The sequence below is a fragment of the Tetrao urogallus genome (assembly GCF_951394365.1).
Source record: "Tetrao urogallus genome assembly, chromosome: 18".
Classification (NCBI taxonomy): Eukaryota; Metazoa; Chordata; class Aves; order Galliformes; family Phasianidae; genus Tetrao; species Tetrao urogallus.
This window is the reverse complement of record NC_136831.1, coordinates 2,373,952-2,495,847: the sequence shown is the minus strand read 5'-3', so window position 1 is coordinate 2,495,847 and position 121,896 is coordinate 2,373,952. Positions and strand designations below refer to the sequence as shown.

General features: G+C 42.5%; 5 protein-coding genes across 5 annotated transcripts; 2 read left to right on the top strand and 3 right to left on the bottom strand.

Annotated features, from left to right (window-relative positions):
- Nucleotides 1–2,121: 2,121 nt before the first annotated feature.
- Nucleotides 2,122–9,696, bottom strand: ADAP2 (ArfGAP with dual PH domains 2; the record flags this gene model as incomplete). Its single annotated transcript, XM_079544331.1, has 10 exons — nucleotides 2,122–2,340; nucleotides 2,911–2,988; nucleotides 4,221–4,283; nucleotides 5,523–5,606; nucleotides 6,288–6,434; nucleotides 7,036–7,145; nucleotides 7,482–7,567; nucleotides 7,702–7,793; nucleotides 8,554–8,684; nucleotides 9,612–9,696. 10 exons carry the CDS (start codon nucleotides 9,694–9,696, stop codon nucleotides 2,122–2,124), a joined length of 1,095 nt encoding a protein of 364 aa, XP_079400457.1.
- Nucleotides 9,697–11,773: 2,077 nt separating this feature from the next.
- Nucleotides 11,774–26,881, bottom strand: ATAD5 (ATPase family AAA domain containing 5; the record flags this gene model as incomplete). Its single annotated transcript, XM_079544133.1, has 23 exons — nucleotides 11,774–11,852; nucleotides 12,037–12,201; nucleotides 13,059–13,891; nucleotides 14,153–14,337; nucleotides 14,994–15,174; nucleotides 15,980–16,044; nucleotides 16,254–16,347; nucleotides 17,213–17,328; nucleotides 17,831–18,001; nucleotides 18,418–18,568; nucleotides 18,749–18,894; nucleotides 19,006–19,088; nucleotides 19,532–19,622; nucleotides 19,778–20,067; nucleotides 20,282–20,439; nucleotides 20,772–20,929; nucleotides 21,721–21,902; nucleotides 22,327–22,411; nucleotides 22,923–23,058; nucleotides 23,558–23,719; nucleotides 24,258–24,345; nucleotides 24,477–26,245; nucleotides 26,816–26,881. The coding sequence occupies 23 exons, from the start codon at nucleotides 26,879–26,881 to the stop codon at nucleotides 11,774–11,776; spliced, it is 5,454 nt and encodes a 1,817-aa protein (XP_079400259.1).
- A 506-nt stretch (nucleotides 26,882–27,387) lies between these two features.
- Nucleotides 27,388–37,895, top strand: CRLF3 (cytokine receptor like factor 3; the record flags this gene model as incomplete). Its single annotated transcript, XM_079544512.1, has 8 exons — nucleotides 27,388–27,510; nucleotides 28,714–28,921; nucleotides 30,856–30,943; nucleotides 31,395–31,572; nucleotides 32,952–33,174; nucleotides 33,842–33,974; nucleotides 37,241–37,353; nucleotides 37,642–37,895. The coding sequence occupies 8 exons, from the start codon at nucleotides 27,388–27,390 to the stop codon at nucleotides 37,893–37,895; spliced, it is 1,320 nt and encodes a 439-aa protein (XP_079400638.1).
- Nucleotides 37,896–44,188: 6,293 nt separating this feature from the next.
- On the bottom strand, nucleotides 44,189–60,823 carry SUZ12 (SUZ12 polycomb repressive complex 2 subunit; the record flags this gene model as incomplete). Its single annotated transcript, XM_079544320.1, has 16 exons — nucleotides 44,189–44,534; nucleotides 44,836–44,915; nucleotides 45,390–45,588; nucleotides 46,021–46,178; nucleotides 46,918–47,061; nucleotides 47,491–47,582; nucleotides 48,658–48,835; nucleotides 49,159–49,264; nucleotides 49,555–49,657; nucleotides 50,262–50,493; nucleotides 51,578–51,663; nucleotides 53,413–53,462; nucleotides 54,050–54,118; nucleotides 57,588–57,652; nucleotides 57,739–57,785; nucleotides 60,403–60,823. The coding sequence occupies 16 exons, from the start codon at nucleotides 60,821–60,823 to the stop codon at nucleotides 44,189–44,191; spliced, it is 2,376 nt and encodes a 791-aa protein (XP_079400446.1).
- Nucleotides 60,824–69,828: 9,005 nt separating this feature from the next.
- On the top strand, nucleotides 69,829–79,527 carry UTP6 (UTP6 small subunit processome component; the record flags this gene model as incomplete). Its single annotated transcript, XM_079544190.1, has 19 exons — nucleotides 69,829–69,920; nucleotides 70,001–70,085; nucleotides 70,869–70,910; nucleotides 70,993–71,085; nucleotides 71,733–71,780; nucleotides 72,426–72,489; nucleotides 72,983–73,101; nucleotides 73,423–73,500; nucleotides 73,905–73,986; nucleotides 74,506–74,587; nucleotides 75,156–75,337; nucleotides 76,133–76,212; nucleotides 76,729–76,806; nucleotides 76,963–77,142; nucleotides 77,706–77,786; nucleotides 78,175–78,284; nucleotides 78,379–78,445; nucleotides 78,739–78,811; nucleotides 79,370–79,527. 19 exons carry the CDS (start codon nucleotides 69,829–69,831, stop codon nucleotides 79,525–79,527), a joined length of 1,794 nt encoding a protein of 597 aa, XP_079400316.1.
- Nucleotides 79,528–121,896: the final 42,369 nt, after the last annotated feature.

Sequence of the window (121,896 nt, the reverse complement as noted above, 5' to 3'; positions counted from 1 at the left end):
AATACAGGTCCAAGTTTGGGTTAACTGTAGAAATGAACTGTCATGTGGAGCTAGCTCCCTGTGACCTGGCCTTCACTTTTATTGAGTCTACAAAAAAGATGCTGTTGTGTTGCTCCAGAGTTTCATTTTCTCAAGGAACTTCCTGATTTTGTAACAAAAGTCACATCAATGTTGCTGACACAGTGGGAGAGCAAGCACCACCACAGAAGCAGCCCCATCCATGAAGCTGAGGTTACTGGCTGGACTGCACTCTTCTGAGATCATCCTGAATTATTCAGCTCATCTCGAAAGTGCTTTGCTATTGATTTCAGAGGATACAGGCATAGGCTGTTAGATCTGAACCAGCACATGAGCTGGGAAATTAAGTTAATGGGCATGTATCAGAAAACAAAACTACTGACACAGATTGCTCAAGGTTGGATGATAAGAGACAGGCAGAATGATGATCTAATTCTTTTCTTTTTTTTTTTTTTTTTTTTTTTTTCTTTCTTTCTTTCTGTGCTGCTGTAGAAAGAGTTAACCTTAGTAATCCATGCACATATTGGTACTTCCTCATTCCTGTAGAAGAGAACTATTTGGGGTAACTCATACTGGCTGGCAAGCGTCAGCAAAAGGTGGAAGCTTGATCAGAAACTTAAGTTTGCAAGACTTCCTCTTGATTTGCCAACTAAGGGAATCTGAAAAAAGTAATTAAGTACCTGAATAACTGTTCAGTAGAACCAAATCTCAGCCTTGGCTGTGAGGCAAGAAAATACTCAGTGCACTGTATCAACGAATATAAATCCTCACCCATTCCCCCGTTTTTAGACGCTGACACAGACCAGTGTCTTCATCCTGAACTCATGTCTTGACTGGAGTAGTAGGTGGGGCTGCTTTGGAGGAAAAAAAAAAAAAAAAAAAAAAAGGAAAAGGTTTCTACATACTGCATTTGCCACTTCCAAAATAATCAAATAGCAGCAACTGTTGAAAGCAAGGATCTAAGGGTATGTCATTAGAATGCTTCCACGACAACATTCTTCACAACTCAAGCTTGACTTTTAATTCTGAGGACTTGTTTCTCAGATCCTCAAATAGTAAGAGTCTACAGGCCAGTCAGCCTCACCTCCATCCAACTAATTCTGGATGTCATGTCCAAGCCCAAGCAAGTGGAAGAAAGAAAAGAAGGTTATCAGGAGTAGTCAACACGGGCGCAGCAAGGGAAAAATCATACTTGACTGATCAGAAGGTAGCCTTCTGTGATGTCATGACTGGTTGGGTAGATGAGGGAAAAGCAGTGAATGTTGCCTGCCTTGACTTCAGCAAGGCTTTTGACACCATACCCCAAGAACATCCTTACAAGATAAGCTTAGGAACTGTGAGATAGATGATACAAACATACTTTATCAGGGGGCTGGAGCACGTGCTCTCCAGAAGTCCCTTCCACCCCCTCCGATTTTTGTGATTTTTTTTTTTTTTTTGTTTACAGTTTCAGTGATGAAAATACAACACTGCAAATGACATTAAAACCATTACATGGACAACAACCACGTCCCTAACTGGACAGAAGATGCAAGCAGGTAGAATAGTTGCCTGTTCCCCACCCCCTCTTCCCCCCCAAGAAAGACATCCAGTCATTCCAGCATGTATTTTTATCTTTCATCTATGCAGCAGGACATGCTGCACTGTCCTGGCAGGTGCTGATGTCTTTATCTCTTGGTCACTTGTTCTATGCAGCATGTAACAGATGGTCACATTTACTATCAGAATATATGTCATGGCTGCACTGTCAAGTACATTCTTCAGGAATCCTCAAGGAAATCCATGCCAGTCCTCTGTGGACAAACTTTCTACACTGACTTTATTCCTACAACAGCCTGAGCAGGCCTCATCTGCTCAAAAGCAGAGAATGTAAGGAAGAGCGAATGCACTTCAAAAGAAGGGACAGATAATTTCTGAATATCTGCATTCCCCTCACTCATTTATTTTGCCACCCTTCCTGCGCCTGTAGCTGTTGAAGGAAAAAGCCCTTTGTAGCACAGTCACTGAATGGGCTTGAGCACCATCCCTGCTGACAAAAAGAGGATGCAGACCAGTGCCAAACAGAGCCCAAGAAGTGCAGTTCACCGGAACTCAGTGTTAGTCTCAACCAGACAAGGGCTGGGCAATTATTCCATTCAAGGCATCTATCCACTCCTTCTGCTCCCTATCGTTCTCACACAGAAACAAAAACTCTCTCATTGGTGTGACCATGGTGATCCCTGATTTCCTCTTCTTTACAGATATTCCCTGGGGCAAGCCAGCTCTTACTTCATAGCCCTCGACTCTCCTTCCAATAAAAACTTGGCCTTGTGGAAATGCATCCTAGAAGGAAGGAAACAAAAGACATTCATTAGCCAGTGGACAATTCAGCTCTAGCAGACATTATTCCATCCTTGACATGGAGCAGGAGGAGATGGAGATGAGTGAAAGGGTCACTGAACTGGTGACAGGCAGAAAACATACTAGAGCCATTTCACACTCTCGAGCATTCTCAGAAGCAAGAAGAGCCTATAACTGCAGAGCTGGTTGAGTGTTCAGAAGGAGCATAGTAGGATATTTTTGTAAGAGCAATGGTAGGAAACAGGATATCACCCTCTGGAATATCACACATCTTGCCTGAGGTTCCATGTGTGACTACAACTTGGCTGGGAAAAAAACAGGCTATAAAACTTAACAGCAGTAGCAGCTACTTTTTAAAGATTTAGATCTTCCTTACTTACAGACACTCTGAGGACCAGAGTTCCCAAACAGCTCAGCTTCAAAGGAGATTAGCTCTAGAGATTACCTTGTTTGTATTATGCAGCTACTGGGAGAGCTGGATTATAACAGACCCTTTCTCCCCACCCACCTACAGGAAGGAACTTGTGGGATAGTGAAGAACACTCTTTTTACCAGTGGGTTTTTAAAGTACAGCAGGTTCCTCTCTTCAGAGTCTAGGCTGAACCAGCGCATCTTAAAGGTCTCCTTCTGCTGCAAGTAGATGGTAGAAGTTCTTTAAAGACCAAGTCCCAAAGACAATTTTTTCCCAATCAGAGCAGATCCCAAGGTTGCTTAAGTGACTCAGAGCTCGAATTCAGTTTAACCCATCCTCTTAACTGGCAACTAGTGAGTCACTGCTGTATGCAACTGGAGATTTGCATTTAGTGGCAATCCTTTGGATAAAGCACAGAAATTCATTTTGCTAACAACCCAATCAGGTTAAAAAAAACAACCACAGTGCATGGATTAATCAACATCACTGCAGAAAACGATCTGTGGGCCAGTGGCTATCACAAGGAGAGCATGCAAACAACTTCAGGATTTTGGTTTGGGATGTTGTCCCTGCCATTGCAGCATGGGCATTTATTTTTTTAAGTGCTAATTCCATCAACAGCACTCATGGAACCATTCCCTGAGATATTCATTGCTCTGTGCTGAAGAGTCCTCTTCCAGGGCTCACTCCAGTTTGAGTTTAGGCCTCAGGAAAAAAAGCAAGCCAAAACATGCTTGAAGCTGTGACTATTCTCTCTACAAGTACCTGCAGGAAGATGTACTGGGAGGCTAGCACAGAGGTAGGCAAAAAAAAACTACCATCAATATTCAGTATTTAATCACTAAATTTTTCAATAGGACTTTGACTCGCAGTTCATCCAGAGGAGCGAGGCAACAAGTAGCAGCATTCAAACAAGATCTCAGGTCTTCCTATGCTCTTTAGCAGAGCCTGAAATCTCTCTCTCAATGTTTCAATAAGTAGTAGCCCAAGTACTTTCCCACAAAAATAAACAACCAACCCAATCCATAGGTTTAACACTGAAGAATTTGCCACAGTAAAGAGATGTGACTTCTGTGCTACTAACTTAGATAAATAGGGAAATAAGGGGGCTGGCATGTGATTTTCAGTTCCAGAGGTAGCTGCAGTTCAAGAGCTGTAATTAGTAGGCAACTGATACAGTAATTCATTTAGTGTTGCCTAACAGTACTTTGCATTTCCACTGCCTACTAATCCATCTTGCTAACTCTTCAAGAAGGATCCTCCTTCACAGTTTTCTTCTCCATACAAAGTAAAACATGATCCTAAACAACACAACAGGCTTGAATACAATGTCATTATTGACCCAGCCCCCTTAATAAATCATTCATGAGTAAGCACCATAGAATTATCAAACGAACTCCTTCTGGAAGAATCCTGCTTCTGTACTGTCAAGTAGGTAATCTCAACCTACCTTTGGTCCCGTTTTCTCCATATATCCTTCTTTGATATAGTTCCTTGTGATCCGGGGTATGATCTAGAACACACGCACATAAACATCCATCTCATTCAGGCTCATTTTTCTGTTCTTTTTCTGTCAAAGCAAATCACTGACAATTTTGGCTTTTAGGGCTTGGGTTTTTTTTTTTTTTTTCAGCTGCTCAGCAAAGGGAAGTCTGAATTAAGAAGGAACACAGGATTTTTGACAGATTTCAGTATAAAAGGAAACGGAGTCTTTCTGGCCTTAAGCGTTTACTTCCTTTCTGCATGTTAGCCACAGTGTGACCCTTTTTTTCTCTTCATCTTCTGTCCATCTCAAGGCTTACTACTAATTTGGCACGCTATATAGGCTGACTGTTGTCTGGTTGCTTTCAAAGAGATGTTAATTTTACCTATCTATAATAAGAAAAGTGACTGTTTTAAGGAATGTGAAGGAATACAGCAGAAAAAGAAGCAAATTCAGTGATGCTCACTGCAAAGAAAAGAATAAAGTGGGACACAGCATCTTTGTGTTTACTTGAGAACCTGATATTCCTGCCCAGCAAGGAGATGATCAGCGGGTCAGTGTAAGAGATGGCCAAATGAGTTTTAGTTTGTGCTTGCCATTAAAAGACTTACCTTCATTTCCATCTCTAAGATAACTGAATACTAAGGAATATTTGTTGGCACCAACAGAGACAGTGAGCATGAGTGATTAGAGTAATTACAACACTGAGCATGAATGATTAGAGTGATTACTCGCAGTTGGTATAGCTAAACGCAGATATGTTTTGAAGAGCAAACAAAGATTTAGCTTTCATATCTGATGTCAACCAGAAGGAGAAAAAAAGAATGAGGTGTAACTGTCAGCACTAGCTGTGCAGAAACACAAGCTTCAAATATATCAAATAAGAGGGGAAACAAAAGCACCATCTCCTGCCATATTACGTAGGTCAGCGTTATGGTCTCTCAACTAGGGTCTCTATCTGTTTAGTACACAACTGCATCTGCTCTGCAGATTCATTTTTCCCCAGTGCCATCACACAGAGTCTGTCCACAGTTCCACTGACATCTATACCAGCTTTATGTATTTTAAAGCTGCTACTTCCAAATCACAGTATTAGAAGCAGGCTGAGGCACACTAGGAGCCTGCCTCTTTCTCTAGAGAAAGCACGATAGCAGCTGGCATTTCCAAGCCTGCATGCTGCTGTTTGAGCACCTGGTTCTGGCACAAGTGGGAAAATGCTTTCCCATAATGTGTTTGCACAGACTGCTTCATGCCTTGTTAAGTTCTCACCTCGTGCTCTGAGAGAGCTGGGAAGGTTGTTCTGAGATAATGGTAACGTGCAGCCCGAATGGCATTGAACCAGTCAACAATCTCCTAGGGAAAAGAGCAGCACAAACAAAAAGACAAAAATAACACGAAGGGGTAAGAATGATGCCTTTCCAAAAAGGCCTTTCTCCTTCCTTGTAATCTCTTTGCAAATACAGAATTTCTCTCCAATGGCCAGAGAGAGTCAGTGACTTGTCCAAGACACCTGAAAAACACTCAGCTTCCAAAATAAGTTTTAAATGCCTCTCCAAGAAGACTCTGGACAGGCTTTTTCAGTTGCTTCAGTTACGGACTCTTTAGAAACCCTCATACCTGGAAAGACTTCAGAACTATATCAAGGGAAGAAACAGAAATCTAACAAAGCCTGTAGACACGCTTCTTAAAATCACCATTGTTTGTTTGGAAATAATGCAGAACAACTATATTCTTCATGTGCGTCAAGAGGCTTCAAAGAATACAATCACCGAATTATATACAACCATCAGAAAATTATCTTAGACACTTATGTACGTGCCATAAAGAATCTGTGAGAATATTTAGTGTGTGAAGCTGAATACTCCAACAGAACAGGACCAAGATGTTGCAGTTCCTAGTGTAAAATTCAGCAACATTCTAAATTATACAAGTCATAGTGATTTTGAATCAGACCCTGCAAAAACAAGATAGCTCTTCCAAAATATAGACCCAACATCTGACAGTACTGCTCATTCCAAAATCTCTGACATTCACCTTTCCGCTTTCATGATAGACAAAAAGGTTCCTTGTTTGACCATCTGTCTTGTATGTGATTTGCAGCCCGTGAGCATGATGGATTTTCTCTGCCTGGAACATCACATTCAGTTTCTCAATGCTGATAACGGCTTTTGGACCTTTGGGCTGGGAAAGTGAAAAGCATCACTGCATTAAAATGGTCAAAAGAAAGGCAATGGAAGACAGATTAGCTGAGAACTAAATCCTCACTGATCAGAAAGTGCCTGACAATGTGATATATCCAGAGTATAAAAGCCCGAGTTCTATGTTACATAAAATCACCTACACGACTCCCTTTCCCTGAAAATGTTTGGCTCTGGAGTGATGCATCTGCAACTTTATAGTTGGAAGTCAATTAGCTACACTCTCCCATGGAAGGGGAACATGTTGAGGATGTTGCTACAACAGCTGATGAAAGAATATTTTGGTAATGTAAGAGGTAGCAGCTGCTAACAGATCTCCTCTTCACCTTGCTATTCACTGTCCATTTCTTCTGTTCACTAAGGAAAAGGAGGCTGCAGGGAGGAGATGAGGGAGGAGAAGAAGGCTTAATTCCAAAAGAGCAATTGTCTAAGATACCACAGATGTCAGTGTGGAAACATCTGGGTTGCTCCTAATACAGGCTGCTAGAGACAAAGCTATTTGTGCTGTTTCCAGCTGATAAGGAGCAGAGCCTGAGGCTGGATGTGGACCAGCTACCTACAATTGACCCTGGCTGGGAACTCACTTCTTTAGTGTAGTACTTCATCACCCCTTCCCTTGCTGACAGGAGAAACCGCCTCTGCTTGAACTGCTTGCTTTCCCGTCCACGCTTCCAGAGGAATCCTTCATGGCTACCTGCGTATTGCGTGGAGACAGGTGTCAGACAAAGGCAGCACAGCAGCAGCACTTTTATCTGATGTGCCACAGAGTTTCAAGTTTCTTTTCCATCTGAGAATTTTCACCTCAGATAGAACAAACCAGTGGAGAACTACAGAACTGTGTGAGCATATATGAGCTAAACATACTCTGCACTTGTTAGGAGCTTCTTCTCAAATTTACAGACTTGAAGAACTGCATATCCAACATTTCATTCGATGCAAGCCATCCCTAAAGGCCTTCAAAGGTGCAGAAAAAGTACTGCACTGTTGGCCTTGAAACAAATACCTTTTCTCTGACAATCCTAGCTTTTACCTGCAGAACAAGGATCTTGGCAGACTCGGGTGGCAACAAATTCCTCACGCTCATATTTAGCTCTAATCCATTGTTCTCTTAAAACCCTGAAAGAGGAAAACATGGATAAAGCTGATCTGCCTCTACCCTATTTTCACCGACCACCCCAAAGGACCTGCAGAGGGAAGCAGTAGTTTGATAGTTGTGAAGGTCTGCTGCACTGAACAAACAATTAACTTACAAGCAATCGCAGGACTGGGGGATGTAATAATAGGGAGGGACTTTTGCTTCATATTTTGCTTTGGCACAGAGATTCCCGTGCTTCTTCATAAACTGAAATACAAAAGAAGATCCAGTTAGGTCTGCAAATACAAAACCAATATCACGTAACAAACACAAAATGAAACTTGGATCAAAGGGAACACTGCACACTTTGCTCAGTCTCACCCTACCTTTCAGCATCTCTGGAGTTTCCTTTAGAACTATATAACTTTAGAACTATATAACTTTAGAACTATATAACTTTAGAACTATATAACTTTAGAACTATATAACTTTAGAACTATATAACTTTAGAACTATATAACTTTAGAACTATAGTTTGCACTTTTTAGATAGCAGGCCCTTTTCAGTACTCTAAGTTCTGAACCAGATGGGAGGGAACACAACGTTGTGGCTGTTAATTAAAATGACAGAAGAGAGTAAGGAAAAAAATATATATTTACAATCTCCCTTTATCTTCACCTATCCCTAGAAATAAGTGATGGCTATGCTATTAACACATTTCCACAGAAAGATGACAGGTTGAAGCAATGTTTAAGGCTATTTTCATTACTAATGGGAACGCACTATCTGGACATATCAGTGGGATCTAAGCTTTGATATGCAGATCACTGCAGCCTGTTAGAAATACCACCACCCATCAGTGTAATTTGATCGAGTAGGTCATAGAAAATCCCTGAAGTTACCCATGCAGTTAACTTTGCTCTGTGTAGCTTTGCTCCTCTGTCCATGGTGGATGGCACAAATTCTGAGTTACAATTTATGCTGAAATACGGAGAAAGCAAGTGAATTATTCCTTTTCCTTCCGTACCTCTATAAGATCGTTCTCCCAGAAGTCAAGCCAAAGGGATTTGACCCTGCTGACTTGAGGAAGATTGCGATGGATTCCGGAGCACATCAAACAAATGAATATTCCAAGTTTGTAAGAAGCCCACTCTGGATCTAGACATAAACAAGAAGAATGTACTTTATAACACTGGTATAACTAACTGGGAAAAGGCACAGCCACTGATGCACAGCCCAGGTTTCACACCTAATACATCAAATCCCACCCCACTGTTTATGGCCGCCATTTGCGCACATTTAGAGGAACAGCACCTGCTTTTCCCATTGAAGAATGCAGCCCTGGAATCTGTGAGCTTTTTCACAGAGCATTTGTTTAAAAATTAACGTAACCGTTCAGGCAGACGAGCAGCGATGTGGAAGCTAAGCTAATTATTAGTCCATCGTAGAAGGTTCTTGTTGCTGAATTTGGAAGGCTATTTCGGACAGCGAGCACAACTAAGGTCACACGGAGCGCAGCCGCCCGGGACCGCAAGTAGAAGCTCCCGCCTGCCGCAGCCGCGTCCAGTCGATGCTGAGAGGCGCTGCGAGCGCACCAGCAACTTCATTTCCTCCGGCTGCCTCTCCCTTATCGCTCCGAACAAACGCAGCTTGGCGCTTCTTCGCAGCCGCTGAGGGGTTACCGACCGACTACCGGGTCCCCCGAGCTCCGCAGCCACCCGCCGGCTCGGCTCCTCTCCCGCGGCGCGGCGGCAGCTCCACGCAGCCCCGGAGAAGCGGCCGGAGGCCATTTCCTGCCCCGCCGCCCGCGAGCCCCTCGTCGCTCCCGGAGCCCGGCCGAGCGACCTCCGCCGAGCGACCTGCCGCGGCGCTGCCCTCCTCGGGAAACCGCCCGCTCCGTCCTCCCGCCCCCTGGGGTGCGCGAAGCTAAAGGCGATGAAACAGAGGAAGGGACCGAAACAGAGAACGGCCGCACCTCGCACCCGCGACGGGATGGGCGGGCGCCCGGACGGCGGGCACGGCCCCGCATCCCCGTCCGCACCGCGCCGAGGGGTGGCGGCTGCGGAAGGAGCCCCCGGTCCTTACCCGGCTCCCCACAGTCGGCGCAGCGGCCGTTCCCGGTGACCTTCAGCAGCTCCTGCAGCAGCGTCTTGTTGCGGTCGCGGTCCATCACCGCCGCCCGGCGCGGAGCTCTGCGGGTGGAGCCCGGCGGGAGGCTCGGCCCAGGCACGCGAAAGGAGGAACTCCTTGGGGGCCGCCTCGCGCGGGGGGGCCGCCCCAGCACCGCACCGGGAGTCGGTAACCGGCGGACTGCGAGTACCGGTCGGGAACCGCGTCGAGCTGCGAGCAGCCCTGCTGCAACACTTCTTGCCGCGCTGCTAACAACGCGCTGAAACTGAAGTTTCGATCATCGCACAGCCCCGAACCGAGCGCACAAGCTGCCCACAATCAACTTCCCTCTTTCCGGTCTGAAAAAGTATTGCTAAGGCTCCTGCTTTCAGGGAGCCCATATGGGGCACGGCTCATTTTTCCCTCAGCAGCAGCCCCATCCTTTCTGGACAGCGTTTTTTTTCTGGCACAGCAGCAGGAGCCCTTGCTTTAGTCTCTGAACTGACACTAGTCCTTGGACCTGAACTGACGCTACTTAAGTTCCTGACTAGTGTAAGGGTTAGTACTTCAAACAAACCATCACCTGTAGAATATCCTTCATTCAAAAGAGCTGCAGCTGTTTTCATGAGGTAATTGCACACAGGTCACAGATCAGAGGATCAAAGAGTGAAAATACTTCAATTCCACCTTACCTTTTGGACTCAGCACCAGCTTGGAGATTCCTGAACAAAAATTCTTAAGGCAGTTAGTAGAACCAGATAACCAAGTTCAGGAGGAGTTGCCTCTCACTCCTCATTTACCTTTCCCATCTACTTCCTGAAATGAACAATAGTTTATAGAGCCTTTTTCTGATAGACATAGGTCCATACTGCAATTACCCTAGCACTGTGATCCTTCATAGAGAAGTGATCCTTTTTTTTCTTTGTAAAAAATAAATACAGAAGTCACTCCAACCATTGACTCAGCAGCACAAGCCATTAAAATTTTAACAGCCACCACTTTATTTCACTCACTGATAGTTCTCTGCTACTGAAAGAGTAAAGTGTAAAGGTTATCTACAGCACCGTTATTTCAAATAATTTACTGTTTCCATAATTATTTTTCATTCATGAAAAATGACAACAGAAGGTACCAGAAAACGGCCTTGTTACAGAAACAAGGAGGTAAACAGAGCACCGCTGTGCTGCAACAATCCCTGTTTGAGAAGGAGAAAAACACAGTTGAAACGGCAATACAAAGTCAGAAAAGAATATGGATGAAGTAGTTCCAGTTAACAACATCCTCAAATACATTTTCACAGATGGAAAACATTGTTTTAGACTTTGCTACAGTTCTGGATGCTTCTGATATGAACAGTAAGACTATCAGATATATTGTTGTATAAAAACAGATGGTATCACAATGAGGCTGAAGTCATCAAATAGAAAATGAAGTATAAAAATAGAACACAATATACAAAAGTGGAAGAATTAAATATTACTGAACTTGAAGTAATACTTGAATAATTGTTATTTACAAAATCACACCTAACATCTGAGTTCATCTTGTACTACAGGATTCATTTCTCTATTCTTTTAAGATTAACATGCAGGTCAGCTGAAAATATGAATGAAGTGAAACCAATGTACACAAATATATGTACATGGAAGCACAGTGCTCTGTAATGACTTAGTTGGTTATCTGCATGTTACTGAGGAGGGATTTGTTTTTAGTCATTTACATTTCAGAAAAGCATTTGCTTTCTCTCCCTGTTCCCTTCTCACTCTGGGTTATTTAACACATATGCAAATTCTGAATGAATCAGGCCTATTTTAGTCAATCATCTCCTCAAAGAGGAGGAGAAAAAGAAAGCACGCTGTTGAAGCTGAGAGTTCCATGTTTGAAACCAAAGTAGTACCAACTGATCAGCTGGTGCATTTAATATTCTAAACGCACGTACTGACAAGCACCAAACAAACCCACATTTCAGATGTGGAGAGCAATATTATGACAATAGATATTTACAGTATTTTAAATAATTATAGAAATTTAATATACAAATGGCTCTGAATATACAATAAAATAACGTGGTAAAAAAACCCTGCAATTATGGTGAGAATACCACCATTAGGCACAAAGTATTTCTGGTGCTAGTGATTCTAAGGGAAGTCTAGAGACAGACTGCTGATTGCTTGTCTGGGTATTTCAAGATGAATTCCTTCAAGATAATGCAAAAACCTAAAAAGAGAAAAAGGAAGAATGACTATAAGATGACAAAATTAACTCCAAATGGCAGATAAAACATTTAGAAAAGCAACACCTACCCTTTCTGTCTAGAAAGATTTAAGAAAATATTTTACCAAAATTCTTGAACTACCTTGCATACTGAAGCATAGCAAGATTTAGGAAAAGCAAAGCTTACCTTCTTTTTGTCTTTCCTTGCTCTTTAAGCTTCTCAGACCTACAAATGCTACGAAGAGTAGGGAGATACTCAAGTATGCTGGCTTGCTTATTTCCAAGGTTCAAAGGAGCTCTGGAAAATACAGTTCTGATGACTGTCAGCCTCTTCTGTGCTTTTCTGTGGATGCTAAAATAAAGAATGAAGCTTTACAGTTTCTTGTTCAAGAACGTATCTGCAACTTTAAGATCAAATCCACTTGATTAAAACTGCTAAGGAGATACTGATTTCCAAAACTGCTTTCAATGGATACCTGCACCTAGTTACACAGCATCACAGAGATGCCCTTAAAAACATGAGGGGCTGAAGATAGTTTTCCCAGTGTTCTTAGCTCAAATACAGAGTCTAGCCTGGGGAGGTCTTCAGTCTAGTCAAGTATGTGAGGTTGAGTACATCCATCAGACAGCCAAAGGCATCTGTGTTCTTAAAAAATAGAAGAATCAGGTAACTGCCATTCTGGATATATGCTGTGTTGGCCACACATGGTCACAGGTTAGATACATCCATTTTGACACTGTTCTTCTGGGTACTGATTACACAAAGGCAGTACCTCTGGATTACATTTATCTTCACCAGGTAGCACCTACACATGTAACACAGACTCAATATAACCAGGCACTAGATGAAAAAAAATTGCATTTCTGGTACCTTCAGAACCAATTTCAGTCCAACTGCCTGGGAAAAGCCTTTACATTTCTTTAAATTTCTGTTTTTCTTACTGGAGTAACAGTGTGTGAATTGAATTTAAAGTATATAGACCACGTTACGGCCACCATTCCTGAACATTATGGTCAGGGTATTCAAATGTTATTTTGGGCAGCAACTGCTAAGCAGTTAATTTGAGCTCATTTAAGCAAAGTTAACAACTTATTCCAGTGTTCTCAGGCCTACTGAAAACATTCATGTTGGCATAGTATCTGAAGCAGTGCTACACTGAGAAATGCTCTTCTGGACAAATAACTCCAGAAATATTAGCAAAGCCTTACCTCAAATCAGCTGACTGATTGAAAGATACAGAATTTCTCGTGTCTGACATATGCAAAGTCAGTCCCTCAAGTTGATCACTTCCAGGCGTATTACTTGTGCTCAAAGAGGCTTCCAAGTTTTGAGAAATACTAACAGAACATTTGTTAAAGCTAAGTGCTTCAATAGCTGCTTTTATTTCACTGCAGCTCTGAGAGCTCCACCAATCAGTATTTTCAATACTGAATTCATCACACAGACCATTTTTGATTTTGCCATTCATCCAGTTGAATCCTTCATCTTTAGAGAACTCTAGTGGCTCCTTTGCAGGACTGTTTACACAGCAGTCCAAAAAAGACATGTCCTCCACAAATTCAGTCAGAGAATTCAGACACTGAACAACAAGAGCAGATCTTCTATCATTTGATGGGGCTCTGCTTTTCATTTCTTTTCCTTTTCTGTTATTCATCAATTTTGATTCCTCTTCATTCACTTTAGCACACGGTGGAGGACTATCTGATGGCAAAGTTAAGAATTCAGCTGAACAGTTCAGTCCAGTATCAAATAAGTCACTATCATCCAATTCTTCAAGCCTTTTCTTGCTCTTTGTCTTTCTAGATTTTTTCCCAGAGTTACTTTTCCCATAACAGTAACTGTTAATGGAACTGTTTTTTGAAGAAACTACGGCAGTCCTCTCAGGTATAGGGTTAGGTGCTTCAGACTGATTTGAAAGGTAATTCACTGGTAAAGGGAGAAGAAATTCAAGATTACTATATATAAAATCCACTTTCTTCAGCTGGAATTCTGTGAGAAGCTGTATCAATTTATCCCAGTTCTCCTTGGTTGTGATCTTCTGCTGTAAAATAATAGTTGTGGAAAAGTATATTAATATATACATTTTAAAAAATGCATTTTAATGCAGAAAATATTACAGAAAACCTCATATTCCCAGCTTTAGTTACGAGGCAAAGGACGAGGTTTTCTGCCAACTGCTTCAGTTTGCATTTTGCTTAATTACTAGAGAATATATAAACTCGGACAACAAACTTTTTCAAAAAGACTTCCTTCCAAGATAATATTCATAGTGACAACTGCACTGAAATATCTAGCAAAATACCTTAAGAAATGTGAACAAATCTTCTGACGGCAACAGGATATTCTTAAGGCCAAGCAATGTCTCCACACAGCCTGTATCACATTTTGGAGACTCCTGAGGTGGGGCATCATGAGAAAAGTCAATCTTGGGACCTGCAGTCTTTTCAGAATTAATTGCTTGATCTGCTGGATTTGTTTCACCTTCTCCTGCACAAAGACAATGGACATCACTTGAAAAAAAGCTACAGCATCAACTTACTGGCTTTTCTCCCCTCCTCCCCCCAGTTTGCCTTTATTCTTTTTACGAAGAATGCTGCAGTTCTGAATGCATACAGAAACTGAAATTGCCCCAATCTTGCCCATTTCATTTCCTTAGTTCTCAAACTCTCCCTTTTTGCACGTGGCCATTAGAAATTATTTGTTATATGCATCTGTGTAACATGCTCACACTGAAGATAGTCCTCCTGTATCCTTGTATCCTTTGGCTGCTCCCTTGCTAATTATCCAGTTTTTCTCCTTTTTCAGTTCTCTGTCTTCCAGGTGAGTTGCCTCTAACTCCACTAATGGATAAAGAACTGCAAACTCTGAGCTGAAGGGACACAGCTACTGGCTCTCTGCTCTGTGCAGTTTTGCTATTCCAAAGATAAACATCCCTTATGCATATATGAATACATGTATTTTTAATATAAGGTTTTGAAGTACAAGAGAACACATTAACAACAATGACAAAAAACCCCCAAACACCCACCAAATCTTTACAGATCTTACAGAAAGTTAGCTTGTGTTTATCCACTGTTACAAACGGTTTCATTTAATCAGTCATCTTAAGATAGGACAATGTTTTTTAATTAAAATCAACCTACCATGAAGCACCAGATGTTTGTCTTTCAAGTATCCACCTCCACTTTTAACCCAGAATTGTAAGTAGAGAACACTTTGCCTGATATCACAGTTATTTGTGGTTAACAAAGCAGCTAAGTCTTTTACATCTGTTCGTAGATTCTCAGCCAAGCACAGCACTTGCAGATAGCTAGCAGCATTAGTCTAAAAGTTAAACAAAAACCACTGAGAACAACTCTGCCAGTTAATACTGCAATGTCACACAAAAGCAAAACAACTTGAAATACATTTTTTTCTATGTAATAAAATAGTTTCATTAAGTTACATCAAAACCTCAGAGTTCTGTCCCAGACCCAAACAGTCCACACCAGATAATTAAGTCCAGTGTAGAAATTCAACTTGAAGTAAGCACTCACATTCTACCTACATTCCTAAAGCTACGTACACCTCGTTCCTTATTGAAGAGGTCTCAGCTAGAAGCTTTTCTTTCTTTCTAATCTGTATTTTCTGATATCCTAAAGGATTTTCATTTTTGCACTAAGAAAATCTCCTATCTCAGAAGTTACTTCCCTCTTTGTTTTTTTTTTAATCTGATACACAGCTGCAGGTAAAACTATTTGCCATATAGAACACTAAAGATTAATATTAAAGGAATACCCCATATGATTTCTAGAGGAGTTGTTTTATCTTTTATGAACGAACAAATACCAGCATGTTCAGTCTTCAGGTCAAGACTATTAGATGTGTCTCCTACAAAATTATTTACTATACCTTAAGGACTAAAGTGATCAAAAATACTAAATAGTTATGAAAAAAATTCCTCCAGGCTAATATTAAGTTCGACATGTAAAGATAAAAACCATCTTACACACTCTTACACAGAACTAAAATAGGAGTTGTCTGATAATATAGATCCATTCCATCAGACAGTTATAAACTTCAGTAACTTTAAATCAGCTGAAAAAAAACTTGCTTAGGACATAATCTGCATTTCCAAGCACAGGCTTACCAAGGAAGGAGTTCTGAAGTTGATTTCTTCAAAATAGCCATCAAACATTAAGCTAAACGTTGGATCTATATAAAGAGAGATTGGTGAACTGTAGTGACATTCAGCTCAAAACAGATTGTTTTCTTTACTTAAGCACTCAAAGGCTTCCTTTGTAGTTTCTACACCTTAAGTTTTACAATTATGAGCTGCATTCAACCATTCCCATTTAAATTACTATTATTCAAATAGGCCTTTCTGTCTGCAAAGTCTGATTATGGGAAAAAGCTCTACTCACCATTGGTAGTAAGAATTACAGGTCTCTTTGCAGTTGCCATGAATGTCTTTATTGCACTTAGAAATCCTGCATCTTCATCAAATATTATATCTACCTATAGAAAACACAAATGAAATACAAAATAACAGCTAGTGCATCTGCAGTCTGTTAACTGCAGAGCGAGACTTCACACTAAAGAGGCACAGGCAGTGATAGTACAAAGCATCAGAAACGACACCTGTCAGCACACAACACCATGGCATTCCATGCCGTAGCTCACAGGACCACTGAGAGGCTGGTTGAGGTTCCAATGGCCCTTGGCAATCACCACGTCCAACTCCCTCCTTCCCCTCTAACTGCTCACACCACACAGGTTGCTCAGGACTGTGAAGTTTTTTCTTTGATTTGTTTGTTTTAAGTAGCATTGCACCAGTGATTTAAAGATCAGCCCACAGTTAGAAACACTGCTACACTTCAGTTACTTCCTTGAAACGATATTCTTGGCTGCATCTTTGCATTGTCTGTTGAAGATTCAGCTGTATTTTTAGGTAAAAGCATAGAGAAGAGAATTTAATATGGACTTAAATGTTTTATTGACTGGGCTGTTGATGGTAACTGTTTTAATGTGTCTAGAGCAGATATGTAGAAAACAACTTTAAAACAGTTGACAATCAAACAAACTGCATTAGTGGAATTCTGCAAACTGTTCCAGCAGTGAACAACAGTTGACAGACAGCCCGTAGGTAGCTCCATTATCTTCTAAAGTTAGTTTTTGAAGACAAGGCAAACAATTACTTGGGGCTACTTAAAGAAGAGTACTCAGGAGGATGAAACCATTAAATACTGCATTCATTTTTTAAATAACTGATGATCCCTGCCTTTGAATCTACCTCGAAGTCCCATGGAAGAAGGAAAAAAGTTAAGTTCTCTAAGCAGACAGGATGTGTTGCTCACATCAGAATGTTTCACTTGAATTTTACCTCTTCAAAAAGTATGAGAGATGTTGCACTCTTTCTGTTATGTTCTCCATCTTCTACTTCTTTGCTTATTGCCTTATTTTGAACATTTCTTTCTTCACACAAGTTCTGAGCATTTCCTGCAGATAAGTAAAGAATTGAGCACAGAGAAAGACGGAAATTGCTTAAATACACACTCTAAACTGTACTTTACTAAACACCCTATGCACAACCTGCTTAAAAAAGTCTACACTGACACAAGTTTATAAGCATGATGCCATTTTTGATATCTCTCATTTACAGAGAAACAAGAAACTTGCTGGGAATTCAGCAGCAATTGGCGAAGGGCTGACTACTGTAAAATTAACTCTACACCAAATCCAAATCTGCTTGTAATCTATGATATCTTGGGGGCATGGCACAGATGCTCTGTAAGCCTTTCAAGACAATGCAGCACAGTTGCCTGGAAATTTGTGGACTACACTGTCGCTCCAAATCCACCCAGCACTTTGTTCATGCATTCCTCCTCACATTACTCTGTATTTTTTTTCAGAGACAGACTATTTCCTGTATAGCTATACAATAGTACAGTGTAGCTTTTCCATTGCTAAAGATAATTAGCTATTAATTAGTGACACCTACCTTTATTTTTTTCTTGAGCTGTCATTGTTCCATCATTACCTTTACACCTGGAAGGCATTTTGAAGTAGTTTGCTAGTGTTTTAGGGGGTAGGTTTCGTTTCAATCCTGCTCCTTTTGGTGACAGTGGAGGTTTTCTTGGTGAGACGATTTTCTTCGGAGAGTACATTTTCTCTGCAAGACATGTTTATATTAAGTTTGAAATGTAATCTCAAGATGGCATTTCTCAAGCAAATGTAGAGCAAAGTCAAGTTTTGTTTATAGTACAGGACAGGACAGCTTTACTGTACTGATTTCTGCTTATTTTACTTTTCTTCTGCTCAGGGAATGCTTTGTGTTCAACTCTCTATTCAAAGCACCACAGTACTTGCTCCAACACTACAGAAATAATCAAGGAAGAGAATCAAGAACCAGTCATTTTGATAATTTGATAAAGTCATTATTTAATTTGGTACATAGTTGTGTTAACCTATGGAGCGTTTCTTGTTATTGCAGGGGCAGGACAAACTTTGCTATTTAAATGATTAATGTTCAAAAATGGTTTTGGGAGCTCAGTTCCTAAAGAGTTCCAACATAACTGTGAAACTTACTTGGTGACTTTGCACTGCTACAGCTGTTAAAAAAACAAGGCTTATGTGCATTAATGCCTTTTTTGTCCACTTGATGAGACTGAGTAGCTTCTTTTAGCTGAGACAGTATCTGTCTGCCACTGCGCTGGCACGAGGCGTTGACTTCAAATATCTGCAAGTGTATTTAATAATTAATAATAAAATAATAAAAATATTATAAATTTATAAATATAAAATTAATAATAAAATAATAATAATAATAATAATAATAAAAAAAACATCTTGTGTTACAAGTCTCTTCGTATCACTACGTACAAATAAGAAAAATAGTACTGACAAAAACTCCACCAACCTTAAAACCAAGCTCTTGAGCACAAGCATATACTGCAGCAGTTTTCCCCACTCCTGGTGGGCCAGTTATCAGAACTGTATTGCAAAGGTTATTCTCTTCCTCAATATCAGATTTATCATCTTTAAAATCAAGGCTATCCAAAGAATCTGTAGAATTATTTAAAAGAGACAGGATTGTTCAAGTCATTACCAATTCATATCGTTTTAATGTCAGCTTTAAGGGGAAACTACATATGTCATTTTGAACTGTATCAGCACCTTCATGCACTTTGTCCTCCTTTTCCCCTTTTTGATTTCTCTTCTCTTCCCAATCAGCTCTTTTTTTCCATTCTTTTAACCAGCTATAAAAGGAACAGAACAATAACAAAAAAAAAAATTACTGCTGAAGTAAGTAACTGAAAAGATGGAAGAGAATATACAACTTGAGATCAGCCACTTACTGTCTTTCTTAGAAGCATAATAAGTTTCTTACAATTAAAAAAAGATCTTCAGGTGTGATTATTTTGTGAAGAACAACTCCTTCCTTCCCTATTGTATTAGTTGATTTGTATAAAGTTAGATCACCTTGTGAACTATTTAAACCGTGGAAAACACTTTGCCACGTATAGTGCTGTCTGCAAGGTGGATTGCTGTATTACACACCAAGGTATTGCTATCCAAGAAGCCATGACTAGAATGCAATTCACATCAACTGCTAATTTGTTTCTGCAACTTTTCAGGAATAATGCAAAGCAAAAGCCAGACACACCCTACCCACAGTGTAAAATAATTAAGCACAACTAACCTATGCAGCCTTTCAATTTCTTTCTTGTTCCCTACAAGTTCGCTGGAGTCCTGAGGCTGATACTTTTCTGTCCAAAGCACATCTTCAACACCTACAGAAAAAAAAAAAAAGAAGTCAATTTTCTTTTTAATTGAGCACTGTCCATTACTCATGGCTAACTATTAAGACTTGCACAGGGCTTCTAGTGGGAATCTCAATTTCCTCAATATAAAGAGAACTAAAATCAGACAGGAAGTACACGTGTACCTGAAAGTGCATTTGTCTCTGATAAACATTCAGTATCTTCCGTCCTAACATCTGCTTTCTGGTTTTTGTTTCTCTCCAAGTGCGTTGCTTGTTCTGCATCTGCCTGTTTTCCTCCAGGTACAGGAGTGATAACACTCCTGGGAACTCTGGATTCTAATTCAATCTCTCTATTCTCTGTTTGTTTTCTCCTTTTTGATTTTTGGTCTTCTTTTTCTTTCCTTTTCCTCTTGGTTTCCTTCCAGTTGTCAGAAGGTTTTTGATTTACCTCAGAATTTGAAGAGGCATCTCTGCTTCCTATGGAAAAAAAGAACTTTGAAAATGTTAAGAAAAAAGAATTCAAGCTATGGTATTACAACTGCAGTTCAAGCCACATTTGAAGAATTTGGTCATAACATAAAATGTGGGACCAGCTTATTTCCAACAACATTCTTTCACTGAAACATTCCTGAAGTGCCAACTTGCCCCTTACATGGCTTTACATGTTATTTTTCCTATGCAGATTACTAACCTTGCATACTGTTTTCTAAAAGCAACCGCTCTGTTTGTTTTTTCAGAAACTTGTAGAAGTATTTTCTCACAGGAAACTGAGAGTTAGAAGACACAACCTCCTCTAGCAAACCCTTCCTGAATGCCTCAGAGAAAACTGGCCGGTGGCCAGAGAACTGCAATACAAAATAAAAGGTCACTTAACATAAAGAATAACAGTTACAGTTTTGCATAATTTAAGATAACAACGGTAGCTGCCCAGTGAAGACCTGAGATTTGTCTATGACAAATCTTCCTGACTCGAGAATTGTCTGGTGTTACACACAGCCACAAAAGAAAATAAGCAAACAAAAAACCTCTTTAACAATGAAGGATTCAAACTACAGGGTTTTTTGGTGTTGCTTGTGTGTTGTCTCCTCCATACCCCCCCAATCAAGTTCACAAAAAAAAAAAAAAAAACCAACCAACATTTTTCTTGTAATAAAACCTTCCATTTTGAAATACTAACCACAGGTGCAGAACAGCTTCCAGTCAGTTCTGACTTCACAGTTGAAAATTCACCAAGTGAGATGGCCATTTTTGTGACATTAGTGACATCAGTACTCAGTTTCCTTAGCTTAGTTAGTGCAGGACACAATGGTGACTTCAATTTCCACATCGGACAAACTGAAAACAAAAAAAAAGAAGATGAACAAAAACCCCATAAATCTGATAAACAGAGATACAAAACCAGACAAAAATATCCCACAGTAAGAAAGCTGTAGGTGGAAGAGCATTTACATCAAAGTCAAATCCACTCAATTTACACTGCATCAACTTTATCTTCACTAATTCCACTTCCCACAAGCAGAACAAATTGGCACAATTTGGCACACAATGTTTCTGCAGGAAACCAGCCCCAGGTTCTGCTACCTCCAAACAAACACCCACACCTTCACCAGCTCTCAGGAGGACTGATGCACTCCAAAGGATTCTGCTGGTTCATTAGTTGGATTCAAATATAAACTGCTCAGTGTTACTCTGCCTTCTGGTTTTCTGTTGTGCCCTTTCATAAGAACACTGGAGCAGACTCCCTAATTTAGTGGGGAAAGGAAAATAGGAAAGGTCGGTCTTTTCTCTCGAGAAGCACTTTGCTTTTGTCAGAAGGAAATGTCTTGTGCCCAATAAAGTCCAACAAGATTAACATTCTCCAAATTAGATCTCGAAAGACTACCTTTTGAATATTCTTTCCCTTCCCACAGTATACGTTACTCTTGCACCAATTTAATGTGAGAATTGTGTTTAAAAAGCATCTCCCTGAAAGCTTCTTTTGTTTTCTTGTTGTAATACGAAACAAGAACAAACTGTCAGTTATTCCAGTTAATGTGCTGTTTTTCAGCTTCCCTTTTTTCTGAATAGATTGCCTAAAAGTCTACTTCAAATCATATACATTAATAAATAGCAGAACAAAAGCTTACAGTCATCCTTCTGCTGTACATGAACAACAGTCTTGAAATATGAACTGGCTAGAAAGAATGCTTCCATAGCTGCTGCTTTCTTTGCAATCTGTCTTTTCAGTAATTCTGGCAAACCACTCATCAAGAATTCTCGTTTTGCTCTGAACTGATCATCATCTTGAGAATTTTCAGATGCATCTTGGCTTTAACGACAGAAATGGAAGAACATCGTTAATACTACCAGGTATACAAGGCTTGTGACAGAATCTAATCACATTCTATATATGAATTTATGCAGTCTGGAAGAACCGTTCAACTTAATTTAAATGCAGTAAGCTCATATTTGGTTTAAAACTTCAAATTTTGTTATTAAAGTCCCATCTCTTGATTTTTTTTGTATTTTATATGCTATTTGAGATGTTTTATGGCACTCTAGACTTTCAGCCACCTAAAGTGGCTCAAGAACAGTTTTCAACTCTCACAACCCCCCCCCCAGATTTTGCAAGCAGATTAACGTATCTGTCAGGATAAGCAGCACAAACATTTACACCACATTTCAGTAAGTATTTAAAGTTTGTCATATGTGTATATTTTGATTCTTAACCAACTGCAGTTTTGAACACTGACCTGCTATCATCAAAAATCACAACTGGTTCATCTGTAGACTTCCGAGCATTTCTGCCCAGGAGTGGAGGCACATATCCCAGTTTTCCTTCAGAGAAACAGCAATAAAATGGTGATTAGGTCAGCACTGACATGCAAAGGTCTCTCTCTCTCTCTCTCTCTCTCTCATCACATGTGCACTGTAACTTTGCTTCCATGTTCACTATCTACACGTATCATTTGATAACATAAGGGAAGCTCTATTTCTTAAAGCAAACATATTTTAATAAGATCCACTGCAGTTACATTTCTAGTTATTTCATCACTACATTGAAAAATCCTTAAAAGAAGTACGAGACAACAGAACACAGCATGCATTGGGAGTTATTTAAAAATCTAGTAAGCTGTAAATATAATTTTCCCTGAATGGAAATAGAGAAACAAAGCAGCACCTATATGTAACTTCTTCAGCATTCACTCATTTCATAAAAATTAAAGGTGCACGTTGGAATACCAAATAAATCAAAGGAAAAGATAAGTGTTCTACTGCAGAAGCGTTACAAAATAAATTGATCAATAGACTTTATTGTTAAATTACTCTTTTAGTAAAACTCAATTACCTTTTGAGTTCTTAGAAACCTTCAGATTTTTAGACTTCCCCAAAACATCATTTAAGCTTCGAAGATTCTTTTGCTTCCCATCCTGCATTGTAGAACTGTCATTACTCTGGCTTGAATGTAAAATTATTACTGACTTCTAGAGGAAAAGGAAACAAATTTAGAAAGGAAACAGTTTTTCCTCCTTCATTAGCAATACAAACAGTGACAGGTGCTGAGGGAACTGCTACAGAGCCTAGAAGTTACCAAACATCATTTGGAGATTAATAAAATTACGGAGTAGTGTTACCCACACAGAAGCAATGCACAGAATAAGATAGCCAACGCATAAGCAAAGCCCCAAATTACTCCCCTCTCAATGTAGATGCCTACAGCACACACACCTGGAACAGACACCTTGCTGTCCATCAGGACAGAGAAACAGCCGCTCCTAAAGCGACCTCCTGCTGCGTTCCACAGCTCTGCATCACTTGTGCCTTCCAGCCTGGCAGTTACGTAGCTGACATTCACTGTACTATTTTATCTTAATCTACCTTACTTTGTACTTAAAGAAAAAATGCTTCTAAGAAATATTTTTGCTGCTTAACAAAGTCACAAGAACTTGAGAGTGTTTCCCCTTATGAAGTACATAGGCTTACTTCATTTTCTTGCAATGTTTTCCTTTCAGCAAGAGCTTGCTGCCGAGACGAGCGCCTCACAGGAGCTGGTGAGTCCTCCACCTTTGATCTGTTATGCCGTATAGCTTTCGCTTTTTCCACCAGCTGTTTGGCTTTGGATATGTTTTTAGAAGTAGAGCTTATCTATTGACAAACGAAGTACAAAATAACCAAGATATCCAGCAATTAATAGCAATTCCTCCATCACATTATCTCTAACATACGATTTCTAATCAACTTTGATTGCATCAGGTAAAAAGTGAAACAGTCAGGAGGAGCAAACTAAGGGGGAATGGGAGCACCCACAGGGCATTCTCCTGGTCATCCACAGGACAATCTGGGAGGACTCCACAGGAGATCTGGGCAATGATGTTCTTAAGCATAAGCTGTTCTGTCCAAACACTACGTCCCACCTTGAGAACGTGCCAAAGATGAGCACGCCATCCTATCAGATTTGTTATTTATATTCATAAAAGCTGCTTTTCATAACATTTTAAAGTCAAAGGTGCAGTAACTGTACAAGAAGCTACCTCAAATCCTACAGCAAATTCCAGTAATGCTCTCTTTCAATTGGACATCTGTGTACAACCATGCTTTATTATACTAGACAATTTGAATGTTAACAATTATATGCATATAGTAAATGACAACATACTGAAACATAAGCTGTTACATGATTTACCTTTAGATTTTTGGAGTTAAGCTCTTCATTATTCATTGCTTCACCTTTATTTGATTTTATAGTTGCATTGATCCGTGTAAACCTCATTCTAATTAGGGAAAAGTGTTATGAAATCATTACTTTTTAATGAAAGGAATTATAACTACAACTTTCTCTTAAGATACTTGCAGGAAAACAAAACAAAGTGCAAAAAGCCAGAATCTATTCCAGAACACTTACCTTATTGGGCTGTTCTCATCAGAGGGCACTGTAATCACCTCAGCCTTATACACATTGCTTTTCTTCAAATACTGCCTGCTTGCCTTTGGTGTGGAAGTCTGTAGAGGCCACACACTTCCATTCTCAGAACAGGTACCTCTCATCCTGGTTTTTTTGGGTGTAATAGTTTTGGATGTGTCAGTTTTCTTTTGCCTTAAGCTCCTCCTCAACTCATTCACTTTTGGACTAGATGAAATTCTTACATCTAAGTTACTTTCCTTCATCTGATCATTACCTACTGATTCTTTATCTTCATTATAATCGCTAGTACTTGAAAGACATTTTTCCTTAGCTCCCAAAGCTTTGTTTCTTTTGCTTCCCTTTCTCTGAAACTTTTTAGGTCTTTTGTTTTTACTTCTGTTGTTTTCAGGACTAGAATGCATGTGTTTGTCCACATCATCTTCTGATAGCCCACCTTCTAATACCTTATTTAAAACACTGTCACCCTCAGGGCCTTTTCTGTCTTTTGAAGACTTTCCAATTACTTGCTTTGCTTTCCCAGGTGCCTTTTTAACTCCACTTTTTCTTACATCTGATGTTGGCTGCCTAAACGCTTTCATGAACTGATGCCTTTCTTCCAGAGTAGATTTCATCTTCAAAGAATCAGATCCTGCAGTCTCTAGTATAGCTAATTCCAATTCCTCTTCCTCAATGACTACATTAGATTTTCTTTTCTGAGTAACCTGCTCGGTTTGTTCGCTCTCCAGAAGAGGTGGGCTGCTTTCTTCTTCTACATAGACTTTCTGCTTCAAAAAAATGGAAGCTATCTTCTTAGAACCTTTTTGCTCATTATGTAAAGAAGTTGATTTGGGGGGAATGGAATGAACTTGTGCAAGAACAGTTACTGTTCTCAGTGGTAGCTGCTGAGATCCCTCGCACTTCTCAGGGTCACTAGCAGTACCACTTTGGTCCATTTCATTTACTGTAACAGAACTGCCCAGCATTGGCTTTGTGCCTTCTTCAACATCCTCTACGTAGTTTTCTCCTTGGCTTTTCAAGAAGTCCTCAAACGACACTGTTACTATACTGTCATTTGCCTGAGATGTCTTATCATCTGTATGGACTTCAAAACTCGAGTCACTAATAACAGCAACACATTCCGCCACTTCAGGAGACACCTTCTTTTTCTTATCTTTAGTTTCTTTTCTGCACTTTTCATTCAGCTGGTTCTCAAACGAAAAACTTCCAGACAAATCCACATTTACTTTGTTCTTCCTTTTCCTTGTTTTTCTTATCCTATTTTTTGTTGCATTTATTTCAGGACCAACTTTATCGCTTTTAACATAGATGTCTGCATCTGAGAAATTCTCACCTTGCTTATTACCTTCAGCTAATTCTCCTCCACCTTTCTGGTCACCTAAAGTACAGGCAGCTATGAAATCATCACTGTCTTCTTTTAGCCTTGTTGCTCCTACGCTGTCATCACAATTAATCTCTATTACACATTCATTCTCCAATTCTTTCATCTCTCTTCGCTTATTATTTAGATGAGCTCTCTTCCTTTTCCTCTTCAGCTTTGAGGGTGCTATATAACAATCCTGATCATCACTGAACTCCACTGTAATTTCCCCAGCTACTGCTGGAGCTTTCTCAGCTGCAGATGTCTTTTTAAAGTAATCCAATATATTGTTGGCTTTTGGAGGTGACGATGCTTTACCCCCTGCTTTTGCTAACGGTGAGAAATATCTTGTGATTGTTTTCACGTCTTCCTCTCGCCGTTTCTTGCGTGGCTATAAGAAAAAAGCTCCACGTTAATCCTGGCTATTAAAACCTTGCAAAGATGTGGTATGGCTAAATCAGACATGGAATCCAAGTTCGTGCAGTGACGCCTGGAAGACAACGAACTTATGCGGGTCCCCGCACACACCGCTCGACCCCGTCCTCCCAAACCTCCCCAGCTCGAAGTGACGGAGCTGCCGATTCTCAACAGCGGAACGACCCCATTCCGATCCCGGCACCTCCAGCGCATTAGGGGCCGTCAGCGCAGCCCTGCGGCCGGGGCTGGGAGCAGCTCGGCTCCTCCGACTCCATGGCGGGGCGACACCGGCGCGGAGCTCCTGCCGGGACGGCGAGGGCACACAGAACCACGGGAGGGAAACGGCTCCGCCGAGCAGGCCGCACAGAACGAAGCGCAGCGCACCGCATCGCACAGCCGGAACACCGCCCGTTCCCGAGCAGGCGGCTCAGCTCGCGGACCCACCGCACTCGGCCACCGCCACCAGGCTCCCGGCCCCTCGGCGACCCAGCCGTCCCGGTGCGGCCCGACCCCAAGCGCGACCGCACTCCTCCCCGCCGCACACCTGCACGTCGCCGTCCCTTTCGGGGAGAGAGGCGGCCGCCGCGGCCACGGCCAGCCTGCCCACCATGCCCCGGGTGCTGCGGGGCGCGGAGCGCTCAGGCGCAGCGGGAGGCGCGCGCTGCTGCCATGGAGCGGCCCCGCCGCGGCCCAATGGCCGCCGCCTGACAGACGCGGGCAGAAAAGCGCGCGCGGGACGGAATTCGGACCTCCGCGCGGAAGGGGGCGGCGCTACGGCGGCCCACGTGACCCACTCGCTCCGCCAATCGCCGTCCGCGTTTTGCCGTCACGTGAGCCCGGCTCGAGGCCGGCCGCTCCCGCCCCACCCTCGCGGCTCCGGTCACGTGCCGGGGGGAGCCGCGCCCGCCGCCGCGGTCCGCCGCCGGCGGGCGGGTTTTGGCGCCGCGGCGCGCGGAGCGGCGGCCGCGTGACGTCACGGCACCGACACGCGAGGCGCCGCCCCCCCACCCCCCACGCCAGACCGCGTCAACGACCGCCGCTCCGCCCCGCCGCGCTTCCCGCCCCGCCCGCGGATGTGGGGCCCTTCCGGGGGCCCGCCCGCCGCCGCGGCTGCCCATGGAGGCCGAGGCCGAGGCGCGGCTCCTGCTGCAGGAGGCTCGGGAGAGCATCGAGGCGGCGCGGAGCTACCGGCGGGAGCTGCAGCAGCGGCTGCGGGGGCTGCACCAGGCGCGGCAACAGGTGGGCGGGCGGCCGGGCTCCTTCCGTCAGGCGGAGCGCCGCGAGGGGCCGTGAGGGGGCGGGGGCGGTGCGTGGCGAGGCGCGGCGGGCTGGGGGGCGGTGGTCGCGGCTGCCGCGTGGGGCGTCCTCGGGGCCGCGGCGCGGCTGGGTGACGTTCCGACACGGGGACGTGCGCGGCGATCCCAGCCAGACGCGGTCCGGTGCGCGTGAGATCCGCCTCGGCGCCGTCGGTGCCGTGGAATACCGAAATAAACGGGCTTTATCCCGAACCCCGCCGTGCGGCCGTACCGCCGGGCTGGCTCCGCGCTCTCCCGTGCCGCGCGCTCCGCCTGTAGGCGGCGCTGTGGGCCGGGCGGCGGCTCTGCGAGTGGGGATCCCTTCGTGCCCCCCGAGCGCCGCGCTTCCTTTTCTGTGAGACGCCGGCAGAGCCGGGAAGTCGAGCTGAGCGGAGGTTCGGAGAACGACATGAAGAGGAAATGCGCTTCGCTTAGCCGGAGGGCTTCCTGCGATGGCTGCCGGTAGTTGCGGGGCTGTTAGGCGTAGCGATGTGCACGGCGCAGCGCTTCCGCATCTGCACGGAGTAGAAGCGCCCAGAGGAAAATATTTCTGATTTTGTGCCTTGGTCCGGGGTGCCCAAATGCCTTTGCTTCCCTAAAAATCAGATCCGGCACGTTTGCCAGCGTCGCGATAAATGCGTGTAGGAGCTTCTGTGCTCTGCCCCTCCCCAATCCCGGCCCGACCTGCTGGCCCCGCAGCATCACCGGCAGCAGCCACGCGGGTCGGGGGGCTGTTCAAAGTGGTTGAAAAGAGAAGAGCTTCAAAGGGACTTCAGAAATGCAGTGAAGGGATGAGAGTGCGTCTGTGTAGTTCTTCGTGCAGTTATGAAGAGCGACCTTCAGACTTTCCTGACCAGAAGAATTCCTTGGCTGCAGTAGGAATAATCTAATTTGCACGTAGCTCAAGCTTCAGCAGTTAATTTCGATGTGCTCAGCTCCTGTGCCCTTCCTCTTGTCCAGACTCGTTTCCTTGCCTCCTCCCCTCTGTGCCTGCACTGTACATAACAGCACTCTTTTACTGACTGCCCGTGAGCTTTTTTTTAAAGCTGAATGCAGAAATTTTAATGCACAGATGAAGTGGCTCTGAGAAATACAAGATGCGAATGCTCTGTCTTTGTCCTGAATCCTTCTTTTTACCCGAATTTAGATCAGAGAAAGTGCAACATTGACCAGAGATGTACTTGAGCAACATTTTAATGATTTAAAAGGGACCCTAAAGAAGCTGTTGGATGAGCGACTGATGTCACTGCTGCAGGAAGTGGATACTATAGAACAAGACAGCATCAAACCACTGGATGAATGCCAGAAGCTAATAGAGCATGGAGTCAGCACAGCTGATGATCTGCTCCGGGAAGGTAAGGCAGGACCTGTGCTGTGTCTTAGTTCTGCCTTCCAGCGTGTCTTCGCTCAAAGTCAGGAGTGTTCCTGTTAAAGTCAGCATATTTAGCTTGTTCTGCATTCCTCTCAAATGAAATGTTAAAAAGAGATTAAACTTGGGTAGGTTCATGAGAAGTTACCTCCTGTTTTAATTTCACTCCACTCCTGGGCTGTTGCCCTTTCTTAAGGACTGAGAGCATCTGCTTTTGGGCACAGGCCTTGCTTGCAGGAGCATCCTGCAGCCTGCCACTCTAGAATGAACGCATCACACTGCTTTGAAACAAAGTACATCTTGGGTACCAAAATGACAAATTGTTTTTCTGGTCTTATTAAATTAACAACTGACTCCAGTAGAATTTCAGTTGAGAAAAAATGTCAGTCCTGTGTGAGGATAAACTTCATCTGTGGTGGACCAATAGTTCTTACTACAGAATGAAATGGAAATGACTTAATGCTCAGCTGAGTGACTGAATGTAACTGACATAGAGTCACCTGTAGCTTATTGGAACAGCAACTGAAGTAAGGATTGTTTTTTCCCTAATGAATGTGATTATGTTACCAACAGTGTGGAGAATTGTGAGGAGTGGACTGGCCACTATGTGGGAAAGGTTTCTCCAATATTATGACAAAATGAGACACGTGGAATATCAGTGTAAGGGCCAGTTGGTCTGGATGGTCTTGAAGGTCCTCTCCTGCTGAACTCTTCTGTTCCAAGTTTGTACCATGCTGATGCTGAGCACCTCGCCAGAAAGGAATGCCACTCTTGACCATTCTGCCTGCATTGTAGAACCTAGTGGCAGCATGTCTGAGCCATGGCTGTGTTGGCAGTTTCCTTGCATTGTTCTCATGTCTCAGCTTAAGTTTTCTTTTAGCATGGTCTCGGTTTCATGAACTGACGTGTATTGTGCAGACTCCCATGGTAGGAAACTTGCACTGAGATGTGAGTTTAGTGCTTAAAAAACATGCTGGTTTGATAGCTCTGTGATCCCTGTTCACAAGAATAGTGACAAACTTTAGGAAGGAATGTACTGGTTTATTTCTGGCACAGCTGGCAATCACCTTGCTTGTGTTCTGCACCTCAGCTTAATGAAGGATGGTGACAAAGATGGCTGCTTATATCGCTTTGTCAGATCTCACAGGAGCCTGATGAGCTGAGCCTTTCCTTGCTGTGGCTCTGTAACACGGCTAAGGCATGTCATTAAAATGAGCAGAGATTGCCTGTGAGTCAGAAAAGAGTTTAGCTGCACGTTTATTAAATCTCTTGCTGCCAATTATGACATTTGCGTTTTGTTAGAGATTTGCAATGTTTGTAATCCTCCATTTGGAATGTGCAGTGAGCTGCTTGTGTTGTGAATTACCATAAAGTCATCAGGTGGATCATGCATCTCTGCAAGCTGAAGTGTGGGACACTACTTGATATGGAAAGCCCATGGGGAGGTTTCTGTTCATCTGCACACTTCAATCCATGGATTACTTCATTCATTATGACAATACTGACCTTACTTTGTAGCAAAGAGAACAATGGTTGAAATACTTGTTTGCTTTTAAGCTCTTGCTTTATGTCTTCTTTGCTCAGAGAAGGTATTCTGCCTCTTGTTTTAAAGTGGATGGAGAAAAGATTAAGAATTCTGGTTTCTGGCATCTGACTCCAGTTTTGCTTCTGTCTGAGACCCGAGGCAAATTATTACATGCTACAGATGTGTCTGCAGGAAGCTTGAGAGCTTCAGATGTTGCTACGTAGGCTTTATGATGTTAACTATAATTGTATTTTCTAGCTGAGCGTCTAGCAAAAATGCTGAGAATGCTTCATGTTTAATTGGCTGTTCGTGTCAGAGCTCGTTATTCTTTGAAGCAAAGAATGCCTTTCTTGGACATTTTTCTCATTAGGAATATTTTTACCATTTGATTCCAGGAGAGAGTGCAATCTGTGGAGATGTGGAACAACATAATGAAAAACTTTGCAGCTTTACAAAAAAAGCTTTGCATATTCAGCTAGATAGGTAAGATACTGTCATCCTGAGCTGGTCTGAGGCAGTGGCACGTGTGCTGGTCCTGAGTAGGAGTTCTCTTATCCTTTGAAACCAACCCCCTCCGTTCCCCTGAGAGATTTACCCAAGCTGTTACTGTCCTCCTTACTTCATAGTGTTTCCCTGGGGTTGGCAGTCACCAGATGAAGTAGTTTTCAACCCACGTGTGCTCTGCAGCAACACGGGCTGTTTGTCTGTCAGTGGTGGAACCGCTCCCTGTGGAGCAGCCTGTGTTTCAGTGTTTACTGAGAAACAGACGGTCTGGTTAGGGCTGGGTGATTTCCGAGTCTCCACGTTTGAAATGCACACGCCAATTCCTGCAGCTGTTCTCTCTTTGCAAAGTCTGCACAGATTAAAGCGTGTGGACAAAACATACATTTGTAGAAGTTGGCTCCTTTCACTACAGCAAACTTTCCTTTCTCAGCTTACCAGAAGTGCCCTCGTTGGTTGATGTGCCCTGTTTGTCTGCCCAGCTGGATGACTGTCTTCTTACTATACTGAGAAATCAGATATTCAGACATGGGACTGTAGCCTCTCGCCCACCTGTACAATTAGAGGAATTTGTTGAGAAGCCTGGAGGCATTTTAGTCCGATGGTGTAAGGTAGGTAAAGAATCCGGGGTGAAAATCATTCAGACTTCAGCTTTCTTGAAAGAAACTTAACAAAGCCACTTTCCTCTGGATTTTCTTGTGCCTTCAAAGGAATACTGCACTCCAGTGTGTAGTTAGAAACTTCGGAAGAGATTTTTATCCCAATGGCCACATTTAAAAGCAAGGTAGCGTGGAGATGTTGTGTTTGGTGCTGAGGTTCGTGTCTGCCTGACAGGTCACCTCTGCCAGGTGGTGCACCAATGCTCCTGGGCTGTGTGCTCCCCTTCCCTGTCTATGGAAGAGTCTGGAGGAGCAGCTGGAAATGCTGCCTGCCTTTTCTCCCTGTGCTTAAACCAGCACTGGAAGGGCTTCCTTTATGTACTCTTTCCACTAAACAAGCCAATAGTGATGTGTCTGTGATGATGTCAAACAAACAGGACTGAGGAATCATGGTGTGGGTGTTGAAGAGATGTGATTCCTACGGAGACCATTTGTGCTGCAGCACTGTGGTTCTCTTGAAGGGCAGCAAAGCTAAGTGCTGTCATTGAGGCTGGCCTTGGTTGCTGGGTGCTGCTGTCTTTCCCCTTCTGAAGACACTTCAGCAGACCAAGGATTATCATCCACGCACCTCACCTAACCTGTTGTTAGGCTTTTATACCTAAACGTGTTGGGGTTCTTAGGGAAAGTGAATAGAAAGAGAAAAAAATAATAATATTGGCATTAGCTGCTCAGGTAGCCTCTCTTTGATATACGAAAAGGTTTTTTGTTAAATCGTTGCTGTGCTCTGGAGTGGTTCAGTTGTTGCTGTACAGCTCTGTGCTCGTGGCAGCACTGAACATGCTTTGTTCCAGCAGCAGCCAGCTGTCAGGCTGTGCCTTGGCAGGGAGGTGGGTTCTGAGTGTAAAACCATAGGTGCTGCTGTCACACACAGCTGATCTTTCCGTGCCAAAAGGAGTGCTCTGAATTTGGCCATGTTTCAGTGGTCATGGAGCCTTTGTGAAAAAAGCCTTTTGACTCAGAGATACCAAAGACTTGGAAGCCATTCCCTGAACTGTTCACAAAGGACAGGTGTGAACTCTCCTCGCTGTTAAAAGCTGTCAATGAATTTCCCTTCCAAATTTGTGTTTGGTTTCAGCTTTTGCTCTGCTAGGCTGCAAAGCGTTGTGTTACGTGTTTCTTCTGTAGCTACTTTCAAACTGTTCACAGCATTCTTCTTTCTTTCAGTTGGTTTGGACACTGATTTTGTTTTCAATGAGGAATGCTTTCTGCTCTTCATTACCTAGTGACTCTGAACTGCCTTTGCTGACTGCCTGCAGTGCTGTTGCTGTGCTTCAGAGCTGCAAGAAAAACAAGAGCAGCATCTCTTACTAATGTGGGAAATGTTTCTCTAGGTGGATGATGACTTTGTACCACAAGATTACAGGCTGCAATATCGTAAGAGCACTGCCAGTCACTTTGAAGATGTGTATGTCGGCTCAGAGACAGAGTTCATAGTGCTGCACATTGATCCTAACGTTGATTACCAGTTCAGAGTCTGTGCCCGAGGAGATGGACGGCAGGAGTGGAGCCCATGGAGCGTTCCTCAGACCGGCCGCACCTCGCTGGTTCCCCACGGTATTCTTTCGCTGCTGCTCATCTGCTGCCTGTGTCATTGGTGCAGCACTCCTGGAGGCCTATGGCTGGTTTATGGGTGTACTTCCTGTATGATTTTGGGGTTTCCTTCCCTACGATTTATGTCTGTAACGTGTGGTGAGCTGTCTGTTCTTTCATCCTGGAGGTTATTCTGTAGTTAACTTGGATTTCAGCTCTGTAGTGTGAGTTGGTGAGCGGTTTGAGCTTAGCTTCGGCAAGCAGCAGCCAGCCAGTGCTTGCAGACCAGAAGTGATGGTTTCTTTCCTCATCTCTCATCCCTACCCAACCATTCTGTGATGACCCGCAGTCACATAATGAGTTCTTCTCCTGTCTGGAGAGAAAAGCCCTCAGTTTTCTTTTCATTTTCAAATTTCTAAATGCAGTGGTTCATAAAGGTTTACCTACAAGATTGCTGTAAAGAGTGAAGTTCTGCTGAACCCTGTGAGCTGGAGAATATTTTCTGTGATTGTAGGGGATTTCAGTAAGAAAATTTTCCATCAGAAGTAGGCAAAACCAGCCCCTGTGCTTTACGTAGCTTAAGCTTCCTAGGGGTGAACTGAGTGGATGTTGTGAGTGTTTTGCACGGGCAGCAACTGATCTGCTTGAGTTCATGCTTCTGTGTTTTGTTGTTTCTGTTTTTTCTTTGAAGAATGGACAGCTGGCTTGGAGGGGTACAGCCTGAGCAGCCGGAGAAACATAGCGCTTCGCAATGATTCTCAGTCCTGTGGTGTGCTCTACTCCAAAGCTCCTACTTATTTCTGTGGGCAGACGTTAACGTTCAGGCAAGTACCTTCTGACCAGCTGTTGTTTGGTGCATCCACTGCGAACCACTGTTCCTTCTGTACTCTGTTGTATTTGAATTGCATGTAAACCTGAGTCGTGATCCATGTTTGAGCTCTCACATCAGCTCAGCCCTAATGGAAGCGAGGTGTCTGTGTCTGAGCTTCCTTCTTTTCACTTCTACTTCCAGGCCATAAGAAAACACCACATGTTTTTGTAGGACCTGCACCCATCTGGAGCAGAGGCTGGAGTGAACTCCGAGGGGCGGTAGAACATGGCCTCTGCTGAGCAAACACTGTGGGATGTTGAGCTTTTGTTGTTTTGCAGCACCTGTAACTGAGAGGTCAAACACCAGCAGAAACTCACTGAGTCCTTTTAGCTTTGGGCCCATGGGTCTTCTTTTTTTTGCAGACTGTGTATTTTGATGACTTTGGCTGGCAAAATGTTGCATGTTTTACCAGGTCAGATAAGAATTAGAGTTGCACTGATGTCTTTAATCTCTGACATAATGAGTGTTGACCAAATTCTTGTTCACAACTGGCCTGAGGAACTCTTGAGTGCAGAGCCTCTTGAGGCTTTGGAGCTTCAAACTTTTCATTTCCTATAGAAAGAAATTAAAATCCGTGGCAGCTCTGTTGCATTGCTGAGATGGTGCCATTTAATGGGGTACCAGGAACTTCCTTTTGGAAATGTTGGTTGTAATTACAGACCTCACAGACTGAAGCTTTATTCCAGCTTTCTCTTGGTTAAATAAAACTACTTGCTGTACAGTAGGCAGCCCCCAGAGGCAATTTAAGTTCATGATATATGGAGCAGTGTTTCGTTTCTCCCTTCCTGATAATGAATTACCTTGAGGTGGTTGGTGGTATGAGGATGTATTCGGTTGCCCTGTCTGAGGTGGGATAAAAAGACCAAAAGCTTTCATTTGAAATCTGTTGCTAGTTTTAACATCTCTTGGCTCAGAAGTGCCCGTGAAATTAAAGGCAGAACGTTGAGGTTTCAGGCCAGTGTCTGGTTCTGTTTCAGACCGATGTCTTTTATCTTCTTTTATTGGTAGCACATGAGCAGTTTTTACTTTGCAGTTTGGCTGTGTGGACTCCTCTCCAAGACGAGATTGTTTCAGGATGGCAGAGCACTAACAAGCACATGTCCCTGTGTACTGTAATGACACAGATGTTAAGACTGAAGACAACCTCAAAACTCAGTTGTGTTCCTCTTCCAAAGTTCCAGAGCAGCTTCTGGTTTCCAAGTGTGTGAGATTTTGCCAGGCAGTGAAATGCTTGGTGCTTGGCTTCCTCCATCTGCTGAAATGAAATTTATTCACAGGGGGATTGGCAGCTTGCAAACCAAATAAGCAAGGTTCATGTTACAGATGTTTGTGAAGCAGCTTTGTGCATTCAGGACATAGGAATATCGCATCAGTGAAAAGGGAAGCTGTGATAAATGCAGTGATTTTGAAAAGGACGACTACTTGAGTTTTCCTCTGCGGTGAGGCCTCTGAACAGGCTGGAGGATAACATCACTGCTTTAAGTGAAGACTCATCCTGTCCATTGGCAGCCTTCAGGAGCTGCCCTGAGGGAAGACAGCATTTCTGCATGGGGCCGGCTCTGCTCTGTCCCTCAGGTTTCTCCTTGCTGCTTTGTGTTAGCTCCGTGAAGTCAGGAGGTGGGCAGGGAGGGCAGCCCTGCTGCAGGGAGGCTGGGCGCGAGGCTCAGTGCGGCCGCAGCCTGGATTCAGTGCTGCTCTGCCTCAGAGCAGGCTGCGTCCTGCTGCTCGTGCGATGCTTTGTCCTTCCTGCTGCTGATCCCGGTTATTTTTACAGTGCTGTGCAGAAAAGGGTGCATGTAGATGAGGAAGTGAGGTGCAGATTGGTAGGATACAACTCTTGCTTTTTAATGGATCTGTATGTATGCTTTTTGGTTTTTTGGGGTCATTCTTGGGTTGGAAATAAATGTGCAGACAGACGACTCAAGAAACTCTTCCTTACCTGGGGATGGAATTAATTAACATCACCTTGTGTACAAATGCTCGCCTTTCTAGTGGCTGTACGTAAAACTTCACTTAGAGCTTGAAATAGAGAATGGGGTACCAAAATGGACTCAGAAGTTTCATTTTAGGAAAACACTGTGGTTCACTTCCATACTGAAATCCCTGGGTAGCTGAACTCGTCTGTTTTGCTTTGCTTTGCAGCACAAGGCTCTTGCTATCGAGTGAGTTCCCAGGGGACTGAATAACCTATGTGTGCAAAAGTAAAGCATGCTTCCAATTTTATCTTCCCTGTTGGTCACAAGTTAACCCACTGTGTGCCACTCTATTGCCCAGCTTAATTTTCAGTGCTTAAAAGTTTCTGCTTGAGATTTTATATTTTTTGATGACAACAATCAGGAATCGCTACTGCTTTCTCTTAAACTGTAAAACAAACAAAAAGACAACAGAAAACAAACAAAAAAAACCCATAGTTTTACTTCCTAGGAAAGACCAGCTGAGTTTCTGAGTTCTCAGAGCCTCTTTGGGCTCCCAGAAGTAGATTTAGTATCTCTCAGAAATGGCCGTGCAGAGCAGAGGACCCAGGTAGAGAGGCACCGTTTGGGGCACAGACTGCAGCCTCACTCAGCTGCTGGAGCCCCGGGCAGCTGCAGCCCAGGCCCTTTGCACCACTTGTCTGCTTTTTCTTGGGAGACTTTCCCAGGACCAAAATCCAGCTGAGTAGAAGCCAGATGGTCAGTGCTCTCCCAGGCATTACTCTTGATGTCAATTTGTACCAAGCTGATTTACTTCTTAAACAAAACAACAGAAACACCACCAGCAGAACGTCAACCTTCCCCACAACCTATTCAGAACAGGATGTAGCAGAGCTCAACAAAGCTGTTTTAATTAAAGCTCATCAAATACTTGCTGAAATCTCATTTTTCCATAAGATGACGTTGACCAGGATGTCAGTGACTGGTTTTGCACTTACTGTCCAATTCTTAAGATGTGTTTCATGAAAATCATTTCAAAAGACCCCAAGGTGCGACAGCAGGGAATTTTTTAGAAAACAGCAGTGGAAATTTGTATGGAATAGCAGAGCAGCGCTCAGCAGAGCTGTGGGGAAGGCTGCCAGCACTGCTGGTCACGCTGTAGAGATCTCTCCTGAAGGCTGGATGAATTTGGAGAGAGCCCTGGAGCAAAGGGCAGAGGGCTGACGTGGCAGGGCAGCGCTGTGTGGATTTCATTGTATGTTTTGATGTAAAGCTTTGGGGTCTGACTTGACTTTTTGCCTGCTAGAATTGAAACCGTGGGACAGCCTGACAGACGGGACAGCCTGGGAGTGTGCGTGGAGCAGCAGAACGGCTACGATTCTCTGCAGCGAGATAAAGCTGTGTGCATTAGCACAAATGGTGAGTCTGAGTCACAGGGCTGAAGAACGCGACCCATTTTTCTCCCCCAAAACCTCAGCACCTCGTCCTTCGTGCCCCTGGAGAACACAGGAGCACCTTCACACACATTTCACGTGTCTGTTCTGCTCACAGTTAAAATCCTTTCTGAAATCTCAGGTTTTCTTGCGCCTTCTGCACGCAGTTCCTGCAGCGTGTTTGACGTGGCAGAAAGCAACATGGCAGGATGGCCTTTCACTTTTGTTTGCCTGCAAAAATGAGAAATAACGTTTGATCCCTTGATTGTTTCAGGGGCAGTTTTTGTAAATGGAAAAGAGATGACAAACCAACTGCCTGCCGTCACTTCTGGATCGACTGTGACGTTTGACATGGAAGTTGTGCAGCTGGGGCCTCCCAGCACCGAGGGGGGAAGCTTCAAGCTGAGAGTAACCATCAGCTCTAACAACAGGGAAGTGGTCTTTGACTGGGTGCTGGATCAGTGCTGCGTCTCTCTGTACTTTGGATGTTCCTTTTCATACCCAGGCTGGAAAGTGCTGGTGTTTTAACAGCTCAGGAGAGTGAAGATTCTCGCTGTAACGCGTGCTGTCACAACTGGGCTTCCAGCCGTTTTATATCAATCTTTTTACTACTTGAACTCCACTATATTGTACTCCTGCTGGATTCATTTCAAAAAATAATTGTGAAACAGTGGATTTGTTACTCTGGAAAAGGTCGAACAGGCAGTTACATAGACAATTGAAAGCAAGTTAAAAAAGCAAGACTTTTTTTTTTCCTCCAGACTTGACTTTTTTTTTTTAATCAGTATTTCATTGTACTCTAGGCTCAGGGTACGCTTATTGTATGAAATTAACTTTGCTTAATGCTGCTGTTCTGTGAAATAAGCCTGTTATCTTTTAGGGAGTTGGAGGTAATGGACCAAAGTTGTATTTATGCCACTCCTGAAAAGAGCAGAGCATTTAGAGCAGCGATGCTCTGCTACGCTTCCTTGTATGCAATGCTGCCGTCAGAATAAGGGCACACAGCAGGTCCTGCAGGCCACAGCAGCTTCTTCTATGCACGGTACTGTTCACTCCTCCAGAACAAGGATGTCTGAGCCATGGTGTTTGTTCAGATATGGAGCTAATCTGTTCAACATCTCACTCATGTGCCTTATTTCCAGGTATTTCTGCATTGTTTTCTGTACTGTCACTTGGAACGTGGTTTCTAGAGTAGTTCCACAGTGATGCTTACAGCCCCAGCTCAATGCTGACACTTGTCACATGCACCAACACCTACAGGAGGACAGTTACCTTATCTGGTCTGAATGTCTTTCCTGGTTATACTTTGTAGCCTAATCCAAGCAAATCTTGGGGATTTGGTACTTTTGTTTGACAGGTAGATGGAAGGAAGCTGTGATTCTTCACAGAGCCCTGCGCAGTGCAGAGGCCGCTTCCTTTCTATTGCACTGAGCAGCTCTTCCCACATGTGGGATTCCCACAAGTGCACAAACTGTGTGCTCAGCTGCTCCAGGCAGGCTGGGGCTGCAGGCAGAGCCCACGGCACAGACTGAACCTGGGGCAGGCAGGGCAGAGCAGATGGCGCCAAATCTCTCTGTAGTAGAGATACAGGATTACTTGAAACTGTGCATAAAATTACCAGTATTCCCCAGAAGTATCAAATAAGATTTATAACGATGAGCTTGTCAGACAGGTTGTTCTTTGGTCAAAAGATGGAATTGTGATACTGCTGGATTCAAGGAGTATTTTTAAATAATGCTCATCAAGGACCTTAAAGCAGACTTTCTTACCTCAAGTATGTGAGATTAGTAATATATATATTTTTAATAACACCTAGACAATCATTCTGCCCTTTTTCTTCAGTTTCAACATGCCATATTACCCCTAATGCTGGCATAAACGGATTGGAATGGCATCCCCCCTATTTGCACCCTCCGTACAAAAAGATCAGCTGTCCTGCCTGTGTTTTTCTGCTAACATCTGTGAAAGGGAACTGCAGAAAAGGAGAATGGTGGCCGGTAATACAGCTTAGAAAAAACCGTGGGTTGATTCAGATAGATGGAAAGTAGAAGTGGATTGGATTTTACTATTAAGCGTGGAAGAGTGGACACCTGCAGGTAAGACTGATCTGTGCAAGCAAGGAAAAGCCCGCTGTATTGTCCACTTCTCGAGCAAAACTATTTCAGTGTTAGGGAGTAGAAAGATACTTGCATATGCTGTACTTCCAGTATTCCTTTTACCTAGTGTGAAGAACGTTGCTAACAGTGCTGCGTCCCGTCTGCCATCTCAAATATTGTTCTTTTGCTGTAGCCACAAAGGTTGAGCAGAGGTTCCAGCTGAGTCAGTGCTGCTCAGAGGCTGGCGGTGCTGCAGTCGCAGTCAGTCGTGCTCCGGTGGGACGATTCGGTAACTTTACCTGTAAGAGTCCAGGGGTCAGGTACAAATTCCAAGTCAGTACTGTGACTGAAAACTAAAATAGCAGATACCTGCACTTGTGAGGAGCCAGCAGCTCAGGTACCTCCCACCTGCTTTGTGAGGGTCTGGTCAGACTTGATGTTGCTGCTGTTTACCAGCACTGCGGGACATAAAGCTCGAGTTCAGGTACTTCCAGAGATGGAATGCTTCGTTTGTTCAGAGCATAGTTAGCAAGCAGCTGAAGATAACTGTGAAGGGCTGTCCCAGGACGCGCTGCCCCAGGACATCCCTACTGCTCCCCTTGAGAGCTGAGGATGGGAAGACACAATATTTGTTCTGACCTCGGTTTTTAGCTCCTCGTGACCAGGGCGGCATCCCTGGTGAACTTCTAACTCAGAGGAAAACTAGCTGCCCAATGAGTATTAGGTACTGCTCAGCCGCCTCCTAGAAGCTGTACGCTTAAACCTGGGAAGGGTGAAGAATCCCAGGGTAACAGAGCTGAGTAATTACATAACAAGGTATCCCAAGAGCCAGAAGAGGCTTGGATTAAAAAGGTTGAAATCCCGTTCTTCCTCAGCAGAGTTCAGCTAGATGGAGGACTGGGCCCTTCCTTCACAGCTTTGTCACCTCCAGCTACCGGAGCCTTGCAAGAGAGAGCAAACTGCTTGGGAAGTCCTGGAAGCGTTTTTGAAGCTCGTACGTTCACTTACCTCAACTAAGATGTTTGTGTCGAGTGAAATTTGAATTTTTTTAAATAAAGTTTTATCCCACAGCCGCGTTTGTAAGTTGTGATTGGGGCATAACTGGGCACGGCTGAGCTCCTCTGATGAGCACAAATGCATTCTGGAGCACTGCAGCTCCCTTGAAGAGCTGCTCCGTTTCTCTCACTTTCATCTTCAGTTCCTCCAAAGTCCCACACAAGTTGTGCAGTTTGTGTACTTGCGTGTAAAACTTACATCTATGGTGATAGCTCTTGCAAACAAAGTTTCTTCCTTATTTTTTTTGCTTACCAAAGCATTTCTGTCACATTCTCAATATTCTGTCACAGCTTATTTGTCTGTTTTACTGCATCTTTTACTGCATTAATATAGATTTTGGCTCCTGTTACTAAGCAAGCAGCAGTACATCAAGAGAAGTCCCTGCTGAACAGAGTTCTTATTCGCCTAGTTCTGCTTTACCTGCAGCTTGCTCCATTTCTTTGGTGTCTTTTGAAGGCAACACACCAAACTCATGAAACCAGTAAATAAGGAAGCTGACAGCAGAGAGCTCCCATAAATACAGTATTGGTATGAAGGAACCTACTTGAGGTGCTCTGCCTGAAGAGCACAGCTTCAGACCTTCATCAGCAAACTCAGGACAGCAGATACCACAGCCTTGGAAGGAGAGGCTTACCTTCACGCAAAGCTCTTTTCATGGCTGTGCAAGCATGGGAGAGCAGATCTTCGAGGAGCTGGGCCAGCAGGAAGGCCTTCGTTCCAGCACTCAGCGATGGCACCAAACTGCTCTGTGAACACCGAACAAGATCATCAAATTGTCCTCACAGATCAGCTCCCACATTGGCAGAGGTAAGCTGCTCGTTTGGAGCAGGTTACGTGTTTTAGTTCTAAGTGACTCCCCAAGGCTGTAATCAGCACAGTTCAAATTGTGACTGCTTCATCCCAGAAAGCAAATCTCTTCCTCCCATCACAACCCCCTGCTTTTCAACGGCTGATAAGGAAACTATGCTTACAGTGCTCAAGGTTAACAGTATACATTCACCTAACAATTTTAGCTAGAGTATCTAATACACTGAATTCAGTATGAAAGTAAAGTGGGTGGTTGCAACTTGGGGTTCAGAGACCAGCTGTGTTAAAATAAGCACCAGAAAATGTACCAGAAATCTGCCATCAGCACATGAAGCTCAGTTAGAACAACAGTTCCAGAGGGCCGCACAACCAATAGCGCAGAACCCAGCGGTCACAGCCTGCATCTGAAAATCCCATTCACTTTTAACACAGAAAAAGGGTTTCAGCGTCTGCTCTTCAGCCCCTGCTACTGCAGTGAGCACTGCAACTCACTGCTTAATTCCACAGCATGAAGAGAACAGGGCCTCTGCAATAGGAGATGCACTGTTTGAAACTGCTATCGATTAAATGCAAGTCAAGATCTGCTTGAAACAACTGCTTGCATGAAGAAACAAAACCCAACTGCTCTTATTTTCCTAGCAGAAAACCGAGCCATAGCTTCACGCGTGCAATTGAAGTGCTCACAAGAGCTGCAGGGCAGGAACTTGTGCAGACCCTCGCACACACAGCAGACAGCAGCCGGCCGAGTTGCAGGTGAGCGCAGAGGCAGCGGAGTCGCAGGGCGCTGCTGGGCCTTCCTGCATGCACACAAAGGAGCAGACAACCAGCGTGGCACGTTTTATATTACTGAACTTTATGTACAAAAGCCGATTTCAAATAAAACATTTAATGTAAAAACAATGGTTCATTTAAACAACTGAACTTGGTTTGTTTTTGCTTTTTTTTTTCTTAAACATCTATTGTACCATTCAAATTGTTTAAACCAGCTTACACGGCATCTTCAAAATCTCTCAAAGGTACATATAGAAAAGGCATCTTTATAAATAGAAAACAAAGGGATTTTTTCAGCTTTTATTATAAATTGACATGACATACAAAGTTTACTGGACAGAAGTAATTTCATTACTGTTTTTTGGGGGATCACCAACTTTTTGTGCAAACAATGCTAGCCTTCTTTTAAGCATTAAGAGCATAACTGCTTAAGAAATGACATAAGCAATAATCCTAAACTACATCTCCCCTAAAATAATCTATTCTTTTTTTACATATGTGCACAGCTTTAGCAAATTAAAGCCAGAGAGAAATGCTTGATGTACTTATCCAGAGGCATAATTAGAGCTCGCTAAAACCCAGAGTGCTGGCAAATTCAAGAAGTTTGTAATGAAAGCTGCAGTTTCCCTCTTTCCTATTTTGTACACAAAATCAGTGACTAAGAACTTAATACTGGATGACAAATCACATCCACACCATTAGTTAAATAGTCTCACAGTTAAACACATCTTAAAGGACCATCAAAATCAGTATTTACATTTTATAAATTTCTGAAGACACCATTAGAAAGCTTATATACCCCTTAAACAAATAGGGAACTGCATCTCATGGTGATGGAATGAAATAAAAAATTAAAAATACCTGTATTTACAGCAGCATTGTTCCTTTATAAATAAAGAATATGAAAAATGCAATATTTTAAGGATAATAAAAAATTGAGGTGATGTCACTCAACCACAGTGCTTGCTGGAATAAACCCTTCGGTGCTGATACTGTACCAGTAGTGAAACCACTTTCCATTGGAAAAAATCTGTAAACGTATGCATAAAATGTGTTAACAGCAGTGCAAAACTGCTCAAATATAGTTTAGTCAGCATCTTAGCATCTGTATTGAATACAATACATCACAGAATACTTGCATAAGAAGTGCAACACATTTTCTGGTCCAATTTTACAGTGCATTTTTCCCTCAAGAGTGGCATCTCAAAAGCCAAAGCCAAACCACGGCCCGGCCCCGCAGGCTGCGCTCACACAACAGCAGGCTGAGCTGCAGGCCGGGCGGCAGCGCGGCTCCCTGCGACGGAGCTCTGCGTCCGGTCGTGTAGCTGTGGAAATGCGTACTAAAACTAGAAAAGGAGCTAACGTTCAAGTTTTCAATGGTACACTGTGTGATCAACGCATCAGAATTATCCATAAACCAAACTGCCGGTAACCTCAAAAAGCCAAGGAGGAACTTCACTGTGTCTGCAACGTGAAAAGCCAACATCGTTCCAAACAGGCACACGACAAAGGAAGTGCTAAGGTCGCCAACTTCTACACTGAGTGTAACGTGAGTTTGTCATTACCATCACTGCATAAATGATTTCAAACGCAAGGATCCAGGTTAAACGTTAAATAGTGAGACCTTATTTTCACCAAAAGCTAACTGGAGAATTTCTAAATAAGAGAAGCAGAAACTGTATCCCAAACCCCTTCCCCCAGCGTTTCACAACTTCATGGTAGGAAAAACAGCCAGATACAGATGCAAAAATCTTAATATAAAAACTGTTTTACATATATTTAAATTATGTAAATTCCATAAAGTTCTTAAGACACTAATTACTAAAATTACAAAAAGATTTTCATATTGCTCTTCATGCTCAAACTCTTAGAATATTGTCATTACATCACCAAAACCGATATACATGTAGTACTTGCATAAGTAACTGAATAGAAACCCTGTTAAAACGAAATCCTTGTTGAAATCATTTATTTCCATCCAGCAGTGCCTGTTTGGAATCTGTATTTTTTTGTGTGTAATTCTTTATAGAGCTCATGCACCCTAGAATGTCACTTCAATGCTGTCCGTTGAATGGAATTTCGCTTCTGACTTCAGAGCTTTTGTTTCTTGCTCTGTTTTGTGACACCTGAGATGCTATCCATTTCTGAAATCCTCTCTCTCATGTTATTTTCACTGTATCCGTTTGCTGTCCCACTCTGCTCCTCAGAAGATTCCTCATCCATTGGGGAGGTCGATTCTCCTTTCTCTAACTTCTGCTGCATCTCTCGGAGCCTGGCAACAGCTTTGTCTATTGACATTATGCTGATGAGGTTAAAGTCATGCATGCTGACCAGGTGTAGCATAAAGTTTCGACACAAGTTCTTCTTAATTATTTTCTGTCCGTAATTTTCAACAAACAGCATACAGGCATGATTCATTTGATTGTCAGCAATAAACCTGCCAAATCAGAAACCAGCCGTTACAGCAGAATATTTTCAAAACCAAGAAGATACACGGACGAACCGAGCTGCAGGATGACTGCTCAGACTTGGACGCAGTAGCATTATTTGCAACTGCCTTGTATTCAAAGCTGCAGCACTACGAGGCACAAGAAGCTACTTTTAAACTGAACAGGCAGCTTCCCACCAAACTGGCCTTTACCAATCCCTTTCTATGCACAGAATTTAAAGTGCTTAGCAAAAAGAGTCAACCGAACACGTAACCTTGTTGTATCAAAATTAAGCTTACAGTAACATACCCGTGCTTCATAACATGAAGATTCCATAATTTCATCACTTCTTTCTCTCCTTCATTAACATCAGAGAACTCTTCAATTTGCTGGAAAGATAAAAGAGCGAGAAGAAGGACAGAAGGAAAACGTGAGAACTGCATGTAAGCTGCAAGCAGTGACAGCACGCCTACAATTAACGCGTCACCCACGCATCAGAAGTGACTGAAAATTGGAGCACTGCAGTCAGAAAGGTCAGAACAACGTTGGATCACAGACTGCCATCAATCATTTCCAGATCTTATACACACTGCTGCATTCCAGTGGCAGCACCATCTCTGTGAAGGAACACAGCCACAAGCTGCACAAAGCTTGCTAGGACTCACAGGAACTGAGCTAGCACTGCAACCGAAGACAAGAAAATACAGACTTTTTTACATCACTACTGGCAGAGCAACACAATTTTGCTGACTCCCCAAGTGAACGCATAATGTTCACAACGGATGCCCAATTTGTTCCCTAAAGCAACCGCAGAGCATCACTTAAAAACCACAATCCACCAAAAACAGCTGTGAAATAATTACAGTAATGGTTTTCTCTCGTAGCCATTCAGGGTCCTTTTCATCCTCACTGTCTACTTCCATTTCTTGTGGACGGAGAGGTAAACATGTGTCACTGTGGAAATACAAGCGATTGTGCCCACTGCTGTACGTTCGCTGCTGTTCTACTTCTCCATCTTCAGATTCCAGAAATTCAGACATACTTGCTTTTGTACGCTTTGGCCTGGCAGAATGAGAAACATTCACTGCTTTCAACCATTCAATCAAACATGCAAATACTGTTTATGGCAGTTAATTAATACAAATTATTCTTCTAAGCTCCAGTTTGCAAAACTAACAGGGTAATATCCCCCTTTAAAAGAAAAAACAAGCCTACCCATAACCCCTCTCCCCAAAAAACTGCACTAACTTTGGGGAAGACAAGGACAAGGCTGTTAAAAAAAAAAATAAATTACCTCACGATGACATAAATGCCTCGACAGATGTAAAACCAGAGATAAAGACACCATTCCTCAACAACAGTTTATTTAATCAGGAACAGCTGAACTTTAATGCCAGTGAAACGTATCACTGCTCACACACAGCTGGATTTGCAGACCTCAGCCACACGCCGCATTACGCGAGTCTGAACAGACATGCTTTCCAATCTCCCTACCTGCATACGAGTATGTGTGTGATAGGAGTTCTTTTGACTGGCCCATTGCGACTGAAGGCAAACCCAGGCTGGCGGTGGATGTCCTGCGGGTTCCCCGCGTACGAGCCATCGTAGCACTCGTTGATGGACACGTCGATCCGAGCGCCTTTCGGGTGGTACTGAAACAGATCACAGCCCGCTCAGCAGCACGCCACAGCTTCAAACAAGCGACCTTCCCAGTTCCCAGTACCTGAAACGCCCTGTCAGTAAGCTGACGTCGCTCTAGATCCCCTTTACACCACCCAAATTATGTTTAACTTCCAGAAACAAGTGACATAAAGCTTCCTTGCTCTACACTATCGTACTGTTTCACATGAATACACTCAGAATACAGCAAAGTACTAAATTAAGGACAACAGTGCTACAAGCTTGCTTAACAAGAAACCTAGAAATCAGAACATTCCTAACTAGCTACGGAGCTAAGATTTGGAATAATTTTCTGAGCAGGGGAGTGGGCCCATGAAACTACTTCATGCACACATAACAAAAAGAAAACAGAATTTATCTTCAGGATCACATTGGTAGGATTTCACCAGCATGACTAAATTTAATACTTAAAATGCCTTCTTAAAGCTTCAAGAGACTTCCAACCAAATGCAGAAGTCATTGCTTTTTACAACAGAAAAAGAATATGCTAATGCAGAAGAGGCACCTGCTGTAAGAACACAGCAGGTTTGTTTCTCACGTGAAAGGTCAACATTCACATAATTTCATGTTAAGTAAAGTCAAAGGAAGCTGCAGCAAATCCGTAGGTACGGTCCTCCAACTTAATTAGTTAGCAATGAAGTTACTGCGTCATACAATCTGCAACAAACTGTACAGCATTTCATACCATTAAACTACCACAGTGCTACTTACAACATAATTAAAGATAAATCTGCTGTGACAAAGTTTAAGGTGTTTGAGCAAACTGTACAGTTTCCGGCAGTTCAGCGTGCACCACGGGCAATGCAAGTCATCTCGGGCTTCAGTCTGCTGTCTGGTGTTGTTGTTATAAAGGAACTGATGCAAACAAAGAAAAAGCAGTGTTAGCATCAAATGAACTTCATTCATCAACCTTCCAACCAGAAAACAAAGCTGGACTTCATTTCGGGAAATCTCTACAGTAAGTTTTTGGGAACACCAGATCAGCTCACTTTACTGAGGATTCCCTTCCTCCATATGGAGGCCACCACTCCCTCCCAGATGCCCAATTTGGAACACGTCAGACATGGCCCCAAGAAGACTGATTTTTCTAAAATACTTCCTGAATAGAAACATGTGGACTGGGTCCTCCTGTGTGAATCTGGGACCTCATAGGGCACCCGTTAAGGCAACAAAAGAGAGTGTTCTACAGCCACAATTGAACCTTTCACCCAACTCAGATGTGAATGCTACAATCCCTCACAGTGTTTACACTCCTCCCCACCACCACCCCTCTTATTTCAATACCTGGTAAAATATTCGCAACTTTTGTCGAGGTTCATTTAAAACATCTCTCTCTTTTCTTGTCTGAAGGTCTGCTGGCAAGGATTCTTTCACAGCTGGAAAAAAAAAAAACCCACACGTATAAACACGCACCTCAGTTTAGGGTAAAGAGGAAAAGATGGAAGTCCCATGCAGGGTTCCCTGCTGGGAAGGGATCGAGGCACTCTGAACTTCGATGCAAGTAGCTCACATCAGCAGAAAGCCTTGGTGCTTAGTTTCTTTTACAAATCTACAGGCAAAACCACCACTTCCAAAATTATCTTCAGAGAACTCAAGAACAGCTGGTAAACACTTTCCTTTCTCCTGTTAGACGGAATTCTTTAGCTGTAGATGCCTTTGATGTCTTTTTTCCATTGGTCTGCCTTGGAAACGCGCTGAAGAATGGTGACAGCACTGGATTCAGACACCCTTGGGAAAGATGCACCAGGATCCTCTGTTCTACTTATCAGAACCTCTGATTGACACGAGTTTCCTACCATTTCCACTCCTTTCTTGGCAGTGACTGAAAGCAGCTCAAGTACCCTCCAATGCTGTGCTTTGCAGGGTGCTTTGCAATGCTGTGCTTTTCATACTACTGTATATTCCCACAGTAAGAGTCTGCCGTACTATTTTGGAAGGCAACACTGACTTTACCAGCTTACTGGAATACTCAGCTTCTCTGATGCTAAAAATGCAGGTTCTAACAGTGCATAAATAATGCAGCCATGCCACATCCCTATTCCTCCTGATTATTACGTAGTAAACCAGTACACACCTTCTATTGCTGGTCAGCAGTCACTTCCTTTCTCAAGTCTAAGCCACAAACCTGCCTAACAGATCACACAGTAGAAATTCTAAAATACAAGGAAATAGAAAACAGAGCAGAACAACTCCGACAGTGAAAGTTCAAGTACTTTCCTGCTTCTGTTGCCTTTCTCCTATCAGAAATTACTTCACAGTCACACGTTTTAAGTGTCAGCCATTTATCTATAAGGACTTATGAAAAAGTTTAAGTCTCTGCCATCCCTCGCTCAGATAAAATACTCAATTCAGAAGACAGAAATCTGCCTTTAATATTCTTGTACAAAGAAACCTTGAAAAACAGAAGTGCTAAGAGATGATTCTTCAGCACCAGGACTGAAGTTTGCTTACCTATAGTCTGAGTGGGTTTAACAGAATTGGGTTTGTTCTCTTGAGGCAGGCTTTCAGAATTCCGTGTTGCCAGAGGCTTGGCTATAGGAGCTGTAGACTTATCATTTGTGTCTCCTGTCCAACGAAGAGTAAACTGAAGTGTGGGTCCCTGAGAAAATGTTTCAAACGGGGGCAACCTCTGATGGAAAAAAAAAAAAGCAAAGACAAAACTCCCTTAGAATTGGTGTCTCTTAAGACCAGACAGTGTGCGTGTTTTCCTAAGACAAAGGTATAAATCATTGAAAAAAATAGTTGCTAACATCTGCTTTTTAATGATCTAGCTTTCCTAAACCAGGAGTTCAATTTGAACTTGTTCCCACACGTCCTGAAACAGAGGTACTGTTGCTTGTTCAGCCTATTTCATTTTCAGAGCAACAGCCGCTGCACTTTGAATTATTTTTCAGCTTTATGCAGAACATTTAAAGTGAGGACAAGTCTTTCAGCTACTAGAACAACCCATACCTTCCCATCAAGTATTGTTTCCCATGTTGCTCTTTTCTTACTGATGGGACACTCTTCCATTTCCTGCATGGCCACTTCATATTCTCCATCCAGAAGCTGCAGTCGTCTGTCAATGAGAAGCATGTCTTGTGAGTAATAAAACTAATTTTTAATTGTGTTGTTTGCTTATGAAAATGTAAAATATACATCACAATAACTAATTTTCCATGAAACTAAATGCATGTTTTCAGGCAAATTTAAATGTGTACTTCGAAATCTACAGATAGCAAGACTAAGATCTGATTGTATCTCCTGCATAGAAACGCAGTAAGAGACAGCCAACGAATTAAAGAACAAATTTAGTATTAAAGAAATCTCTAATAATTAACAGAAGCAATATTTACTTGGAATTATTACCTGTTTTTATCAAATACAGTCATCTGTGCTACAAATGTCTTTTCTCCATCTTCACGATTAGAAGAATTCCTTTTCCTTCTAGCTGGAAGCTCCTCATTGACATCTGCACACAACAACACAGCACTCAATTACTACCAAGGCACAAACGTGAATAGCAGAACAGCTTCTACACAGTTATACTGGCTGCTGCACACAACAGAATGACACAGTATTTAATGAACAGCTAAATGTCAATGGGAAGAGCACTTAGCAGCACAGCAATCATATTTTAGACACATTTGTGCATATTTACAGCCCAGTCACATTAGTCTGTTAGTATAAAGAAAGTATAAAAAGTAACACATTCTGAGGAAGTATTTGTTGGATAATCAGTTCATTCTGATGAGAGCACCCACAGCTGAGTCAGCAGTGACCAGTGTTAATGTAGGCCTAAAATCAGATCCAGAGACCACATTACATTATTCCCTATCAGCACTGTCTAACAACTTCACCATCACACATCAATACAAACTGCTGCTAAATTTACACACAGTTTCTAGCTAAAAACTACAGTTCAGCCCTATGTGGAAAAGACTGAAAACAAGTGCAAGTCAGTTCAGTCACTCTTCTGTTACTGCCTCCCCCAGGTAGGACCTACATTAACCTACATCTGATCACGACAACTACAAGATAAACCTCATAAATTAATATTGGAAGACTGAATTTACCAATGTTTTCATTAGTCTCGCCATTAATCAGTCCATTAAAATCTCTTCTTCCTGGGCGAGTTACTCTGAATAACAATGAGTAAGACTTCACCATGTGGCTGTTGCTTGGTTCAAACTCATTGCTGGAAACTGCAAGTGATGGGAAGTTGCCTGGTTTGATCTGACTGAGGTCTGGGTTTAAAGGCACCTGCTTTTTACCTGTAGGAACCTGTCTTATTGGACAACTGACATCCTGTAGGAAAACAAGAAAGCCAAGGTTTAGGTTTTTAGAATACAAAATTAATTGACATTAACTGTTACAAATTATAATTTATGGATTGTGCTGTCATCTTTTTGAAAATAAGCCTTGTAACAGGGGTAAACAAGAACAGAAGGAGAATGCCAGGTTTTAAATGAAAAATACACTTCTAAGTGTGCATAAAATTGGCAACTTTTAGCAACAGCCATCTTTCTCTAAGTGATTAAATTAATGAGACATTCTGAAAAAACTGTAGAACAGTCATTAATGCTAATTTAATTCTGTTTACTTAGAGAAATGAAATGTTTTGGTTATATATACATTCTAAGGGCTTCCTGTCTTCTCCTTCCAATATTACAAAGTGCACTTATGTGCTATCAGGGAGATAAAGACCCACTTCCCTAGGATTTATTATATTCAGTATCTCTCAGATAGATCATGGAACACTGTGAAATATTGGCAAAACAAGGCAAGATGGTCTAAGCATGAAATCTGCAACAAAACATACTTCAAAATGTTAACTCTTAAAACCACGCCGAAACAGTTCAATATTCTTAGGGAAAATATACAGTTCTCACTCTGACTTTTCCCTTTTGGGTTAAAAGTTATGGTGTGCATTACCGAGCCACCCATAGCTGTGAGGGTGATCTGTCAGCTGGTGTGAAACATAGCTAAAGCAGAAAGAGAAGGGATGAAAACTCTGTATGATTCATAGTAGCTAAAATCTGCAATTACTGAGATGGTCAGTGCATAAACGTGGGTACAGAAAAAGCAGAGAAAGACAAGACTTGAGACTTACAATGAGTGAAATTCAACGAAAATAAGGTGGGAGGCCTTTGTAAAACTTCCACTTATTTCTCAGTAAACAGAGAAAAAAAAGATTTATGTATTTGCTTCTGAAGAAGCCACTGTTCAGTCAGCAGAAAACAATTATTGACGAGTAGGTAAACACTAAATCAATCTCAACAGAAACATAATTTCACCATTAGCTTCTTTTGTGGCAAAGGTAATGAGACATTCCAGAATCACAACCACGCTTTGCTCTGCCGCACGTTAACAGTTTCCAAGCCACTCCTACCTTTCGTTTCTTGTGGCAGACTTTCACAAGCAGTACTTCCAGGGTTACAGAATTTTGTTCATTCTCTGAGTTTTGTGATGGCTTATCTAAAGAGAAGAAAGTATTTTAAGCTCTGAAAAAGTAAGAGAGCTGTTCAGTGAAGTACATCAATGTACTTTTGAGCCATAGCTACACTCAGGCACAAAGACTCCAGTTGATTCTAAGTGTCAATTCTCCCCATATTCATTCCAAGTTCCCACTTTAGAACATATCCTACCTAATAACTATTTACAGATTAAAAACATCTTTAGCATCTAATGGCACACTTACTCTTGGTTTCCTTTGAAAATAATTCTAACTTTTGTCACAAAAACACAACCAGAAAAAAAAAAATACAAGCTTCATTTCTGGAATCAGAGTCACAGAGATGAGTGTGAAGACGACCCCCGAAACAGCAAACTGCATGTGAACAACCAGGTGCTAAGGGGAAAACCTGAACGAGTTTCATGCGCTCCAGGTGAGAATTCTGGTAGCTGATGTGGAGTTGCCGGCAGTTTTATGAAAAAATGGATTTTTTTTCAATTTTAAACACAAGATACATTGGAAAACTTTTCTTAGAAAACACAAATTCAGAATAAAAAAGCCTCTGTACTCTCTTGAAAGAATTTCCAACGTATCTTTCTATCCAGATAAACGAGTGTATCAGTTGTGAGCTTCCTTAACTTACATACTTTCTATATTTCCTATTTGCTGCAGTGCATACTGTGTGTATTAGCAATGGTCAATGGACAAGCACTGGACACGCTCCTGCTACATGCAGTCCTCTCTTGAAATGCAAGTTTGGAATGAAAGTTAACAATACAGAAGCCAACAAATCCAGTAATGTATCAAAATTCTCCTATAGCCTGCATCTCTGTAGGGCTATCCAGTATAAGAGCAGTGAGAAAGGCAAGGCCTGTCAGCACTACAGAGCAGCTACTGACCCAGAGGCAGTTCCCTGTGTCAGGTTTAACGCCATGGAGTTTCCAAATGTGATCTTTCTGGAATGAAAGACTGGAAGCAGCTTTTACACCCAAGGAGCAATATGCAACTCAAAATATTTACAAATGAAAAAAAAAAACAAACAGAAATACCACTTAATTTTAATGTATAAACAGGTAATATTTTTCAGGGAAGTAAAAAGACAGGGAATTTACCAATGCCTACAGAGCATAAAGCATGTAACTTCTGCTTTCGTTATGGGAACGGAACCCTTCATTCTGGTCAGGGAAGTCCAATATTCTGATTTTGAGAGGTAATGCCTTACGTGCATGAAAGACAATAAAATGATTGTAAGTCACTGGTAAATGATTGCAGTCACTCTCAGTCTCTGACATGACTTTGCCTGATTTCTAGGCTCTACCTGATATGATTTGCTCTCACATTTGTGCCTTGGGGGAAAAAAAGAGAACCACAAAACCAGAGCACTGAATCTGCTGACCAGTTCCAGTTCTGGAGCTTTCTTGGTGGTAGGCTGTGTTTTTTTTAACGATACTTCAACAACACAGTTCCATAAAATCATTTTCGTCAGGAACTCTTTCCTCAAGGTCTATTTCAAGGTTGAATGGATGATGGCAAAGTCACTGTTTTGTCTAAAAACCTGGAGGGCTTATCTGCTTAACATTACAGACACACTAAAACATATTCAAAGCTCACACTGAAGTCCTGTAACTAGTGGGACAGATAGAGAATAAGTAAGTTAAAATCGGCTTCTAAGCAGCAGAGATTGTAACACATCATTTAAATATTCCTCTCAGTGACCTACATGAATTTCAAACTCGTACACGTTAATGGTGTAATGAGTGAAGCAAACATACCATTTTTATGGAAGAAACCAGTAAACGTAAGTTGCAAATGAGCAGACAAGCTAAGAGAAAGAGAAAGGATATGTTAGAACAAGAAGAATTTTTCCACACAGCAGCCCCCACTCACTGTTTCAGCTCTAACCATAATAATGGAGTCCTTTCCTTTAACTGCTTTGAAAAACTGCTTGGAAACAGCACCCATTAAGTTGCAGTGAATGCAAAGCTATAGACCAGTCTTCTCTTTAAAGACTAACTTTATTTTATGACTTGACAGTGAGTAAAACGGAGGAAAGGCAGGGGTTTAAAAGGATGCTGTGTGAAGACGTGAGATGCTGCCACCACAGGCACGTGGGTGCTCCCCAGGCATCTGTCAGCACAGGTCAGTTTAATGGAAGCTGCCTAGAAACAATTTGTTTTTTTTCCCCACACAACTACAAACACAGGCTTAAGAAGGGCATGTATACAGTTGTATAAACCCTCAACATTACAACCAGCACACATCACTCAACTCAACATTTTGGAATCTATGTTTCAATAGCAGAGTATGTTTGTTCTACCAACTACTCTATCACCTTAATTTTGTCAGCCAAAAAGCCTTTCAACTCAGGCCCACAAACACAAACATGTATATATATATGCACAACATTACCTGTGAGATTCTTGTTCTCCCTTCATTTTCTCTACTTTTGATAACATATCATCTACTTTGAACGTTTTCCTGTAGAGAAACAGGAAGAGAAGAGTTTGAGCATAGTCACTTTCCCCATAATATTTAACAAGCTGTATTCAGTCTGAACTTTGACTTGATTATTTATCAAGAACTATACATGTAATTTTAGCCTTCCATTTACAAAGAACCCATTTTTGGAAATTTTCAGCTGTACATTATGCACATACATTACAGGAATACCACCATAGTACAGCTTTTCAAGCAGTAGAAACATAGCACAAATAATTAATTAGACCTTTGACAAGTAATATGGCTGCTCATAGGAAGTGCCTTTGAGCTGAATATTAAACCTTGCTATGGATGTGTCTAATGGCATCCCAGCTTAGCTCAAACAAATCCTCCTGCTTTAGTGACACTTAACACAATCAGAAGCGTTCAAGTAAACTCTCTCCAGTCACTGCTATTTTCATCTTGACCAAATCATGAAAACCATTTAAAATCCTATCTGAGCAAAATAGAAACCTAATGAGAGAAGACTTTTCCTCCACAAAGTTGCATTAAGTAGACACACACACAAAGCACACTGAATTTTGAACCTACTTATGGCGCTCACTCGCAGGAAATGCAGGGGCAAATCATGACAGAATGTTGTAGAGAAGAACCACGCCAAATCATTTCAACATCAGTCTGTCTGTGCTTCTATATTCAGCCTGTTTACTACATATGCACCATTTAATAGCCATAGTTAAATGAAGTTCACACACGAACATCAGTTACTCCATAGTTTCTGGAATAATCTTTCCATTTCTCTTTATGGGAAAACTGATGTGTGGAGCCAAAGGCCAACAGGAAGCACAAAGCCAGTGAGGGCATCCTTCCTTCACATCTTACACCAAGAACTGCTCCAGCCTGCATGTAATACTTGCAAGCACTAAGAATTCAAAAAGAAGAATGACGCGTTTCCAAATGTCAAAGTCAAGGTAGGCAAAATAAAATACATCATAAAATCTTTCAGAAAAAGAGTAAAAATGGCAAAGAAACACAGCAAAACCCATTGAATCAAATTTGCTGCATTCGAAGGTAACTTCTAAGAGCAGAAGGAAGTACAGCGTAACTGTTTTCATGCATGAATAAAGAACACAGTCACTTCAGAGACAAAACTGAGCTTAGAGCAGCCCTTAACACCTCGGGTTGTAAGGCAGCATTTACTTGTGGTAAGAATATGTTCATTTTACACATTCCTCTCACCACCCACTCTCACTCCTATCCAGTGCAGCAATAATTAACAAAGTATTAGAAGTTGCATCCCAGTAGCATGCCAATAAATAAAAACACTCCATTATCAAAATGCTGTATGGAAAGCATTTGTTCCACCTACATCGTTTGGTAGAATACGAAAGTAACTCTGACCCACGGGCCATTTCAATCTTCCATTAGGCACCAATTTACCAAAGCACACAGCCCAAGCTGTGCTCATTAGCTACTGCCCATCAGCATCTCCTTATACTTGAAGCATCCTGGCTGTTCCAAATAGCAGTCTCCATATTAAACCTCCACCAACAGCAATGGAAAATTCCTTGGTAAAAATACAGTTGTAGTTCCTTACTTCCCACTGATAAACTTTGGGATTTTTCTCAGATTATTGTAGGGCTGGTTATAAGAGATGTGGAGGGATAATTATCATTGAAATAGTTAATTTGCATCAAGTTTGGTGATAACTTTGTTGTTTTTACATACAACATTGTTGATCAAAATGGCCATCAAAACAACGGCCAGGAATTGAAGAATGGCCAAATTACTGTCTTAGAGGGAAAATAAATAAATAGGCCTGTATTGTAAAGGTTAATGTAAACAGACCAAGAATGATGAGCTCCAGAAGATACTTCTTTGCAACCAGAACTCTCCCAACGTTTTTACCGTACTGAAGCAAGGTACATAAATCTTTCCAAACAAGCTGCAGTAAAATCTTCCACTCTAGTTTGGGTATTTTCCCTCTTCTAAAACCTCTTAATGATTGAAATGGCTGCTAATCTGCCAGTTATGAATCAAAACCCAACCTAAAATCACACTTCAGGAACAGGGTGCCGTGGGCACTAAAATAACTCCGTATGTTTCAGAGACAAACTAAGCTGTTGGTGCTGCTGAAATTGAACTGGAATTTGGAGCAGTGGACAACACAACGTACATGCACAGTATCACTTGTTTCCCAGCAACGACAGCAAACACTCACAGAAACAGAGTAAGATTCAGGTAAAAGATCACATGCATTTCAATCAACTATAAATTAAAATAAGTACTAAGCAAGAACAACTTCCTGTTGCACAATTCTAGTTTAAGGAAAAAAAAACAACAGACACGAGAGCCACCTGAACACTTTCTCCTTCCAATTTGGCCATGCCCTACTTTAAAAGATGCAAACAATCCACTTTGGTAACTTCTGTAAGAAAAAGCAGCAACTTCAAGAAACAAATCTGATCAAAAGATAAGATGCAAGCAGTGTCAGTCCTGAAGCTGCACGTTATTGATGCCATTGTAATAAAATAGCGGGAACATTGAATTAAGCCCAAGTGACCTAAGGATGCTAAGTATAGCCTCTTTAAGTTGATTTAAATGTCACAAATTCTATTGCTCAACGGATCATTCAAAAGTTACCTTGCTTAGACACAAATACAGCATAAAGCAGAATTGTCTGCAAAATCTGATTGCTGCAATTTCTTGTGTTCATTATCAACTACTTCTGTCCCACAGCAACTGGTACAGTGAGAACTTCCCTATTAAAACACGACCTGTTCAAGCTACAAAAATAATCCCAAATGTAGCAAAGGAATTTCTGTGAGAGGAAGAAACTGAAGGGACTTCGCAGTTCTACAAACAACACACACCAACACATGTACTTCTCATGCTGCAATACTTATGTCTTTTAGGCTACTGACATGCAGCTCTAACACTCATAGGACATTAGCAACGATTTGGCAATGCCAAAACCAAAGCCGGTTGCTCAGACAGGTGCAGTTCAAAGCAACCTTTTTAAAGTTCTGGATGGATCTTTTGTGAAATGCTACAAATTAACCTCATTCGTTTTTCACCTGGTTAAAACAGTTACAGGAAATAGCAGTGGTTTCTTCTAATCCTAAATAACAAAAGGGACATAAGGGGATTTTGCTTTTTTAGTTCTTTTGATTTTTTTTTTTTTAATTTATTTTCTTTTTTTAAAAAGCTCACAGTTTAAATATTCATGATTAAGCATCACTGATTTCTTAAGCCCAGATGCTAAACAGCTTTTAGTTAATTTATTTACTTTTAAGAAATTCAGTCCCAAAACAAAGCAGACATGGATAATTTCGATGAGGATTCTGCAGTCACAACGCAGTCCTCCCCACAGCAGAAATCACAGCTATAAGAATCACACGTGCTTCACAAGGCAGAAAAACTCGTTGGCTTTAGAAATAACTGCAAAGCGATCATCAAATTTTTTGAAGTTAACATTCAGGATTACTTTTCAAAATAGTTGCTTTACCTTTTGATATTTGTTCGGGAGTTTCTGTGGGACATGTAAGTAAGAGTTCTGTGCAAAAATATCGGCTGCGGGAAAAGAAATGAGAAAGGTTAAAGGCTTTATTAGCTTGCCACAAGTCCAAAGTAAAAGTGATAAAAACCCGATTACTCACTGCTATGAGATTCCGGGTCCGTAGAAATCTGTATATCTGTGTTGGTTCTGAGAAAAAGAAACAGGTATTATCCACCATGCCTTAAACCTCTACTACAACAGCCTTTAACGATGCGACAGTATCCCACTTAACACATTATTTGTTCTTAACGATGATCACAGAAGTGGCAGTTTAAGCACTGCATCACCATGTCTAAATAACTCCGAGTAAACAAGTCATTATTCTACCTACTGTAAAACACAAAGTGCCTCCTTGTTTAAGCTACCAGAAACCCTTAGCAACGACTCACGCAACTACGACTGCTCCTTCTCTGCAGAACTCGCTTCTTACAGACTTTACATCATAGGAAGGCAGAAAGAAGGACACAAACATAGAGCAATTTGTTGCTGAAGAGGTAAGTTTTCTTTGCCGAGTTAATGATCATGTCTCATTTTTCATCCTGGCCAATGCACTGAGGTCACTCGCACAAGGTACCAAAACAAGAGCAGGGAGTGACCACTGACAGTGATGCATTACAGATCGTTTAAACGAAGAAATTAACTTCAAAAACCTTAAATACGAATTGAGCCAGAAAAATGTTGGTTCTGGTAAAGCAGTTACTGTTCCAGTGACTGATGGGTAACAGAGCTGTACTCCACACTGACGTGACAGTGCAGCACCATCTAAAACAGACCTAACAACCGAAGTTCAGAAGAGCAACACTTGCTTACAGAAAAGGAGACCTACGGTTAAGTTTTAACCAATTAAGTTAGATCGGGATGAAAAGCTTTGCATCAGGTTATATCTTAAAAATTTAAACTAAATTGAAAAGTACTCATTTTAGAATGAAATGGAAGTCACCTTCATTAGGTAATGTCAGCAGGAAGCGTGGAAGCGACTTGTAAAACAAATGGAGAGCAGGAGGCAGTGAGCAGCAAATGCCTGCATGCCTGTGCTAAGGCTGCTAGCACTGCAACTGCTTCCCATGTAACAGAACCAAACAAACATAGATATATACATACAGAAACAGTATTTCACTCTTCAACTACTGCCAAGGTCTTATTTTTAATCGCTGAAAACCTGGTTTTGATTTACAGAATTTTGATATTAGAAGTGAAAAAGGCATCATGTGATCCTCATTCATTTTTAGATATGTTTGAGTCTCATTTCTACATACGTGAACATAAGACCCCAAACAACCAATCGTTAGGGAGGTGCATTATTATTGAGAAGGAAATGGTACAACAATCTCAGTATTTTAGAAGTCCAATGAAAACCAGTAGAATTGGATTTAAAGCAAAGTAGAAACTAACATCATCATGACATTTGTATTTTGCAAGATAGTAAAAGAGGACATTAAATGGAAAGAACAGAAAGGAACCATCCGCTTCAGCTGAAAGTGAAAACACTGAGCAGCACAGCTTTGAAAGAAGCACCTTAATTTAGTTCTTAGTCTCCAAAAAAATTGGTGATATCATTTAGAAAGGTACAAAAACATCAAATTGCATTCATGACAATGTGTGTAACTTAAAAGACAGCGTGCTGCTGCTTCAACTTCAGCCTTTCAACCAGGAAAAGTCCATGCCACGCTTCTCACCCTGCTAGCAGACATGTGTTTCAGAAGTCCATACTTCTCAGCAAAAGCCTAAAATAAATCTTTATCTTTTTCCAGCACGTGACCTCGCAAAGGGACAAAAACACTCAACCCGAATGTGATTCAATGCCACGTCTGTCAGGATTTCTTAACCCACAATTTACTTCCTGCAGGTTCTCCACGACATCCACAGCACAGCATTAACCCACTGCGACACAGTCCAGCCCCACCTGCACCGCTCCTTCCTCTGCTGACAGATGGGGGAGAAAAGTGACATCGTCCCCCAAACCTCTGACACAGCTCACACCTCCTGCCTGCAGCCCGACCTATTTGCAGCACGGCACTCATCGATCATACAGCTCCTTTACTAAGAGTGAGGTTGAAAGGATGCGGCGTGAGGAAGGCTTTGATACAACACCAGAATCTCCAGCGCTTTATCAAACGCTGTCACTGTCTGTAGCAAGCAAGTGCGGGCGGTGACAGCACCGATCCCAGAACCTCATCACGCATTTAGTGGGACACTGAAAACTTCCTTCCGCTCCTGCCCCAGGAATCACGCAGCACACCGCACGCTTATAGCCGCTCTAAGCTTTTCAATCAGATTGCCGTAAATAACTTTCTGATGTTTCCAAGGGGAATCCTCCTCCTCCTCCTCTCTCCCATCGCTGCCGCAGGGTGATGCCCGGCTCCCGAAGGTCGATTTCTAACACGCGATCCCGATCGGGGGACAGCGGTTACCAGACAAAGAGACGCCCCGTTCAGCGGCACGGCGCACCATCCGTCGCCCCGCGCCCGTTCGGAGGCCCGCGAAGCTCCGGGGGGCGCCGGCCCCGCTCAGCCCCCGCCGCCCCGAGCGGAGGAAGCCCGGCAGCCGCACCGGCCCCAAGTTCCCGGCCCCGTCGCTCGGCTCCCGGCCCCGCGCTTCCGCCCGAGCCCCGCCGGGCCCCCCGCCTCCCCCGGCAGAGCCCCCCTCCCTCCCTCAAGCGTGTTTACCCCCGGAAGCCCCTCAGCCCTCCCCTCCTCCTCCTCCTCTCCTCCCGCCCTTTCTGCCGCGGCCCCGGCCCCGCTCCCGCCCCCGGCCCGGTGCTCACTCTCGAAGGCCTGAAGAAAGAGCTCGTGGTCGGCCTGGATCTGCTCCATCTTCGGCTTCTTCACGGGGGGCAGCGCGGCCGTCGTCGCCGCCGCCGCCGAGGAGGCCGAGGAACCGCCCGAGTAACCGCTTCCTCCGCCACTGCCGCCTCCTCCCGCCGCCCCACCGGATTTACCGGCCGGAGCCGCCGCCGCGGCGGAGCCCACGAACCCTCCGCCTCCGCTGCCGCTGCCGCCGCCGCCGCCGCCACCAGCAGCAGCAGCAGCAGCACCGCCGCCGCCGCCGCCGCCGCCGCCGCCGCCGCCGCCACCTCCTCCTCCTCCTCCTCCTCCGCCGCCGCCGCCTCCACCTCCTCCTCCGGCCGCGCAGCCGGCAGAGCCCGAGCTGGGCCCCGCGCCTCCACCGTGCTTCTGAGGAGCCATGGGCCCGGCCCCGAGAGCGCCCCGGCGGGACGGAGACCGAGCGGGGAGGGAGGGAGGGGGCGGCCGGGGCGGGTGGGCGAGGAGGGGGGAGGGGAAGCGCCGAGCTCCAACTCCTCTAAGTCTCCTCCGCTCCGCTCTCCTCAGCGCTACGACCAGCCGAACCCGACGACCACGACGCGCCCGCCTCCGCCACTCTCCCATTGGCTCCGAAGATGGCGCCGCAGCGCCCAATTGGCCGGCGCCGGGCCCGCCCCCGCGTGACGCACGGATGGTTCTGGAAGAGTTTGGTTGGTCGGTGCGGCTCGCCGCTTGGCGCTTCTCCCCTCCCCCTCCTTTGAACTGAATTCGCGGGAAAGGGCCGCTCGCCCTCTGGCGCGGGGCACGCTGGGTAAAGCGGGCCGCCTCCGCCTGGCGCCCGCCCCGCCGCCCGGCCCTCAGCGTTGCACCGCGGTTCCGGCGCTCGGCTGGGCGCTCCGTTCTCGCTATGCTTCCGCGGCCGCCCGGGGTGCCACTGCCCCGTTCACACGAGGCGACCCGCCGCAGCCCTGAGGAGCCGGCTCGGTCCGAGCCTCCCGTTTGGTGACAGCCGGCATCGCTTCATGTGGTAAAAGTGGCCGCGCTGCGTCGGAGCGGAGGTGTGGCTGCTGCGGAACCTTCACCCTCAGCCCTGGGGTTCCTTCAGAGGGGAGGAGGCGCGGTGTGAACGAGGCTGAGGCAAAACGTCTGCCTGGCGCCCTCCAAACCGCTCAGCGGCGCGCGGCCCTCAGAGCGGCTGTCCCACGGGCACGGCTGCCCCGTCCCACCGGTCCTGCTGTCCCCGCCGCTCCGTTTGCTCTCCACAGAACTTTCCCTCCCACGTGCGAAGCGCGGCGCTCTGAAGCGATGACGGGCGGGAAGCGAAGCTCGGCCGGGGCCGGTGGTGCTGTAACTGCCTCACGTTATCGGCGGGGCGCTCAGCTGACGTTTGTCGCTCGTCTGTGCTTTAATGAAATGTCGGTTCGCGTACCCACACACACGTGGGTAACTGTCGTTATTGGCTATTTATGTTCCTTTTGTGCTCTATCTTGCGTAGTTTTGCTTGTTGTACTTGAATATTTATTGTATATGTCTCTAATTACCTCTTGCTTATTTTTTTATCTGCTACTAAAAATCTACATTTTGAGTTTTATATATACATATATCTGCACTAATTTCTGTGCACTTCTTTAAGTTCATCTTTGCCACCTTTTCACCTGCATTCTCCCTTTTTTTGTACCTCCAAAAAAGTTATATTTATTAAAGATTACGTTACACACCTTATCCTGTTCATCATCACAGTCTTTGCTTAGTATTGCAGTTTCTTAGTCACACAGTCACTCCCCAGCCTGTTCATTGCTGCTGCTGAATGTACCTTCAGTCACCTTCTGGCAGCAGTAAGCTCCTCAGAAACGTACATGTAGCTTCTCTCATAACACCAGGGGACTTCTTGCTAATGCTGGTGTTGCACTGGGTGTCTGCCAGTCTTCCGTCAGCATAAATAGCCACAGAGCATCTCCAGGTGATCAAAGGCTGATCTTGCGGCCAGTGATGCGCTGTGCCAGTCAACTTGGTGAGAGAAAGACTCCTGAATGTTGTGTATCTACAGCTGTTCCTGGAAGTTGTTCACTGCCTGTCATCTATCCCTGTTTCCTGCCTGCTGTTCATGTGCCTCTGCTGCTTCTGGTGGTGCATCCTTCTCAATTTCAGAACCAGGAGGAGGAGCCAGAGGGCAACTTTCCAGACGGGAGTAAGATAATTAGGTAATTAATCTCTGGTGCTGGACTGAGACCCGCCTGCGAAAAGAGAAACTAAGCATGAGGCATTAGCCTTGGGTGTGGTGGGACAGTGCAACAAAGTTGTGTATGTGTGAGCCCTCGGGAGTCATAGCAGTGACTGCCAAATTTAAAAGTTTTAGTCGTTTGAGCTTCTTTTTCTTGGTTTGTAAAATACTCCTTTTCAGAAGGAAAAGGCCGTATTTAGCAAATGACTGCAAAATCAGCAAAAGCATTTGTTATAAATAAGAAGATATCCTAATATAATGCAAAAGAAAAAAAAAAGGCCAGTTTCAGAAGGCTAATGTGATAAATTAAATAATTTATAAAAATAATGTGATAAATTAAAGCAACAGTCATTTGCAAACAAGGTGTGTTCTTGGACTAAATGTCTGGTAGTGAAAGCAGAAATAGTTGGCAGAATGTTTTCATGATATGTCAGAGTTCATGGCTCAGAATGGCCAATCCTGTCATATTTTCCTGTACCAATACTGGGATTTGCATTTTATATCTGAAAGATCACATTTGTTTTCGGCTGATTGAATGCACATGCTACTTCTAAATCTTTTTCATAAGATTTACTGCCATGTACTTACTCAGCATTCCTGTCATTCCAAAAAGCTGAAGTGCACCAATTTTATACCAATAGAGTACCTCTTCAGATATGTAGGAAAACAACCACACATGGGCTATTTCACTTCAGGATTTTTTTCTTTATTTCATAGTTACATGCTTTTCTTGCTTGTCTGTGATAATTCTACTGTTCTCCCTACATCTTTAAACCTGTCCATCTAGAAATGGTAGAAATGAACAGATACAATCACACAGGTGGCTGTGAGCCCTGCAGAAGGGCCCTGTCATTAAAGCAGATACACACGGTCAGAGTTACTACTACGTATCTGTTTCTCTTTCCTGATAATTTTACATATAAATTTGGAACAAAAGAATAGTGCTGAATATAAACTTACTGTCAAGCATTAAACATTTGCTTGCTGATTCAGGCCATCATGTAAGCCACTGCCAGTGTTCATTAGGGAGTGCTACGACGTCTCACTGGTACGGAACTGAAACTTGCCACGCAGGGTGTTGCTGAGAATAACAAATCCAGAGTGAGTGTTCTGGGCAGCTGTGTTTCAATCCCATGTAATCGTGATCACGTTGACTGCGATTCAAGGGCATTCGGCTCCTCTTCTGTAGCTGCATTCTTTATGCTTTCAGGTTCTACTTACTGTCTCTCTGTTCAGCCCACCAAGACCCACCAGAAGTGAGCATCAAAATTAAAACTAGTACATTTGGAAGGTATATGTCCTGCTGCTGATTTGCTGTGCTCCAAAATACAGATCTGTTTCACTGGCATTTCTTTCTTCCTTTTTCTTTCCCTTAAGCCCCTCAAGTGAGTTTTGCTAGATGCAGAAGTTTCACCTGCAGTAATTCATTCTTCAGTTCATATTCTTTATCTTCAGTCTGATTCACATTTGATTAGCAATAACAGGCCACAGATATAATTAGATAAACTAATCTTCACTATGTACTTGGAAAGCAGAACTCAACTCCCACACAGTGCTCTCCCTGTCTCTTGTGGACGGTGAAAGGGTAGGTGATATTTCAACTAGAGGAAGAGAGTTGCTCCAGCCCTCTGGGTAATGGTGTGAGAATGGGTAGGCGGGGTGCGGAGTATATTTAGGATGGCAGGATCATATTGCAGTTGGGGTGGTAGCTGGGAGTTTGCTTTCCTGCATGTTAATGTCTAGTGCTGCCCTGTTTTTGTAAGCAGAGAACTAAAAAAAGAAAATGAACTTTACTGTAAGGAAAATCTTTACTGAAGCGTGGCAAAAAGAAGAACTAAGATCTTACATAGCAATCCCAGTATTCTAATGTATAGCTATGAATGCAGCATGCAGGAAGATTGGCAGAGCAGCCACTTGTGATTCTCATTCACGTGTTTGGCTGAGGACTGCTTTTGTACAGAGCTGTTCAAATGTATTCCAGGAGCACAGTGCTCAGGCAGCCGGGCCCTGGGGGAATCTGAAGGCACCCACAATGCCCAGCTTGCAGTCAGCAGGTTGCTTACTTGTCTCGAGTTATTGAAGAGAATGAGAAGTGAATGCACACCATGTTTCACACACTAGGTCTCATCTTCGGAATTCCTACTATGAAAAAAGAGTGATAATTATTCTTCCTTATTGCTAAGTAGCAATGCGTGCTCAGGACTTGTTTCTCAGAGTTCTCTTAGTGATATTTTAATACAATTTTAATGATTCATCTACCGAGAAATTTATTTCTTGATTCTCAGATAATTATTTGGTTTTGCTTGATGAGTTTTTAACAGTAATATGTTTCTTCAGAGTTTAGATACTGGACTATAAAAACTAAAGAATTGTTACAAAAGCATTGCGAAAAGCACAGCTCCAGTTTATTATTTTGGTCTAGAAAGGTAGGAGACCTCTTAGGATAATTTAACTGTAATTATTTAAGTATTTAACTGTAAGCCCACAAATCCAATAACAGCAGAAGCGTTCATTACCAAAAAATTCACAAATGTGAAGCTTATCTAAACTTTTCATGGAAAAGTGAGTGTGTTATCAGAGCTTTTACGTGTAGGGCTTGCTTCAGATGGCATCTATAAGAATTTACTCTGTTTTTTGAACACTGCTCAAGATTGCTTATACTGTAGTCTATAATGTGAATTAGCCATATTTGCAGAAATAGTTTTACTGGCTGTTGCTAGGACTGTGGTGGAAGCAGTTTCACCATGCTAAATAAAGCTCCACATGAGGAGATGAGAAACACAGCAGGAGGCAAATTGTGACCAACAATGATAAACTGCCAATCCTAATCCCACTTTTTGGATGGAGAAACAAATCTTTATCTGGCGTAATTTATGCTCTTTGGTATGTCATCTTCATTGACTCTTTCAATGTAAAAGATCAAGATTTTTCTGTAAGGAAATTCTGTATTTATTTGCCTTGTCTTTTGTTGTTGTTGTTGTTTTCATGTGTCACCCAAAACTGTGGCACAGTTTTACCTTTTGAACCTAAACAGACCTGGGAGATGAAGATTAGCAAGACTCCACTCTTTAGAGCTCTTGCAAAACTACTAAATAAAAATGTGTGTGCAAGAAATAATATTAAATGAGAGCTCATTAAGCAATACATGTCACAGTGTTGACAGTTTGGGAGTATGTAGGAGATGACTGATATAGTTTTAAATTGTTAAAATATGACTGGCATTCGGCTTGATTATGAAGTATCAGCCAGAATACCATGGCTGACTCGTTCTAACTGCCCTGCTGCATTTAGACAGACTGTCACCTACTTACTAAGCAGCCAAATGACAACATCAAATTAAAAGGTGGACTTACAGCCACTACTGTACCAAGCCCCTAGAGACTGTGAATAAACAGATGGATCTTGGATCCAAGTACCAGGTGTGAACTGGCAGGGAAGCAATTCCAGAGGCATAATTCCTCTTCACTGAAAAGTCCCTCTATACAAGTTTGGATATTGGGGTAACTGAGGAGAAACAGGATGCCTGAAAAACAGCAGGGAGAAAACGGACTCATAAAAATTAGCTCACAGCTAACACAGAAAAGAAAGGTTTTGCCTTTTTTTGAAGAGACTGTATGTAAGAGTAAATTGTCAGATAATAGTTCTGCTTAGACACTGAATGAAAATGTTTATCATTCCTGAAAACAGCTGAAGAGATGAGTGAACAAATTCTAGGAAGCATTCAAATCTAATGCTGCAGGGTAAGAGTCAGTAAGCTGCAAGAATAAAGCTGTGCATTGATACAGTTTTTGATTCCAGTTTTGGCAAATGCAAGCCAATCATAAATTCTTTTAATTACAATACTAGTGAAATTAATGTAGTTCAAAGTTTGTGACAGTCTATTTCTAGAGTGAAATCCATACTGTCTCATTAACAGATGTGTTCAGGATGAACTGCCAACTCAATTGAAATCAATGTAAACTTCCCAGTTACTTTCATGATGTCAGGACATCACTGACAGTGTTTGAAAGTCATCTTCATGTACTATTAATTAACTGTAAAATAATAAGTATCTTGGTGACATCTTTTAACTGTAATTGTGAGTTAGTGAAACAGCAGAAATAGGTGATATATCTACACCAATGTATCATTTAAATATTTGCCTACTGCACATTAATGATCGTGCACTTTACTACAGATAAGTTAAAGCACTTTTTCTGTTGCTAATTCATAATGTATCTGTTTTTGCAGACTGTGATCTATAAATGTTAGGCTGTGACAGCCTGCCAGAACTTCTCGTGCAGCACCTACTGATTGGAGTTTTTGTAAAGAAGCTTCACAAAAGCAGAAGCAGCAGAAGATGGAGTCACCCTACAGGTGCACGCTGCAGCAGTTCTCCCTTCAGTCTTCCCAACAGGATTTGTGAGAGTCTGTACCTCAACATCTTTATTGGTAATGGATCCTTCCCTTAATTTGCTGTGATGCATTTGGAATGTCAGCTTCTAAAACAAGGCACATGGGAGGCATCTAAAGTAGATTTTTTGAAAGGAAAATGAACAAAGAGCATGTCAGGTTCCATTTTGATTTGCATGACAAATCCAGCATGCAGCATTCGGGAGGGCTGGGCTGGGCTTGCCTGCCACTCACTGCATTTGTCACTTTGGTTTGAACACTTTTGACAGTCTGTAATGTTAATTGTTCTAAGGATTGTTTTGCTGGAAGAAGAAAAGGAAAGGATTTTGGTTCTTGTTCTACTTTTTCCATGTACAGGAAAGGAGGGATATCTGAGGAAGCAGAAAATGTTTTCAATCTGGGTTTGATCTGTTTGTAAGTAATCCCGTGAGTTCATCAATAAGTTCAGTACTTTAAATGTTATTGTGTACGTGTGTTTTGAGAAATACTAGGCCCCTAAACTAGTAACCTGGGGAGTCTATTGTTTTGGTGCACACCATTCTTTCTTCCTTTAAGTCCCACAGAGATGGGTCCTGCAGAGCGGTTTGTACTATGCCTGTGTGCTTCTATCTGATGATATTGTGGTGCTTTGACAAGTGCTAAGAAGGAATTTAATGCCCTAAGAAGCACTGGTGGACACACATTGTTACTGGTGAGTGGATGGCATGTGAATAGCTCCCAAGTATGTCAAAGACCTGTTGGTAGATAAGAGCATGCGACTGAATTTCCAGGAGACAGAATCAGAGGTGGAGGCTGTTGGTATAAAGGTGTAACATCTATATGAAAACAGCTGTGCATTGATCAGTGATGTTTTTTGAATTTCAGAGTTCCTAGCTGTGTTGGCAAAGCAGTGCATGTTGATCACAAAAATGTTTTCAAACTAAAAAACCATCAGCTGTGAAGTTTCAGGAGAAGACCGTGTTGTTTCTGTTTGTGTCTGTTTGCAGATAGTGCTGGTTTTCAGCCAAATGAGAGCCTTAAAGAACGGAGAGAGGAAGAAGACAATGTCCCACAAGCTTCCAGGTAACAACTGACATCTAATTCTAAGATTTGAGGTGCTACACTGCATATGGTGTTCTTATTTATGTGTTGTGAACTAAGTGCACCATCACATTTAAGCTCTAAACACAAAAGGCTTCAGTAAAGTAAAATCATGCAATCACTTGCAGAAATATCAAAATAAATGAAGGTATACAATCAAGCATAGTGATTACAATCATATTCTGGCTTAGTCATTCAGTATGCTAACAGAGCTTCACTCTTCATGCCCAAACTTCCTTAAAGACTATTTTAATAAGTCTGTGGAGTTACACGAGGGTCACTTTGAGCTGATGCATCTCAAAAAAAAAAAATCAAACCCTAGGTAATTTAGAAGTGTTATTGATGATCATGAATCATATTCTTACACAACTGCTTTGAGAATGGTTAAACTGTTGTGCTGCTTCAGTGAATGCTGAACTCAGTGGGACTTGCAGGTACTAAATTTAGCTCCAGAGAGCTTGATGGCTTTGCCTTATGAGCCAGGATTGCTCACACAGGACGGCTGTGCCCATCACCCCTCCTGCTGTCCTCACAGTGGGAAGTTCCTCCTCCTACTACAGAGCTGGCAGCTGCTGAATTTTGCAGATACTTTTGTGATTTGAAAATGCAAACTGAGAGTTTTGTAACATACAGAACCATAGCTAGTGACAGCTCAGTGTAAGACATGGGGATCTCCAGTGCTGACAGCTTGCATCTGGAACTGCCATTGTTGCTACAGGGAAAGCAGTGCCATGATTCAGAGCTGCCCCAGCCACGAGGACCTGACCTCAGTAGTTTGTAGGTCTTGGCCTTGTGACTGGATGCTGCCTCTGCATTTCCTGGTAGCCTTCCTGTCTGATTGCTTCGTGGAAAACTGTGCCACTATTTCCTGTTGTTTGGAAGTTATTGAGCTTCTCCCACGAAGAACTCGTTTTTTTTCCTTTCAAATTAGCACCCAATATTAAACAAACATGAAAAGGTAAAAAATTGCCACTGAACTTGATAGTTCCTGCAGTGTTTCATTTGCGTTTTTAACATAAGTCAATTGCTCTGCAGTCATTAACACTTCTTAGGACATCCTACTTTACCTAAAGATAACCTACACCTTTTTTTTGACTATAGTATGTGAAAACTGTTGTGGCAGAAACCCTCCTGTTCCTTAGGTCCCATTGCCCATCGTGTCTTCCCCTTTTGCTTGCCTTTTCAGACAAACACCTCCTGCTTTTTCATCCATTTTACAAGCAACAGGGCAGAACGCGGCTGTGAAGGTGACAACTCATAGCTTACGGGCAGTGCTACTGATGGCAGGTATTATAAAAAGACCACCCCTCTGTCTTCACTTAGTTGTTTCCCTGGGATGTCCAACATCTAAGAAACAAACACGCCGTGCCTGGTTTTATTATGCTAACGTACTCAGAACAACGATGGCCGCGGGAGGGGAGAGCCCCGTGCCTGGCACAACCCCGCCGGGCACGCACCACTCAGCCTTCGTGAGGCAGGGGCCTGGCGCGGCACCGAGCGCTTCTGCCGCTCCTGAGATGAGAAAGCTCCTCTCTCCTTCCTGCCCTCAGCACGTCCATACCCACGTGCGTCTCCCCACCGTCGCGTCTCTTTCCCGTTGCCGGCCCTGCTGCCGCTCGGCGCCGCCTCTGCGGGCTTTCCGGCGGGGCGTGGCGGGGCGGGCGGAAGTGGCTGCGGCGGCGGGCGGAAGTACCAGGGGCGTGGGTGCGCGCGTGGATCAGGCGGTGCCGCAGCCATGGCGGAGCGCGTTGAGCAGCGGCTGGAGGACCGCGTGCCGGAGCTGGAGCAGTTGGAGCGGGTCGGCCTCTTCACGCACGAGGAGATCAGGTGGGGCGGCCCCCGGGCCGGTGGGGGCGGCCCTGTGCTGAGGTCCCGGTGCTGATGGCCCGGTGTCTTCTTTCGTGCAGGGCTGTCCTGAAGAAGGCCACGGCTCTGGAGTACAAAATACAGCGGAGAGCCCTTCGGAAGGAGGATTTTATCAATTATATTCAGGTTGGCCGTGCTGATTAGCGGTACTAACCGCATAGATCTCTCTCTGTTAGGAGTTCCGTAGTTGTCTGTGTAAGAAACCTGCTGCTTGAGGGTGTCCTTGCTTCGCTGGTAGTCTTTACTCGTGAGTGATCTGTTAGGATACGAGGCAATGGTTTTAAGCTAAAAGAGGTTACGTTTAGGCCAGATATCTGAAAGACATTGTTTACTCGGATGTTGATGAGGCTCTGGCACTGCCCAGAGGTGGCCGAGGCCATGGCTGGGCCCTGAGCTGGGGGGGGCACCCACGGTGAGGGTGGTACTTAAGGTCCATTCTAACCCAAACCATGGTGGGGTGATTTTATAAGCACAGGTTAGGCATGAAGCTTAGACAGCAGTTTGGAGCTTTTGGGGACAAGAGAAACTTTATTCTCATAAGGACTCTTTTCTGTAGTTCCTTTCCTCTCTGGGGATATAGAGACTTCAGTTTTCTGACATGCTGTACAAGTTGTTTCTCCATGCAACTCATTTTTCGTAGTGTAAAGAATCTGGAACATGCATTAAAATTCTAGGAATATGTGGGTTAGGGCTGAAATACCACATGCAATAAAAATGCTAAAACTTAATTTTAGTCATCCTTAGAAAAGTAGTGATTTGCTCACAAAACTGTTGCTTGTGGTTTCCTGGATGTAACTTCTATTATCTGTGCGACCAGCTGTAAAACACTTCATCTTTGTTGTTATTTTTTTCTTTATTATTATACATCTTTTCATTTGCCTTTAAATGTGTTTTTTCTCCCCACTCTAGTATGAAATTAATCTGCTGGAACTGATCAAGAAGAGAAGAGCGGTACGTTTGTCAGTTTTTGCAAGTGCAATCACTGTGCACTACATTTTCTTGTGCAGTGAAAGTAATACTTCTTTTCTCCCAGCGCACCGGGTACTCATTTAAGAAGGACGAAATTGAGAGCTCTATTATGCATAGGGTCCACAGCCTCTTCAAACGTGCCACAGGAAAATGGAAAGTAAGTTTGTTTCTTTTATTTGTAGCAGCAGCTTGGAAAATAATCTTTTGGTATGTTGTGATGTAAAAATTAACCTAGATATCTCTGCTACCAGATATTTTCAGTTATGCAGAGAAATGTAACAGAAAATCTAAGCAGAAATTTGGACACTTAGCAGTGCTGCAGAAGTAGGTCATTCGTGTCAGATTTTATTATTATTTTTAGAGAAACAGTATTTTGTCTTCTGAATCATTACTTATCATCTGTCTTGAGTCATATGTTGTCATGTGAGTTTTGTGCATCTGCTTGCAAGGACTAGAAATGAAAAGAACTCTCCTTTACTTTGGGCAGAGATTGTCTTGATAGCTCTTGTGGTAAAACCTATGGGAGGTACATAAGAAATCATTTTAGTGAGTTCTCTGTTGAGTCAAGCATAATACAGGTGTTACTGCAGAGGCAGCAGGAGTGTATATATTAGGATGGAGAGATGGTTTTCTTCAGATGTTTTGCAGGAATGTGGATATTGGAAAAAAGTGAATTTTGGAATAAAAATTCCTCCTTTCTTCATGCCAAGAGTACATACCAAGTGCATATTGTTTGCTTGTCAGTGTGAGAGTGCTTTAGTGCATATTCTAAGTTTCATTCTCTCCCACTTGCATTTCCACTAGGAAGATGTCCAGCTTTGGCTGTCACATGTTGCATTTTGCAAGCAGTGGGTGAGTTTTCAAAATCCTGTTCTTACTTATTGAAGATACAGGTTTGCTGGTCAGGCAGGCATCTGGAACTTGTATTGTAAGGCAGGGGAACAGATTGTACTGCAACATGAGTATCATAACATAACCATTTGGCTTGAGAGCATTCATTCGTTTTGTGGAATGAATGAATCGCCTGCCTGTGAACTGTGAATTTTGTTTCAAACGTTTCTTATAGTGATGGTGCTGAAAAGGAATTGAGGCAGTCTAGTAGTCTCTAAAGTTCTCTGTGCAAGTCTTCATGTTGTTCCCAGCATCCAGTTGTTATCCTTCTTGTACTGAAGGAGGTGATCTCAGTGTAGTAATAAAAATGACTGAAGAAAAATGCAGTCTTCACCTTAAAAGTGGTCAGTGAGATTTGTAATATAGGCAACATCTGTGTTAGCTGTCTAGGTGCAGAAGAGTTAACTGTGCTGGTGAGGCTGGTAACAATTGAAAGCTGGTTGATACTGCGTAAATGCCAAAAACTTTGATCTAAAGTTAAAGTAGGAGAGAAACATCTTTTCCAGTATGATTGCATGGCAACTTATGAGTGTTCTTAGTGAAATTTCAGTCCTGTTGGTTTAGTTTGGTTCTACAGATGGTAAAACAAAGCTATTTCTTTTACAGAATGCAAAACATCAGCTTAGCAAGGTGTTTTCTACCATGTTGGCCATTCATCCCAATAAACCAGGTAAACAAAACAAAGCTGAGCACTGTGTATATAACTCAGTATAGGTTGAAGAGTGGTGTTTTGAGTTCTTATAGAATCCAATTCCAGCTGTTGCCTCGCTGCTTCATCAGAAAGGATGCCTCTGACAGGTTGTGCTGAATCAAAAGGTGATGTGAAGAGGGAGTCCACTGCTTTGAATGACCACATAGACTGGGGACTAGATAAACATTTCAGAGGCAGATGTTAAATACTAGTGGCTGATTTTGGGAATTGAAGATGTAATTTTACGTTGTTGGATCTGTAGCTGTGCTGGATTAAACCTCCTGGATCTGCTTAGCTTCTAGTCATATTTAACTTGGTCTCACTCTGGGGATGATCAGTTGTATTTCATAGCTGAGCTCATGCATGTGGGGTAAGTACAGTGACAGAAACATCCTGGAGAACAGTTTCAGAATGGATTCTCATGAGCAGACACTTGCTTAGCCTTCAAATGAATTGACATCTTCTGTTACAGCACTGTGGATTATGGCAGCAAAATGGGAAATGGAAACACGCCTCTCCTCGGAAAGTGCTAGGCACTTGTTCCTGCGTGCTTTGCGCTTCCATCCAGAGTGTCCAAAACTTTACCAAGAGGTAACTTTGTGGTTTGCTTATGAGAACTTGTTTGAGCAGTCAGAGCAAACCAGTCCAGCAGATTTCTGAGATCAGTCTGGCAAAAGCTCAGATTGATGTGGTTTAAAGAATGCCTCGAAGGTGGGCATTTCTGAATGTGTGACCCTTGTGCCTATAAGCACAGATCTGTAAAAGCCGAGGCTCACAGATGTGTGTGATGTGTTGGCTGAGTCCTGTAGCTCCTCAGGCAGACCTTCCTTTTCCTCATGTTTGTGAACTGAATATATTTATGCTTGATCCACCGTCCCTTCCCATCACTTAATTGTATCTTCTTTCTTGCAGTATTTCAGAATGGAACTGATGAATGCGGAAAAACAGAGAAAGGAAAAGAAAGAACTTGAACGAGCAAAGATGAACTTGGTAGGTCGTGTAGATTTACTCTGAAATACTCTCTGCTTGTGTATCACACATTTTAAAGTTGAACTTCAAGGGGTTTCTATTAATGATTCTCTTGAGGACTGCTTAGGGAGTTTTTGTTCGTGCTCTGTAGCTATGCTAAACTTCCCAGGTGTTGGCTGATGCTGAATTTAAATACTTCAATTTTTCTTTATGTTTCTAAGATCTTTTGTTAATATCAGTTTGAAAGTTAGTTGCCATTTCTGGAAAGTAATACTGAAATATTATTTCATTATAGTTAGCTTGTGGAAACTAGGTTAAGATAAATTTAGATGAAGAATAATTACCATTTTCTGGTATTTTTCTATGTTTGCAAAAACGATAGCTGAACAAGGAAAACTTGCAACAATGCTATGTTGATATTACAGGAGGAATTCAATTATTCTGAGAAGATTCTTAATGGGGAAATGGCTCACATAATCTACAGGGGTGCTGTTCAGAAAATTAAAGGTGATCTAACATTTCTTTTACTTGGGAGCAAAACTGTCACATTTAGGTCACCTGGTTTTCTCAAAGATAAATTAGGAAGCTACAAGATGATGGATTATAATGCACTGACAATGTGTGCAGTTTTCAATAGGCCTGACTCGTGTAGAGCCATTCTGTGTTTCTGTGAAAGAACTGAATGAGTGAGTGGTGGGGGTGGAACCAAGTTTGAAGGCTGTGTAAGCATGTCAGTAGACAGGACTGGTTTACCACTTCTTAGCCTGCAATGCGCCTGCCTGAGGACTTTTTTTTTTTTTGTCACTGTCTAGCATGAAATCTTGAAGCATGTAGCCAGGCAGTTGACATCCTAACATATGGCTTACCATATGGGTTGAATGCTGAGGCTTACAGAAAAGAGTATCTGTCTGGACACTTGAATAATATCTGTATCTTGAAAAAGGCTGTGAGGGATATAGAAATGCAAAGTGTGTGATGGGATGTGATGCTGTACTTGGTACATTTCTTTTCCCTCTTGGTCTGTAGGTGTTGAGTTCCGTCTGGCTCTGCTTTCTATTGCGAAGCTCTTTGATTTTGCACACGATTTGCAAAAAGAAATTCTTGAAAGGTGAGAGGTTTTTTCAATAAGCGCTCTCTTAACTTTCCTAATTTATAGTGAGTTGAGAGGTTAATGACTGAAGTCTGTTCCTCTATGGAGATAAAATGTTATGGGAGATGTATGGGAAGTACTAAGAAAATGTATTTGAAGCAAGTCTACTCTTACGAAAAGGATGCATGAAAGAACTTGATTATAAGCTTTGAAAACCTGCTAAGAAGCTCTTAGGTAAAATATAGTTGTAGCTGAATTATTCCAAGTTTAGTTTACTGAAGTGCAGGAACTGCTTTACTCGGTGGTTCTTCTGTTTCTTTAGTTTCTCCAATTTTTCTTCTTTCAAAAGAAAGATCTCTGGAAAGGTGCCATCCTAGTTCACTGTATTATTGGAGAATATCTATACTAATAGCAAACAAAAACAAAAAACCCTGGTATTTTCTCTTGTGGTGAAGAAAATTGTCTCTTGTATCTGATTACTTAGAAATTAGGTACATTTCTATACCTTCAACCAGCATGACAACCCTTCTAAACATTTGTCAGAAGGCGGTGGCAGTAAATGGATGTCACAGATACAGTATGTTAGTTTGCAGGCTGAGTATGCTGATAGTCCTCTGATGTGGGACTACATGGCCCGGCGAGAGCTGGAGCTGGGATCCTTGAAGTCCACAGAACCCACCACAAAACAGATGAAGGTGTCTGAAATGACCCAGAGAGAGGAACGTTGCAGTGCAGTCTTTGAAGAGGCTGTGACAGCAGTCCCCACAGGTGAAATATTCTGTCTGCATTTTAACATCAGTTTTTCCTGCTATCTCAGCATGCTGTGTACTGCGAGAGTTTTGAAGGAGTATGCAAGTAGCTTTGGGTTTGGGATCCATTTAGGGGATCTCTTTTGTGTGTTACTGAGGTTATTTTCAAATGTACTTTTGGTCTTGAAAGAGTTACTTAAAGTGTTTTCTGTTGCTTACTTTTATGAATGTGATTTAACAATAGAAGTTTGCATAGAGGAGGGCAGAGGTGTGGGAATTGTAAATGAAATTTCCTAAATGAAGGAAACGTGTTGAAGTGAAGTGTATATTGTTGGTCAGCTGTGAGTCAGCATTGCTTTTGAGTTGCCAATGGATGAGTAACCAGTATCTGGCATTACCTGTATTCTCAAGACTCTGCGCAGAGGCTGCGTGCAGCGGATGCAAATTGCTGCTTACATAGCCTGTCATGTTAGGCAGATGGAAGATTTTCTCAATTGCCTGTGAATGTTCTCACTTCTGCAGACCCATTGAAAATACAGGCAGAAGGGTGCAGTGAAAATTAATTGTGACACTGTACTTTGAAGGCTCAGCTTAACTAAGAGCTTAATGCTCTTTAGAAGGAATTACTGATTGCAGCTTATACTGGGAAGCAGTTTTTAATGTTTTAAAGCAGGGTCCCTTTCTAGTATATTTTTTAAAAAGTTGGCATTAACCCTTCGTGCTTGGATTCTCTTTATCCCTTACCTTAAAGACAAATATTTGTGCTTACTGTTGTGATTCTACGAAGCATGACAGAATGTCTTTGATTCTGCAGAGGACATGTGGAAATGCTACATCACTTTCTGCTTAGAGAGATGTAACAGGAAAACCAACAGTGAAGAATTAAAGCAAAAGGTAAAAGGCCGTTAGGAGATCATAGTACCAAAACAACCCTGTTTTTACAGGCTTTTGTTCTCTTTCAGACAAGGAGTTAATGTTTGAATGCTTTATCAGAAATAGTGACAAGTAACTCTTAAGAAATCACTCAGTCTCTGTCTGAGGGAAGGCGTGTTACCATTAGACACATGTGGGCTGCCTGAACGTGGATACCTCAGGCACAAATCAGCCTGGTCAGTGAAGTGCTGTGAGCTCCTTGTATGGAACTTGAGTGCAAACTTGTAGTTGTTCTGTGTGGCTTGGTTCCCTTTTACTACATTGCTATGTTGTTCTTTGCTCCTCAAAGAAGAGGTGTAATTCAAGTGCTCAAATTCCACCTTTATCTTGTAAATAATAGGAGTGTGTAAAACATCAGGTTTATAAATTTTATTGGATTTCAGTAACATTTTGATATACAAATCCACTGGGTTTCTGGTAATGCTAGGATCTTGTTTTTGAAGGAATAATGCTTATTTTCCTCACTTTTTGTTCTAGAGGCTGGAGAGGACACTGAATGTATTCAGCAAAGCCCATGAGTCCAGTTTGCTGCCAGAAGCTCTCTATAAGCAGTGGGTAAGAGTTGGTTCAGAAAAATAGATTGGTGGACTGTCCTGCATTGATGCATGCCTACCTTTGCCATTTTGTGTAATTAACAAAGTAGGCATTGTTGTATTCAAGGTGTTTTTAACAAAACACTGCACATTTCTTGTGCTATCTGCTGTTTTTTAGCTTCAGCTGTTACTGAAGTCCAGCCTTTCTCAGAAGGCTGCAGAGGTGGCAGAAGCTGCAACTCAGCGTTTCAGCCTGTCAGTGGAAATGTGGCAGATGAGGCTGCAGGTGCTGATCCAGCTGAAGAGTGACAACGTGACCCAGTGTTTTGAAGAAGCCCTCAAGCATGTGAAATCTAAGGTTTGTGCTGGTTTTATGGACTCGCATGCATGCATCAGGTGGAAAATCTCTGCTACTTACATAAAGGATTTTTTTCCTTCATAGTGCACTTAGATTCCCTGGCTGCTATTTAGGTCTATTTCACTTTCAGGAGCACTGGGGAATTACAAGTTGTTTGTGTGTGGGGTTTCTTACTTCAAGCTTTAAATGATTTACATGCTTTTTTGCTGTTCCATTTCAAACTGGGCTACAAGGAATGACAGAGGAAGCAAGAAGCTGATTTGTTCCTTCTCCTCCCTGTTCTTTTAAGTTATCTCTGTATTTCAGTGCTGATGAACAAGAATTTTTCTCTCATTCCTGGCAACATATCTAGCAGCAGTCCATCTAAGTACTATTTGTTGTATGAATTAGAAAGGAGACAAGAAGGGATTTCAGTCTGCAGTTTACAGTTCTTTTTAAGAACTGTGTCTTAAGGATAGTTTTCAGAGAAGCAGTAATGTAGAACTTGGTAATTTCCTTGCTGTCTCTGAAAATCACTCTGAGTTGCTCTATTTCAATCGTTTGAATTCTGTGTTATCTTGTAGGGCACTTTACCATTGTGGGCCCTCTGGGTAGAGTGGAGTGAAGTCGCAAATAGCAAGGAAGACACAGAAGCTCTCTACCAGGTACTTGGCTAACAAAAATCTTCATAAGGTGATGTTTAAGTAAACAGGAGCTGTGTGTGCGGATGGAGTAGCTGCAGTACAAAGCTTTTGCTGCGTACTTCAATGGATGTGTTGGTATCAAAGCATTCCAAGTAAAGCTGTTTTCAAAAGTCAGCTGTACAGAAATGCTATGGAATATTGAAGGAGACATGTTTTAGATTACAACTAACATTGATTTTATTACAGAATGCTGTTTTTTCAGACATTATTTAGAATGCTTTTGTTAATACTTTCTCACACAAGGCCCCATGAGTGTCGGGTGTCTGGTGAGAGAGAAGATGCTGCTTCATCCTTCTTGTAACCTTTTAATTGTAGCTTATGTAGTTTTTGGTTTGTTTTAAACTTGCAGAGGTGCTTACATGCCATAGCTCCTGCTGAATCTGTGACTATGAAAGAAAAGTATCTTGACTGGGCTTACAGGAATGGTGGATATAAGAAAGTAAGAAAAGTCTTTACCAGGTAACAAGAAAACCATTTTAAATCTGATTATTCTAGGGCAAATAGCAAAGAAAAAATGGCATAAAGTTTGAAGTTATTTCTATTTTTACTTTAGCCTGCATGAAAGTCGTCCACTTTCACTTGACTTCTTCAGGAAGATGATTGAAATAGAAAAGGAACAAGTAAGTTGCTGAATATCTAATGATTGTATTTGTATTTGATTGCCTTGTATTTGTAAAATACACTTCTAACTTTGATAGGAAGTTTAAAGGCTTGTGAGCAGTGTCTTTTGTAATCAATATTTACCTTCTGATGTTGATTCATAGTATACGATATAAAAGCAAGTTTCATGGTAACTAATCTTTGGCAACGTGTGTGTGTGTATTACCATGACTTTCACTTTGTCAGAATGTAATCAAGCTGCAGACTCACTTCTGTACAAAATGAATGGCTTTTTAATACCTTCTTGTGTTAGGAATCGTGCAAAATGCTTCATCTGAGAGAATACTATGAACGTGCTTTGAGAGAGTTCGGTTCAGCGGATTCTGGTAAGGAGATTTTCTTCTCCCTCCCCAGTTCAGTGCTACCTCTTTTATTTCTGTTTGGGGGTGGGGGGCAGTAGCTGTTTGTTCTGCTGTTAGATTGCTATCATGCAGAGTGGAGCTCAAATCTTCGGTGCATGACACTCTGCAGTGAGCCCACACTTTTCAATCCGGGGCCTTTGTTCACAGTAGGATAGCTTCAGCAGAACTACCAGCAAATAGTAGTTTTGACACTGGCAGGCATAGGAGATGCTCGTCACCTTTCATTTACATTTGTGAACAGTATGGAGTCATGTTTTTATAATAGAAAATAAATAGCTCAATTTCTCTGATGGCATGGGAAGCTACTGCTGAAGAGCTGCATTGTTTTTCAAGATATCAGTTTCCAGCTGGGAGCAGAACCCAGGCTTTTGAACTTCAGGAGAGCAGGAGGAAGAGGTTTGATCAACTAAACCACACTGCACTAAGATGAAGAACACTTAGAAAAAGAGGGTTTCTAGGTTAGGTTTAGTATGTTTACTAAATATTCAATCAAAATCTAACCAGAATGTTTTTCCTTTAAAGATCTCTGGCTGGAATATATCAAGGAGGAGCTGAGTCATCCCCAGGGCAAACCAGAAAACTCTGGGAGTATTCACTGGCGAGCTATGAAGATGTTAGAGGGAGATCAGGTGGAAGACTTCATTTCCAAATACACTTTACTGCAAACTGGACACTTATGAAAAACTAAAAATAATTACAGCACGACATTGTGGATTTTTAAAACAAAACTTGTGTAGAAAGGTAAATATGTTTTGTGATATTAAAGTGCATTTTCTTTACTGCATGTGTGAAAAGAATTCTGTCTCAGCACAGCTGTTGCTGGTGTTTCTGTCAGTGTCAGGTTCGTGTGCACAGCTGCAGATGGCAGAGGCATCTCTGAGCTTTCCTCCAGCCTGTGCGTTGAGATAGAAGTTGCAATGCATCAGCTTTTACATTGGCAAGCTAACACTGCAACACATACATACAAAATAAACCATTGTACCCCTGGGGGGAGTTCTTAACATCAAGTTCAGTAAGGAAAAAATGGAACACTGGATAAACAATCTGTAAAATGATGGTATTTATTTGTTTCTTAACCTTGAAGTCATCTATCATCCTCTTTTCAAAAGCCAAACAACTTGTACAGCCACCTTGTCTCCTCCTACGTAATTCTGAGTGACTGTGCACAGTGCAGGCGAGCAGAGCTCTGTCGCAGATGTTCCTGCTGTGACGGGTAAGCTCCGAGCTGTGCTTCAACCTTCTGGTGGATCTCTGCTCACAGAGCACCTGCAGCTCCATCCCACCTGCATGCATGTGCTTTTGCTGTGCTCTGCCTTCCTGCTTCCTTCTGCCGATTGGACAGAACCCCAGGGAGCAGGGGCAGGTGTCGATCCTCGTTTTACAGCTGCGTGGATCCTCCGTACACTGATTTATCCGCTTGTTTCTGCTATTTTTTTTCTTCCCCCCTCTCTCCCCTTATCAATGACTGGAAAAGCTTTCCAAGTAGCAGTGAAAGAAGCTACGTATCACGTATTCAAAGGCAGTTAACAGTGAGCGCGGTGTCTGCGCGGATAAGGCACGTAACCGGTTGCTCCACGTGCCAGCCGTACAGCGGGCCGAGCCGCCGCACCGTGGCAGCCGCCGATCCGCCTCCGTCAGCGGGCGCAGCTCTGAGGCGCGAGGGGCCGAGCAGGGCGGGCACGCGCCTGACGCGCGGGGACAGAACTCCGCTCGCGGCCGCTGCCTCCGCGCTGCCCGGCCGCCGCGTTGGGATCCTGCGGGGCGGGGAGCGGAGTAGGGCCGGCTCGTTTCTACCGTGCGGGGAGAGGAAGAGGAGGAGGAGGAGGAGGAGGAGGAGGAGGGGCCGCCGGCGCGGAGCTGCCCGACGTACGCCGCGTTCTGTCCGCGTTGCGCGTTCCGGCCCCGTGCAGCAGGCGCGTGCCCGGGGCTGTGCGGGCGGCCTGTCGTGCAGAGAAGTTATCTGTGCCTCAGTTGTGTCTGAGGATAACTTCTGTTTTCTTTGCTCTCCCTCCAGGGACCATCAGAGCCGTTGAGGTGTTAGCTCCTGCTGTGTGTCCTCCATCTTTGTCCGGTTCCTTAGGGCTGCTGGCAGCTCTGGTCCCGCTGTTTCTTAGCACAGCACCTCGCACGAGGTGGACAGCCCGTAACCGTTGGTCTTTATACACACAGCTGCCGCTTATGCCTTCGTTACCTTTGCTGCCTTTTCTGGTTGCTGTACCACACGGGTGCGTTCTAGGAGCTGTTCCCGAAATTTGGTGTGCGTGAGCTGCCCTGTGCTGCCAGGTGTGAGAAAGATCCTCCCTAAGGCTGTCTGATTCATTAAGAGAACCAACAGATGGTACCCGAGGGCTCCACAACACCAACACCACTGCAGGAGCCTCGCTGGAGGAGCCTGTGAGAGGAGTAACTGAGTTCTCTGAAACTGCTTTGTAGGTGATGGCTGCCACTCTGGAGCACAGAGGCTCTGAGGAGGAGCAGCCTCCTAACAAGAAGGAAACTATGACCTGGAAACCCAGAGATGTTAAGCCTAAAATATTAGGGCAAACTAAAGCAGATGGTAAGTAACAGAACTCCTGTTCAGGGAAATGTTCTCAGAAGCTGCAATGGAAATCTTAGTTACTGTGCTGGATAATTTGTACTTAGATATTTGTGTATGCCTATGTACAGGGAGTGTAGGTGAGCTGCTAGGTCCTGGCTTATACTGGTGATTGAGCACCTGGTGAAGTCTGGCCCAGGGAGCACAGGCACACTGCTTACACCTGTGCTCCCTGTGTGACCAGAAGGGCTGGACCCAGGGTGCAGCCCCCCATGGACTCTTATGGGGGCCAGCCTCAAACAGGAAAGCTTCTTTTGGACCTTGGCTGCTTGCTGCGGGGTTGTGCTGTATGGCCAGAGGGCCCTTTCACCACTCGGGTGAGTTCTGTTCTTTCTGTGAATGGCTGTTGCTCTTCCTGTGAATACGTTGCCTGGAATCATTGAGCACTTGTTGGAAGAAGTTTTGCTTCTTTGTAAGTGGAACAGAGAGTATTTAATCAATGCCACAAAAAGGAAGTCAGAGCTGTGGTTTTTCAACATACATAAATAAGAGCAGGAAAAACCCCAAGATAAACAAGATACAAATGCAAAGAAGGTCTGCTAGCTCCTGTGCTCTGATTTAAAGAGCAATATTCCAACAAGAGTCCACAAAAAATCCTTACTTGGGCTAGTGCTGTGACATAGGGCTGCATCTGATCTCCCCAAGCACCTGAAACCTGAAGCAGCGCATGGAATAGGATCTAATTACATTAGTAGTTACAAACGATGTTAACACTTAACTGCATTATTCAGTTGCAGGCGTTTAATTGTTCCTGTTTAATTTCTGATGATCTCTTGGCTCTTTCTGTTATTTTTAGAATGTTTGCTGAAGAATGCCCTGTGTGTTCTTGATAGTGACTCTGAAGGAAGTGAATTCTCTGATGTCTCTGCATGTGAAGATGCTGTCAGTCTGCATACAAACACTGACGTGGAGGACTTGTGTGGTGAACTCTCTCGTATGTCTGAGGATGCAACCTTCCCTCAGCAGCCAGCTGCTTTGACATATGAGATGGAGGACTGGGATAAAGAGTTGGAGGAGTCTGAACGTAGTCCTTATGGTAAGTACGAATTTATTTGTGATTCATTTGAGTTTTGGTTGGCATGTGGAGGTAGATGCTCTATAGAACACATCTAAAAATTTCCGTGTTCTGTTTTGGGGATTTTTTTGTTTGTTTACCTCATGGGTTTGTCATTTACAATTTGGTTGCCAAATACAGGGCTTACAGGCAGTGTTGTGAAGTTTGTGTGTAACTCCTGCTTGAGCAATTCTTGAGAAGTGGAATAGTTCAGTTCTGCAGTGAAGCTCAATATGCATAGACAGTCCTTCTCACTATTCCAAGGATTGTCCGTACGTATTGAGCTTCACCTCAGAAATTAATACTCTACTAAAACGTATCTATGTTAATCTGGAACAGAAGGGAGATTCGGAAAATGTTCCTTTTCTCCAGGAATTCAGCCATAGTGTCTCTCAAGAGCTGGACTTTCTGAGTGTGAAGCGATGCAAACACTCAGTCACTGCTCTAAGTATGATTTGTTGGTACTTTTGCTTTGTTATGTGGCAGAGTGCTTTTTTTGGTTGTTGGTTTGCTTGCTTGTTTGGTTTAATTCCATGAATGGCTCTTTTATTTTTGTTCTCCACTTCCGTAAGCTGGTAACAGGAGGAGCTGCAGCCTTCTTGTGAGATTGTTCTGATTTTAAAGTGAAAATAGAGTAGTGGCTTTTTATACTGGGTAACCGTAGATAAGGGCTGGAAGTGCATACACTGTGCTTCCAGTGTCTGCTGACTAGAAATATTCTGCTTCTGTGTAAAGAGTTAACCAACTTGGCATAAAAATAGGGTAGATTAACTGGTTTATTACACTTAATTCTAGACTAGTGGAGGTACTGTTGTGAGCTGGTTTTTACAGGACTCCACCCTTTGTCCTCATCCAGTGACACAGCCTTTAGGAGACATCTGTGCTCCCTAATTTGGAATGTGGTTATGGAGAGAACAGGAAAAAAGTAGGGAAAATAAGCATGATAGCTTTATGAGCCTTCTATGCCTGAGGAGAAGAATTGCATGCATGTGTATGCTGGTGTCAGACGTACTGGATTCAAGTACATCACTGCATTTTTCAGATAACTGTTTTGTCTCTGTGTCAGGAACTTACTCTAAATGAAGATTTTTGCCAATCTCAGCTGTTTGCTTTGTTGGTAGATCTAAGTGCTGGTAGATCAGACAGAGACTCTTGACTGGAAGATGCTGCGGAACTGCAAGATGATCTGTCACTGGCTTTCTGAATATCTTCTGTGATATTTTCTTTGATCTTTAGATGCTGGTGATCTCTACTGCGGAAGCTTTCAGGAAAATAATCTTTTGGCCTCATACTCATTTCGAGAGGATTCACTGTACAACCCGTGCTGTCACCATGCAGCTTGCCTTGCTTTTCCCCTGCCCGTTAGAATGACTGAGGTTGGCCAGTTTGATGATGCTGATGAATGAGGTCAGAACTAAGTTTGGTTTCTGAGTTGGATTATTCTTCACTGAGTTGCAGGTGCCAGCTGTAAGCTGCTAGCGCACTTCTGGACTGTTTTCTGTTTGTGTTACATAGAACTGTGTTGCTAATTCATTGTTTGGGAGAAGTATGTCATTCCTAATCTTACCTTGATTGCAAAGTGTTGCCAGTTTTGGCATGTTTGGTACTTGCATGTCTGGACACTTAACCTGTAATTTTCTTTCATTTGTTATGGAATCGGTCTTAAAAACTCTTCCTCCTCCCAGCTTCTCTGTTGTACTTCTGTGTTGCAGTTTGCATCTCCACGTTAGTCATGACAAAATTAGATGTGACAGTACAAAATGAGTTCTTCTGGTTTGACGTGTTTCAATACAAAGGAATTTGCAAAACGTCTTCATGTATGTAACACACCTGTAGGCATATATTTGGGATTTTGTTTCCTACAGAGATGCTGGGTGTTTGTCAGCCTCCCAGGAAAGGTTTCTGCACATCAGACCTTGTGCTCAGGTGTATTATCTTCCAGTCTCCAGTAGTCTGATGTTGTGTGAGGATGTTTTAAAGGCATGTAATGACAAAGAAAATATGCTTATCTGATCCTCAGCGTTCCTGCAAACAGCAGTGAATTGAGATTCATGGTATTACTGATACTTGTTATTACTGTGTTGATAAATGAGGAAATGAGAACACAAAATACTTCCATAAAGTTCCCAAGAGAATAGCTGGAACTGGAACTGTATTCTTTTTTGCCTGTGCTTTGGAATTAAAGGAAATGTTCTCAAATGAAGAATGGAAGTGGATTGTATGACTGACTTCTTACAAAAACAGTCTCTTGTTGCTCATATTTCTTCTCAAGAACGTTTTGATGACTTTTTTGACACTGCCCCATGCTGAAGCACTGTACCCTTGTTTATTCTCAGGCAAGGACTTAACACAATTGGAAGACTTTTTTTTAACCTATCCGGTGTGTGAGACTAACTTATGTATTAGCATGGGAGGAGGAAATGAGCTGGAGTAACATTTGTTTAATGTTTTCTTTGAGAGCAGAGGAAAACAAGAGCTCAGATGAGTCTGTTTTTTTTCTGTTACATGGGAGTCCCCAGTTAAATCTGAGTATGAGGTGAAGAACCAAAGTAAAGAGCAGAAGCTGGCTGGTGATTCTATGGCTGAGGGCCTGTTCTTTTGTTCCAGTATGATGGAGTCCTCCAAAAGGTCATATTTCTGCCAAGACTTAATTCAGCATGCCTCCAGAACGCATGCATACACAGAAGCATAGCCTGACAGTTTGTTCTTCCCTTGAGCAGAAAGAAAGCCCTAGCTGTGCTATGGCATTGGGGGTATTTTTCTTTTGTGGGCTGCTGTGTGATCAGCTGCTTGTTGAGAGGAGTTCTGCATTAGCTGGAACAAATGCTTGCCTAGGTTTGGATACGTAGTGAGTTTTTCTAACCTGAACAAGAAGAATAAAACTCTGAGTGTGGCTGTGACTCATTCAATTCAATATTAATAAATATGAGTCAGGCACAGATTAGTAAGGTAAGTATATACCAGTAAATTGTGAAAGTTCATTTTGTTATCCTTTTTGTCAGTTTCCCAGGTCTCAGCTGCAGATGTTAATGCCACCCTGCAGAGGGCAGCAAAAAATGGTTTATTCTGTTCAGTGTTTTTATCTGGTATGAAGTTTCACCAGCAAGTGTCACATCCTTAGGCTGGATTTCTAAGCCCCGTTATCCCGTTAATCAGTGAGACTGATTAATGGCCCTAATTAGCTTCTCATTTTCTGTTTTGCTCTGAAGTTATTCTTAGTAGATGGAAAATTTCTCCCATGGCTGAGAAAACAACCTCACTTGACTGGCTTGTATTTACTACACTTGTGAATCCCATCAGAATTAATCAAGATGAGGCCAACAGAATTCTGTGGAAGCAAAGCCACCTTCCTCAGAGTTGGCTTAAAGGGGATCACCAAGAAGTTGTTATTAACATAGATTAGGTTGGTTTTAATTCCTGTATGATTCTAAAATTTTACCTTTAATTGGAGTCATCCTCATCCTTCTGGACTGTCATTATTTGGGAAGAAATTAGTTGTCCTGAATGGCTGCCCTGCTAAGCTGTGTTTTAACTGATTGTAAACTTGAAAGGAAAACTGAAACAGATATTTTAGGTTAAAGCTGATTTCACTTCTATGGGCCTTGCTTGTTAGGGAAATGACTTAACGTAAGGTTTGATCTGAATGCTCTCGAACTTCAGTGGGATTAGAAAACCAGATGCAGACTTCTCAGAAAGCATCTCCCTGGAAGGATTTAAAACCAAGCTCATGGATTGCAGTGTTTCTGCACTACAGTGTTTCAGCTGCCGTTGTGCATCTTGCACCGAGTCTGTTTGGTGTTGACACAAGCATGCCATGCTGTACAAGAATACTTGGCAATTAAAACCAATGTAAAATGACGTTTGAACCAACAGTTCAAACTAAGAGCATCGAGCCTTCAGTCTGCTCATGTTTTTGTAGGTAAAAACGTTCCATTGCAGGACGTGCAAGGAGCACATTGGCAATACATAGATCTATTTGAAAATTATTTGAAAATCAGATCTCTAAATTGAACGTGCGTATATTTTTAAGTAACTTCAGGGATAATGGTGGTAGATTGGAACTTTGCACAATACTTTAGGTGAAGTAATTCCTAGCCTGGATGGGCAGCCACTGAAAGCCAGTGCAATTGGAAGCCAATTCATATTGAGGCATTTAGCACGACTTCATACCGAACTGCTGGTGTCTCGGGGTGAATTCTCTGCAAGGAAGCAGAGATTGAGCTCCAGAAGTCTCTTTTTTTGTTGTTTTTTGTTTTTTTTTTTTTTTTGTTTTTCTCTGTCGAAGAGAAGCATGCTAAGTTTTTGGTCCAGATGTTACGTACCACTAAAAGGACAATAGCAGAAGACTTGAGAACCATGTGTGCTCCAAAATGGCACCTTTTGTGAAGGCAAAAGGGTAACAAGGAATGCCTGCAGTTTATGCTGTGCAGACATGTTACTTTTTTCTGCTTAAAGCCAGAGAATTTTCTGTGGTTCCACTTGCTGTGTTTGTTGCATCTTACTAAATTGTGCTGGACCTCATATAAAAAGCTATCTGATTTTTGCATTGCAATTTAGAACGTGTTTTAAAACTTGCCTAGGAAAAGGGAGGAGGTGTAGGGGTGAAACTAATATAGCTTCTATTTTAAACTTGTAATGGCTACTTGTCATAGGGATCCCTTTGGTCATGTGGCCTAAGCCTCAGTCCTTCAGGATGCAGCCACGCAATTCTTGTGGCAAAACAAAATCTTCCTTGGGAGCTTTGTAAATCTTACAACCTTCAGATGCAAATTAAAGCTATAAATACAGCATTAAAAATATAAATGTGAAAATGTGATGCAAAATAGTACCTGGAGTGCCCCCCAGCTTGAAGGAACTCAGTGGATGGGGAGAATAGGCCTGGGGCTGAATTTCAAACCACAGCCAATGCATCAGTGTGCAGGCGTTGGGTCCTTAGGGAAGCAAATGTGAGCGTTTATCACAGCGTGCAACTTTCTGCTGGGCATGGGGCTGGGCTGGAGGAGGGAGGCAGTGAGATGATGTTTGGTTCTCAGAGGTGTTTTTGAATTCTGCTACTTTCAAGGAAGAGTCAATAAATCAGGGACACATCGTGCTGGTAGGGAAGAACATATAAATGAAGATTGCAGGTTTGGTTTCAGTTGCAGCTCATTATGTCACAGTCTGAAACTGGACAAGCAGTAATCTGAAATGAATGCACAGCAGTGGGGCCTGTAAATGCTGCTGTGCTAATTCAGAAGTCATTGCTGCTCTCTGGTCTGGTGTCAGTACTGAATTTGTTAGCACAGTAATTCCCTTTGCTCTCGATGCTGTGTTTAACAGCACCATGCATTCTATGTTCTTCTAACCAGCTGCCACTATCCTGGTTTGAGTCACTTTTTACCTTCTAGTTTGATTAGTTCTTGCTTGTGGGTATTAAAATCAAAACATGCAAGATCTGACGGATCTGTTTTTCACAGGGCTTTCTATCACGTTTAAGATTTGTTATGATTGAGAGATTTCGGGATTTTTGAAATTGCTGTTTATTTTCAAGCTTTTTGCAGAGTTATTTGTGGGAGGAATGCAGTTTATTTTGCAGTGCTGGGGCATGTCTCCATTAAGCATGCCCAATGCTTAATCCAGCTCACTAATAATAAACAACACGTTTCTTACTGCTCAGCAGCCTTATCTTCTACAGTGAATTTGAGAAAGTCTTTTGCAGGTGTCTTGATGAAGATATTCTGCCATGGCTCATTGCTGGTTACTCACTAATATTCTGCCCATACAGCAAATAGTTTTGAGGTAATGTGGATATTGAACAGCATTTGGAAGACAAAATATTTCAACTACTCTTAACAGTATTTGAGTTAGTCACTGCAGACCGCTGCCTGTAAAATAAATGACTGTGGACGCCTTTTTTAAGAAGAAAAAAGTTGTCAAGGGCAATAATAGCAGAAGCTGAAACCACTTGGTGAATTTTCTTTGTCAAGACTGATGTGAAAATGATGTTTGAAAGGTAGCTGTTGAAGAGTGCTTCAGAGTTCACTGCCAGTAAACAGGAATAGCTTCATGTACTGAAAAGCCTGGATCTGCTGGAAAAACGCCTTGAATGCTGGCCTGTGATTTACCAAATTTACTGTCTGTTAAAATTTACAGTGAAATTTATGTTGCTATGGTTACCAAAGCTTCTCTAGTTCCAGAATGGCAGTGCATCTCATTTAAAAAAGAGAATCTTTGTTTTTCCTCTCCTTTCACTGTAATCAAATGGAACTTTTTAAAAAATGGTTTTAATTTGCGTGACTTGGTAGAACTTGTTGCCATGAGGAAAAGCCAGAAATACAGTTGTTGCCAAGACATATGCTTGTGTTTTACAGGACTTTTGAATTAAATCTCATTAGATCTAATAGATCTATACTGTAGGGCAGAGTTGGCCCTTGGCTGGGAGGAAACGTGCAACTCACGCGGCCCACCAAGTGCGTATTAACTTTGAACTGTAACTGCTGCGGGTCTCTTTTGTGTGCGACTGAGCGCATGCATGTCTGTGTTCATCAGCCAGTTGGCCGCTGTGCCCTTGTGCTTGTGTGACTAGCAAATGAAGAAGTTAAGAAGGAATGACTGTTACAGTGTGGAAATGCCATTATTATTTTGTTGGGGCTTGTTTCCTCTGCAGCTACAGGTACTGCCGCAGTCATCGCGATGGCCAATTGCTGCAGAGCATTCACAAATCTGTTGGAAAACAAAACTTGTTGTTTTTAATGTGAAGGAGTGGACGTAAGCCCGCTGCTGAGATCCTGTTTGACAGTTCCTGTGCAGCTTTCCTTCTAGAGCTCAACAAACAACAGTATTAGCAAGGTTATAAAAACAGTACCGCATGAAGCAGAGGAAATAAAACCAAAGCATTTTGCTCTGTCATCTGGCTTCCAGGAGCAGTGCCTCTGCCCAGCAAAGGCTAAAGATCGAGTGCTTCTGGCACAGTTTGCTTCTGACAGGGATTGTTCCTTTTATATTGAGAACAGAAGTTGCACTTAGGTGTTTCCTGACGTGTCCTCTGAGGTTATTATGCAAAGATGGCTCTTTTACTGGGCCGTACCTGTTCTGATTTTTTTTTAAGATGTACATTTGTGTTCGTATAAATAAGAATTGGAGGGGAAAATGTTTGCTGAATTAAGTTTATATGCTTTACAGCTGCAAAGCTTTCTCCTTCAAGAAAACAACGTCAGGATACATGATAGCTTTCAGTCAGTTGTGGGTGTGCATATCTGGCCAAGCCATGGTGCTCCTGGGAATGCAGTTCCCCACTCCCTTCCTTGCACCCCTGCCTGTCTGGGTTAGGCTGGCCCAGCTGGAAGGGTATGCTGTGATTCCTTTCAGCCAGCTGCAAGCACAGAGGAGGGGGATGTGGGTCCCCAGTGTAGTGCTTGTGGCTGGATTCATCGCTGATCTGTGCAGGCTCCCATCCTTCTGCTGTAAGAGTTCTTGAAAGCTTCCTTAAGGAAAAATGAAAAACAGCCAGTGAAGTGATGTCAACTGCAAGTTCCGTTACAGGTTGGATGCATACATAAAGCCTATGTCTTCTATAAAACTGTTTATTCTAGATGAAATTTAGAGGTAGGTACTGTACTGACCTTCTGAGGGCTGTGAGGAGCTGAGTGAAAGTTGTTTCTTTTAAGTCCTTCTCCTCTGTAAGAGCCTTTATTCTCTGTGCATGTTCTTGAGGTGGAGTAAAAACAGTCAGTATAATTCTCTACAGCGAGAAAGGGATTAAAATGTGAATTTTTTATGTTGTGTTGGTGTTCATATCCTCTTTTTTATACTAGGTTGATAGGAACTGGTATTTAAATCCTGCAGGCAGTTTTGAAAACAGCTGGAAGTCCTCACAAATTTGCAACAGTCAGGATGGTTCTCGGAAAAATGAAATGTTTCCAGTATGCCCCTTCACACGTACATTTTTAGGCCCATCCACTGCATATTTCTGAAAAAGCTTATTCACCAATGCAGTGTTTTTTGAAGTTCAATTTCTTTCACTTGAATCTGCTGCCTGAAAACATTCTGAGGATTGCAAACATCGTGTGGTTTGGATAAATAAAAGCATCAAATCGCCTGCAGTGCATCGGTGCCCCCTCGCTGTGCAGCCTGGCTGCTTCTGTGCCATCAGCCTGACAATTTCAGTGAGGGTTTCAATGGACTTCGGGGCTTCCTTGGTTTGTGCTCAGGCAGATCCTGGTGCTTCTCTTCCCTTGCAAAGAGAAACTTTTATGTTAGCTTCTGGTTTATCTAGAGAAGGACTAATCCTGAACAGTTGTGTCCTGCAAGGAGTTGCAGGTATTATTCTTTCTGACAGTAGGTGGAGACAAAGACCTGATGAATTTTGTCTCCTCAGAAACAGCCGTGCTGTCCGTCCTTCCCATCTCATGCCATTCAACAAGAGGCAAGAGGAATCTGGGATTAGAGATCCTGAATGTCTCAACATTTTTTCAGCTCTCACGGACTGAAGCAGCAGTCAAGTATTTAAATGCAGTGCGATATTTTCCAATTTTGACCTAATTGCAAAGGTTTACAGAACTACTGAGTAAGAGAATAAATGACAGCAATGATTGAGCATGCAGTCACATGACAGTTCCACTGCTTGATAGATTGCTTCCTTTCATTGGTCTCCCTTAAAGTTACAGTTCGTCAGGGTTTCTTCTTTGCTTCTTTATTTTAACAGCATAAATTAATTTAAAATATCAAAGTCTATGTAATAAACTGAGATAGATCACTAACGGATATAAGCTGTTATATTCCTGAGGGTTGTGGCACTGCTTACTGTAAATCCAGCACAATGCATCTACAGCTGGGACTGCTGCCAGGGCCAAGAGCTTTGGAGAATTAAGTCTAATGTATTCATCTGAAATTTGCCAAACTGGGGAAATAGGATTTTGTGAGGAGCCCAGAGCCAAATGGGGATGAGACAAACTGGCTTTATCTGCCTGCATCTATTCTTTGTCCACCAGGTGATAGTTTATAAAGATGGACTCGAAATGAGTGCTGTGCAAGAGCATCTGCAGTGAGTGCTCCTTTGGAGCATGCTGGTATGGATGATGTTACATGAAGCAGGGATGTATGTAGCTTTTGAGCAAACGTATGAAATGACAGCTTTGTCCCCTCCTATTTGTACTCTATCTACTTCCTGAGGCTTTCCTTCTGCTGTTCCTTGAGTCTCAAAGGCAACACGCAGGGTCTGCATTGTATCTTTGCCTGCAACTGTGATCTGGTGCTCCAGAAAGAACTGGTGAATGCTTGCACTGCACTGCACACCACAGAAGTTGGAGGAGAGGTGGTTTTGGTGAGATGTGAATGTGGTCATAGGCAAAGTGGAGTTGGCAGAGTCCTCAGGTGCTCGCTTCTTCTGAGTGACAGAAAAGTCAGAGCATTGCCTGGGAACCAAAGGCTCTTGAACAGGTGAATTTTTCCAAGGTTGCCTAACTGTATTTTGCATAAATCTGGCTTCTGGTCCGTTGGTTTGTTTAATTTAGGTGAGAGAATAAGCTAAATAACATGTATTATTTCATTCTGTCTGTTGTCTTTGTGCACATATTCAGTGCTTGGCCAGTCTGCTGAGAAACTGTACAAAGGTGTAAATCCTGGGCTTTTGAATTCCTATTTGCTGGGAAACAGGCATTAGCAAACGGTGTAGTTTTTCCTGGATATACAACTCTCAGTATGGATGTTTTCTATGTGTAATTAAATGGATAAATATTTCATATAAAAATGTAGAAATGGATCAATATGAATGTCATCCAATGTATTGGTTTTCTGTACATGAATTTCCTTTACGATGCTCTATAAATGCTGTACATAATTTATAAATTGTGTTATTCATACTCCGTGCCAATAGCAAGCAGAGCTGATGAGGAAAAAGCCATCAAGTTGGTATACTTGGTTATCTTCTCACTTGTTTAAAAGTGTCTTTTGGAATTTAATGACATGCCATCATTTAGTTTTGTTTTCAAGGATAGCATTTGGATAATATCTGGTAGACTTAAAAACTGAATCACAAACTTCAAGAGCTAATGGGCTGAATTACATGACTCAATTCAGAGAGGTATGAGGAGCCACTAAACACGAAACTGGGATGGACAAAACTTTTCATTCCAAAATGTAGTCGTGTTTTTGTTGGCTTCCACTTAAAGGATGTAGACTACTGTGAGAAAGGAAGAATGAAGTGTTCAGAGGTGGCTGGAGGCAGACTGATTTGAAAGTCACTGAATTTGTGAGCCAGTAAGTAAGTGGTCAAAATAATGTGAACTTAGAAGGAAGTAAATTTCATTAGTTTGTGTTATTTTGTTCACAGAAAGACAAATCTTGAGAGATGCTAAGGGATTAAATTTTTTTAGTAAAATATTGCTTTGTAGAAGCAGCTCTAGGTTGCCTTGGGTTTTCTTCTCCGCATGTACACAGGATCCATCTCTTTCTTTTCCAACTCTAGTTTTGCTCAAATTATTTATCCAGGTGCTTTGCAATGTCTGACTGAATGCATGTAACGTTTGCCCAAAAATGTGTTTAGGTAATGAAAGACCTTGCTTGAGGTCTCTGCTATTAAACCTTTGCTGAGGGGCAGGGAGAGGCTGCGAGTTTTTTGGCGAAGTTAATAAAATGTGTGGATTAGTGAAGTGCTGATTAGTGAGGTTCTATTGTATGTAGGCAGAGACATTCCTGCCTTAGCTGAAACCCAGATGGAAAGCTGCCCACCTCAGATGGCGGAAAATGGTTTATGTTGCTGGTTTGCTGTAGTATGTTGCTGAGGTTGCAGCAAAGTGAATCTTACTAATGTCTTCAAGTGTAATTAACTCTGTTGTTCGATGTAAATATTTGAATTCTGCTCGTTCAATCTCTACAGGGGCCTGTTTAAAGCAATTTTTGTCCAAGAGCTCAAAGGCCAGTAGGAATGTGTGCGCATTAATAAACTTCTCTTTGTCCTGGACTTGATCCAGAGCTTACAGGGCAAATGGGAAGATCTTCTCCTATCTGATGTATTTACAGTAGAGCTCAGAGCGCTTGATCAAGGCTTCATTTTGCTGTCATTGTGCCCAGGCTTTAGATTTGATATGAAACAGAGTGTAGGACGTGGACACAACAGGCAAAAGGATCCGAGGCACTGGGAGGCTGAGGGAAAATAATGCATCGTGGTATCCTCTTGATATTCCCTTAAAATGGTGGCTCTTTTTAAGGTGTGGAGCATCCGGTGATGCTCTGATGTTTTCTCTCAAGCATCAGCTTAAATGCTCAGGAGTAATAGTAGGTTAAAAAAGAATAAATAAAAAACACTTTAGAAATTTTTTTAATTGTAGCCATTTGAGGGAGGAAATAAATAAAATATTTTTGTTGTTGTCATTTGTTTCTTTTGAAATACCTGATTTCTGAGAACTGAAATACTACTTTCTGAGGTAATGAAGTATTCTTCTTTTAGGAAATGCCAAATATCTACCAAGGCATTTCATGTTATGTTCTTTTAGATTGAGCTACCTGCTATGAACATTTTCATAGTCTCCCATGATCAGATATTCAGGAGTGCTGCTGCTTAAGAAAGTAGAACTGTGGCAAGGTAAGAATGCAGCCATTCAGTAGCAAATTGTCAGCTGTTATGGGCCTAAGCTACAACTCCCACAAGATAACGCTGGCAGCATTTCCAAATGTAAATATCTCTCCTGCCAAAGGGGATTTCTTTTGTTGGCATTTTGAATTTTTGTCAAGAAAAAAAGTAATCTCTTTTGAACTGTGAAGAGCTGTTCCTGAGCAACTCTTCTCAATTCCTGCAGCAGTGAAGACAAGCAGGATTCTGTGCTAGTTGTGCAACTGGGGAAGCAGCTCAGCTCAGATAGGGCTGGGAACTGAGAATCAGATTTTCATTATGTTTCTGACTTGCTGTAGTAATGTTACTGATAATTAATTTTACCCTGTGTTAATTCTTATCTCGCTGTGCAATATGCTATAATAAGGACACTTATCTCCCATGGATGTTATGGATTATTTCCTGTTAAAGTACCTTGAGAATCTTGGATCTTAAAGAACTGTTATCATTGATGATATTGTTCAACTTGGTCTTCAAATCACTGGCAAAGTTGCAGACAGGTAAGCAGCATACTGGACTTGTTTATCTGTAGCTTTGAAACTGCTTTTGTGAAATAACTCTTCATTTTGAAGAGGTGTGTGCCCTGTGTCTGCAATGAAAATAATTACCAAGACCAAAGGGATGCTTTGGTCTTATGGTAACTCAATTGCATGACAACTGCCATAGTTTCTAAGATAAAAGTTCATTTTTTTTCCTGAAGTGAATATCCATGGAAATCAGTCACCTTCAGCCTGGCTGTTGTGATATCTGAATGATGGTTGTCATGGAGAAGATAGCATCCTTTCTTCTTTGGCCTAGCAGAAGTCGGAGAACCAAGGGCAGAAAACAGGCTGAGCAGAGCTGTCAGGAGCTGCAATAAAGCAACAGTGGAGCTTCACTCCCTCTGGAAATTTACTGCTCAGGTGTTAGTCATTGGTGCATCTTCCTGCCGTCTTTCTGTCTGTGGGTGGGGATGGGGCTTTCTTTCTAGCTAGCAAACCTCAGGCAAAGATTTAAGCCGTGCAAAGGGTGCTGTGTGGACAGCAGCAGTGGGGATGCCTCATTCAAAGCATATAAAGGCCTGAAATGGAGGAAGTTGTGGGTTTGGGTTTTTTTATGCTTAGGTTGATGAAGTTCATTCTAAAGAATTACAGTCCAGTAAGTGTTACTCTGTTTTACAGATTGGCAGCTGAGGTATAGAGAAGGGAATAACTTCCTCAGTGATGCATGGAGTGAAGGTGACAGTTTGTTTCCATATCATTCTTCCCAGCACAGCAGCGTCCTTCCTCTCTATCACTGAGTAAAACAAACCTTACCTTTGAACCACTTTCCTTTGTTAATAGAGTTAAATGGGGAGAAGAGTGTAAGCATATTTGTATTAACCATAGCTTATTCCGTTAGGGATAGACTCCTGAGCTGCTCTGTTCTGCATCAGACTCTAGTGCAGAAATAGCCACTTGGCTGGAGGAAACAGGGATGTGTTCACAGAGTTACTGTATCATGCCCATAAGGGAAGCTTTGTGGAAGCAGTCTGAGTGAGCACACCGGTCTTTGGAAAATCCCAGGATCAGGCTGATCTCCTTAACAGTATGTCACTGCCCTTCTGGTGTGTGCATGATGGAGGAGCAAGGATACATCTATTCAGTTTGCATATACAGTATTGGTGGGTTTAAACCTTTGGGCAAGTTGTCAAATAACTGCTGTTGACATAAACCATTGCTGTGTGTCAGCAGCATAGAGAACAGGACAGCTCTCTGTTAGTAGTTCATATTGCTTTAAGAGACATAGAAATTGTTCATCCTGCAAGGGAAGGAGATAGCAGAAGGAAGCTCTCTTTAATAAGTCTTTGGAATTGAGTGTTGACAAAAATGTCTTTCATCTTGTTCCAAGACGTCATTGATACCAAGTACACAGCATGCTCTTGAGTTGCATAACAATGTATCCCAGCTCATTAATGATTTATTTTTTGGAGCTATGCTTCTTCACTCACAACACCTTGGGTATGAGCAGACTTACTGCCAAAGTTTGAGGTCTGATTCATTGAAAATCCACAAACTGAGCCTTGAAACACGCAGCTGGGATGGTGCATGCAAGTCTTGGATTGTCCCGTCAATCTTTGAGTGTTTCTAGGAGACCTCCTGTCCAAGCACTGAGTTCTTCGTTGCTCTTTACTACTACTTTGGTGATAATCTTCTAACCTTTTCAAGACAGTATGAAGAGAAGGGAAAACGACTAATTTTAGAGATGTTGTGAAGAAAAATCACATGAGATTTTTAAGGTTATATTGGCTTCTGGGTAAAGAATAAGGCTCTTTGAAGTAAGAGTTTTACAGGAGTGATTAATGAAGCTTTTTAGAGATGTGTATCCCTGTATTAATGTGAGTTTTCAGTGCATGCTTTGCCTCTACTCTGTGTGACTCCACTATCTGAATAAGCACTTGCCTTGAGATCCCTCACTGCATTTTATTTTGCATCTACTTATTGTGTAGTCTTCAGTCTTGGTTTACTGGTTTCTCTCTGTGCCATAAGAGCAGGCATGTTGTGAATGAAACAAATGTTCAGTTCTCAAAAATGCATATTGGACTGTGATGAAAAATAGCTTTCTAACCAGAGCCTGAGAACTATGGTTATTTCCACATCACCTGGATTCATGCCTTATTTCAGCAGATGTAGATGAATCATTGGCCACAAACATCTCTCTAATGCAAATAGCTGTCAATGAAGGTGAAATAATTAATGGTCAGAATCTAACAGGAAGATCTTGTCTGTCTGAGTTTAAGATGCCTTTGCATATTTTTGCCTGCTCCTCTTGTGATCCTGATCTGGCACTGTGCTGGTGCTAGTCTTAATGTGTCAATGAAATACCAACATAAGCTGTTCCAGTTAGATGTTTGAGACATCTGTTAGCATGCTTGTCATACTCTGCTATTAGGGAACTGTAGGCAGTACTAAGGCACAGGGAAAACAGATAATCTTCCTGAAGTTTGTTTTATGTCTCATGTGAGAACACTCAGACCATAGCAGAGATCAGCTAAAAATACTCCTCATATTAGGGAGATATATTTTTTTTTTTAAATCAGATTAAAAAAAAAAAAATTCTGTTAACTTCCTGTGTTTTACATCCATTTTCAGCTTTAGGGAAGATTAAATATCACAGATGTGTGTAGGTAATCTGGCTGGGTGTTGCTGTGTGATTGGAAGGGGCAGCTTCTGGCAACGCCAGGGTCGTGGAAGGCAGTCATGATCACTTCTTAACGCAGCATAGAGAAGAGGAAATTCCTCTCTACTGGGAGGCTGCATGACCATGGAGTTGACACAGAAGTAGAGGTAGAACTCAGTAATGCTGGAGGAAGGACTCGGCTCGCTGGGGTTACCTGTCTCGTACTGATCAATTCCCTGTGTCGTCTTCTTGATTCATACTCTGATCTTTCATCCGTTTCTATTTTTACCTGTATAGCAGAGCCAACTATCTGGGCAGGTGATATCCTCGCTTTTGTACCTGTGTGAGGCAATTTGGAACTTAATATTACTTTAATCCATCAACAGCTGTAGCCTTGGACATAGTGGCTCACTTTCTGTGATGAGCAGTAGTTAGCTGAGTCTTTTTATGTCGTGCAATCAGGTATTCTTTATTTTCTCAGTGAGATGGAGTACCAATTTCAAGTGACTTGTCAGCTTTGTGGAAATAGTGTTGTAAGTTACTCCTCTATTTGGGCTAAACTTCAGCATCTTCTACCTATTTGAAAATTAATATGTAGTTCAGACTGTGTATTGGTGACCCTCACAGCTTGTGAGCTGCTGTGAAACTCTTCCATAGGAGAGACTGTGATTCAACTTTTTTTAGGTACCACATAGTTTTATAAAATGCTTTGGGTTGGTGCAGCTGTGTAAACGAAGATTTTTGCCTGTGCATCTTAACAGAGTTTCTTTATTTATTGCTAATTCTGGGCCCATAACATAAATATACTGTTGCTTTTAGTGATATGTGGGCTCTGTGGATTTTAGATTGACATATAGGCTTCTCTTCTGGCCCCTGAAGGTCCTGTAGCTTTGTAAACAACTCAATTTCAGTCTGAACTTCTCTGTAAAATAAAAATAAATGAAACCACTTTCCCACCTGGTTTTATTTATGATGTTTCTTGAAATTCCCAAGAGATTGTACAAAACTGGTCAGAAACACACCATCAGGTGGTCCAGTCTTGTCCATTAAACTCCATTTTCTTTTTCCTTTGGGCTTGTGAGGGAAGGGGAAGCTGATGATAGAGAGATTTATTGTGGTTGGCAGAGAGAAAATTTACTTCTCTTCCATGACAGCTCACATTTTCCTCTCTGCTCTTCCAAGTTTGTGTTCAAAGTTCTCCTATTTTGAGCTAATCAAGATTTGGTAGCTAGAGCAAAACTTGCCCATTATGTAAGATGCCAAATGCTTTCAAATTCATTGATCTCAGTGGAACACGAGGGAGCTCAGCCATTGGCGCTAGCATTTCAGTTCGTTAATGTTTTCAGGCTTTAAAATGGACTATTAATCTTGGCTCTGGCAAAGAGTCCAAGGACTTCAACAGTGTGCGAAATGTCCCATAAAACACAGCTTCTAAGAATACAGTTGTTTTTGGTTTGCTTGTTGTTGTAAAGTGCATCAATGCTCATGTTCTGTTTGCTTTGAATCTAAGGATGTCTTGGAATGTATCATTTAGATTGTACTTAAAAATTTTTTTGTTACCATTCAGGCACCGTCTGGGCTAACGTGACTACCTTGGATCAAAATATAGCTGGGAGTTCAGTGGCTTCACAGAATACTTGATTTAAGTAAATGAAAGTTTGTAGCAAAATCTCCCTCTTCATAGCTTATTTTATAACTTTATCTGCTTTCATACTTGTTTAAGTTTGATTGCAAGTTTGAAAACTCTCAGCCCATATTTTTTTGGGAGGAAGTGTCAGTAGGGTATGAAAATAACTTGGATCCAATGTCCTTCATTTGTTGATATCTAGCAAATATGAACAATAGAAGTTTGGATCCTGGGCAATACGTGACTCTACTAACAAAGGGGGTGACATGAAATGTGCACAGGAATGTTGTTTTTCAAAGAGGCAGATTGCACTGAAAAATTTCTGAGGATTTCAGTCATGTGGTCGGCGTGGGTTGTGCTGTTAGTGCTGCGTACATTCTTAGTTCGCACCAAGCAAATTCGGCTGTTTTTGGGATGTGCTGCATTGTAAAATATACAGCTGCTCTGCAGTTACTTACCTTGAGGTTTGTGACAAGGATTAAACCGTGGGTCAAGGCCAAAAGGTCTTGGTCTGTTGCCCATTTAAGTCAGTAGAGAGACTCTTATCAACTTCAGCAGCTCCTGGTTGAGAGCTGAGAATCACGCTCTCAAGGCAGCATCACAGCTCGCAGCACTGCCTTGGGTTTGCAGTGTGACCTTAAGGAACAGCACTTTCCATTTGCTCTGCTTGGCTTTGGGCGAAGCTGTTAGTCTCTCTGTGCCTCATCAAGAAAAGGAGGCTTAAAAAAATCATTAGTATTTCAAAAGCACTCATTCTAGTGAGAGGGGCTGCAGAAGCAGAGCAGTAAATCCTGCTCCATTGGAGCTGTCCAAATATTATTGCTTGTATTGAAGGAAAGCTCTTAAATGAAGGCTGGTGTTCAGAAGCCAGTAGAGCTGGAGAGTCATCACATCATCACAGGTCTGCTGGAAACATGGAGCTTGTCAGTTGACTTGCTGGGCTTTCACAGAAACACAAGATAGGAACGTAAAGCCTCTAATGTAACTACTTATGACCCTGGAAGATCAAATCTGTCTCTGTTTTATGGATATTCTCATTCTATTTTTAAATGATGCTTCATTTCATTCAAGGCAGATCTGGAGTACATAACTCTAAAAAGCAGTTTTTGGACTTAAAAATAGATTTCACAGCCAAGTCACTCTAAAAGTCTGTTTACCCATCGTTCTGTCACATTAAAAATGCAGTTTATCTTCCTGCAGACAGACTGAAAGGACCACCTACTCCAGGAAAAACATTTCTCTGTAGCTTGCCTATTAGGCTGTTTTGATAAGCTTGTGAAATGCTACTTGAAATCCAGCTTTCCTCTGTTGGAGCGAGCTATTACACTAACCTTCCGTTGGAATGAGGTCTGGAGTTGGGAATAGAGGAGAACAGTAAATCATTTGCAGCTAAAGGTGATCTAGCAGCAGATCATGGCTATTAAAGAGGGTCTGAATTCTTAAAAACAACCAAACCAAAGTCAAACAACCACAGCTGATTGAGTAAAAAAAGAAGATAAATAATTGGTCAAAAGGATAAATAAATAAATACCAATGTCTCAAAGATGCTTACATCCATGGGGCAGGCAGCAGAACGGAGTGATGCATTTAGCCAAATGTTTGACCTGTGGTGTGCATATGGAAGCATTTCAGCATGTAAGCTGCCATTTTGCACTGGGACCGCTTACACTTGAAATTTCCAGTGACAAATTGAAGAGTGCTTCTTTTTAAGTTGCAGTGCAGTAATGGGAGTTAGGATTTATAAGTGCTGCCAAATGCAATAAACTTGTGTTATAGCCTTTTAAAATTGTTATATTGAATGCCGCTTATAAAGAGTCATCTTTCTTTTATTGTTTCATAATTTATTCAGTGTTTTCTTAACTGGCACATCAGCAGAACAGTAAAAGTGCCACTGAGTAAACCTGGTTTAATGGTGACCAAGTTTTGTCTGTGTTACAATAATATCTGTGAGAAGAAACAATTACCTTGTGATTTGCTATCAAAGCAGTAAGAGCATTTGTTTTCCAGTTCATTTAGAAAGGACATCACTTCCAAGCTTTCTTTTGCTCTCCTTGTGGATCCGTTTCCTCTTTGGTGTATTTCAGTGTTTTGCAGTGCAAAAATAATAATAGCTTGGTGCTGAACCAGAGATTCTTAAATCGAGCCTCTGCTGTATGCAGTGTTGATCTTCAGTGATGTATTTTCAGAACAGCTCAGACTGAGAGCCGCCGTAGGTTGTGAACAGTAAGAAACCTGCAGGCTCCATGAGGATGGTGGCTTAATGAGAGTAGTTGGCTCCATGTATCTCATTACTCCAGACTTCTGTGAGGAAAAGTATCAATACTTGGAATTCAATGAATTGATCCGTGCCCTTCTGCAGCACCGCTGACCATTAACCGCTGAGGGGAATCAACAGTTACTGTTAGGTTGGCAGCATCGTGCTCCTAACAAATAGCTCCTTACAGCCCACCCGCTGCTTTCAGTGAATTTCGGAAGCACAGTGAGTGAGGCTCAAACACTGGATTTTCCAGGATGATGGGGGGCTCAAAAAAAAGGTTTCAAATTACCAGGCCTCAAGTAGCTATCTAGAGAGGCAGTGTGTGGCAGTGGGGCTGAGTTACTGTAAGTCTCTTAACCAGCAATGGAGTCCCTGAACATATCCTCTGCAACACTTCCTCTTGTTCTTTTGTTTGTTTGTTTTCTTTCTTTTTTCTTTTCCTGTGGGTTTGTTTTCCTGATGTGGTTTTGGAATGCTTCCAGACAAGATCTTCTGGTGCTATAAATTGATGTAGATCCTTTGTCTTCAGTAGGGTTACACTGATTTACTCCAGCTGAGGATCTGCTCTGCAAGTTCATTCTCACAGTGCTGCAGTTAGCAAGTTCAAGCCCACGTTTTGAGTACTCTGTGCGTGCACAAAGACATTAATCATACAGCAATGTGTGCAAGGCATGTGTGAACACTTTTCCACAGGCAGTTCTCAAAATCCCTGCCTCTGTCTCCATTTAATGTTGACCCTGCCTCTTCTCTCAGTTAAGCTGCCTTAAGCCCACTGACTTCAAAACGTTTGCTCTTGGTTAACACCTGTCTGTAAAAGTAGTGTTAAATGATGCTAAACCTTTGTCTCTGTATAAGGCATCCTATCTCTAAGACTCCCAGCTTGGGAATTACTGTCACCATCTTTTAATGTAAAAGGCTGCTCCAGAAGTAATGCTTCCTGTTTTATTATGGTGGTATGGCACCAGAGGTTGCAACTTCCTACCAGGTTTCCATTACATATTGTTGCTGTGTGAAATCCTCCTCTGTAAATACTCTTCCTGCCTATCTCATCGTCTCCTCAGTCATTTGCTCTTGGAATTTCCTTATCCTGACTGTGAGACCACAGCTGCAATTTGCAGAGGTGAATTTGTCATCTTTTACAGGTCTTTCTTAAGAATGGAGTTGTGCACTTCTTCCTACAGCTGCCTGATGTCTATTCATAGCAAGCTTTGTTTCCTCCAACCAAAGTCATTTGTAACTGTATAAGGGAAATTTGGTGCTGAAGTCACAGAGTTTATAAGATGATGTAAATGTTCTTGTGTCATAATGTCTAATGTGTGAGCGGTTCTGCCCTGCCATGGAGACAGCAGGATCAGCTGCGTGCCCAGTCCTGGCACTGCTGATGCACCAAATGGTTTCAGTCAAGAGCCCTGTTTATGGGGTGTGGGGATCAGAATCCTGGCTTTTCCCAGTGTGAAATACTTCACTGTAGCATGAAGTATCAAGTAAGCCCTGTGGTTTACAGAGTAGTTTCCTCTCTTGAATCTTCCTCCTGTTTTCATTTCCGACGTTTTTTCCTCTTTCCCATCTCTGAGGCAGTCACATCCTGCCCATTCTCACCTTCTGTAAAGCACTTTCTCAGAGCCAGTGCAACACTCATTGGGATACTTAGCATCCTGACAGAGATATGTTGCAACACGTCAATATGCAGCAGTGTTCAGGTGCACTGAGCGCGAAGTAATGTGTATTAATCTATCAAAGTGTACTTGTTTCTGATGACAGATATTAATATGATTTATTTTGAGTTCTGATCAGTCGTTTAACCAAGTCACTTTAGCCTGTCCCAACCTGCCTCTGCTTTCCTCGTGATTCGTAGTGCTGCTGACTTCCTTACTTCTCTCCCACCTCCTACAACTTTCTGGGAGGTGCCAGAGGAACTGAGTAAATCTTCTCCCAGGAGGAAAGCTGTGGTTAAAAATAGTGTTAGATGATGTTCTAGGCCAGGTGAGCGGCACCATCCTACTACATGGCTGCTGATGTCCAGAGGGAGAGAAGAGGAAAGGGAGGAGGATTCATCCAAGGGGGTGAAGGATTTTTTTCATCACCCTGCTAAGCTTCCTCCAAAAGAGCCAAGATTGCTGACATGAGCAGAAGCTTGACCTGCTGGCAGCAGTGCCAAGTAATGCTGGCAATGTGTTTTACACAAGGGTGTGCTAGCCTCGGCATTTTTCCCCAGCTAGATCATTGCCACAAAAACAACTCTCTCCCCTCTCAAAAGGAGACCGCAGTAGAGAGCCTGGTTTTGCAGGCTCTGCTCTGATCAAACCCGCCTAGCAGAAGACAAAATGGACATGTTTTAAAGTTACGAAGCTATAATTGCATTTCCTTTCAAACCACATAAATAAAAAATGGTGAACTCTTCCTTCTTAGAGGTACTCGAGTTGCGTGTGATAAATTCTGGATGATGGGAAGAACGTGCTGTGTCAGTATGCCATTAGATTTGATAGTTCACAGATCGGACTCAACAAAAATATTTATTACCTGGGATTTACTTGTCATGAAATTGCCATAAGATATGGGTGGGAAAAAAAAAAAAGGCAGGGAAAAAAAAAAAGGAAAAAAGAGGAAAATGCATTGTTGGATCAACAGAATAAAGATTTTTTTTGCAGTAGGTTATTCTGTAACTTTGTTTATGTGGGTAGATTGAGTTTCTTTTAAATGACTTTAAATCAGGGAACTGTATACCTTAATCTAGAAGGATGTTCTCAGGAATCTCACCTCACAGAAGTGGAAATGAGTGGCTTGGAGAGGACTGTTGGGTTTGTGGTGTCCCTTCTGGTTATGCTGGTGTCTGTAATAAAGTGCAGATTGTAACGGGGAAGTCTGATAAATTGCTTTGTGAAGTCCCACTTTGTTGTCCTAGTGGGACAGCTTGTAAAGATGTTCTAGTATTCAGTGCAGTCTTTCAGAAGTAGTATCATAGGTAGGAAAAAGCTGGAGAGATCCATTCGTAAGGAAGAAATGGTTGTGTGGGAAGGTTTGTTCCTCGCAAGGCAGGAGCTCACAGGGCCCTGAAAACACAGAGGTGTGACAGGAGACAGGCGGTGCTTTAGATGAACCCTGCTGAAGAGGACTTCATCTCTGCTGAAATCTCTCCCCCCGTGTAGCAGTATGGGGCATGTGGTGTAAATGTAGCATTCATCTCTGCCCTTCCTCCTCAGGAAGCCCTGAGGCAGTGCCAGGATGGCATGAGGTCACCTCACCCGGTTGCTCCAACCTGTGTTTGTGGAACCACTGGTGCTACAGCCTGATAGGAAGCCTGGAGGATGTCAGTAATTTTTCTTGATGTGGAGGAAAGCTTTGAGGCATTCCCGAGTGAACCCGCTGGAGACTGTTCAGTGCCTTTCTTGATCGGTCCATAGTGGTGACGATGCATTTTCTTTTCAGTAATGTCTGTTATGGTAAATCTGGTGAATAAGTAGGATCTTACTTCCCCTTCAACCTTTTCCTTTGTTCTGTTCAGTATGAGAACACAGAAAACTGACTGCTAAAAGGCACAGCTTGCCCAAGGGCTTTTGCTGGTATCTTTTCCTGTCAAATCATTTTCTTATTGTTATGGAGACTTTTCCTGGGCATCTCCTTGGCTGAAGGATTTGACTCTATCAGGCATGCCAAGCTGTTAGCATTTAAACATCTAGTATTTAAATTAAGGGCCCTCTTACTCTCTCAGCCTCTCTCTCAGTTTTTCCACTGTTTTGTTTGCAATAGCAATGAACAGTTCCAGCAGAACTGCTGAGCCAAATTCCTTGCAGATACAAAACAGAGTTGAGGAACTTTTTAATAGCAAAGATCTGGATCATTAGATCTGACCTGTCTATGTAGAAAATCAGACTTTTTAAAACTGGATTGGAAAATAATGCCCAGAGAGGCTGATGACTTGCTAAGGTCACACACAGTATTGATTATATAGCAAGGAATAAAGCTAATGCATGTTTGTCCTTGCCAGCTTCCTGTGATAGATAACTGAACGTTGCAGCTTATTCAATTAAGAGAAATTTCAAAGACCTTTGTAGGCAGAAGAGTGCCATAAAGGGTTGCAGCAGGGATGGAGGGTGGTTCCCTGTAAATGCACAGTGTTCCAGCTCTGGAGATCTAGGATCTTCTTCCTGCAAGGATCCTGGAAAAGCTTATCAAGGGAACTGGTTGACAAGGGCTGCTGACTACCAGGACTTGTGTCCTCAAAACTCATAGGGAGTTCTGAGCACGGAATGTTTGCACATCTCTGCATCCTTTCTGGTGGAGTGGTCAGTGGTTCAGTTGCTTCCTCTTTGCATCTCATTCTGCTGAAGTCAGTCCCATGCTGTTTTTCAGAAGGCATGTCTAGTCCACACGTAACAATTATTTGCTTTTCTTCTTTACTGTTTTTTTTTTTCCCCTCTCTACTTCTTCCATTTGTGTTCATCCGTTTACAAATTAGTATTCATTAGGAACATAAACATCTCCATCCTAAGGAGGAGGGAAAAAAAAGCCTCTGCACTAGAACTTATTCCTCCAATCTTATTTTCCTGCCTTCTAAGATGTGTAATCTTAATTTCCAAGTGACCCATAAAGTGGGTCTAACTGTGGTAGTCAGAGCCTCATACGAGACACTGCTGTCAGAGGTGATTGCTGGAACAGTCCCTGCAGCAGAATGCTGCCTCAGCTCAGCTCTGTACCTCTTGGAAGAAAGTAAGCATTCATTTGTATTCATAACACGGGAACAGGAGGGAATCCACAATTTAGTGATAGTTGCCATCTTTAATGAGTGATCATGATACTTCATTAAAATGGCACCCATGCTTTGAACTGTCACATTTCTGTACGAGGTGGTGCTTGAGTAACTGGGGGAAAAATTGCTTCATTACACGGGATGCAGTAGTTGTGCAATTCATTGGTCTGTGGCTGAATGGCATGTGGGGATAATTTACTGGCAGAAAGATAACTTTTGCTTGTGTAATTAGGGCTGTTTAAAATTGAAATATATAACAAAATTGTTTGTCCTCTCATTTCTCAGAGAGAGGTTTTCCTGATGCTTTTGGAAACTATTCATATTTACAACTCCTTCACAACGATTGTCCTCCTGGCACTGTGGGATTTTCAACAAACCTCACGCTCTCGAGTCAGACATGCAGAGGCCGTCATGAGGTTGAAAAGCACACAAACAAACTATTGTTAGAATTTGATGATGCTGCTGGCAGTGCCAAGGGGGGCATCTTGTTGTTGTTTGCTCGTATGATTTAAAGTAATGAGAAAATGTAGAATGAGACAAATGGAGAAGAGGCAGATGATGTGAAAGGACCGGGCCTTCCTCGCTGCATGGGGCTGAGCAGCATGCAGACGTATACACAGTGGGAGGAGATGTTTTCTAAATACTTGATATCCGTAGTAAGGGAATAAAGGGTGATGCTGGAGGTGGGACAGAGGTCACTTGTCAGAAAGTGAGGCCTGCATTTATATTCATCATTTAAGTATTAAACATTGTAGTTTCCCCATGTGTCCCCATTGTATGAGCACAAATGATTGATTTCTCTCAGTAAATTATTGCTATGCCTGGCTCACTGATATGACAGTGAATTGCATCGTCCTGTGGCAGCCAGGTATTTTTTTCCTTCTCCAAATGTATTACGCTGTTTAAATGATGCTAAATTCTTGTGGACGATGTGTGTAGCAGTATAAAATGAATCATATTCACATATTCTTGTAGGCTTTTATTTGACATCTCCTTTGCTCAGTTTCTGAAATGGAAGAATATACAATCTCAGGGCCTGTACTGCACTTCCTTTAAATGTAGGGCAGTTGAGATCCTACTGAGATGTTCTATCTACTCAAAAAGTCTGAAGATGCAAGCATGACTTGCACATCTCCAGTTCCTTGGTTTTGTTTTCAGCATTGAATCTTTCTACTCCATCCCTTGCTCCTGCCACAGTTCACCATTACACACACTGTGGTATTGGGCGCAGTGACCTACCTGGCTGTTTCAAGCTTCAGTCTGGTTTCTTTTTTTCATCCTTTTAAACCACGCTACTGGAGATTGGTAGCCATGGTAACTTCCTTATCTGTGTTGAAAAATAAATAGAAAAAAATTTGCTTTTTTTTTTTTTTTACTCTTAAGTGCAGAAGCACAGTGGCATGTGACTTCTGCGACTAACTTCATATTTTGAAGTCTCCACTGCTTCTGTTAAATGTGGATCCAAATGATTGGAGGGGGGGTAAACCTCTGCTCCTTTTCAAGGGATTCTACTGGCAGTGCAGAGAAGGGCTGTGGCTGCATTCAGCCCATGTTGGTCTGGGCAGCCCAGTGAGGATGGAGTGCAGGGGAGCTGTGAGGGGAACCGCAGCTGAGACTGAAGTTCACTCTTTTTCATGCCTGTTAAACAGACCATCTCCCACAAAAAGACCTGCGCTTGCTAAACCTTTATGTCAGCTCTTGGCTTTGGTATAGCCTGAGAAATGCACCTGCTGTCAATTAATTAGATAGAAACCTTTCTAAGATGAAATTGCTGCAGGTTTAGAAGTCTTTGCTTAATTACTGCATCTTGATACCCAAAGACTGGTGCGTAATTCACTGATTCCTCATAAAGCCAATCAATGTTTCCATTTCAAGTTCCACATAAAAGAACTTGTAAATTGCAACAAAAAGTTTTCTTTTTGTTATTCATTATATGTAATGAGTGGCTGCAGTGGCTTTCCAGTTTTTATTGCCTGCATGCCACTGACATTTAAAGGCAGTGTGCTGTCGACTCCTCGTGTTGCCACGTGCTCGGAAGCCCACTCAGATGTGTACTTCTGGGACAGTGGCTCAGTTTTAGGGAGGTATCTCATCTAAGATCTTCATTTATTTCCCAGTCACTGGACTCCAGCTCCTGCTAAACTCTTGTAAATGATCAGCTTTCTAACAGGTAGCTCAGCCTAATTTCGTTCTGCCTTTCTCCTCCTACCCACACGGTGTTGTTAGGGAGGTAATAGCCTCTATTAGACCAGTAGGTACAGTGAGTGGGGAAAGATATGTGAGATTTTTGTCAGTGCTACGTTTCTTGCCTTGTTATTTTGATGACTGTTCTTTTAATCGTTAATACCAGTTTCTGTGAGAAAAATGGAAAGCAAAGATTTTCACTGATTATGTTTGAACAGCTGGAATTGGCAAGAGTGTATTTTAACTTCAGATAACGTGCTGTTTCACTTTCCACATGTGATTTTGTTTTACTTTTTGGATTGGATGAACGTAACTTTCAGAATTTCAGTGAAAATGCTTTTGCACATGAATTCCTTGAGTCTGTGCCAACATATGATTACAGTGTTCTTGTTTACAACGTTCCTATTTGCAACCTACTTGATGAAAGAGTTGCATCGAACAAATGCAAACAAAACAACAATTATGTAGATTCGGTACGAAGAAAATTACTTTAAAATGTTTGATTTTCACAGAAGTATTTGTTCTGGAATAGCTCTGTTTCGGTCTTGCTTCTTCTGTTCACTGTACATGATAACGTGTGCACTTGTTTTCCAGCAGATCTCTGCATGCTGTTCTGTTGCTCACTGTCTCCTTCCATGCCTCTGATTCACCAACAAACTATTTCTGGTTCTGTTCCTCTGCCTCAATTTCAACTCTTACTAAGTGTCCATGTAGCTTTGCCCTCTCGTTTCAGCATGGGTCAGCGATTTCTGGCTTGATTTTTCTTTTTCCTTTTTAATAGATCTCACTATTTCAAATGGCAGAGTGGCTCAGAGCTCTGCATGGCCATTTCTGTTCTGACAGGCGGTGCTCCAAATTAGGGACTCTGTCATCCAATTGTGACAACGTTAGGCATGATGTTGAAGGATAAATTAGGAGCATCTGTTATTCCAGAAATGGGCTGCCTCTGTGTAGCCTGAACTGATTAGCCAAAATGGATTTTCAGATTTTCCTACAACTGAAAGGAAAATACGGCAACAGTGTCCACACACGTGTGTGCATTTACAAACATGTTTAGATTTGTACTTAATGCGTAAGGTGCTCTTTTTGGGTTTTTTTGCCTATCCTGTATGTACAGTGAGAAGTGATCCCCAGAAGAGAAACCATTGACTTCTGTAATACATTGGTAATTATCTGCTGGTTTAAAAAAAAAATAGGTTTCTGTATGACTGTATTAAGTACTTCAGAATAAGACATGGCTGTGATTCACAGGGCAGTGAGATGTTTTCCCTGGTGAGGAGCCACCCAATTGAATATGCTGCTCCAGGTGCCGGGCTTGTTTGACTGCAGAGCTCAGGAGAACAGAACCTGGGCATTTGCTGCCTGATTTCCCCACTTCATCCATGACCTTGGCCTCTGAAAAGTTCCACTTCAGCTGAAGGTGCTGCTCTTTCATTTGATTTTCTTCCTTCTGGAGAGGAGGAGCTTGCATTCCTTTGCAGAGATTTCAGATTGGAGTGAGAATTCAGATGAGCTGCACAGAGCTCAGCACTGCTCCCAGCTGTTGTAAGCGTGTCAGAAACTGTGCAGGGAGAGGAAAACTTACTGTCATTCAGTAGAAGTTTCTTAGAAATTTCTGGAAAAAAATTCTTTCTTCCTTCTGTCATCTCAAGTCACCCTTTCAGGACAGAAGTACAAAGAAAGAAATTCCTGTTTAAATCTCACATATTTTTTATGAATACCTTGTTGCCAAAATGTGCTGTTTCATGCCCTTATGTGGAATCTGCTCGTCACTACCACTGACGAATGCAGGATAAAGTGCACTTTCCTTTGGCTGTGCCAAATGGACACGCAGCAGTGTGCTCAGCTAAATAAACCTAGCTGCAGATTAAATGTAGTACCATTATAGCTCTTCTTTCTTGAAAGTACCTGTTTAAATTGCACACGCAGAGTCACCTTGCTGTACTGGTACAGGTGTGATGGTGGTATCCTGTAGGAGCCAGCTGGATGTGCTGAGCCTGGTCCACCTGTCTGCTTGGGATTTTCAAACCGGAGTGATTGTTTAAATTTTCACTACTACAGACTGAACTACAGACTGCCCAATTTAGTGACTCTTCTCTGAGGTCTGAAACCAGGTCCCAGGCTTTAGCTGTAGCAGCTAATCCTTGATACTGAATAATGGGTAACCTTGCATAACAAATCTGTTACAAGATCTGAGGTCACAGGATGGGAATGAAGAGCTAGAAAGAAGGTCTATCACATCTCTGTACTTCCCATAACAAGCCAAGTAGCAGGAGCCAAATTTGAGCACCATTACAGAACATGTACCAGAGTACTCAGTTTCTGATGAGTTACTGCTATCAAAGTTCACAGTACAGTATTTCCAAGGAGTATCTGGATGTGGGAATCAGACCATTAGATGTGGCCTTTCTTTTTTTAGACTTATTCATTAGTTGGTGTGCATTTACTGGTGTGCAGTCTTCTGGTACTGGATAAAAATGCAGGCATGGTGCAGCAAAACACCATGCTTGGGATATTTCTTTCCTTCAAATAATCATTCTCCTGGTTGCCAGCATCACTGTTTACAGCCTGATGATTGCAGACAGATGTGTTCATTCAGTGTGGATTTCCAGGCAGTTTTCAACCTTTACTTTATTTTGAAGTGCCATGGGAAAAATAATCCCTGTTTTTGTACGCTGGTTTTCATGTATGCAGTTGCAAATGTTGGCTGCCAAGAATGCGAAGGATTCAAACCTACAGTAACTAGGTCAATCTTGAAATGCCATCACGTGTATGGGCTTTTGCTGTTATTTTTTTTTTTTCCTTTGGTGAGGCAGCAGAATGTAAGGGTTGAGTTAAGAGGCAGAAAACAACTGAGTCTTTTCTCTCCAGATTTTTCTCATTAGCTAGAAAATGGTAGACCTCAAAGTGAGATTTATTAAGGATGAGCTAGCAAGCAGGTTCCAGTTGTGAGCCAGATTCTATACCGTTCACCTGTTCTGTTCTGAAACTACCACGGTTTTATTCCAACATATTGAGGCAAACAGGTTCCTGGATCTGAGTCATGGTATCCCAGGGGGATTTGCTGTGGCAGTGTCTGTCAGGGTCAACGTGGATGAGAGGCACAGTTGTCTGCACTGCAAGGTGCTCTGCAGCTCCTTCTTCAGTTTGCAGTTCATGTCCACAGTCACAACCTATGGTAATAGTGGCACACCAGATCCTCCTGCGGTGTTTCGAGTGGCATGCTAAGCAGAGCTACTGTGAAATTAAATTCTGCACTGAATGATAAGATTGTGTGCTGGGACATTGCTGTTGGCTATAGGTTTGGAGAAAAAAAAACAGATTTTTTGAAATGGACTTCATCTTCATCCATTCCAACTCCAGTCAATCACATTTAATTTTCTGCCAAGGGCACAGAGTATCCATCAAGCACCAATAACTCAGTGAACGTGCAGGCTGTATCATCTTTTGTCTTCAGTACTGTCTGTTCTTGGCATTCATGGTGAAGGACTAGACTGTAGATATGATGATTAGCAGATATGCTGATCAGTCATGAAAATTCATTTCCAAAATGAAGTTGCATTTGGAATGAATATTTTTTCCACCTCAAGCAATGTGAGACTGAATTCTTAATGATATGTAATTAGTTATGCTCACACATAGGCTATTTTATATACCCTCAAGGTGGTGTAAACTGGTATGAGTATTAAATATGAGGTTAGATCTGAAGTGTTTAAGCATTTCAGTGAATTGCTGAGTGCATGGAGAAGTAGGCAGAATGGGAGTTGCCTTTTCTTAATTGTCTTTATGTATAGGTTGATTTATATATCACCTGCTATTTCATTTTCTCTTTGGAGGTCTGATACTGTCCTGACCAGCTGTAAACCAAGTGGTTCTTTCAATCTGTTCCTAGAAAGTGACGTTTTCAGTAGTTGTGGTTAAGGAACATATTTTGAGGCATACTTACTTCATTCTGAAGTTACTGAGAACTCTGCTTGTTACTTCCTGAAGGACAGATGTCCTTCTCTAGAAATCCCAGTACAGAAGACTGCCTTTCCTTTCGACTTGTATTGCTATGTCCCCCTTCTACCTTAACTTCAATGCCAAAGTCACTGGGAGACAATTCTCTATTTTCCAGTTGTACTGAAGGTAATAAGGCTCCATGTGCTGTGGGCTTTCAAAAATCCTTGCAAGACCAGTCACTTGGAATTAAAAGGGAATTTTTGCAATGCTTAGGAGCATTTGCCAACATAGCTCAGCTAGAATTATATTGCCTGTTGTTTCCACAACAAAATGGCTTGTCCAGAGTTCAGTGTCTGCCATCATACTACCTTGGGAGTACTGGTGGCTCAGTGTTCCTTCAAGTCTCAGTTTTTCCATGTAAACCCAGACAGCCCTTGGTTTTCCTGAGCTAAAGCCAGGTTGGTACTGTGACTTTCCACTTGTGAAATTTAAGCAAGAACACTGCCTTAGCCTACATCTTGAAACAAACAAACAAAATAATCTCCAAGCAGCTGGCTTTCAACTTGGTCCAAATTTGCAAGATTTTACATACCGTGCAAAATATTTTTCTCTAATGCTTGTCTGTGAACCTCTCTCCCAGAAACCCTCTTGGAGATTTCTTTAATCTGTCTCCATTTGTCATTCGTATTGAGTAGCAGCAGGGACTGGATTTTCCCTTTGGCCTATTAAATGATTTTATTGCAGAGACCACCATGTGTTAAAGGAGGTATGAGCAACCTGGTAATACACGGAGGCCCAGGACTTGACAGTAAGCCCGTTACAAGTTGACCCAGCTGTTATCTCTACCTTTGATTTGCTTAGGGTTACTCTACTGTATGGTCAGTCTTTGCCTACTCACGTACACAATGCTTACAGCCCTCGTGCTTTGGTCCTGCTTTTGTACCTGGGAGTGAGCAGTGAAGCTTCCTTGGGCTCACAGGAGGCAGAAGGATCTGGCTGCATGGTGCATCCTGGCAACAGGGGACTGTTCTCCACAGTTCTATATTGTTCCTTCTTTAACAGATTAGTGTTCGTTTGATCTTCCCTTGGGTGTTTGTTGTCCTCTTTTAATTGCAATTTTTTTGAGTGTTCATACTCATCTGCTTAGCTGCTAAGTTTTGCTAGTGAATTCCTGATGTATGCCAAGATAGTGAAGATGATTAATGAAATTATTACACTCCCAGATTCTTGTTCTGACTTGCTGTCTCTTACTGGTGTTTAACTGGTTTCAGACTTGGATTCATCTGCACTGTTACCTGCAACATAGCCTTTGTCTTTTACCCAGAAGCAGGAAAATTGGAACGTGCTTTGCTTCACTCAGAGGCTGTCATGCAAAACTCGCTCTGGAAAGTTGCATGTAGCGAGCAGACTGTCTGCAAATGGCTGGTGATTCAGTCATGGGCCCCACTGGATCCAGCAGGGAGATGACATAGGAGCTCACTTTCACGTTTGGCAGAAGACTTGTTCTTTCTATGCCAGGCTGCAATTATCCCACAGGCCAGAAAACAAGACTGGCAAAGATGGTGAAAGCATATACACTAGTACAGAATGGTTTGAGGGGAATTAACAAATCTCATAATCTCTGTTATATTGCTTGCTTTTCTAAGTACTTTTCCTCCAAGACTAGAATACAGCACTTAAGCTCATTAAAAACACTTAAAGTTATAAACAGTCACCATTTGTCATTTCCTTTGCAAACAGTGCTGATCAGATAAGTATGTTTCCTTTCTTTGTGGATGAAAGTTTGCTCTGATAAAAGTAGATTTAATAGAGTATGTGATTCTCTTCTCTTTGGCATGTATTTAGTCTCTCACTGATGTTTTCTTTTCTGAAGAACTTTTATGTGCAGGGAATTTCAGATGTGAAAAGCAAAGAGTCCTTCACAATAACTTATGAAGGCATTTGCTGTAATATCTGCTATGTGCCTTGAAAAACAACAGTGCTGAGAAAATGAATGGTGAAAAAGAAAGGTCAGATAATTATTATGGAAAATACTAAAAAATGCATCCAGTGTGCTTCAGATACTTTTAATAAGAAGGTATGTCAGTGGAAAGCAGGTTCACATATTTTTTTTCCTGAAATGTGTATGGATTTCCGTGACCCTAATGCAGCATGGAGACAGATCCTGAACTTTTTCCTTGATGCTTTTGTCCCCTGGTTGATGCCTCTGGAAAGGTGCAACTGCACTGGAAGTAGAACTCTTGATGGTTGTCTCGCTGTAAAGCTTGATGTATTCCAGCTCCATACAAAATTTTCTGCTGTACTACTTCAGTGACCCTGCCTGTTAATCAGCCTTGTAATGGAACTGGAGAAGAGTCCAGGCGTTTGCATGAAAGCAGGCCTCTGTTTTGTTAAAGCCTGCGGCTCAGTGAGTGTAGGATCCTTTCCTAGTGAGGATATGTTGTGCCACTGCCAGGTCCAGAGCTGCTGTGGGGCCAACAAATGATATAGGAATGATAGAAGCAAAAACACTGTTAGTTCCTAAAAACAAGAGTATGAAACAAAAAGCATGCAGGGTCGGGGTAACTGTTACTTTAAACTCATGAATGTTTGGAGCTGATAGTTGAAAAGGAAATAACCCCAGCGTGGTTCATGGGCAAATCTTTCACACACGCGTAATCTTTCTACAAACAAATCAGTTGTGAAGATGTGGAGAGAAAGTAACAGCTGCAGCCAAGGGATCTTTCACGAAGAGGGAGCTACGAACAGAAATGCAGGCTTCTGACATTGACCTGAGGTCTGAAAAACTTGTGTTCTGCAGGTTTCTTCTGTAACTTCTGGCAAGTCAATTCATCTCTTGTTGTCTCCTCTTCACATCTGTAAATTGCTGTTAAGGCATTTTCTACAGCAGTGCTGAGGATCAGTGCACTGCTAGGTATTGATGAGGTGCTGTGGTATTCAGGGTCAGGCATGTACTTAAGACTACAGGAAAGCAGGAGCAGCTCTGCACATGCGAGGTCTGAATTTTCATGTTTCATCTTCAGTGGGAGCAGAGTGTGGGCTTTCTTATCTGTATGCATTAGATTGAATCTCTGTTTCTAGGCTGTACTGTTTCTCAACTGCTGAATCTGTACACTAAGTGGACGTGTAACAGGGCATCTTCTCACCTAGTTGCAAAACTCAGTTTAAAAGCAGTCAAGACAGCAGGCTGCTAGATCATCCTGCTGATTTTCTTGCAACATCCCTTCTCTGTTGCATCTGGAAACTCACCGATGCTCGTATCTAAAATGTGAATGATTTATAAACCAATTAGTTACATAAAGATTATCCATGCCTTTAAAACTATAAACTACCGTTCGTTAACTGGGCCAACACATTTCATGATACCTCATCTCACTGATGACATCACATCCTATCCTAATTATATCCAGTTTTTATTTCCTTCTTTTTCCTTGCTAACACTGCTGTGTGTAGGACAGTGCTGACAGCCCGCAGTATTATTGTGGAAACTCCCATGTAGGCAGGCAGGACAAAAGGAGAAAGCTATGTTTAGAAAAGGCAAGGGGTGGCTGGTCGGTGGCTCCTCATGTAGCTCATGTTTATGATAAGTACTATGGGCAGAAAGAAATTCTGCTGAGAGCCTATAAATCCAGGCATTCACGGGTGTTCAGATGCTTTATCTCCTCTTGAGGATTTAACCACAGACTGCTGATGGTCTCCTTGATTGCAAGCACTGATAGGTTAAATTTCAGCATTAACAATGGGGGATTTCAACACCTGAAGAAATATTAAATGAGTTCTCTGGGCACTGGCACCACTGCATCCGGGGCTGCTGAAATGTGCCACAAACACCCAACAGGATGCTCAGGTGGGAACCAAGTGGGTGCTCCTGTGCATGGTGCCTGGGGGGTCCTGCATGGAACCTGAGTCCTCAAGCTTAAATTCATGGAGAATTCATGTGCGCAGTGATTGGGTACTCATGCATAAAATATGGCTGCCAAGCACAGATTATTTGGGTGCTCATGCATGAAGCACCTGAGCACTCAGGCACGACCTGATGGGGCTTTCAAGCATATCCCAATTAGACGCTCATTGGTGCAGTACCAGTTAAGCATCCATGCATAAATTAATCATGAGCTCATGCGTGAGTTGGTTGTGCACTCATGAGTAACAGATTGATTAGTCACTCTTATTGGGTGCTTATACATGAGCTACTTCTCCTGCATAAACTGATCAGATGTGCATGGATGAAATAATTTGGCACTCGTGCATGATCTAATGGGTGTGCTTGTGTGTCGTTATGGCAGCCATGCATGAACTAACTACATGTTCATGCATAAATTCCACGGGCCTTGCAATTTTAGCCTGATATTCCAATTTCTGTGCCTTCCAAAATCTTTTACACTTTGGATGGTTTGGAGTTGAGTTTGAATTGCTCAACTTGGGCCCAGAGCTGAGCGGGACAGTAATCAGAAGTAGATGGAACAAAAGAGGAGCTCCTACTCTTGCAAAGATTAATGACCATCAGTTTTATGGGTCGGTGCCATCCTAGAATATTCTCCCCACTCACATTTTTCTGTCCTTACCCTTCGTAAACATCAGATTCCTTTTGTCTGTTCCAGATCGCTCCACTGTTCTCCCTGGGTTTCTTTATTTCTTTAGAGCTCATTGTTCATAGCTCTCTTTACAGAAAACAACTTTAGTAAATAAACTAAGTTGTACCTGCTTCTTTCCTCTTATGTCCTTGGGTCTTTCTCAGGTAATGTGTGTGCCTGTGTTCTGGCTGAAAATTGCTTCTTTTAATCACAAGACTGACATTTAACTGGCGAGGCCTCATCCCCCTAAGGAATACTGATTTATAAAAGGAACCAACACTCCTGAAGTAACTCAACCCAGCATTTTTTTTTTTCAGTATGAAGCTCTGTCAACAGCAAAAGAGTTGGTGACAGAATTAGTAAATATTTTTATCAGTGGCAATACTTCAGTGCCAGTGCACAGGAATAAATAAAAATCCTATTTGCAATACTATGGCAAATACGTACTGAATATGTCATGTAAGAACACATCCAATTGCATATATGCAAAATACATGGCTCTGGCTCTGGATGCAATCACCAGATGGCACTATTACATACACACCTGCTCTTCCATCATTTTTGTTGTTACTATACTGTGGGATGCTCTTTTGAGAGAGCTAGCAAACAAGAGTTGCTTAATTTCCCTAACTGGATTCTGCTCTTGTGACAGAGAGCTCCCTGGGGAAGGGGCAGTCGTGCTTGAGATTATTTGCAGGCTCTTTGTGATCATTTCTCTTCGAAGATTTGTAGTGCAAACGAAATTGTTGTACTGAAAAAGCAACCAAGGAACCTTTCCGAGACATGATGGCATAACTTTCTCTGAACCTGATCTGTGGATCAGTATGTGTGAGGGGGAGCTGGTTTGTCTGCTTAATCATACAGGTTTGTGTACTGCACGTGCTACCTGCATATTCACAAAAAAATTCTTGATGCTGGATGCAAGGTTTTACTTCTGATTTCTTAGAACTATCAATACGTGTGTGGAGTTCCCATGGAAGTCAGTAGGTATGTCTTTGTATAGACAAAGTTGAAGAAATGGGTTCTGTTAGTGATGTAAGCCCAACTTCATGTTTTCTTGGTATTAAGCCAGCAGGACTGCCCTGTTGGTCTCTATTATGTATTTTCAGGTGGTTAGTCTTGTGGTTTTGAGGTTTCAGGCAAGAGCCTGATTGGAAATGGGGCACAAGTAAGATGCAGCTGCTGCCTCTCGTCCTGGGCTTAAGTGGTGCAGTTTCAGCAGTCTGAGTCGTCAGTAAAGAAGGAAGTAACAGAGCATCTCCTCCCAGGATGTCTCCCTCCAGAAACACCGGAGTCAGGCGTTTCATGCAGGCCTACTGCTGCGTTTCTAAAGCAGACGTGGTGTCAGCTCAGCTCTCGCTGTGCTCTCCAGCCCACCTAGGGGAGAGCTGACGTGCTGCTGGCCGAGAGCAAACGGCAAAGAGAGCCTGGCGCTCTGTTTTGCAGGGCAGGCTCCATCGCAGTCAGCTTGAGATCTCCCCCTCCCTTTGGTTGCCTGTTCCTGCCAGGTCCTTTGGAAAAGGTGGCATCCACGTGTGCCTGACCTCTTTTAGCTGTAGAAAGTTTGGACAGATCAGTGACATGTAAGCATGCCTTTTAGTCTGTGGGATTCTCCTTGTAAAAATAAAAAGCCTTGGCTGTGCCCACGGCAGGACCTCACTGTTGCTCCTCTTTTGGATGAACCTTGAACTACAAGTGTCAGTGTGGTAGTGAAGCACATACTGTAAAAATGCTGAAGGGCAAAGCCGTTCTTTATTATTATTTTTTGAAGGGTATTCCAGGGGTCCTTTCCGGGCTTTTGCAGTGACTCATTGTAAAAGTTCAGGCAAGTGTGTTGTCTCCCTTAGTTTATGCAATAAATAAATATGCCAGGCATATTTATCTGATGAACAAACTCCCACTGGAATAGGACATCTGGCTTCTGTCCCTGGCTGCCACTGACTCACTGCAACATCTTAGCACGTTGGATCTCAGTTTACGTATTGATAAAATGGAGATAGAAGTATTGACTCCCTAACAGGTGCATTTGGAATTAATAACTTGTAAAGCATTTTTAGACTCATCAGTATGAGACAAATGTACAAAACCCTGCAGTGCTGATACTTCACTTTACAAATACAGTGCTTGTGTGAGATCAATAGCAAACTTATCGTAATAACACAATAAAAACATTTTCTGTTTTGGGGAAATGCAGGATGGGATATCGCACAGTTGCTTAAAAATAAAAGAATATGGTGTAACCTTAGCCTGAATTGAATCAGTGTTTTTTTTTATGCATAAGCATCCAAAGACAAGGAAGGTCTGATGGCTTCCATAGCTTGTTTTGTATCTGTAGCTGGTTCCTTTCATTGGAAGTGCTTTGTTTGGAGTCTTGCTTTTTTCTGCTTGAAAAGAATTGTGCATGAAGCCATCTGGCTTTTTGCCACTTATGCACAGTGCAAATGTAATAACTCCTTGTAACACGCACTAGCTGTTTGACTGTATTTGCTCTAAAATATATCCAAGCACACTAGGGATTTCAGCTGATGCCTGTGAGTGCCTCCCACTGACTGCAGTGAGGCTCTTGGCTCAGGATGAGATTCTGCAACAACGCTCGTGTGAAGCTCTTCTTAGCTCTACTTTTTTGAAGGTCCTCATCCTACCAACCTGTGGCTGCACTCACGGCTGTTGTGTCTTTGCTTTTTAGTCCCTCGGTGCTATGTGGTGTGCTGGTCCTGTGTCCCTGTGGAGTGCTGAATTATGAGCATCCGAGGGCATCTGTGTGCTCTGCAGGGCCGGAGCCTCGTGTCAGGCGGAGTGCTGCCAGTTAACTGCAGAGGGAGTTGAGTAAGAAACCAAGTGTTACATTCATTTGGTAAATGGAAAACATGGAGCAGCCCCTCCCACATTCGTTTCTCCCTGTTCAGATTATTCATTTCCACACCATTAAAACACAAATGTAATTCCTGCCCTTTAAACTAATTCATGCAAAAACTTTTCCTCCAACCACTGTTTCGCCTCTTAATGAAAGCTGGGATGGAGTAAAAGCCAAGGATGGAAATTAAAGCATTAGAAAAGTGCTCCACTCAGTGCTGCATTCCTGAGGTATCTTATCTGATTCTGTACAGTTGCCACAGGCGTTTTGGGGTCTGATTCTGCCCCGCTCTGCATGGAGCTGTGTCAGCAGCAGTCTGAGCAGAGATGGCTGGATTCCGCTGGTGTAAGGCTGCTGTGAGTGAGGAGGGAGTTGGGCCCACTGCCTCCTTCCTGGCAGGAGCAGACCACACCACTTGAAGAGCTACCTTAATTGTTGCTGAATCAGTTAGGCCATCTTTAATCAAATCCTCCCCTCCCCAGCTTTAACATGCGATTTTTATCTTTTTCCCTGTCAACAGTATTCAGTTATATTAATGGCTTTCCTGGCATGAGCCAACATGGATTTTAATCTATTTGATTTTGGTACTTTTTCCTCTTACACTAGGAATAACCCCATCATATCTGCAAGCCAGAACTATCCCAGTCTTACCCAGATTTGCACAGTGAACAGAAAGTTATCTGCACCTGTCTTACTCTTTCACTGCTGCTTTGCCATCAGTTTCTGCACAAAATCTCAGCTGCCTTCCAGCACTGTAAACATGCCCTGGGACCTGCTGGCTGTCCCTTGCATGGTGCCTAGTGGTCAGGGTGAAATCAAGAGGGGTAAGAATGAGTGCGAAGCCCCCCAGTTCCTTCTTGGCTCTCTGGGTGGTGGTACAGTGACCTCAGTTGCTTGGAGCTAAGTGTGAAGCTACAAACGAGGCCTGAAGAAGTTATTATTCAGCACAAATAAGCATATAAAAATGTGTCCATCTACATCTGTAGACAGGAATGTGACGTAAAGCTAAAGCTAACCCAATTACAGTACTTAAGGTTGCACTTAGTTGTTTGGGGAGTGACAGTGATGCTGAGTGCCTCTCCCAGGACGCCTGGGCATGATTCAGGAGAGACAGAGAAATTGGGAACAGAAAGAAAAATGACCAGGAGTAGGGGCTGGAACTGGATGATCTGTAAGGTCCCATCTAACTTAAATTGTTCTGTGATTCTGTGAAAAAGGCACTTAATGTGGCAGAGCCTTCTGCTGATGTGGGGCTGCTTAGCACCATCTACTTTCTCGTGCTTTATTGAGTTTAAGCATCTCAGTTGATGGGGCATCTGCTGTTTCCCTGGGGAACTACCCTAAATTCCCCTTCATCTTTATCTCACATCTTCCATTCTTAAAGCCCACTAATGAAGTGAAATATTCCTATCTGTTCTTTCAGTGTTTCGCATGATATTAAAATATATTCTGTCTTCCACACCTGGGTTGGCAGGGAGATATTTAACATGCAGCCATGCTGAAACACTGAAGGAAAGCGTCACTGTAGTGGAAAGGCTCTGTAGTAACTGCAGCCAGCTGTAGGTTGGGGCAGGGGCATCTTTGCTGTCTCATTTCCCATCCTTCAGTGTTCCATCATATTCTGTGCCATCCGGTTGGAACAGCAGGAAAACTTGTATTCTCTTGGTTTGTAGAATGTTACAAGAGCATTCAAAGCAGAGATTTCTGCCAGACCGTGTGTTGTTAGCAGCGAGGCAGGTAGGATTTCATAACCCACCAGCACAGGGAACCTCCAGAAATGGGGGTTAGAAAATGATGTGCCAGTGGGTATTAAGCTCTGCTGATCGACATTTGCTGCTTTTGGATGTTTCTATTCTCGTACAAAAAAAGGGGAACTTGTGATCTTTTAGGCCACCCTAAATAAAAATAGAGAAAAAAGGCATCGTAATCAATTGAAAAACAAAACTTTTTTTTGGTGACAACTACATAAATAGACAAAATGTTTTGCTTGCAAATTTTTTACCTTTAAAAGTCTTTCTCTTTTTAGCAAAAGAGAACTGAATACTGAAATGGATATTGTGAGCTGACAGATTAGAAATTTAGATTAGATTTAGATTTAGGTTTAGAATTTTTTAGATTTAGATTTTTTAGATTAGATTTAGATTTAGAAAATTAGAAAGATTCAGATTTTCCTTGGTTTTCTTTTCATATACTTTCTCCCATAACAACCACAAGACGACGACTGTATTTTTGTCCACCCCTGAAAAAGAAGCGGAGGCCCTCATTTGCACTGAGATCCAAGGAGATGCTGTTTTTAACATTGTTCTTATGCATTTTTCTTTCCAACTGTCTCCGAGTGGAAGTGGAAATAATGTAGGGAATAAAAGAACAAAGGCTCGGTGTAGGAACGTGATGACAATGCAGCGAGGCACTTTATGAGCAGAACTGCTCAAACAGCTGGAGATTGTATTACATTGTTTATCATGTTTAAACCCGTGTCAAAATGACAT